At 45.7% G+C, this 143,363-nt stretch overlaps 3 protein-coding genes and 4 non-coding genes across 13 annotated transcripts; 4 read left to right on the top strand and 3 right to left on the bottom strand.

The window, feature by feature from the left end:
• The first annotated feature begins 37,549 nt into the window (after positions 1 to 37,549).
• On the top strand, positions 37,550 to 38,524 carry LOC133057542 (protein SET-like). Its single transcript, XM_061144148.1, has one exon. It carries the CDS (start codon positions 37,565 to 37,567, stop codon positions 38,441 to 38,443), a length of 879 nt encoding a protein of 292 aa, XP_061000131.1. The 5' UTR covers positions 37,550 to 37,564; the 3' UTR covers positions 38,444 to 38,524.
• A 13,893-nt stretch (positions 38,525 to 52,417) lies between these two features.
• ETV4 (ETS variant transcription factor 4) lies at positions 52,418 to 68,258 on the top strand. 7 transcript variants are annotated; one of them, XM_061144143.1, is made up of 13 exons: positions 52,418 to 52,614; positions 53,138 to 53,248; positions 53,433 to 53,526; positions 53,747 to 53,794; positions 60,937 to 60,990; positions 62,191 to 62,317; positions 62,912 to 63,073; positions 63,460 to 63,728; positions 65,764 to 65,838; positions 65,999 to 66,067; positions 66,225 to 66,397; positions 66,666 to 66,767; positions 67,352 to 68,258. In XM_061144143.1, the coding sequence occupies exons 2-13, from the start codon at positions 53,189 to 53,191 to the stop codon at positions 67,574 to 67,576; spliced, it is 1,458 nt and encodes a 485-aa protein (XP_061000126.1). In that variant the 5' UTR covers positions 52,418 to 52,614; positions 53,138 to 53,188; the 3' UTR covers positions 67,577 to 68,258. The 7 variants fall into 7 exon arrangements, with proteins under 7 accessions (XP_061000126.1, XP_061000125.1, XP_061000124.1 ...); XM_061144142.1 differs by having other exon boundaries at positions 53,106 to 53,248; positions 62,930 to 63,073; XM_061144141.1 differs by having other exon boundaries at positions 53,106 to 53,248; positions 65,764 to 65,823.
• A 919-nt stretch (positions 68,259 to 69,177) lies between these two features.
• DHX8 (DEAH-box helicase 8) lies at positions 69,178 to 99,907 on the bottom strand. Its single transcript, XM_061144139.1, has 23 exons — positions 99,613 to 99,907; positions 95,841 to 95,926; positions 95,264 to 95,336; positions 94,817 to 94,902; positions 93,604 to 93,713; positions 92,864 to 93,217; positions 92,341 to 92,485; positions 92,044 to 92,247; positions 91,276 to 91,363; positions 89,009 to 89,106; positions 87,928 to 88,075; positions 86,449 to 86,630; positions 84,576 to 84,770; positions 84,132 to 84,317; positions 83,482 to 83,692; positions 82,936 to 83,117; positions 80,577 to 80,717; positions 77,041 to 77,196; positions 74,542 to 74,679; positions 73,941 to 74,069; positions 73,566 to 73,762; positions 72,894 to 73,073; positions 69,178 to 72,197 (listed from the first exon to the last, which is right to left on the bottom strand). Exons 1-23 carry the CDS (start codon positions 99,758 to 99,760, stop codon positions 71,978 to 71,980), a joined length of 3,657 nt encoding a protein of 1,218 aa, XP_061000122.1. The 5' UTR covers positions 99,761 to 99,907; the 3' UTR covers positions 69,178 to 71,977.
• On the top strand, positions 79,585 to 79,689 carry LOC133058214 (small nucleolar RNA U13). Its single transcript, XR_009693315.1, has one exon. It is a non-coding gene; the product is annotated as a small nucleolar RNA U13 (small nucleolar RNA).
• Positions 99,908 to 121,085: 21,178 nt separating the features above from the next.
• On the top strand, positions 121,086 to 121,158 carry TRNAE-UUC (transfer RNA glutamic acid (anticodon UUC)). The gene has a single exon. It is a non-coding gene; the product is annotated as a tRNA-Glu (tRNA).
• Positions 121,159 to 127,914: 6,756 nt separating this feature from the next.
• Positions 127,915 to 127,986, bottom strand: TRNAC-GCA (transfer RNA cysteine (anticodon GCA)). Its single transcript has one exon. It is a non-coding gene; the product is annotated as a tRNA-Cys (tRNA).
• A 12,829-nt stretch (positions 127,987 to 140,815) lies between these two features.
• On the bottom strand, positions 140,816 to 140,888 carry TRNAE-UUC (transfer RNA glutamic acid (anticodon UUC)). Its single transcript has one exon. It is a non-coding gene; the product is annotated as a tRNA-Glu (tRNA).
• Between the last annotated feature and the right edge of the window lie 2,475 nt (positions 140,889 to 143,363).

Here is a 143,363-nt window from a genome sequence, read left to right as displayed (position 1 = left end):
GCAGAGTTTACATCCCGCAACTAAAGATCCCGCGTGCCACACTAAGACCTGTCACAACCAAAAAAATTAACATTTTTTAAAAGCAAGGGAGCCAACTGAGCACCCACTGTAAACCAGAAAGGTGCTAGAGGTGGAAGAACAGAGGAGGAGGAACAAATAGCCCATCTGGGGATGGAACCAAACCCACTTGAACCCTTATAACAGGCCATGATGTCACTATCGGGCTTCCCAGGTGGCTCAGCAGTGAAGAATCCACCTGCCAAGGCAGGAGACACAGGAGACATGGGTCCAATCCCTGGGTCAGCAAGATATCCTGGAGGAGGAAATGGCAACCCACTCCAGTATTCTTGCCTGGGAAATTCTATGGACAGAGGAGCCTGGAGGGTTACAGCACAAGAGGCGGCAGACAGTGGGACACAACTGATCATGCACATAATACAAAAAAAAAAAAATGCTCAAAAGGTACCTAGAATAGTCAAATCCATAGAGTCAGAAGTACATTGGTAGATGTCAGGGGGTGGGGGTGGAGAGTTAGTGTTTACAGAGTACAGAGTTTCAGTTTAGGAAGATGAAAAACAGCAGGAGACAGATGGTTAGACTAGTACAACAATGTGAATGTACTTAGTGCTTCTGAACTGTATGTTTAAATACGGTTAAAATAGCATGCTTTATATTATGTGACTTTTATCACAATAAAAAAAATTTTAAAAAAAGAATGAAATACAAATCACAGGTCTTGCTCCAGACCTATTGTTTCAAAAACTGGGGGTGGGTCTCGAAATCTGTATTGTTACAAATCCTCCAAGTGACTAGGAGGTGGGCTAGTGTTTGAGAATCAACTAGCTATAGGAATACAGAGTGGTGAGTGAGTGAAAGTCGCTTAGTTGTGTCCAACTCTTTACAACCCCATGAACTATGGACTATACAGTCCACGGAATTCTCCAGTTCAGAATACTGGAGTGAAAAGCCTTTCCCTTCTCCAGGGGATCTTCCCTACCCAGGGATCAAACCCAGGTCTCCCACATTGCAGGCAGATTCTTTACCAGCTGAGCCACAAGGGTAGGAATACAGAGGAGAGAGTGGTAACTGACCCTAAATGGAGTGACGAGGAAGCCTTCCTGCAGGAAGAAACTCTTATAGGGAATCTTCAAAAACAAGGAGCCATAGGACTTCCCTGGTGGCTCAGTGGTTAAGACTTCATGTTCCTAATGCCGGGGGCCTGGGGTTTGATCCCTGGTCAGGGAACTTGATCCCACATGCTGCAACTAAGACTCAGCACAGCCAAATAAATTTTAAAAAAAGAACAAGGAGCCAGGTGAAGGGATAAAAATATGTCCCCAGGTGGATGAAGCTGTGCAAGAAACAGCACAGAGGAGGAGCGGCTCTGAGTGTTTTCAAAGAATAGCAGGGACAGTGGGGTTGGCTGTCAAGAAGCTGGAGGGGCTAGGGAAAGAGGAAGAATAAAAAATCTCAGAGTTTCTGAGAAAAGGAAAGTGAGAAAGAGAGTTTGGGTGTGCAGGTGGACCCTGTGCATAAACAGCCCAGTCTGAGCCATGCAGGACAGACACCCCGAAGGACTTGGAAGCCCCCCCCCCCCGCACCTCACCCCCGAAACTCCTCCAGTTAACCAAAACGGCATGACCTCATGTGTTATGGCTGCAGAGGCGCGGGGGAGGCCAGATCCGGTGTTTGTATTGAAATTAATTGGGGGCTCCATGGATGATGGAGGCTCTGAGGAATGCGTCGCCCCCCCTGAAGTGATCCCGTGAACAATGGTGTCACTTTCGACCACCATGGCCCCCAGCGGTTCACATCTGCAAGTCCACAGCCCTTCTCCGATGAAATCATAATCACAGACAGATATGAATATTTAAAATCCAAAGCGGATACCTACAGGGATTTGGGATGGGGAGGACTCAGGCCCGCACCCCAGAGCTATTTTTAGGCTAGGAAACGAAGCTCCCATTTTACCAGGGTAGCGGCTTGTCAATCAGGAAAATCCCATCACTCGCCCCCAGCCCAGATTTATGGTGATTCAGAGGGGAGATGCTGCCAGGAACAGGGCTGGGGCCAGGAAAATTTCATCTGTCTGGAATCCGACAGGAAAAAAGAGGCCTGGAAATTTCAGAGGAAGCTGGGACTGGTGCCGGCACAGCGCCTCTGTTTGTGTTCACTCAGCTGGCTCCTGTTAGCAAGTTAAGGGTCCGCTGAGGAAAAGCGTCAGGCCAGGTTTTTCCATCACTCCAGAACCTTGAGCTTGATCCCCAGGCAGCGGCTGCTCCCGCGACCTCTGACCCCAAACAACAGGAGCCTTCACCAGGTTTCCCCTGGGCCCCCAGCCCTGGGCCGCATCTTAAATCAACATCTTTGGTTGTTTTATTTTTTTTCTCTTTTCTCTTAACAAAAAAAAAAAAAAACCATAGCTAAGCGATTCTATCTTTTTTGTTGTTTGCTTAATCAGACTTTTAGCACACTCAAGAAGCAGGGTTCAATACAACCACTAATTAATTCCATTTAGCTTTCATTTCCTCCCCTGGAGGGACCCAGCTCTCTCCCGAAGTGTCTTCTCATTTGTCCTCCCTGGTGCTGGGGCACCAGGAACCCCTAACTTCCAAATCTGATGCTGTGAGCTCTAGAATAAAGCCAGGGATCAGGGCTGTGTGCAAAATCCTGCTGCAAGTGTAGCAGATCCTAGACTGTCCCCTCCATTCTCGGATTCGTTCATTCACTCAGAACCTATCGTGTGCCAGGCCCTGTCCTGGGGGTGTGGGACTGGGGGGCAGAGGGAGGGGGGTACAAAATGGGCATCACTTGCCCTCCAAGAGCCCACAGTTTGGTGGGGGGAGCACAGCCCTAAACAGAGGAGAGTCACAAAGCACATAGGAAAAGACCACTGGGCTGGTTCAGGGGACAAGGCATTCACGGGGAAAGAACCATACATGCAAAGACAGAGGAGCTGGAGAGAAGGGAGCATACACACAGCCACACCCTGAGGAGTCTCGTGAGCCCGGAGCACAGATGGGATTCGAGGGCTGGGCTGGCTCAGGAACAGGACTTGTTTAGGGTGTTGGGTCTTATGCCCAGGGCACTGGAAAGTTTAACTAGGGAAGACTAAGGTCGGATGGGCACTTTGTCCCGATGACCCTGGTAGTACTGTGGAAGCAGGGGTGCAAAGGGGTGAGTCTAGAGGAGAGGGACCAGTCAGAACAGAGAACAGGGGTGGATAAGGCAGGGCAGAGGGACTGGAGGGAAGGGCAGGGTTTAGAAGGCATTTAGAATCCCAATTCTGTTACCCCCAGTGGCTGGCAGATGGGAGCTGTTCAATAATCAAACATCGGTGGGCCAGGGGAGACCTAACTTCTTAAGGAATGAGAAGTAAAACCTCATGCCACAATCTGTGAAAGACAGAAAACATCCAGGCCCATAGCTCCTTCATACAGGGCAGCTGGGGCTGTGGTCAACCAGGCACCCAGGGGGGTGAAGCCTGGGGGCCTAGTGGTGACCTACATCACCAGTCTTGGGGCCCAGGGTCTCCAAGACAGTGAAGGAAACTTTAGGATATCCGTGAGGCACTTGCCTGGGGCACAGAAGGTAAGGGGGTGCCAAAACCTCAAAAATCAAGATAGATAATTTTTTAAATATTTATTTATTTGGTTACACTGGGTCTTAGTTGCAGCATGCAGGATCTTTAGTTAAGGCATGCGAATTCTTAGTTGTGGGCATGTGGGACCTAGTACCCTGACCAGGGATCGAACCTGGGGCCCCTGCAGTGGGAATGTGGAGTCTTAGCCACTGGATCACCAGGGAAGTCTCAAGAGAGATAATATTTTACTGCAGTATTTTAATCAAAATTAATGCCAAAATTCATAATGAACAAAATAAAAATTTTTTGACAAAGACAAGATCCAACCTTGCTCTCATCCACCTCACCCTAATCCCAGCCCTGGTTCCAATAAGACTTCATTTTAGAAAGCATGGGCTGTACTGTACTGAATCTTTTTGAATATTGTATTAAATTGTATTTCTCCTGATTACTGAGTTTTGGGTGCCTCATTATATTTTGGGCCTGTAGTGAATGCCCACACCTCATCCTAGACCTGGGCCTGATACACATGACCACTTCCTGGAGTACAGGAGCCCCTGGGAGAAGATGTCTGGCCTACAGAGAACAGCATGCCCATGCCTACGCAAATTCGGCTGGAGATCACGCCTATCCTGCATGTGCTAAGGGTTCCGTGCTGGTCAGAAACTCGGAACTAAGGGGTTCCATGAATCCTGGCTCCCTGTCCCTTGGAAAGTCTAATGCTACCGTGTACCTGGAAAGAGTTTAGCAACCTTTCTAAGCTCAGTTGCCTCATCTGTAAAATGGAGAGAGGAACACTTATTTGTTGCTTTTGATTTCAAAGAAATCTAAGTCAGGCCAAACCCAAGACCTTTTAGACATCTGATCCATCAACCAGGCATCATCCTGGGGAGATGGAGATAAATAGCACATGAGAAATATATTCCCAACTCCCTGTCCCCCACTGCAGCTGATACCCACAGATTAGATAGAGCTAGGCCCAAACACACATTAAAATCATTCTTTGTTTTGCTCATTCCTTCCTTCCTTCAATAACAGACACAGACTGAGCACCTGTATATGTCAGCTGCTGCTGGGCATTGGTTGAATCCTTCATGATCCTTGGCCTCAAGATCCAGTAGAGTCAGACAGACATAGAAAAATAACTGCAAGATGAAGTGCCATGTGCTCTTTAGAGACAAAAGAATGTGGGAATTTAGAGAGGACAACTATTGAGCTGACAGTGGTGATGGTCGGAGGTGGGGCATTGCAGAGCAGGGACTTGAATTCCATCAAAGTAGAAGCATGCCAGAAGGCCGACAGACTAGCGCTTTTCAGACAAGAACCTGGTCTTAGTTTGTTCAGCCTGCTATAAAAAAGACACAGCAAGTGTGTGGTTTTATAAAAGAGGTGTATTTCTCACAACTCTGGAGGCTTGAAAGTCCAACATCCAAGTGCTGGCAGATTTGGTGTCTGGTGTAGACCCACTTCCTGGTCCATGTTCTTCCATGGCAGAATGGGCAAAGGAGCTCTCTGGGGTCTCATCTTATAAGGGCACTAATCTGATCATGGGAAATAGATGGGGAGACAGTGGAAACAGTGTCAGACTTTATTTTTGGGGGCTCCAAAATCACTGCGAATGGTGCCTGCACCCATGAAATTAAAAGACGCTTACTCCTTGGAAGGAAGGTTATGACCAACCTAGACAGCATATTAAAAAGCAGAGACATTACTTTGCCAACAAAGGTCCGTCTGGTCAAGGCTATGGTTTTTCCAGTGGTCATGTGTGGATGTGAGAGTTGGACTGTGAAGAAAGCTGAGTGCAGAAAAATTGATGCTTTTGAACTATGGTGTTGGAGAAGACTCTTGAGAGTCCCTTGGACTGCAAGGAGATCCAACCAGTCCATCCTAAAGGAGATCAGTCCTGGGTGTTCATTGGAAAGACTGATGCTGAAGCTGAAACTCCAATACTTTGGCCACCTCATGTGAAGAGTTGACTCATTGGAAAAGACCCTGATGCTGGGAGGGATTGGGGGCAGGAGGAGAAGGGGACGACAGAGGATGAGATGGCTGGATGGCATCACCGACTCGATGGGCATGAATTTGAGTAAACTCTGGGAGTTGGTGATGGACAGGGAGGCCTGGCATACTGTGATTCACGGGGTCGCAAAGAGTCGGACACGACTGAGCGACTGAACTGAACTGAACTGAACTGAATCTGATCATGCTTCATTCTTTCTGGAGCATTTAGTAATTGCCCTCTGCTCTTCCCCAGTAGCATATTGGACACTTTCCAACCTGGAAAGCTCATCTCCCAGTGCCATTTCTTTTTGCTTTTTCCTAATGTTCATAGGGTTCTCTTGGCAAGAATATTGGAGTGAATCTCCATTTTCTCCTCCAGTGGACCACCTTTTCTCAAAACACTTCACTATGACCTATCTATCTTCGGTGGCCCTGCAGGGCATGGCTCATAGCTTCATTGAGTTACACAAGCCCCTTCACCATGACAAGGCTGTGATTCGTGAAGGGAGATGTGAATAGATACTTCTCCAAAGAAGAAATAAATGAGCAATTAGAAAATCACCAGGACTTTTCATGTGGCTCAGTGGGTAAAGAATCCACCTGCAATGAAGGAGACTCAGAAGGCAGTTTCAGTCCCCAGGTCAGGAAGATTCCCTGGAGGAGGGCATGGCAACCCACTCCAGTATTCTTGCCTGGAGAATCCCAGGGATGGAAGAGCCTGGAGGGCTACAGTCCATGGGGTCGCACAGAGTCGGACACAACTGAAGTGACTGAGCATGCGTGAGCAATCTGATCACACGGGCTCAGTCTTTATGACCTAATCACTTCCCAGTGGCCCCACCTCTAAACACCATCAGACTGGGGATCTAGATTTCAACATGAATTTTAAGGGGACGCAAGCATTCTGTCCCTAGTATACCTATACAAACGAGGGCAGAGAGTGAGAAAAGGCAGCATGATGGAGATGGGAAGAGGCTTGGATGGTGGGGCAAAGTGTGTGGGAGGAATGGTGATGGAGAAGGAGGTAGTAAAATAAACTTGGTGTGGACCACGAAAGGCCCTATGTGTGGGACTTCCCTGGTGGTCCAGGGGCTAAGACTCGATATTTCCAGTGCAGGGGGCCATGGTTCAATCCCTGGTTGGAGAACTAGATCCCACATTCCACAACTTGAATTCACATGCTGCAACTAAAGACCCTAAGTGCTGCAACTAAGATCTGGAGCAGCCAAATAAATAATAAAAAATTAAATTAAAAAAAAAGAAAGAAAAAAATAAAAATAAAAAAAAGAAAGGCCCTGTGTGCTAAGATTAAAAATTTGGATCTTGTTTTTCTGGCAATGGGAAACTATTTAAAGTGTTTAGACAGAAAATGGCATTTTTTTTTAATCTGTTTTTAGAAAGAGAATGCTGGCAGCTGTGGAGAGGGGGGACTGAAGCTGGAAATATGTGGAGGTAAAGTCAGTTGGGATATTGAGCAATAATCTAAGGGAGAAATGATGAGGTCATGGACCAAGACAGCAGTGGTGGAGGTGGAGAGCAAGGATGGAGTTATAGAGATTTCTGTGAGAAGCTACACACCTTGGTGACTAAGTGGACACAAAGGGTGAAAGAGAGGGAAAAGTCTACCCTGATTTCCAGGTTTCTGATTTAAGCGATTGTGCACGTTAAGAGACGCGTGTTCGATCCCTTGGTCAGGAAGATGCTCTGGAGGAGGGCATGGCAACCCACTCTAGTATTCTTGCCTGGAGAATCCCATGGACAGAGGAGCCTGGCGGGCTATGGTCCACGGGGATGCACAGAGTCGGACACAACTGAAGCGGCCACACAGCATGCACATAGCACGCTTGTGCACAGCGGCAACAGCAAACCAAACAGAAAAATAGGAGAGGAGGGGCTAGCTGAACAGTGGGTGCACTCCATTTTGGACTTGTTGACTCTGGGTGAATGGAAGATGCTCAGATGAAATAACCAAAAGGACATATGATGGGTTCAGGACAAAGCTGAAGCTGGAGATTACTGTGTAAGCTAAGGAGAGATGGGCTCGGGTGAGCCAAGCCAGAGAGAGGGTATAGCGAGAAGAGAGGCCAGCAGAGGAAGAGTGAAAAGAGATGAGAGACCAGGGGTCAGCAAGGAGATCCAGGAGGAATAAGAGCAGGGAAGAGTGCTGTCTAGGGGACCAGGAGAGTTGATAGACAAACGGAGGAGGAAGAGTTCCATGCAGCAGAGCGATGAGGACATGAAGATGAGAACCAAACTGTAGTTTGAAGCTGAGGAGGTCATTGGTGACTCTAGTAAGATCAACTTCAAAATGCACCAAAATCTGCCTCTCCACTCAATCTATGGATTCCCACATCTGTCTTCATGGGATGGTGTGAAGAGGGTTGAGGAATCCACGGGAGGTGAGGAAGTGGATGATGCCTTCAAGAAGTTCTGGGATGCTAAATGACTTGTTCACATGGATGACAGCTCCTCAAAGTCTTCATCATCAGGGTCCTGGTCCCCAGACTGAACTACATTTACCCCCTGCCTCCCCAGAAGACCCTCCAAGACTGGCAGGACCACATGATGTAGTACCAATAGGTGACCAAATTATCAACTACAGTGAAGAATTTTGCCTTTTTGGTCAACAAGAAACCCAAATCCTGTTATTCCACCAAGGCATCCTCCATTGTTACGGAGGTTAACTTGTTAAGAACAAGAAGATTATGAAACTGACAGCTTTTGGCTTTAACTATTTAGCATGAGAAGCCAGATTGAGAACAGAAAACAAAACTATTACAACAGGAAGAAGATAAGAAAATACAGTTAGCCAAGCTGGAGGAATCTCTTTTAGAGACACTTGCAAGATTTTGGAAAATAAGGGTTTGATGAAATCTCTGAATCAGACAAAAGCAGTGTACTTACTCAATAGTCACTTGAAGAATCCTACAAACTCCAAATTTCTCTTAATCAAATAAATGTTTCCTTCTCGGTGATTTTCTATTGCTTTCTTAAATGTTCATATTAATATGATAAACCATATAGTATCAGGACATCAGGAGAATGATGATTGAAAAAAAAAAAAAGAATGCTATCCAAACACACACACACCAGAAAAAGTTTTGGGGACTTCCCTGGTGGTCCAGTGGCTAAGACTCTATGCTCCCAGTGTAGAGGACCTGGGTTCGATCCCTGGTCAATGAACTAGATCCCACATACTGCAATTAGAAAAAAAAAAAAAAGACCCTGAATGAGGAGACAAAGAGCTGGACAGCCAAATAAATAAATGGGTGTTTTGTTTTGTTTTGTTTAAAAAAAAGGAAGTTCTGGGGTGAAGAGAAGATGATGTCTGTAGGATAGACAGAGTTCCAAGACAGTGAGACAGAAGGTCTTATGAGAGAGAGAGACTTGAGTAGGGTTTTAGGATCAAGAGGAAAGGCATTGAAGAGAGAAGTGAGATCCCAGTTAAGCTGCACAAGAATGCCAAGCTCAGGCCCCAAACTCGGAGGCCCTTGTTCAACTGGTTGTTTCAAGTTCAACCCTCATTTTCCCAGAGAGCACTTAGTTCCCCAGCCACACTTCCAAAACGTATGTCACCCCTAATTCACCAGAAGCATAAGACAAAACACAATTCTTAGCCCTGCTCAGAGTCCTGGAGAAGATCTCACCATCTTAAAGACACTAGAAGGCAGGTACTGGGCTCTCAGGAATGGGCAAGACGGACCTCTACTCTGATCTGGCTCAGGTACCTGCAAGGAACAGAGACCACTTAAGTCACCCCAAGGAAAGGGGAGTGGGTGACAAGGATATATGTGGTCAGGGTCTAGAGCCAGAATGCAAATGGGAAAGCCACAGAGAAGGTGGCAGCGTTTGGCCCCTGCCTTGAAGTTGCTCTGTTCCCCTCTGGATATCTGTACCATTGTCCTCTCTCTGCCAACCATTTCCGCCACTCTGTTTCTTCAGCTCCCTTCTAACTTTGGTTTGCAGGAGGCTTTGACTTTTCATCCTCAGCTTCACAGATTCCCCACCAGCTACTATCCGAGTTGCCACCAGGTCCAGCTTCTGTTTTCCAGCGAAGATTCAAGATAGGGATCCAATTGGCCCAGTTCTAGCTCAGGCAAGGCCTTGGGTCACTAGCCAGTCTATAGTTGCCTGTCTTTAGGTCAGGTGCCCACCCCTGCTCCAATTATTGAGAGCAGTAAAGAGGGACCCGGGGACCCAGGACACCTCCATCTTTTTTTTTTTTTTTTTTTTAGTATTTACTTATTTATTTGGCTGTGTCGGGTCTTAGTTGTGGCATGTGGATCTTCGCTGCATGGCTCCCTGGTTGTGGTGCATGGGCTCAGCAGTTGTGGCACACAGACTTAGTTGCCCTGTGACATGTGGGATCTTAGTTCCCCAACCAGACATCAAACCCGCGTCCCCTGCATTGCAAGGTGGATTCTTAACCACTGGACCACCAGGGAAGTCCCACCTCCACTTTTAAACCCAGCACTTACTACAGAGGCTGGAATGAGAGATGGGCAGGCAAGCACCCCAAAACCCATTCAGCACAATAGACCTATTTCTTTTCTAAACCAGCTGACGTGGTCTGAATGAGGAGAATGACTAGGGGCGGGAAATGATGAGGTTTCAAACCACCACTCAAGGATTCTTAAGGCACTGAGCACCTACTATGGACCCTTGAAATGACCACATTTGGACCAGGAAGTGGACGTGTAGCAGAGAAGGATGGAGACGGTGGGAAACGCTCCTTGCTCCCATGACACACATCCTGGCTCCCTCCACCCAGAGACGGCAAGAGTTGCCCACTTAATGCACTGGTGTCTGCAGGCTCAGGGGAGCCCTGTGTCCAGGGCTCTCCTATCTGCTGACTTGGTGCTGGCCTTCTGCAGGCCTCCTCCTTCCAACAAGTATGAGAACTTGGGAGTCGAGGGTAGAAGCCTGAGGGTGTGAGCTGGCCCTTTGGCCTCAGGCCCTCCCAGCCAGGGTGGCGCTCTCCATCCTCAACCTCCCCCTCCTCCTGCCTCTGCCCAGGCCCTGACCAGAGCAGCCAATCTGCAGAGGGCTCTCCCAGAAGTCACTGGCTACCCTTTCAAAAGTAGCAAGAGTTCCAAAACCAAACTCCAGATGCCTTCCCTCCCACATCCTCCCTCAGCCCCACCAGCCTGTCCACCTCTTGAAACAAAGAGACTTAGAAATCACAAGTGTGGAAATGACATCAACGGACATTGGACAGAGACTTGTACCAGGAGGGGAGCGGGTCTGGGGAGGGGGCCGAAGAGCAGTGGCCTTAACTGACCCATCGCCCCACCTGCATTCTGCTTCTTTCTCCCCCAGCCTTTCAGCTCTCTAAAGCTTTCAGTGCGCCGGAAGATCCTGTCTTCCTTAAAGCAGGAGTAATGTTTGCGTCTGCTCTTAACAGAACATCCGGTAACACTTTAATTGAAACTTTAACTCTGATTATTCCAGCTGACCAGGAATGCAAGCAAAATCAAAGCTGTGAAGGTGCCAATAGATACACACGTGAAAAGACAGTCAAAGGTTGCTGCTGCAAGCTGTGTATTACTCTGGGATTCGTGACCTCTGGAGGAGAGGATCTCAATCCAGGGCCAGAGACCAGGCATGACCACTCAGAGCTTTTTGTGTAACAGAATTTTATTAAAGTATAAAAAAGATAGGGGAAGCATCTGACGTAGTCATCAGAAGGAGGCAGAACGAATGCCCCCTTGCTAGTTTTTAGCAAGGCATTTTATGTCTGTCTGTTAGCAAGCTGTTCATCAGATAATAGAGACACCTTAAGGTTGAGGGAGTTTCACCAGGCCCCTCTTCCACAATATGCATTTTTGAGATAGCATGGCACAAGCTGTGTCATCTCTGGCCATAAAACAATTGACATGAATACTGGTTTGTCACACCATCATCAGCCCAAGGTTTAAGAAAAGGAAAACAGTCTTAGGTGGAACCATTTTGAAGAAAGGCAGACTCCAAAACAAATGCATAGTTTCATTAACACAGCTTAAAAAAAAAATTCCCATATGAAAAACGCATTGGTTAGCTCAAGGTTTGAGAAAAGTTCAGGCAGAACCAAGTGTCCTCAACACAGAATTAAAAGAAACCTCTTTTAATTTTGTGTAGAGAAGGGGAACAAAAAGTCTGCCACTTGCAATTTATTTCCTCCTGCCGCTTGGGGACCTCTGGCCTTCCTACCTGTTAACCCTCTCAATAGAAAAGAGAGAGGGCTTCCCTGGTGGCTCAGATGGTAAAGAATCCACCTGCAATGCGGGAGACCTGGGTTCAGTCCCTGAGTTGGGAAGATCCCCTAGAGGAGCACATGGTAACCCACTCCAGTATTCTTACTTGGAGAATCCCCTTGGACAGAGGAGCCTGGCGGGCTACAGTCAGTCCATGGGGTCGCAAAGAGTCGGACACGACTGAGCGACTAAGCATAGCACAGAAAAGAGAGAGAGAGACAAAGGCTGAGGACCAATGAACCAGAGGAACCCAGGACAATTCCCTTCCAACACAGCTCAAACATCATGACCCTGCCTCTCAGGAGAGCCCAGGCTACCGCCCCAAGATCCCTCTTCTCCCTAAACCTCCCCAAAACACAGTCACATCCATCCTTTCTCATCCAGCCCTCTGCCACCCTCAGGCCTAGACTAGCCCAATGAGCCGTGTTTCCCGTTCACATCAGACCAGCGGCCAGCAGATTTTAATATTGTGAATCCAGAAGATGCCCTGAGACTGTCCTCTTGGGACCCCGCTTCAGTCCCTGGAGAGCCAGAGCAAGGTGCAGGAGAGCCAGAGAAGCTTCGAGAAACAAACACGGTGACAATCGCTGACTGGAATATTTGGCTGGGAAAAGCTTTGTTCCCACATAAAATCAACCCAGATGGATTATGAAAAAGAAAGTGACACGCAGGAGTTTTTAAATAAAACATCATTTTCCAAATCATGTGGGCTAAATACTATGTGAGATCCAGGATGAGAGCCTGGAACAGAAAAAGCACACAGATGGAAAAACTGACGAAACACAAATAAAGACAGGAGTTTAATTACTAGTAAAGTACCCATGTTAATCTCTCAGTTTTGACTAAAATACCTTGGTTATCGAAGAGGTTAACATGAGGGGAAACTGGGCTCAAGGGTGTACAGGATTCTGTACAACTCTGTTGCAACTTTCCTTTTAGTCTAAAATTATTCCAAAATTTAAAGTTTATTTTTTAAAAAAAATCATATGACTGTTTCTAGCTTCCTGACCCCCCCACCCCATCCTCACTACTCCTCCTCTTTCCCCCACCGCACAAATTCACAATCTGCCGCTCCATCAGAGTTCCTTGGGTGGCAACCGCTAAGAGTCCCATGAGGACGAGCTGGGGCCAGAGGCAGGATGTGTGGTCATGGGCGGGTTTGAACCAGCAGGAACACAAGGGAGTCGGGCTGCAGAACCACAGACAGACCAAAGCCCTGGAATTTCAGATCATTCCAGATCTACAGGCCATTCGTTCATTCAATAAGTATTTATCCTCGCACATGCCAAGCGTGGTGCTAGGCTGCTGTGAGAGTGAGGATGGCGGGGGAAGAGGGTTGCAGGTACAAAATGAATGAGACCCAGAGAAAGGCACAGTCTCCTCCCTTAAGGAAGCAGTGAGGGAAACAGATGTGTTCCCCAGGCAGTGACAATACCCGGCAGTGACTGGAGGATGAGAGTATGCGCAGAATCTGCCAGGGTGATCAAAGACGCCTTCACAGGGGCTTCCCTGGTGGCTCAGTGGTAAAGAATCTGCTGGCTGATGTAGATTTGATCTCTGGTCCGGGAAGATCCCACATGCAATGGAACAAAGCCCTCACTCTAGAGCTGGGGAGCGGCAACTACTGAGCCCACGTGCCACAACTTCTGAAGCCCACTCACCTAGGACCCATGCTCTGCAACAAGAGAAGCCACCACAATGAGAAGCCCACACACTGCAACTAGACAGCAGTCCCCACTTGCCACAACTAGAGAAAACCCATGCAGCAAAGTGGCAAGCCCACTTGCCACAACAAGAAAGCCCACGCAGCAGCAAAGACCCAGCACAGCCAAAAATAATCATAAAAAAAAAAAAAAAAGAGGAAAACTTCACAGAGGAGATGGCATAAGCTCTGGCAACTATAGTTCATTTGCTCCCTGTGACCCAAAGAGAGTCACACACAAGCCTCTGGCTCTGGCAGTTGGAAGAAGGAGCCGAGAAAAAGGAGGGCCATGCCCTCTACAAATATCAGGTGCTGTTGGCATCATAAAATCATCATCACCATCATCACCATTACCATCATCATCACCCTCAGGACTCCGATGACCCAGTAAGAGGCCCAAAGCCCTAAAGGGAACCCCTGGTGAGGGAAAAACAGGCATAAAGGAGACGTGGGGCTGCTTCCCATACCTGCAGCTAAGGGGCCACTTCCAGGCGGCCTGGGGCGTGTTGACACAGCTGGGGAAGAAAGGCTTGTTGCCTCATTAATCACTTCTGCACAGGAGCTCTGAGGGAGGGGTGCCCCAGGGGCCTGGGCTCTTTCTCCCGGGGCTCCTGACGGTGGAGGGGGGTGCCTGGCCTCAAGCCTGGAGCTGGGGTTGGGTCTATAGAAGCCAGGATGGCACTGAGGGAGGCTGCCAGGTCCCAGGGACCCCCTCCCTACCCCCAGGCCAGGGGTATTTCCCAGGCAGGATGTTTGTCTAAAGAGCAGCGGCCTTCCTGCCCAGAGGTTAAAACCGCTTCCAGCCTGTGGCTGGTAACCCCCTAACAGACAGGTCCCAGGAGAGGCATATACTTTTTTCTTTCTCTTGTGGCCAAGCCAGTGTCAGCTGCTTGCCACGCGGTTCCTGACCCTCCGTAAACCCGTGTGTGTGTGTATGTGTGTGTGTCAGAGGATAATCTGAAGGCCTCAAGATCACTCGCCTTTGCTGAGAACAGAGAGAAGATCCATTAGAACCAGAAGGCTGTTTTAAACTCAACAAAGGAGAGGATAAGAAACTGGTAGAATTATTTCTTCATCCATACTTCATTATTTATCCCACAAACACCTAGTGAACACCTACTATACGTGTGGCACTGCTCAAGGAGCCCAGGAGACAGCCAAGAGTGGAGAGAAAGCCCTGTTTTTTGCTTTTTTTTTAATTTTATTATTCATTTATTTATTTATATATTGGTCATGCTTCACAACATGTGGGATCTTAGTTGCCTGACCAGGGATCGATCCCACGGCTCCTGTGGTGAAAGCGCAGAGTTTTAACCACTGGACCACCAGGGAAATCCCAATCCTGCTTCTCTGAAGCCTACCTTCTAGAGACAGGGGCAGAGGACAGGAGAACAGTGTGCTCACTGGAGTCATCAGGACGGCCAAGGCCCTGAATCCAGACCCGGTTTCCAGAACTGCCGTCCCTGGGCCTCCTCGGCCTCTCTCCCTCACACAGCCCCCACACCTCAAGTCTGAACCCAGAGGCCTGAGGTGGGAGTGGAAGCGGGAGGACAGGAAGGGTCTGCTCCAAAAGGAGGAAGGGTCGGCACGTCCCCTCCAGGTTAATCTTCAGGGCTCTGGACTAGCAGGTGGGCCAGAGGCCAGGGTCTCTGCCTCTCCCCACACTTGAGGGAGCAAAGGGTGAGCCTGCCCTTGCATGTGTAAGCGGCTCCCCACCCCTGCCTTAATTCACTCTTTCTCCTCCTTCCTTCCTTCTCCTCCCCCTCCCCATCTCCTGTCCTCTCGCCCCCTCCTACCTCCCCTTCTTCCTGTCTCACATTTTCCTGCCCAGCAGTCAGACCCCAGACAGTACCTAGGAAGTCTGCGGCCTTGCCTAATAGAACCGTAATAGTCCTCGGGGAGGCGTGATAATGACATCCTCCTTAAATAAAAGGACTTAATGGAGATTTCCCAAAGTTGAAAACCACATTTCCACTAGCAACCCGTTCAGCCAGTGACTGCTCTGGAAAGGAACCCGTGGGAAGTTGTAAGGGGAGGGGGCGAGAGAGTCGGCTCACAGCACCTACCGCCCAGGGGCTTTCTGAGGACGCAAAGCCTAAAGGTGGGCTGTCTCCATCTACCGCCACGACACCCCCTCACCCTGCTCGGCCAGCCTAGCAAAAACAGAAGCTCAGAAGCCGGAAAATCCTGTGTGACCCTGGGTGAGTTACTTCACCTCTCTGTGCCTCAGCTCTGAGTTGGATGTAACCATTATCTCCCAGCATCACCCAGTGAGGGTGGGGCCATCAGCAATTACCCGGTTCCTAGCATAGAGCAGAAGCCAAATCAACTGCAAGTCAAGCCTCAACAAGTGCTGCTAGACTGGGGTCCTTTTTAAAAAACATTTTAATTTATTTATTGGAGTCCTTTTACTCCTGTGAGAGAGCAAGCAAACCAGAACTGGGCCACCCATTCACCCTGGACCTAAGAAAATACCAGACAATTGCAGGGAGGAGGAGAGGAAAAATGGTTTTCTTATTGCCTCTGTCAACAGGATACTAATTAAGGGTAAGTGAAGCGAGGGATATACAGTTAAGATCTTGGGGCCTCTGGGATCTCTCTGTTTACTTCCGGTAATCATATAAACCTTTTGGGGGGCTCCTGTTGGCGCCTCTGAAAACAAAGATGCTAAGACTGAACCAAGGGCTCTCAAACTTTTGTAATTTCCCTTACCTCCCACCCTGAGGCAAGGAAGATGATGGAACGAGCAGGATGACCAAGACATCAGGAATCCTAGATCCATTGGGAACCCAGTTCTGCCATTGACTTGCTCTGGGATCTTAGGGACAGCTCTTCCCCTCTCTAGGCCTCCATTTCCCGAGGTGCCCAATCATGGGAGTAGGTGATCTCTAAGAGCATTCCCATTCTAAAAATGATTTAAATTGGAGGTAAAATTTCTTCTGACTTGGGCCTCTCTGTGGCGCATGGGATGTGGTGTGTTTGCCAACACTGCCACCTTGTGTTAGCAACATACAACTCCCGGCTGAGGCCTCCATTTGGCTCCTTTGTGGTCAAAGCCTTGGAGGCCAGTAGGGTCCTCTAACCCCACCCCACCCTTCTCTTATAACACAGATGCTTTCTTATCAACGTCAGCTCCTGTTTCCAAAAATGTCTTTCTTACAGTTTGTAACATAAGACACTTGTTGTCAATATAATACTGTCTTAGAAAAGGAAAGGAATTACAATTTCCAAACTCATACTATGTGCCAGTTAAGATGGTAAGTACTCTGGGAAAGATTGAAGGCAGGAGGAGAAGGGGGCGACAGAGGATGAGATGGCTGGATGGCATCACCGACTCAATGGACATGAGTTTGAGCAAACTCCAGGAATTTGTGAAGAACAGGGAAGTCTGGCATGCTGCAGTCCACGGGGTCACAAAGAGTCAGGCACGACTGAGCTACTGAACAACTATGTTCCACAAACATCATCTTGTTTGATCCTAAAAATAACACAGTGAGGAAGATATGATTGGCCTTCATTTTGCAGATGAGACTGGGCCTCAGAGAGGTGAAGTGAATTGCCTAGAGATTACTTTAAAAGGCAAAGATCACCAGACTCCAAAGCTCAGGCAATGGGTAGTTCATTTTTCTCAAGTATTTCAGACTGTATTCATGGGCCTCTTAAGCTGGGGAGTCACTGAGTTGAAAGGGATGAGGGAGAAAGTTCTCAAAGGAACAGACCTGTCCTGCTCCTGGAATGGGAATAAATGAAACCTCATCTCAAGGCTCTCGATCCATCAGGCAAAGGGAAGTTTCCAGAACGTCCCCTTAAATGCCAAAGAAAACCTCCAGGTCCTAACAAAGGCATAAACCCATGACTCAGAGGAACCAGAAACTCAAATCATGTCTCTGCAGCATGTCTGTCAATTTATTCTGTTACCACTAGTGGAAACCTTGCTATCATCTCCTGGAGGCTGTGACCAACCTAAGACGGCAAACGAAGTCAGAGTCCGATCTGGTTCTCATATTCTTGGGAAAAGTGACTCTCTTCCTAACACATTCCTGCACCCCAGGAGCAAGACAGGCCCAGCTCCAGAAGCTATATCCTCACAGAGGGCTTATCAGTTACATCCTCAGACACATTAGAACATCTTTCACAATCCCCACCAAATGTAACCCCCATAATACCTGACACCTCTCAAGCAATGTGGTTATCATCAGAAAGGATGGAAGGAAAGAGCTGCTCGGCAATGTTCCAATAAAACTTTATTCACAAAACAACCGGCCACATTTGTTGACTCCTGTGTTAATTATCTTTAAAAAAAAAAATCCTCTAGGGATTTCCCTGGTAGTCTAGTGGTTAAGAGTCCACTCTTCCACTGCAGGAGTCAAGGGTTCAATCCTTGGTCAGGGAACTAAGATCCTGCATGCTGCATGGCATTGCCAAAAAATTATTATTATTATTATTATTATTATTATAAAAAAAACCTTCAGATCCTCTTTTTTATTTCAATATGTGCTTTATTGTAGTGGTCTGGAACTAAACTTACAATGTATCTGAGGTGTGCCCATAATCTAAATGTGGCTGTGTGTGTGAATGATGGTGATGGTGGTGGTTTAGTCACTGAGTTGTATCCAACTCTTATGCGATCTCATGGACTGTAGCCCTCCAGGCTCCTCTGTTCATGGAATTTCCCAAGCAAGAATACTGGAGTGGGTTGCCATTTCCTTCTCCAGGGGATCTTCCCGACCCAGGGGTCAAAACTGCATCTCCTGTGTCTCCTGCATTGGCAGGTGGATTCTTTACCACTGAGCCACCAGGGAAGCCTGGTGTGTGTACACGTGCACATGCCCTAACTCTGCCCACTTAGAGATCTGGGGACAGTGACACCACAAGCATTCCTAACACCCAGGTCATGGCTTCTAAACACTATATTTAATACAACAGATAACCAACAAGGATCTCCCGTATAACACAAGGAACTATACGCAGTATCCTGTAATAACCTATAATAGAAAAGAACCTGAAAAGAATATAATATAATATAATGTAATTGTTTTTTAAAAAAAAAAACTATATTTAGGATGATCTTTAACCCTAGTCTGGAGATATTTGTCTGTAATTGTCTCATCCAGTAATCTTATCTTATTTTTGTGGGCTTCTGGCCCCTTAGGGCATAAACACCTACCCACGAGCCATGGAAATGTCCCAGATAAACCAAGCCATTGCCAATATCTCCCCCTAGACCCTGCTAACACTGAGATGGCATAAATACTAAGGCTGTATGATTCTACTTCTTCCAAAATAAGACTTGGCAGTCCAGTGGTTAAGACCCCATGCTTCCCCTCCAGGGGATGAGGGTTCGATCCTTGGTGGGGGAACTAAGATCCCCATGCCTCTTAATGTGGCCAAAACAAAAGACTGTAAAACTCAAAGATTAAACAATATCAATAACAATAATAATAACCTAAAGGATGATAACCTAATAACCTAAAGTTGGACACGACTGATGCGACTTAGCATGCACACACAACCGGAAAAGATGCTTGTGGTGACTTGACACAGTTAACCAACAAAATCTCAGTCCAAAGGCAAATGAAAGGAGGAAGCGCACAGCCAAGGTCTTACTCCTTACAACGCTCTGCCCTCAAGCTGGCCCCCATCTAGATTACCCCAATTCCACATCAACAAGTCCCCTATTAAACTTACTCTAACTTTCACAGTTCTTCACAGTAGAGTAACACATCTAAATGTCCTTTATCTTAGACATTGTCACTGTCTGTTGAACCTGATGCAATGGTGACTTCTCCTAACATCAGCCCTCATTCCAAAAGACCCAAGTGGCAGCTGCATGCAGAGACATAAGCCGTGCAGCTCAGGGCTGGTGGTCATGAGGGGCGTGGGACAAGGGCCTGGGGTGGGCTGTCCGGCCATCCCACAACCTGTATACTCTGTACACTCACCTGCTCATGTGCTTCCCACATCTTTCTTTTTTTAATTAATTTCTTTTTAATTGAAGGATAATTGCTTTACATTATTGCATTGATTTTTGCCATACATCAACATGAATCAGTCATAGGTACACATATGTCCCCTCCCTCTTGAAACTCCCTCCCATTTCCCACCTCTTCCCACCCCTCTAGGTTGTTACAAAGTCCCGGGTTGAGTTCCTTGAGTCATAAGCAAATTCCCATTGACTCTATTTTATATATGGCAGTGTACATGTTTCCATGCTACTCTCTTCACTCATCCCACCCTCTTCTTCCTTCCCCTCTCCCATGTCTGTAAGTCTGTTCTCTATGTCTATGTTTCCATTGCTGCCCTGCCTATAGGTTCATCAGTACATCTTTCTAGATTCCATATATATGCATCAATATATATTTGTTTTTCTCTTTCCGACTTAACTTCACTCTGTATAATAGGCTCTAGGTTCATCCACCTCATTAGAACTGATTTAAATGTGTTCCTTTTTATGGCTGAGTAATATTCCATTGTATATCCCACATCTTTCTTGATTCAACAGCTTTACCCTCATCATCTGCCCTACTCGATCACAGGGAGTGTGAAGAGTCACTGACACCACAGGCAGGCCAGGAGAACACTTGACTTTATTGCGGATTCTTGGGGACAGCTTTCGTCTCCTTGTAGGTTCCAGAGGCAAGAGGCCTTGTTGATTGGCAGGGTAGTGGCAGCAGTTCTGACTCAGGTGAGGCATCTGGCTCCACACAACCAGATCAGAGCAGCTCTTACAACTGAGGATGCAGAGACCCCCAGCTCCTTTCCCTGTGAGCCAGGGAGGTGTCATCTCTAGGGAAGCCCCCAAACAGAGCCTCAGACCAGTCCCACCTGCCAATCATCTAGGAGGGAACCCTGAATGGTCAAGCAGCTCAAAGCACTCAGCACAACATGGGCTCCTCCCTATCATGTGGGGAGACATGTTGTTTAGTCACTAAGTCGTGCCCAACTCGTTCACGACCCCACCAGGCTCCTCTGTCCATGGGATTCTCCAGGCAAGAATACTGGAGTGGGTTGCCATTTCCTTCTCTGGGGGATCTTCCTGACCCAGGCATTGAACCCACGTCTCCTGCATCTCCTGTGTCTCCTCCATTGGCAGGTATATTCTTACCCCTGAGCTACCAGGGAAGCCCTTGGGGAGACATAGGACTGAGCAAAGCAGCAGAAACTGCAGAAGCTGCTGAGTTGGGGCAGAAGTGACTCTGGCCTTGAGAGGGTTAAAAACCCACTCTCTGTCCGTGGCTCCGTTCCAAAGGGTCTCCGTTAACACCAGAGGTCTCCTGATATCTCACTTGCTTTAATAGATTTTTTCCATTGACGTCTCAGTTTATTGACTATCATTTCCTTTTCTGCAGGGGAGCTATTTTCTGGGTCACTGATCCAACCAACTTAAAAGGGGTTGCATTGATTAGGTTTTATTGGTGGTGACTTGCACAGAGACTGAGCCGACTTGCTCCTACCTGCTATGGGCTCCTTTGTTTCCCCCACCCCCACCCCTACCCCCACCGCTTCTGTTGACTTACGGGAGGAACAAAGGTGCATCGCCTAGGTGCTGGGCTTTATGGGGTGATGGAGAACTTCTGGTCACACTGCTTCAAGCTCCTGGCAGCATTGGGATGAAGGCCCTTAAACACACGCACAGGGGAATTAACGTTAGCTGAGCCTGGGCAAAGGTATTTATAGAAGAAAATCCAGAAACTCCGTCACTTTGTTTACTGAGAGTTTACTGAGCTCCCACTGTGTGGAATCATCATAAAGAACACCGTCTTAGTAACACTGACAGGTTGCGAAACCTTTTTGAATGTATTATCTCACTTCACGCTCACATCTCTAGGGGATCAGGACAACCGGGTTCTCAAAGAACCTGCCCCGGGACTTCCCTGGTGGTCCAGCAGTTAAGACTGAGCTTCCACTACAGAGGGCTCAAGTTCAATCCCTGGTCAGGGAACTAAGATCCCACGTGCCACACAGTGTGACCAAAAAGTAAAAAATAAAGATAAAAGAATCTGCCCTACATCACACAATTAGCTTAGCGGCAAGCTCAAACATGGACACCATCCCTTGTCTGCCTCCAGAGTCTCCATCCCCCTATGCTGAGAGCCCAAGAGGATACCAAGAGAGTGAAGGCAAAATTAATATTTAATGTTGGTATAGGATTATTTATGTCTGGGCAGCACAGGAGCCAGGAACCAACACAGAGGGAAGCCGGGCAGGAGCAGAAGCAGAAAGGCTCCTATACTTCCACACCCTCAATTCCAGGTGAGAAGACATGAATTGCAAGGATATAAATCACGTGCCCAACTCAGACAATGAATTCTTTCATCCTTTCGTTCATGCATTTTCCACGCCAAGTGCTCGTATGTGTTCTCACTAGAGCTTCCGTGGCCAGCAAGCACTTGAGTGCAGAGGAGTAGCCAATGCCTATGGGGACATTCATCCATGGAGAGATAGCATCTCTCTGGGCAGCCTTTGATCCTTCTCTCTTCTGGATCACCGGTCTAACCCTTTTCCCTACAAGCCTTCCCACCCCAGCCTGTGACTGTGTGCAGAGCCGCCTGATTCCGGCCAGTCTCCCAAATCACCAAGTCCCCCCAACCTGGTCTTGGTCGAACATCAGAATGCCCCTCCTGTCCCACCTTTCACCCTCGTCTTGGGCCATTTGAGATGCAAATTGACCTTGTCTGAAAGGACAGCCGCTGCCACCCAGAGTCCTTCTGAAAAGCAAGTGCCAAGGGGTGTAAAACAAGAATTGACTGACACAATTCAACTCAGTGAGTGAGGGGCCGGGAACTTGTACTTGCCCGAGTGAATATTCTTTATTTATTTATTTATTTTTATTTCTTGACCATGCTGCCCACTGTATGGGAGCTTGATTCCCCAACCAGGGATGGAACCCAAGTCCCCTGCAGTGGAAGCACAGAGTCCTAACCACTGGACCACCAGGGAAGTCCCTGCCTGGGGTGAATACTCTTTAGCATAGGAGGGGTGGCATGGTGAGGAGCCATGTACACATCTGTGTGTTTGCATTTGAGGCCTGTGGAGTTTGTCCCACAGGTCCCCCCACCCGTTAACAGCACCCCACCCCACCCCCAGTTGTGTGCTCAGTCAGGAAGCTTCTATTCACCCAGCATCTCCTCTGTGGCCACCATTGCCCTGAGATCCGGTGATTCAGAGATGAACAAGACACACAGTCTCTACCCAGGAGAAACTCGTGGCCGAATGTGGGAGAAAAACACATGTGCAAAGAATTATAGCTGTGTGTGGTAAGCACCAGAATCGACATATTTGCAAGGGAGGGGAGATGGAAAAACCTCTCATAAAACAGCACGTCTGAAACGAGTTAAGAACAAATCAGGGTTCACCCAGTGGGCTGAGAGTGAAGGAGGATGTTCCAGGCAATAGAGAAACATGTCGGGGCATGGCATGCTCTTAGGACTAGAAGAGTCAAGCTCAAGGGAGGCAGAGATGTAAGCAGGGGTGGAGCTCAGTGGGTGGGGTCTGCTGCTAAAGGCTGGAACTAGGGGACCTCAGTCTAAGGTCTGCGAAGACCAATCTTTCAGGTCCAAGTGTATGAAACTCCTTCCAAGGGAGGTAGGTTCTCTTCCAACTCTAGCTGGAATCACCATGTTTCAATCTTCTCCATCCTTCCCTCTCTCCTTCAGGGTCCTGTAATGCAAGAATCTGAGTTTGCTCTCTGTGAATGAGAGAATGTAATCATCTGAATTAAATAAGTCAAATCAATTTCTTTTCCTAGGCAGGAAGCTTGGCACACTTCAGAGAGAATTCCAGCAAACCCTCCAGAAACAAATAGAGGGCCCGAGATCTACCCAAATGAGCAGTGGCTACAAAGGGTCAGCCAGTTACCAGAAGCCATTTTCTCTGCATAAATCTGCAGCATTACCATATCTGTGCATTACAAAAACACATAAAGGCTATTTATAGGAGGAATAGCAGTGGGTGTGTGCCAAGTACTTGCACCAGGGAGAGGAGTCCCAGAACCTCCACGTGTGGCACACACTACACATGCGTGTACACATGCACCTGCTAGATCCCACATCCAAACTCAAAAGGGAGAGGGAAGTTTCTGGGGTGTTTTAAGGTGATAGTCACACATACACACACACGTCTCACATACAAGCACAATCACACCCATCCACACTTGCACACACACTACACACTTTCACATATATACTCACACATTTTCTGTGTTCCAGAGAAACAAGACTAGCTTATATGTTAAGATGCATATGGGCTGGTGAACTCCCGGTATCTTCTGAAACTGGGTCCTTTGCTGCCCAGCAGAGCAATAAGGCTTGGATGACATCAGCAATGCCTTCCTCTTCCCACACCTAGACTCATGAAAAGTTCACTCTTTTTCCCAGGATGCTTTTGGAGCTATTTTCTGTGCAGTTTATCTGAGTAGAACGTCTGCCCAGAAACATGCCCAGATCATAAATATAGGTTCAATGCCTTTTCACAAAGACCATTCTCAGATCAAGAGGTGGAGCATTTCCTGAACCCCAGATGCCCCCACATGTCTCCTGCCCCAGGAACCACTCTCCTGGCTTCTAATAGCACAAATTAGCGTTGCCTGGTTTTGAACTTTCTGTTATACATATATCCATTCTTTTTTGGATTCTATTCCCATATAGGTCATTAGAGTATGGAGTAGAGTTCCCTGTGCTATACAATAGATTCTTATTAGTTATCCATTTTACATATAGTAGTGTGTATAGGTCAATCCCAATCTCCCAATTTATCCCTCTCCCCAACACCACTGGTTTTGAACCTTATGTAAATGGAATCAGAAGCTCACTCTGATGCCCCTAATGGCATCCACAGAATGAAAAAATTCATCACATTGATGCCATAGGACAAAAAAAAAAAGATTAGGAATCAGTAGTGTAAAGTCACATTGGTCACTCGGTCTAGATAAAGGATGACCAAGGGCTTTGAAGGGTAAAAATGCACTCCATGGATGCAAGGAGTCCTCTGATTCATCAGGTGCAACTAGCCACCCAGACTGACGCCAGACTTCTTGCTGCAAGAGGTGGGCCCTGGGCTTCCCTGGTGGTCCAGTGGTTCAGAATCCACCTGCCAATGCAGAGGATACAAGTTTGATCCCTGGTCTGGAAAGATTCCACATGTCACGGGGCAATTAAACACATGCACCACAACTACTGTGCCTGTGCACCTAGAACCCATGCTCCGCAAAAAGCCGCCACAATAAGAAGCCCAAGCACAGTGACAAGACAGTTACTCGCTGAAACTAGAGGAAGTCCTCAGGTAATATCAAAGACCCAGCACAGCCAAAAATAAGCAAATAATTTTTTAAGCAAAAACAGGTGGGCCCTGGAAAAGGTATCAGCAGACTCTTCCGTCCTTGAACATTTTTCAAAGTGGATTTAAGACCATCCCTTTGAATGTGAACTCAGATCTGGGTCAGAGTTTCAGCTCTGCCACTAACTCCCCAACAACTCTGGGAAGCCACTTCACTTCTCCACACCTCTGCTATCTCACTGTACAGTGAGAGTGAGAGCAACAATAGCTGAACTTCCTTGAGCACTTGCTATGTGCCAGGCCCTGCTCCAACTCACTCCCTCCTCTAGACCAGGGCTCAGCAAACTACAGCCTGGCCAAACCCAGCACCCACCCCCACCTGTCTGTGTACAACTCACAAGCTAAGAACTATCCTCACATTTTTAAATGGTTTGGGGGAAAAAAAGCAAAAGAATGATATTTTGTGGCAAATGAAAATCATATGATACTTAAATTTCAGTGTTGATAAGTAAAGTTTTATTGGAACACAGCCATGCACATTCATTTATATCTATGACTGCTTCCAGAGTAGATGTTACACAGACCTTATGGACCACGAAGCTTTAAGTATTTACTATCTGCCTTTCTACACGGGCTTCCCTGATGGCTCAGACGGTAAAGTATTTGCCTGCAATGTGGGAGACCAGGATTTGATTCCTGGGTCAGGAAGATCCCCTGGAGTAGGAAATAGCAACCCGCTCCAGTGTTCTTGCCTGAAAAATTCCATGGACGGAGGAGCCTGGTAGGCTATAGTCCATGGGATCTTAAAGAGTCGGATCTGACTTCACTTTTCTACATAAAACCTTTGCTAAGGGACATCCCTGGTGACCCAGTGGCTAAGACTGTGCAATGCAGGGGGTCCCGGGTGGGTTCAATTCCTGTTTAGGGAACTAGATCCCACATGCTGCAACTGAAAAAAAAAAAAAAAATTTGCTGAGGGAATTCCCTGGTAGTCCAGTGGTTATGACTCAGAGCTTTTGCTGTCAAGGCCAGGGTTCAATCCCTGATTGGAGAACGAAGTTCCCACAAGCTGTACTTGCTCACGCTCGTGCTCAGTCGAGTCTGATTCTTCGTGACTCTCATGGACTGTAGTCCACTAGCCTCCTCTGTCCATGAGATTTTCCAGGCAAGAATACTAGAATGGGTTGCCATTTCCTCCTCCTAGGGATATTCCCAGCCCAGGGATCAAACCCATATCTCCCCCTTCTCCTGTATTTGCAGGCGGATTCTTTACTCCTGAGCTACCTGGGAAGTCCATGAGCTACACAGCCCAGCCAAATAAAAAAGTGTTATCTTCTGATCTAGGTGTTATCTTTCATTTGATCTAGCAAACAAACACCTGCTCAACACCCTCACCTAGGACACTGTTTATCATCCATGTAACAGACAAGTTGAAATCCAGAGATTAAGAAAACTGCTAGGGGAACTCAGCTGGGAGTGGAAGGTCTGAGCTAAGTGCAGGCCCCAGTAAATTCACCCCAGGGATCTGCGAATCATATGTGAGGTCCTCTAAGGCAGTGGGAATGGTGGTGTCATTCGGCGGACAGTAGAGAAGGATAGAAACATGAGATAGGTGCCTCCTTGGCCCCTTGGTAGGCATTGGTGACTGGTTCTACACTCACCCCTCAGATCAAAATGTCCCAACACCCCATACAGATCACATTCAGCCCTAAGATCTCCTGATTAATTAACTAATGATTTTCTACAAACTTCTACCTCAAAGGCAGGGTTAAGTTAACCATACTCTCCCTTCATAGCCTGTTTTTATAATTAGTCTTTGCAGGGCTTTATTCTTGGTTTCATTCATTCATACATTCATTCGTTTCCTTTTATCACCATAAGTGTGTTAGTTGCTTAGTCATGTCCAACTCTTTGTGACCCGTGGACTGTAACCCACCAGACCCTTCTGTCTGTGGAATTCTCAAGGGAAGCATACTGGAGTGGGTTGCCATTTCCTACTCCAAGGGATCTTCCCTCAGGGATTGAACCTGGATCTCCTGCATTGCAGGCAGCTTCCTTACTGTCTGAGCCATCCCCATAGCCTATGTCCAAATGAAAGTGTCTATCTTTCCATTTGCTGAGTTCTTAGAGGATGGGCAGTGTTGTTTCACATGCCTGTGGGTTTTTATTTGCATAAATGGTGTTGTGTCATATCTCCATGTTTCCTACTTTTTCCCTTGGGCAAAATTTTTTGCTCTGTACTCCCCTATTGAAGGATAACATGCATACAGCAAAGTGTGGTCTTAAGTATAAAACTCAGTTCTCTATCTATGTGTACAATCTGTGTAACCACCACCTAGCTCAAAAGATAATACATTTCCAACAGCCTAGAAAGATTCCACTGCGCCCCATCCCAGTCAATAAACTCTTCCCTTCCCCCTTCTGCTGCCAGAAGTAACTGCTATTCCAGCTTCTGTCACCTCCTGTTAGTTCAGCCTGTTCTTGAACTTCATCTAAATGGAACCACACAGTGGGGGCCTCTTTCATGTCTTGCTTTTTTCCCCTCAACTTTTCTGGGAGACTCCTCCATGTGGTATAGGTAGCATTCCTCTGCTGTTTTTCATTTATGTGTTTTTCATTGCTGTGTAGCACAAAGTTTTTAAGATGTAACCACATGGTTCTATGGGCATGCCTTCTGTAGCTTCTTGCTGCTGCTGCTTGGCACATCCATCTTGTGTTACCTTTCCACTCACCCAGAGAGGGCCACTCTGGGTGCCTCAGGATCATCCATGTCCATGTCCCTTTTGGAGCCCTGTGAACGTTTCTCTGGATTGAATACCTAGGAGCGGAATTGCTGGCACAGGGTCTGGGCAGGCTGAAACTGACAAGGTCTACCAGAGCAGGAGCCAGGAGAAGCAAGAGTTTCTCTGGGGATCCTCCTCTGACCCCAGTCTCCCCTCCCCCGTCCCCCTCCAGGAAAACCTTTCAGCTGCTCCTCTACATCTTCTTGCAGGACCCAGCTAAGCATCTCACTTCCTGAGTATCGCTGCCTCCGTGGCAGCCCGCACCATCCTGCTGCATTATAACAAGACGATAATCAATGAACTGCTAACTCTATTGCAATAAAGGAGCGAGCCCAACCTTATATAATTCTTTTTAATTGTTTTCTCACATTACAAGGTTTTTTTTTTTTTTTTGCTAAACTTATTCTGCCATAAGTTATGTCGTTTAATTTCTCAAAGTGCTAATAATTTAATTGCTTCCTTCCTGCGCACAAAGTGCCTATACTGTCCTCCCTCCCCGGCGCGGAGATTATAAAACGGAGTTGGCAGGAATACCTAAGAGGGGAGTCTTTTTGGCGGCAGGATTTGATGGGAAGCAGCTTTCTCAGAAGTCAGTGTGTGGGACTGGGAACCTGGCTGAGGACTTCAAAGGGGCATGGGGCGCAGCCAAGCCTGCCCGCTAGCTCCAGGGAGTTGATGATAATCACAGGGGAGGGGAGAAGGGGAAGGAGCTGAGATTAGAGGGTCGGCATAAGGTGGCCGTGTGCGTCCCTGTCCTGGAAGGCTATCAGAGAAGCTGGGGTCCACCTATGGCAGGAGTGACTGATTCACTGATTTTTTTAAGATTATTTTTATATGTACCTTTTTTAAAGCCTTTATTGAATTTGTTACAATGTTGCTTCTGTATTTTATGTCTTTTTGGCTGTGAGGGAGGTATGATCTTAGTTCCCACTACAGGCAGATTCTTTTGCAGGCAGAGTCTTTACTGTCTGAGCCACCTGGGACGCCCCCTTTAGTTCCTGACCAGGGATCAAACCCACACCCCCCTACCTTGGAAGGCAAAGTCTTAAGCACTGGACCACCAGGGAAGTCCCAGCAGGTGGGATTTAGATCAGACTCAGGGGTGGTCCTGACAGTCAGGACTCAAGATGCTGCCTGGATCCAAGGAAGGGTCCCGAGGTGACATCAGATAATAAGAACTAGCATTTGTGGAACCCTTAATGACAATCTGACAATGTGCTCCCCTATATCATCTCATTTTATCATCACACCAGCTCCCTGAGGTCGATACTCATTACTGTTGACTTACAGATGAGAAAATTGAGGGAAAGATAATCTCACTTGCTCAAGTCCCTATAGGTGGGTTATTTGTGGCAGAGCAAAACGAGTCAGGCTCCTGAGCCTGTGGTTTCATCTGCCATGCAGTAATGCCTCTGCCATCTGTCTGACTGAATGGCATCACATCTTATGTGGCAAGACATGGGAGGTATAAGCCTCAGGACAGGACCACAGATGAGCTACTTTTGTTTTTTCTGGCCGTGCTGAGTCTTCATTGTTGTGCACAGGTTTCCTCTAGTTGTGTCGAGTGGGGGCTCCTCTTAGTTGCAGTGCACGGCCTTCTCATTGCAGGCTGTAGGCACGAGGGCTTCAGTGGTTGGAGCATGTGAAGAGTTACGGCTCTCGGCTCTAGAGCCCAGGCTCCGTAGTTGTGGCTCTGGGGCCCAGCTGTTCCTCAGTACATATAATCTTCCCAGACCAGGGATTGAATCTGTGTCTTCTACACTGGCAGGTGGATTCTTATCCAATGGGTCACCAGGAGAGTCCAGATGAGCTACTCTTGGGGGTCCCTCCCTCCCTCTGCCCAAGGTAAGATCAGTCAGAACTGCTTTAAGACCTCCTCCCCCGACTCAGAGGCCCCTCTAAAAAACCCTAAGATTGGGGCTTCCTTGGTGGTGCGGTGGTTAAGAATCTGCCTGCCAATGCAGAGGACACAGGTTCAATTCCTGGTCTGGGAAGATTACACTTACCTCAGAGCAACTAAGCCCATGCATCACAACTACTGACCCTGTGCTCTTGAGTCCACGTGCCACAACTGATCCGGTACCCTACAGCCTGGGCTCCACAACAACAGAAACCACAGCAATGAGAAGTGCGAGCATCACAGCGAAGACCCAGCACAGCCAAAAATAAATAAATTTAAAAAAATAAAAGAAACTCTAAAGTTGTGCCCAAAACAGCTGGCACATTCCTTGGGTAATGTTTTTCTGGGGTCTGGAGAGCTGGATAAAACAGAGGGAACAACCCAATCTATTGGGCCCAATTTCCATCAGAAATCTTTTTCATCCTCCCCCTCCCAATCCCAACTTCAGTTCAGTCTTAGCAAGGGACTTCCCTGGTATCTCAAACAGTAAAGAATCTGCCTGCAAAGAAGGGGACCTGGATTTGATCCCTGGGTCAGGAAGATCCCCTGGAGAAGGAAATGGCTACCCACTCCAGTATTCTTGCCTGGGAAATCCCATGGACAGAGGACCCTGGCGGGCTACAGTCCCTGGGGTTGCAAAGAGTCGGACATGACTGAGCGACTTAACACTAACACCAAAATAAACAGTGCCAAAAAACATGTTCTTGGGAGTCCAGAGGCTCAGAAATAAGACAAGCCCCTGCGCCTGCTTCTGTCCTGAGGAGCTCACCACCAAAGGATGGCTTATGGGGGAGGAAAGTGGGGAGTAGCTATATGTGCTCAATGCTTTTATGGAAAAGTCAGAAGCCTCCCTTTCACTGAAGTGAGACTAGGGGTGAAGATCAGTCCTAGAGGTCTGATTTCTTCAAGTTTGTTTCTAATGCCATTTCCTCCATGAAATCTTTCATGCCACATTTGTTCTCCCAGGGAGCCCATTACTCTCCTTCAACCCTCTCAACTCAAGTTGCAGAGAATTTTTTATTTTTATTAGAGTATAGTTGATTTACAATGTTGTGTTAGTTTCAGGTGGGCAGCAAAGTGATTCAGTTATACATATACAAACTATTCTTTTTCAAATTCTTTTCCCATATAGGTTATTACAGAGTATTGAGTAGAGTTCCCCATACTATACAGTAGGTCCTTATTGAAGATCTATTCTATATAAAGTATGTATATGTTAACCCTTTACTCCCCCCCACACACTTTTCTCCATTTGTTTTCTGTGAGTCTGTTTCTGTTTTGTAAATAAGTTCATTTGTATCATTTTTTAGATTCCACGTATAAATGACATCATATATGTCTTTGTCTGGCTTACTCTACTTGGTATGACAGTCTCTAGGTTCATCTATGTTGCTGCAAATGGCATTGTTTCATTCCTTTTTATGGCTGAGTAATATTCTATTGGGCTTCCCTGGTGGCTCAGGGGTAAAAAATAAGCCTGCCAATGCAGGAGACACAGGTTTGATCCCTGGGTTGGGAAGATCCCCTGGAGAGGAAATGGCAACCCACTCCAGTATTCTTGACTGGGAAATCCCACAGACAAAGGAACCTGGCAGGCTACAGTCCACAGGGTCTTGAAGAGTCAGACATGACTGAGCTACTAACACACACACACACACACACACACACACATGCACACATGCCACATCTTCTTTACCCATTCATCTGGTGGAGATGGACACTTAGCTTGTTTCCACATCTTGGCTATTATAAATAATGCTGCACTGAACATTGGAGTTCGTGTATCTTTTAAAACTTTGATTTTCTATGAATATATGCCCAAGACTGGGATTGCTGGATTACATGGCAAATCTACTCTTAGCTTTTAAATATTTATTTATTTCATTTTTGGCTTCATTGGGTCTTAGTTGCGGCATGTGGGCTCTTCATTGTGGCATGCCCTCAGGCTCCAGAATTTGCAGCCTCAGTAGCTCCAGGCGGCATGTGAGATCTTAGTTCCCTGACCAGCACTTCAACCTGCATCCCCCGCACAGCAAGGCAGATCAACCACTGGACCAACAGGGAAGCCCCTATTTTTAATTTTTCAAGGAAACTCCATACTGTTCTCCATAGCAGCTACACCAATTTATATTCCATGGTGAACTTTTTTATTCACTGGACAAGGTAAGGTCTCTCTCACGATGCCAACCTTTCTTGATTTTGTATCAGAATCTTCCTTGGACTTGTCTTGGATCCACCCTCCATTGGATGAAAAGTTCCTTGAGGGCAGGCTGGGTGCCTCCCTCCTTTTCTGTGCCCCTGTGATTCTCAATCCAGCACCCTGGAACAGTTTGTTCAGACTGAATGGAAGATAGCTGCTTTGTGCACCCCTGGAACTGAGTTTGCAGCCAGAGGATGCTCTCCTGAGAGGCATGGAAGGACCAGAACTTTGAAAACCATGGCCCATGGGCCAAGTTGAACCCAAGGCTTGTTTTTATAAGGCCCATAAGCTCCAGAGGGTTCTTACTTTTTCAATGATCAGAAAAAGTCAAAAGAAAAAATAATATTTTGTGTCATATGGAAAACATAGGAAATTTAAATTTTAGTGTAACTTTGATAAATAACTTGATTGGGATATGTGTGTGTTTAGTCGCTAAGTCTTGTCCATCTCCTGTTCTGGCAGGCAGATTCTTTATCACTGAGCCGCCTGGGAATGCTTATTTGTTTAGGTGTTGTCTATGGTTGTGCTGTCTATGTTGTCTGTGGTTTTGTGCTGTGGTGGCAGAGCTGTATAGTTCCAAGTGAGATGGTATGACTCAGAAAGCTTACAATATTTACTCTCTGATCTTTTACAGTCTGCCAAGCTTTGCTCTAAAGTGTAAATGGGCGATCTAGTTCACCAATAGTAGGAGTACATGTGGAAGGTTGGGTTGCCAGGGAGGGAACCAAGTATTTCTGGGCAAGTCAGGAGCAAGGCAAACTACAACCTGTCTTCCCAGCTGTAACCCTGCCCAGGAGACTGAGAAGTACCTCTGGGGTGTATCTTTCTGGCATCATGAGAGCCAGGAGGTAGAGCAGAGAGTTAGGCGACAAAGAGGCAGAGGCTTTGGGATTTCCTTCCATGTGGCATAGCCATCTGGCTCCAGTTCCCTGCTGCCTCCCAGAGCTGGATCCATATAAGAAGAGGGGCTCCAAATACATCCTGCTTTCACTGTCCTGAAGGCTGACATTTTCAGAACGAGATGGAGAAGTAGATTTGATAATCTTCAGGAGAGAGCCATGACCATCACTACAGGGCTCTGGACTTGAGTCCACAGGGTAAGGAATGACAGCTTCTCCCAGGGCAGAACTCAGCCACGGTGCCACTGAGGTCGGCCCTGGTCTGCCCTCTACTGAAGAAAGGGTTCAGCCAGCATGCTCTGTGCTCCCACCTTCCTTGTCCACCCCCAGGGAGGAGGCCAGGCAGCCTGAGACACTTGGGAAACTCACCCCAAGGAACAGCCAAGAATCAGATGAGCAGAATACACTGTGTCTGGGCGGCATTTCCTTGAGACCAAGGTCGAAAGGGTCACTGTTGGGATCAACCCCAGGAGACCATCTTGAACAGCATTGACAGCAACTCTTTTGAAAGCTCACACCTGCAGTGCTGGTCCAGCCCCTCCTGATTCATTCATTCATTCATTCAACACATATTCATGGGATTTCTTCCATGGGTTGAGCTTCCTTCTGGTAGAGAAGATTCTCTGCTATGGGGAGGATGTTATAAATAAAGAGAGATAGCTTACTAGGTACCAGGCACTAGTCTGAGCCTGTGTGAAAACAATTAATCCTCTCAAAAACAATGTGGGAAAGGAGAGGTATTGTCATTAGCCCCCTACAAATGAGTTCTGTTCCAAGAGCACGTTCATAAGTCCAGTTCGTTCCTAAGTCCAACAAAGTTAGCCTAGGTACCCAACTAGCATAATTGGCTATCCAGTACTGTATTGCAATAAGTTTATAATACTTCTCCCACAAATAACACATAAAAAATAAACACAAAAAATAAAGAAAATGCTTTAAATCTTAGAGTACAGTACCTCAAAAAGTACAGTAGTACAGTGCAGCAGCTGGCATACAGGGGCTAGCATCGAGTGAACAGGCAAGAAGAATTACTGACTGGAGAGGGGGTGAGGAAGTTGGTTGACCTGAAGGATCGTCAGCAATAGGAGATGGAGGGCAAGCTGCAATTTCACTCACCCCTTATGTGATGGGACATGCAAATGCATGTTCTCATCTTTGAAAGTTCTCAACTTGAAGCTTTGTATATAGGGCACTTACAGTACTATAGATGGGAACACATAGGCACAGTGAGAAGAGAAAACTTATCTATGAAGGGGCAGAGCCAGCCTATGAATCCAGTCCTGTCTGATTTTGAAAACCAAAGTCCTAACCACAGCCTGAGCTTGGGTGTTCCAATGAGAGAGAGACGCATTCTCCCCGGGAAGATCAAGGAGACTTCTTGGAGAAGGTGGTGTTGGATCTGGCATTGGAGGAGGTAGGATTCAGGTATGCGGCTGGAAAGAGGGTATTCCAGGCTTTGAGGATATCAGAACCAATGGCAGGAGCCTGGGAAGCAAGAGGCTCAGTTACAAGATTCCAGGATGGTGTGAAAGGGATCATGGAAAGGTTGAAAGCGGGGGAACTAAAACTCCTGAGATAATTGCCCTGGAATTTTTTCTTTGGAATCTTAGCTCTGCAATCCCAGGCCAGATGTCTAAGCTGGCTGTCCCCAGAGCTAAATGAGAAATTCTAAGCCAGTGTGAGAGAAAGAGAGGCTCCCATTGGCCCTGACCTTGCCCATGCCTGCACATGCCAGTGACCTTCGACATGTTTCCCAGGGTTCAGGCCTGGTCTGGGCCACAGGGATTCTCCTGAAAGAAGCCTGAGCTTGCTTCCCCACTGAGATTCCAGATCCTACATGTGAATTTTCCTTGGGAGACTCTCCTGGTTGTCCAGTGGTTAAGAATCCGCCTGCCAATGCAGAGGACACAGGTTCTGTCCCTGGTCCGGGAAGATCCTACATGCTGTGGAACAACTAAGCCCATGCACCAAAATTATTGAGCCTGGGTCCCTAGAGCCAGGACTACTGAAGCAACAGGAGAAGCCACCCTAATGAGAAGCCCACACACTGCAGTTAGAGAGGAACCACCACTCATCGCAACCAAGTACAGCAGCAAAGACCCAGCACAGCCAAAAATAAATAAATAATTTTAAAGTTCTCCATGGGACCATCACCCCTGGTACTGTGGGAAGGAAGAATGCAGAAATTGGTTTTCATTGCAAGCACACCACTCGTGGCTTCTCCTTACCAGACTGGATCCACTGTCCCCTTCTGGGAATAGAGTAGGGGACTTTTTTCCTTGGGGAACCTGGGAGACCAAACTGGGAGATTTAGCAGCTGACACCCCAAAAGGATGAGCCTCAGGCATTCAAGTCGGGTCCCTGGCACCTACATCAGTGCTCAGTAAGTATCTGTGAAGGAAGGAAGCAGGTGAGTGGGTGCTGGGGGAAGGGGTTTGTTCAGGGAGGTGCTGACAGGCCTCTACCTGCCAGAGGCTTCCTGTCTAGTCGGGGAGGTGGGAGGGAGGTGGCCATGAAATGTTATAATAACAACAACATTTTTCATAACTTAAGTCTGAGGCACCAAAGGCAGTCTGGGGGAAGTATATGTCAACACTAAGGTGGGGGAGCCTTTCCCGAGGGGCCTTCCCCAGGTCCAGTCTGAAGAGGCTCCACTCAACAGTGGTTTTCCCTGGAAGTCCTTCTAAGCAGGGTCCCCCTCACCCAGTCGGGCATCTCAGTCCCTCATTTGGTCTCTGCTGCTCTCTGCCGAGAATGGAGACTCCAGAACCACACCAGTATGTGTGTGTCCTCCCTTGGGCGGAGGGAGGGGGCCTGGGTGACTTTGCGACCTTCCCACCCAGGAGTTGTGAAGCTTACTTTCTCTGTTCAGACAGTGGGGAAGGAGTTGGACTTCTTTTTTTTTTTTTTTAAGACATTATTCTAATTGCTTTCTTTTTTCTCTCTCTCTTTTTTTTCTCTTTTTTTAATTGCTTTCAAAGTGGTTTTTTAAAAATATATTTGTTGTTCATTTGCTGAGTCGTATGCGAATCTTTGTGACCCCATGGACTGCAGCACACCAGGGTTTACTATCTCCTGGAGTTTGCTCAAACTCATGTCCATTGAGCTGGTGATGCCATCTAACCATCTCATCCTCTGTCACCCCTTTCTTCCCTGCCCTCAGTCTTTCCCAGCATCAGTCTTTTCCAATGAATCAGGTCTTTTCCCCTGGAGAAGGGAACGTTTATTCACTCCAGTATTCTTGCCTAGAGAATCCCATAGATCAGAGGAACCTAGCGGGCTATTGTCCATAGGGTCACAGAGTTGGACAGTACTGAGTGACTAACACTTTATGTATGTATGTGTGTGTATATATATATACATATATATAGTTGCACTGTGTCTTAGTTGCAGCACATGGGTTCTTCAGTCTTCACTGCAGCATGCAAGATCTTCAGTTGCAGCATGTGAGATCTAGTTCCCTGAACAGAGATCGAACCTAAAGTCCCCTCCATTGGGAGCATAGAGCCTTAGCCACTGGACCACCAGGGAAGTCCTGGGAGTTGTGCTTTTGGCTCAAACCCAGTTGCTGCAACTGCATGTGAAGGGAGAAACATGGCAGCCCTAAGCCATAGTCATGGTGCCTTTTCCCATGGGGGCCCGAGTAGGAGGGTATCCGCCCATGTCCTCCAAGTTACCCGGTTTTCTGTGGCCAAGGTAACAGTGGTGGCTTTGGTTCACCCCTCTTTCCTGGTCCCCTCAGAATTTCAAATTCTGGAAACCCTAAGCTCTGACCCTGCCATATCAGTCTTCCAAAGCAGGGAAGGAGGACCATCATAATCTCCATGCAGCTTTATACTGCTGAGTCTCACCCATCTCATTTTCATGCCACAATCGGGGGATTCAGAGAGGTTAAGTAACTTGCCCAAGGTCACACAGCCAGGAACAGTAGTTGGAGCCTGAATCCCTCTGATTCTCTGTCTCATGCTATTTCATTGGACAAATATTCACGCCTTGGTTTGCTGACTGCCACTTCAGGACACCCTCTGCTACCCTATTTTTGGAACGGAGTTGGGGTGGGGACAGGTGTCAATTTGTGTGGAGCCCCAGGGGTCCTGCCTTCCAGAGGAAACACCAGACTAAAGGAAACAGCAAACAGATGCTACATCTGAGGTTCCAAATTTGGAGAAATAACAGCATCTCTGAGATTGAGGTGGGAGGGTGTGGTGGAATGCAATTGATTTAATGAATGAACCCATTTTATTCATTTATTGAGCAACTGCTACATGCCAGGAGCTATGCTAGGAGATGGGAGTACACCATAAATGACAGTCCAAAATAACAGCAAATCTTTCTTTCAGCCCTCACCATGTCCAGGCCAACCATTTAACATGTGTTACTCAGTTATTCCATATCACACACATGTTGGGCCCAGAGGAGTTAAGTAACTTTTCCAAAGTCATAGAGCTAGAAAGTTCCAAGGGGAGAGAGCTGAGCAAACTCACGCCAGCAATCCAGGAGACCAGGTTTCCCTCCAGAAGAGGCCTACTCTGAATGTCCTGTGGGACTTGAGAGAGGGTGCTCTGCTGAGTGTTGTCCAGTCGCTAAGTTGTGTCCAACTCTTTGCAACTCCATGAACTGCAGCTCGCCAGGCTTCCCTGTCCTTCACTATCTCCCACAATTTGCTCAAACTCATTGTCCACTGAGACAGTGATGCCACCCAGCCACCTCATCATCTGTTGCCCCCTTTTCCTCCTGCCCTCAATCTTTCCCAGCATCAGGGTCTTTTCCAGTGAATCAGCTCTTTCCATCAGGTGGCCAAAGTATTACAACACCAGCTTCAGCATCAGTAGTCCTTCCAGTGGCTATTCAGGGTTGATTTCCTTCCTTTAGTATTGACTCGTTTGATCTCCTTGCAGTCCAAGGGACTCTCAAGAGTCTTCTCCAGTTCTCTGAGCTCGAAGTTCCTCTTTCTTCTCCTGTGAGGGTTCTTGGCTTTTTTCCCCCAGCATGGCCCCCAAACACCAGTCTTCTCTTCCACCCCAAGCGAAGAAACTGAAGAAAGCCAGACCGACTCCTGCCTCCAGGCCAGACGAGGCATCTGCTTCTTCAAATTTGCCGAAGGAAGAAAAAGAACAGCAAGAAGCAATTGAACATATTGATGAAGTACAAAATGAAATAGACAGACTTAATGAACAAGCCAGTGAGGAGATTTTGAAAGTAGAACAGAAATATAACAAACTCCGCCAACCATTTTTTCAGAAGAGGTCAGAATTGATCGCCAAAATCCCCAATTTTTGGGTAACAACATTTGTTAACCATCCACAAGTGTCTGCACTGCTTGGGGAGGAGGATGAAGAGGCGCTACATTGTTTGACAAGAGTTGAAGTGACAGAATTTGAAGACATTAAATCAGGTTACAGAATAGATTTTTATTTTGATGAAAACCCTTACTTCGAAAATAAAATTCTCTCCAAAGAATTTCATCTGAATGAGAGTGGTGACCCATCTTCAAAGTCCACTGAAATCAAATGGAAATCTGGAAAGGATTTGACGAAACGATCAAGTCAAACACAGAATAAAGCCAGCAGGAAGAGACAGCATGAGGAACCAGAAAGCTTCTTCACCTGGTTTACTGATCATTCTGATGCAGGTGCAAATGAATTAGGAGAGGTCATCAAAGATGATATTTGGCCAAATCCGTTACAGTACTACTTGGTTCCTGACATGGATGATGAGGAAGGGGAAGGAGAAGAGGATGACGACGATGATGAAGAGGAGGAAGGATTGGAAGATATTGATGAAGAAGGGGATGAGGATGAAGGTGAAGAAGATGAAGATGATGATGAGGGGGAGGAAGGAGAGGAAGATGAAGGAGAAGATGACTAATGGAACACTGATGGATTCCAACCTTTTTTAATTTTCTCCAGTCCCTGGGAGCAAGTTGCAGTCTTTTTTTTTTTTTTTTTTCCTCCTCTTGTGCTCAGTCGCCCTGTTTTTGAGGTCTCTTTTCTCCTTTATACCATGGTTCACAACTTATTTGGGGAGGGGGGAAATATCTTGAGCAGAATTCAGTGGGAAAAGAATCTCTACCCCTTTCTGTTTCAAATTCATTTTTATCCCTTCCTGTCTCAACAAAAACTATGGAATCAACACCACCATGCTCTGTGGGAAAAAAAGAAAAACCTCCTGCTCCCTTAGCTCTGCTGGAAGCTGGAGGGTGCTAGGCCCCTGTGTAGTAGTGCATAGAATTCTAGCTTTTTTCCTCCTTTCTCTGTATATTGGGCTCAGAGATTACACTGTGTCTCTAGGTGAATATGGACAGTTAGCATTTACCAACATGTATCTGTCTACTTTCTCTTGTTTAAAAAAAGAAAAAAAAAACTTAAAAAAATGGGGTTATAGAAGGTCAGCAAAGGGTGGGTTTGAGATGTTGGGTGGGTTAAGTGGGCATTTTGACAACATGGCTTCTCCTTTGGCATGTTTAATTGTGATGTTTAACGGACATCCTTGCAGTTTAAGATGACACTTTTAAAATAAAATTCTCTCCTAATGATGACTTGAGCCCTGCCACTCGATGGGAGAATCAGCAGAACCTGTAGGATCTTATTTGCAATTGACATTCTCTATTGTAATTTTGTTCCTGTTTATTTTTAAATTTTTCTTTTTGTTTCACTGGAAAGGAAAGATGATGCTCAGTTTTAAACGTTAAAAGTGTACAAGTTGCTTTGTTACAATAAAACTAAATGTGTACAAAAAAAAAAAAAAAAGTCTTCTCCAGCACCACAATTGAAAAGCATCAATTCTTCGGTGCTCGGGCTTCTCTATGGTCCAACTCTCACATGTGTACATGATTAATAAAAGAACCATAGCTTTGACTATATGGACTTTGTCAGCAAAGTGATCTCTGCTTTTTTAATATGCTATTTAGGTTTGTGATAGCTTTCCTTCCAAGGAGCAAGGGTCTTTTAACTTCATGGCTGCAGTCATTATCCGCAGTGATTTTGGATCAAAGAAAATAGTCTGTCACTGTTTCCATTGTTTTTCCATCTATTTGCCATGAAGTGATAGGACCAGCAATGCCAAAGAATGCTCAAACTACCGCACAATTGCACTCATCTCACATGCTAGTAAAGTAATGCTGAAACTTCTCCAAGCCAGGCTTCAACAATATGTGAACAATGAAGTTCCAGATGTTCAAGCTGGTTTTAGAAAAGGCAGAGGAAACAGAGATCAAATTGCCAACATTCCATTGGATCATCGAAAAAGCAAGAGAGTTCCAGAAAAACATCTATTTCTGCTTTATTGACTATGCCAAAGCCTTTGACTGTGTGGATCACAATAAACTGTGGAAAATTCTGAAAGAGATGGGATTACCAGACCACCTGACCTGCCTCTTGAGAAATCTGTATGCAGGTCAGGAATCAACAGTTAGAACTGGACATGGAACAGACTGGTTCCAAATAGGAAAAGGAGTACATTAAGGCTGTATATTGTCACCCTGCTTATTTAACCTATATGCAGAGTACATCATGAGAAATGCTGGGCTAGATGAAACACAAGCTGGAAATCAAGATTGCCGGGAGAAATATCAATAGCCTCAGATTTGCAGATGACACCACCCTTATGGCAGAAAGTCAAGAACTACAGAGCCTCTTAATGAAAGTGAAAGAGAAGAGTGAAAAAGTTGGCTTAAAGCTCAACATTCAGAAAACTAAGATCATGGCATCCAGTCCCATCACTTCATGGCAAATAAATGGGGAAACAGTGTAAATAGTGGCAGACTTTATTTTTTTGGGCTCCAAAATCACTGCAGACAGTGATTGCAGTCATGAAATTAAAAGACGCTGACTCCTTGGAAGGAAAGTTATGACCGACCTACACAGCATATTAAAGAGTAGAGATATTACTTTGCCAACAAAGGTCCATCTAGTCAAGGCTATGGTTTTTCCAGTATTCATGTATGTATGTGAGAGTTGGACTATAAAAAAAGCTGAGTGCCAAAGAATTGATGCTTTTGAACTGTGGTGTTGCAGAAGACTCTTGAGAGTCCCTTAGACAGCAAGGAGATTCAACCAGTCCACCCTGAAGGAAATCAGTTCTGAATATTCATTGGAGGGACTGATGTTGAAGCTGAAGTTCCAATACTTTGGCCACCTGATGCGAAAAACTGACTCATTTGAAAAGACCCTGATGCTGGGAAAGATTGAAGGCGGGAGAAGAAGGGGATGACAGAGGATGAGGTGGTTGGATGGCATCACCGACTCAATGGACATGAGTTTGAGTAAACTTCGGGAGCTGGTGATGGAAAGGGAGGCCTGGCATGCTGCAGTCCATGAGGTCGCAAAGAGTCGGACATGACTGAGTGACTGAATTGAACTGAACTGAACTGATGGGACAGGATGCCATGATCCTAGTTTTTTTTAATGTTGAGTTTTAAGCCAGCTTTTTCTCTGTCCTCTTTCACCTTCATCAAGAGGTTCTTCAGTTCCTTTTCACTTTCTGCCATTAGAGTAGGATTATTTGCATATCTGAGGTTGTTGATATTTCTCCCTGCCTGGCAATCTTAATTCCAGCTTGTGAGTCATTCAATCCAGCATTTCACATGATGTACTCTGCATATAAGTTAAATAAGCAGAGCAACAATATGCAGTCTTGACATATTCCTTTCCCAATTTTGAACCAGTTCGTTGTTCCATGCCCTGGTCTAACTGTTGCTTCTTGTCCTGCACACAGGTTTCTCAGGAGACAGGTAAGGTAGTCTGGTATTCCCATTTCTTTAAGAACTTTCCACAGTTTGTTGTGATCTACACAGTCAAAGGGTTTAGCATGGTCAATGAAGGAGAAGTAGATGTTTATTTTTTAATTCCCTTGCTTTTCCTATGATCCAGCAGATGTTGGCAATTTGTTGGGAAAGTGAGGAGGAAGCACTTCATCCGGGCCTTGTGAAATTTCACCTGTAGATGAACAAATTTCATCTGTAGATGAACATCTGTGGAAGTATAGATGAATCTGTGCTTCTTTTAGGCTGAAGAAGTAGCATTTGAAAAGGGGTAGAAACCCAAAAGGAAACATGTGTCTCAGAATGGTGATGAGCTTGGTATTAAGCAAGGGACTGGAGGCTTCCCTGGTGGCTCAGTGGTAAAGAATCTGCCTGTCAGTGCAGGAGACACGGGTTCGATCCCTGATCTGGGAAGATCCCACAGGCTGCAGAGCACTAAGCAGGTGCATCACCGTTGCTGGGCTTGTGCTCTAGAGCCTGGGAACCTCACCTACTGAGCCCGCGTGCCCTACAGCCCATGCTCCACAATAAGAGAAGGCACCACAATGAGAAGCCCATGCACTGCAATGAAGAATAGCCCCTGCTTGTCCCAACTAGAGAAAAGCCCATGCAGCAACGAAGACCCAGAACAGCCTAAGTAAATAAACAAAAATTTTTAAAACAGCATCTTCTTAAAAAAAAAAAAAAGCATAGGGCTGGGGAGTGTGAACACTTTGGAGACCATGTTTGGGAGCTGGGATTGTATCCTGCAGACAATGGGGAGTCATGGGGTAGGGGTGGGATGGAGGACTCCTCATTCTGAAGAAATTACTGCAGCTTTCTGATTTCTTGGAAGAAATTAAGCAATGACTTATGTACATACACACATGGACCCATAATCCTCCCTCCTGCCTCTTAATTAGATCCCCACTTTTCTGTCAAATAAGGCAGAACACCTTGTCCCCAGAAGCATAGCATCTCAACAGCCACTGCAGACTAGATCCATGCCATGCCATGCTCAATCGCATCCAACTCTGTAACACTGTAACCCACCAGGCTCCTCTGTCCAAGGGATTCTCCAGACAAGAATACCTCAGTGGGTTGCCATACCCTCCTCCAGGGGATCTGCCAGACAGAGGGGCCAAAGACTAGACCCCGGGGACCTCAAATCCTCTTCTCTTAGACCTGAAATGAGCCTGGCCACCAATACCCAGTAAATGAGAAAGGTCACTTTGCCTGTGAGCAGGCAAATCCAAATCCATGGCCAACCAGCTATGGAGACTTCCCCAGGACAGCAGCCTGGAAGAGATAGAGGGAAGGCGAAGGAATAGTCAGGAGGACTGAAAAGAGCTGCAGCCCACCCTCACCTCACCTGCTTTCTCCTTTTCACCTTGGCAGTGTCCCTGCCTGATCTACCTGAGAGGAGTTTTCAGGTTACTGGGACTCAGCCTCTTCCCTTCCATGGGGGGGCCTCTGACCCCATAGCTAGCCTAGCCCTGCCCAGAAAATCTGATGCCCCTATCCAAACATCAGCCCAGACACCAGGAGCTAGAGAGGCCTAAGTGGAGGAGGCTATAAAGTCCAGATACACCAGGGAAAAGGAGGCAGCCAGAGAGACCTTGCGCATACATTCACAGAGAGATTGAAATGGGGCTTGTCCCTGTTAACTTGGCATTGTCTACCCATTAACTTTGGGCTTCCCTGGTGGCTCAGAGGTTAAAGCGTCTGCCCGCAATGCGAGAGACCTGGGTTCGATCCCTAGGTCGGGAAGATCCCCTGGAGAAAGAAATGGTAAGCCACTCCAGTATTCTTGCCTGGAGAATCCCGTGGATGGAGGAACCTGGTGGGCTATAGTCCAGGGGTTGGAAATGAATTATCTTTAGTCCTGAGCCAAAAGTGAAAGTGTTAGTTGCTCAGTCGTATCTGACTCTTTGCAAGTCCACAGACTGTAGCCCACCAGGCTCCTCTGTCCATGGAATTCTCCAGGCAAGAATACTGGAGTAGCCATTCCCTTCTCTAGAGGATCTCCCTGACCCAGGGATCGAACTCGGGTCTCCTACATTTCAGGTGGATTCTTTACCATCTGAACCATCAGTGAAGCCCACTCAATTTGTTCTACGGTTTGTTAACTGTATGGGAGGTGGGCGAGAGGGACACAATCATCTTAAACAGTACATATAACAACCTCTAGGAGTTCTAGTCCAGCTTACTGAACTACCTGTTCTCTGGTTAGTCCAGGCTCTGTCAGGATGAAGTTTCTTTGGCTCTTGATATTAGTCATGTCCAATTTGTGTGAACAAAGGAGAGGAGATTCAGTATGTGTACGAGGTCTGCAACTGCTGTGTATATGTGTATTGTTTGTCTCACCAAGAATGCCCAAGAAATTGAACATCTCAGTTGCCTCTAGTAACACAAAATGGGTTGCCAGGGGAGAGATGATAAAATTTTGCCAGAGCCGTATATGACTTTTTAATTTTGTACCAAGTGCATGTCTTACCTATTCAGATCAATAATGGTTTGGAACATTTACCAACCGTGTTTTAAGCAAAATCAACATAAAAGGTCAATTCAATAGCTTCTGCTTTCAACTCTGCAGACACAATTGGGAGAAGAAAAAAAAAAAAGGTCTGGTTACTACCTTCAAGAAGCAGAGAGAAAATTACAGAGAACCAAACACAATTTAAAATCACACCAAATGATTCTGAGAATAAGGATCCAGCCTGGGAAACCAGGAAAGTCAGAGAGATCAGAACTGGGTAGAAAAGTGATCTGAACCATCTGGGAAGGCATGGGAGGAGTTTCAGAGGCCAAGCCCCACCCAGCAGGAGTTTGCAAGGGGTGGGGGTGGGAGGTGCAGAGAGAAAATTTTAAAGAGAGAGAAGCACAGCTAGAAGAGTCCTGCCCTTGAGATAACCAGTCAGTTAAGTAGGGAAAGAAGGTGGGACCGTGAAGAACCAGCCCTTCACATATCACTGGAACTTCAGGGGTCCCTTCCCCAATCAAGACTCAGTTTCTTTGTCTATAAAATGAAAGGTTTGGCCCAGAAAGATCTCCAGGTGCCTCCCAGCTCTAATATTCTCTGATTTGATAGCTGCAGCCTTCTGCAAATGTGCATAAAATAGATTAGTTTTAGCAGCAGTAAAAACAAAACTGAAAATCAGATTTATCATTTTAATTAAATATACTTTACATTCTCAATTTCTAGGGAGCAAAATGCTTCCCCCCACCATGAGTTTTCCCTTTGTGGGAGACATTCGTGTCTGATGTGCAATTTAAGAAAATACTGAACCACCCCCTAAGAAGATACACAATTTAAAAGACCCTAACAGGTAGTAACAAGAAAATGGGACTTGTAGGGGGAAAATAAGAACATAAGAAAGAAACGACAGGGAGGGAAGGGTCAGCTGGGTCAGGACATCAGAGGACTGGGGATCAGGCTGGTAAAAACAATATGCTTTTGTCTCTACCTGGCTCTCAGATGAGGATGGGTATCAGGAGGTAGGAGTCCGGTCCATTCTCCCATCCCCCGCCCACCTCCACCCTCAGGTGACAGAAGGCAGATTGATGTCTGAACTTTAGAGTACTCAACTATAAAATGGAATTAAAAAGACTTATTTCGAAGAATGCTGGGAAAAAGGAATTAGATAACCTATCTGAAAAGGCTTAGGAAAACAATAACATGTAAAGCACACAAGCACACGTGAAAACACCATATTTTGGAAACTCAAACTGGGATCCAGAACACCTGGGCCCCACCCAGAATACCTGGGAGAGGTATTGTGTCCTCTCAGCGTGCATTCCCCTAACATCCTTCTTTTCTGCCATCCTCTCTCCACCCAGGTGTTTGGTCCCCACGGAATGAAAAGAAAGCAGTGCCTTTGCCAGAAAGAAGCATCATTTCCTAGGCTCTGGGTTCCATGGCCCCAGATTGTAAATCAACCAACCATGGCTGTAAATTACCAGATAAATCTGGGCTGGGGTCGCCAGCCAGGACAGCTGAGAATCAACAGGAGAAATAAATCTATAGCAGCAGTCCCCCGAGCTGCAGAGAAGCCCTTATGATGCCTCAGGGGGAGTCAGGGGCGTGGGGTAACAAAAGAGTTTCTAATTTAGGGGGAAAAACACTCAGAAATAAAATCACGAATTCCCCCACTACTACCGCCACCACTGTTTCCTCCAAAAAGAGTCCAGGGGAAGTCAAGCATCCAGGCTTCAGCCTGCTGTGAGTTCCCTGCCACTGCCTTAGCAAGCTGGGGCATCCACTCGGTGGTCCATTATTCGAGATGACAAGAGCAAATATAGACACTCAGAGAACTGAGGAGAGACTAAGTGGAATAAATGGCATTTAATCTGTAAAGAGAGAAATTGCCTCCCCTTGGCAGGGCCCCGCCCAGCGGGAGCTATGGCCCCTCATAATTCAAATCCTCACTTAATTAAAAAGGGAAAAGAATCATCATGGATTCTGCCCAACTGGCTCCTACTCCTCTCTCATCCTTCAGGCTGCTGACATTTGTCCGTTTGTCTATCTTTGACAGAAAGGGAAAAATTTCAAAAGGGGAAGGAAAAAAAAAGATACTGTTAGATCCTGCAGTTTTCAGAGACGGCTCCTTCCTGAGCAGGGCTGCCTTGTCTAAAGACCAAGGGCTGAAATCTAAACTAATAAGGGAGGGACTTCCCTGGCGGTCCAGTGGTTAAGACTCTGTGCTTCCACTGCAGGGGGCCTGAGTTTGATCCTTGGGAACTAAGGTCTCACATGCTGCACAGTGAAGCCAAAAAATAAGTAAATAAACTAATTTTATTAGGGGAAGAGACAGAGCAAGACAAGGAAGACTTGGCTTTTACGTAGGAGAGTCCTGAGTGGCTGTAGCAGCAAAGAGGAAAAGCTAAAGTCAACAGCACCTTCTGAAAAAAATGACTTTCCTCAGGGACACCCTTTGACCTCCTAGACTCTTCCCACCACTAGGCTCAAATTTCCTCCCCAGACAGTATTACAGATGAAAGGAGGACAGATTTATTTAGCCTTGTTTACAAATATTGAAATGTTCCTCATAGGGTGTCTGACCAGTTCTTATATAGCTCTCCAAAAGGTGACTCCTCGGGGGGGCTGTCCTAAAAATCAACCCTTCCCAGGAACTGGCTTGGCCCCATGGAGGTCACTGTGTCTGTCCTTCTACTCCTGAGAATCACTCTGGGTGGGTTGGGGCGGGGGGCAGATGGGGGAGAAGAACCTCCCACCTCAGATTCCTGACTGTGGACTCTAGCTGCTGCACAAGATCTCACGAGAGTCTTGCTGTGGTTACCACCTCCGCCTTTTTCTCCCAAGGTTCCCAAGTACATTCCATCCCTACAACACCCAAGAGAAAAAGAGGTCCGGTTTTTACCCACAGCTTCATCTTTAGGACTTTTCTCCTGGGACAGCTCTCCTCTGCCAGGGCGCCCTCTGGGGTTGCTCAAGGGATCCACTTTACCCCTACCTTTCCTCTAGCCAGACCACGTGCTCCCAGCCAACTGTCTGGAGGGAGAGCCTCTCCCTTTTCTGCGGGGTCGGGGGTGGGGGGCGGTGGGGAGTGTCGTCTCAAGTGTCCCAGCTAAGTGGAAGGTAGAAAGGAACAAGGGAAGCAATTGCCTCACTCCCTCCCAAGCAGAGTTTCCAGAAGTGCTGCCTTTTCAACCACTTTTAAGATCACACATATTGACAAGATGTTTGTGACGATATCTAGGATAAAAGACATTAGGGCAGTGGTTCTTTAACCTGGGGGAGGTGTGGGATCATACACTCATCTGTGATGGCTCTGATAAAACCTCTGGATCTCTCATCAGCAAAATACACGGATGCAGATGGTTGGTTTCAGGGTGTAGTGTATCCATGGACCCTGGGCTCAGAACCCCTGCAGTATAGAGGAAGTAATATGAGAAAGTCAGACTGTGAGACAAGGACAGTCCAAGAGTCCAAAGTGAAGTCCAAAAGCGGCACTTTCTTTTTTCTGACTCATCAGCCCATGGTGCTCATGCTAAGTCACTTCAGTTGTAGCCAACTCTTTGCAACCCCATGGACTGTAGCCCGCCAAGCTCCTCTGTCCGTGGGATTCTCCAGGCAAGAACTGGAGTGAATGGCCATTTCCTTCTCCAGGGGAAATTCCCGACCCAGGGATCGAATCCACATCTCATGTCTCTTGCATTGGAGGCAGATTCTTTACCACTAGGGCCACCTGGAAAGCCACCAGCCCATGGGAAAGACCCCATGTTCCCTCAGCTCCAGGGCCAGACCCTATTCTCTGATTCATTCCCTTGGTGATATCTCCAGTTTGGAAGACACTAAAAGGCTTCCCTGGTGGCACAGATGATAAAGAATCTGCCTGCAATGCAGGAGACCCAGGTTCAATCTCTGGATTGGGAAGATCCCCTGGAGAAGGGAGTGGCTACCCCCTCCAGTATTCCTGCCTAGAAAATTCCATGGACAGAGGAGTCTGGCCAGCTACAGTTCATGGGGTCACAAAGAGCCGGACATCACTGAGCGACTAACACATACACATACATAAAGGGACAATAGGTTACCACTTGACCCTGTTTATCTCATCCATCTGGCCTTACTGTTAAGCTGGGTTACCCTCTCAGCTCCCTGCTTTAAGCCTCTAAAACTCTCAACTCTTTCACACAGCAAGGAAGCCAGGGCTCTGGAGACATTTCTGTCCCAAATCAGTTAGGCTGGGTAGGTCACTCAGCACCCCATTCTCTGAAAGGCCGTCTGGGAGACCCTGCTTCTCTGATGGCTCCTGGGCCTCCTGGTCTAATCCAAGTGTCTCTCACTCCTCATCCCAGTGCTCCAAACTTTCAGCTCTCAGGACAGTACCAGGTTGCCTTTGTTGAATGTCTGCGTATCTAAAATCCTCATTTACATTTTGTAACTGAGATTCCTGGGAAACAAGTCAGAGTCCAGCCCCATTATTCTAGAGAAGGAAGCATTTACCTACACAGCCCCCACCAAAGGTATAATGGGGGGGTGTAAGGAGGTATGTTGTGTTGTTGTTGTTCAGTCACTCGGTTGTGCCTGACTCTTTGCAACCCCATGAACTGCAGCACACCAGACTTCCCTGTCCTTCACTATCTCCCGGATGTTGTGTGTGTCCTCCAAAAGCTGTGTGTCCAGGAGGGGACTGTGAGCTTCCTTCATTTGGGTATGTCCATGTATACTCTGTGGCTCAGACACGTCCTCCACCTCTTCCATTGTGCGTTCACTCAAAGTGTAGTCTTTGGGCCCATGAGTCTGTTTGGAATGTCCTCAGTCTGTTGAGCAGATCCTTGAGGGTAGATGTGCTTCTAAGGCTTCAATTTCCCCATTTGTGAAATGAAGGTGCCTCTTCACAGGACTGCTGTGAAGGTTGCAGGAGTAAATACAGGTCAAGTCTTTGCAGCAGGTCACGGCATGTGGATGTGCTCAGTAAATGTTATTGATGTTGTTCAATCGCTGTCATGTCTGAATCTTTGTGGCCCCATAGACTGCAACAAGCCAGGCTTCCCTGTTCTTCACCATCTTCCAGGGTTTGCTCAGACTCATGTACATTGAGTCAGTGATGTCATCCTACCATCTTGGCCTCTGTCATCCCCTTCTCCTCCTGCCTTCAATCTTTCCCAGAATCAGGGTCTTTTCTAATGAGACGACTCTTCACAATTAGCCAAAGTATTGGAGCTTAAGCTTCAGCATCAGTTTTTCCAATGAATATTCAGGATTGATTTTCTTTAGGATTGACTGGTTGGTCTCCTCGCTGTCCAAGGGACTCTCAAAAGAGTCTCCTCCAACACCACAGTTCAAAAGCATCAATTGTTCAGTGTTCAGTCTTCTTTATGGTCCAACTCTCACATCCATACATAACTACTGGAAAAACCAAATACGAATAGCTTTGACTATATGGACCTTGGTCAGCAAAGTGATGTCTCTACTTTTTAATACACTGTCTAGGTTTGTCATAGGTTTTCTTCCAAGGAGCAAGCATCTTTTAATTTCATGGCTGCAGTCACCATCTGCAGTGATTTTGGAGCCCAAGAAAATAAAGTCTGTCACTGTTTCCATTGTTTCCCTATCTATTTGCCATGAAGTGATGGGACCAGATGCTATGATCTTCGTTTTTTGAATGCTGAGTTTTAAGCCGGCTTTTTCACTCTCCTCTTTCACCTTAAGTAGCTCTTTAGTTCCTCTTTGCTTTCTGCCATCAGGGTGGTATCACCTGCATATCTGAGGTTATTGATATTTCTTCCAGCAATCTTGATTCCTGCCTATGGTTCATCCAGGCCAGCATTTCACATGATGTACTCTGCAAGTAAGTTAAATAAGCAGGGTGACAATAAACAGCCTTGATGCTTCCTTTCCCAATTTTGAACCAGTCCATTGTTCCATGTCCTGTTCTAACTGTTGCTTCTTGACCTGCAAACAGGTTTCTCAGGAGGCAGGTAAGGTGGTCTGATATTCCCATCTCTTTAAGAATTTTCCACATTGCATTGTGGAAATGCTAATAAGTGTTAATAAAAATATTATTATTATTATTTGGCTGAACCTCATGGCACATGGGATCTTATTGCCCTGGCCAGAGATGGAACCCATGTGCCCTACCTTGAAAGCAGGGTCTTAACCACTGGACTGGCAGGGAAGTCCTTAAATTGTTGGTTATTGCGATAAGATTTCCAACAGAAACTTACAGCCCCTTCCTTCCTCTCCCCAGTTATCTCAAGCCCTGGAAGAGGCTCAAATGTTTCCCCTGGAGGTGTCACTGCTCTGAGCCTGGATGTTGAATCAGAGGCCAATGGCAACAGCAGCAGTATCTTCTCCCATTCAGCCAGCACTCTGAGCCAGAGCCAGAGGGGGAGGGCCCCTCAGCCATAACCCTGGATGAGGAACGTAGAGGAAGCACTTACTGTCCAGGGAGTCAGGGGCCCTCTAGAGAAATGGAAAAACTCAAAAAGACTGGGCATGCTTAAGAGATCCCCGGACTGGAGAGCTCTGTCCAGGATCTGCCAGAATCTTCTTCACTGTCATGGAAACTACATCAGTGCTGCCTTCCTGGAAGAACCCTCCATGCTCCTCCCCCACTTATCTTGACTCAGAGGCATAAGCTCCTCCCTAAACTGGTCTCATCCAGCTTAAAGCTGGCATTTGCTTGGGCTTGTCTCTCCTTTCTTGGGCAAGGTTTCTGCTAAGCTCGATTAGTTTGGTCTTTATTGTATTAATACTACCTACTCACTGAACAAGTATTTCCTGGGACACTTATAAGTATGAAGTAGGCTGGGGAAAGATTTTAAAGAGGCAAATAAAATGAGCTCTTCTCCAGGCCCTGGAGAACTCTCCATACAATCGATGACCATGTAGCAGAAAAAGATACCAACAACAGAGATAGAGGCAAGAATGTTGTAGTGTCTTTAAGGAATTGGCCAGGGCTCTCTGGAAGGCTTCCTGGAGAAGAGAGGCAGTAGGCATGAGTCTTAAACATTTCGGCTAAAAAGAGAGGGAAGTGAGGATTTAACCAGTGGTCCAGTGGCTAAGACTCCATGCTCCCAATGCAGGGCACCTTGGGTGGATCCCTGGTCAGGGAACTAGATCTGCAACTAAAAACCCCACATGCTTGCAACTAAGATCTGGGATAGCCAAATAAAGAAATAAATGTTTTTAAAGAGAGAAGAGGAAGTTTATTTTCATTTGCCCGGGACGATCTCCTGAAATGAGCCCCAAACAGGTGCTAGAAGTTTGGTGTTCTAGGCCCAGTTCTGACCCTGACAACAGTTTTCACGTATCATTTCCTTCTCTGAAGTTCCACAGCCACATCTGGAAAGTGGGGGTGTTAGATTAGATGAATTTTGAAAGCAAGCCTGAGGTTTGGTCAGTCTCTAGTGTTTATCACAAACAGGTAGGAAACAAAATCAGTATCTCCTCAAAGGAACGCATCAACTCTAGACCCAGATTGTCACAGAAGGAAAAAAAAAAAAAAAAAAAGACCTGGGGGACTTCAAGTTCTATGTGCCCCCGTGGCTCCAGCCTAAGCAGCCCAGCTCCCATCAAGTGTCTGTCTTGGTCACAGCTTCCTGTCTGGCACCCAGCACTATGTCTGGCACAATAAATGTTTATCAGATGAATTACTAAATGAATGAGGTGACAAAGACTATGAGAATCTTGTTGGCTAGAACTGAACACAGGCCTGCTCTCAGATCATCAAATCTCTGGGTTTTGGCTCCCTAATACCCTGTGTTTGCTCTCAGGATAAGAGGAAAGATAACAGAGAGAGAACTGCAGTTTCAGAGGTCCAAGCCGGGCCTCTAGTTTCTGCTTCAATCAATAGAAAGTGGGTCACAGAACAGCTCTGCAGAGAACAGACCCTTGAGGAAAAGCCTGGATTCCGTGCCAGCTTACATTTATTGCGTGCTTACTGTGTATCAGTTGTTGTCACATACCTTTAATTCACTTAATTAATTTAAATGCACCTCGTGCATTTAAAGTCCTCGTGGCCTCAAAGGGCTATACCGGAAAATGTAGAGGATCAGGGGCTGCAAACTCCAGACGCCGAGTGGCCAAGCCACCGCCCCTCTGAGTTTTCATTTTCAGTCTCTGTAAAATGGAAACAATAGAACCCCTTCGCCAGCTTATGGGAATGAAATGAGCACGTGGAAGCAGAGAGCTTCATAAATGCTCGTTATTATTGTTCCTCTAGGCATGCAAGTCCGCTCGCCTCCCCCCAGGGCGCACACACAGATACATTCCCACGTACACGCGGGTGCACAAGACGTGTGCAAACGCCAGCCGGAGGAGTTAGCAGAGCGTCAGGGTCACCACCGAGTCCCACAGAGAAGCCGTCGGGTCCTTGGCTTCCCTCGTTTTCTCTCAGCTCTTTATGAATGAACTCCGGCCGCAAGGAGTTTATTTTTTTATGAATGGGAGCCCAAGCGGTGAATGAAGCCGGGAGCCAACCCCTGAGTTCTCATTGGCCCCTGCTGCTGGGAAACTCCGCCCCACCGGCTCGGCAGAGCGAGTCTCGGGATTGGCGGGCGTGCCCGGCCCTGGGGTTTCATTCACAAAAGTCAATGAAACAAAGGGAGCGGGGTGGGGGGTAGATAGAGCCAAGGCAGAGGCGAAGGAAATGCACCAATCAGCGGCTCCCCCGGGCTCACAACTGTCGGCGGCGCCCGGAAAACAAGCCGGTGCGCTGGGGACCCTGGGCCGGGGTCGCCTAGCTCCGGCCTAGCCCCGCGGCCCTCGGTGCAACCCGGGGGGGGATGCTCGGGACCCCTCGCGGCTCCAGGACAGACGCCCGGGCCTCAGGTGAGGCTACGGGAGGGAGAGGGAGGGAGAGTGTGATTCCCAGCCTCGCCTCCAACACTCACCACACTCTCACCGCCGCCTCCGCAGATTCCAGGGCAGGGGGTGGGAGGCGCTGGGATTCAGGGTTGGAGGGGGCGCCCGAGTTGTGGGCGTGCGAATGGTGCGCGCTTCGCCGGCTCCTCCGCGCGCTAGCGCACACTCGCGCGCGCGCACACAGACACACACACACACAAGACACACACACACACACGTCTTATGTAACCAAGTCTGGGCAAAGCAGGGCTGCAGAAAGCAGCCGAAACGGCGACCCCGGTTCCCAGGAGCAGGTGGGACCTCCTTTGGCGGGAGGGCAGTGTGGCTGCGCTAAGCTCTGCAGGCGGAAACCTCCCCATCGCCTGAGTGAGTCGGAGAAGTTTTGCCGTCGGACCCGGAGCCTCGGGACTGCCCCTCCCCGCCGCCCTTACCCACCCCCACCTCGCTGCCTTCCCCAGACGGTGTGCGAACGCAGCCCCCCCGCCCCCAGGTCTCTGCCCCCGCGCGGGGCCCGGGCCGTGTGGCCGGAGGGAGCGGCCGGATGGAGCGGAGGATGAAAGGCGGATACTTGGACCAGCAAGTGCCCTACACCTTCTGCAGCGTGAGCGCCGCGCCGGCCTCCACGCCCGCCCCCTCCCTGCACCCGCCCCAACCCACGCCAACCCACCCGCGGCCCCAGCGGGGTCCAGGGCTACCCGCCCCTGAGTCACCCCGGGACCCCAGCCCCGCCCCCCAGACCAGGCAGCCTCAGGGTGACTCCGGGGCATTCTTCCCCTTCCCCGCAGAAATCGCCCGGAAATGGGAGCTTGCGCGAAGCTCTGACGGTCCCACAGGGGAAGCTCATGGACCCGGGCTCCCTGCCGCCCCCCGACTCCGAAGGTAAAGAGACAGCGAGACAAAACGCGACCCTCCCCACCTCACACACCCTGAGGGCTGAACCTGGGGCCCTCGCCCTTTTCCCCCCAAAAAACTGCCCTTCAAGGGACTCTGTTCATCCTCCCCCAACCCCCAAGGGGGAGGTCACCGGGCTCCTTAGGGTTCCCACTCTCTCACCGCCACCTCCACCTCACCTTGTCCATTCCATTATTCACTCCCTCAGATCTCTTCCAGGATCTAAGTCACTTCCAGGAGACGTGGCTCGCTGAAGGTGAGTAGTTTTGTGACCTTTTCTATTATTGGGGTGGGGGATGCTCTCTACCCCTAGTATTCCAACATAGCTCACTTCCTCTCTCGCTGGCCTCCAGGGCCTCTGCAAGGCCCCTTCCCCAAGTCTCCTGCCTTTCCACTCTTTCCAGCGCCCTTGTGGATACTTATATTGATATTTGTTTTCTCTGCCCTGAGCCAGGCTTGTGTAACTAGGCCTGGGGATGAATCAGACCATTGTGTGGGGTATTTGCTTATTTGAATGGAACTTGGCCCCAGGCCCGTTTTCCTGGTTGAAATTTTCATTTGCAAAGTTTGTTTGGGACCAGCCTCCAGGCTGAGGTGTGTGTTAGGGTTTTGGGGCAGGGGAGTGAGAGTAAGAAACAGGAGAAAGAGAAGGAGCAATTCGTTACCTATCTTCTGGAATTGCCGAAACCCCTTTGGTTTCTCTTCTTCCCAACCCCCAGCACCAAATGATTTACTGTCTGAGCCAAAAGAACAACAAAAGTTTAAATAATTCTTTTTTTGTTTTTTTGCATCACTTCGGCAAAGCAGCTCAGGGCTTCTCCCCCAGATCGCCTTGATTGTAATTCTAATGGCAGCCGATCCTCCCTCCTCTTTCCCTAGGCAAATTGCTCCTCCAGTTTGCTGCGGGCGGGAGTGGGGGGCTGGTGGTGGAGGGGGCTGAGCTGTGAGCTGGCTGGAGTGGGGTCAGTAACTGGGCCTCTGCGTAGGGAGGTGTATTCTAGGAGGTCCTCTAGTGGGATTCCTTGCTGTATTTGGGTGGAGCCCAAGGGTGTCACTAGCAGGACTGCAGGTAAGCAGCTTTTGGTGTTGAGAGTCTCTGAGAGGGAAGAGTTAATACCCCCATCTGAGGGTCCCTTCACTGTAACACTGAAACCCAAGAAACCATAGCACTAGGAACCCCTTCTTAAGGGCTTTCCTCTTCTTTGAGATCTCCCCATTCCTCCACCTGTGTCTCTTGGATGATTTCTTAAAACTCAAACCCAGCTCCTCTAGAACCATCTTTAAAAGCCTGGAGTAAAAGGGAAAGACCCCTGACTAGACAGACTAGATCTATTGTGACCGCTGTGGTATCCCCCTAAATATATATGTTAACAGAATGACTAGCATGGAGCAAGCACTCAAGACATTTTGGAATTCAAGGCTCAACGTCCTCATGGGTGCTGGAGAGATCTGGGGGCTCTAGGGAGATTGTGGCCATCTTTCCTGATTCTGCAAGCCCTGTGTGCCCAGCTGCGAATTACAAGCAGAGCTATGCCCAGTCTGCCCATCCTGCCCATCCTCCGCTCGAGGTTCCGGAGCTGGGCTGGAGCTAAAAGAACGCAGTGGTGTCAGTTTCCAGGGTCTCTCAAAGACTTCCTTTCCTAACGCCTGATTTCTGTCTGGCTCGCCAGGCTCCTGTCTGTCCAGCTGAGGGTCCCAAGGCTCCCCCAAGTGGGCAGCTCCTGGGGCTTGTGATCTAGGGGTAGGCTCAGACGTTGGCATTTCGGAAGCAGTGGGGTTTGGAATGGGAAGGGGAGGAAAACGTTCTCGTCTTCTGTCAACCTTGGAAGCCCCACCCCTTGGCTGTGGGGGTCTAGACCTTGTGCTTGTGTCTCTCTGCATGTGTCAGCGTGACAGCCAGTGTGTGTTTCACGCTGCTGCCCTGGAAGTCCTCGTGCATTTAAATCCAGTGGGTGGGGAGGTGGGGGTGGGGATCGCAAGACGCAGGTTGGGGGGGAGGCGCTGGGATCTCCTTGGTTCCCTCTCCTTCCTTCTGAGGGAGCAGCTCAGGTTCCCAGCTGGCGATGGATGGCCAGGCCTGAGGGGGGGATGCTGTGGCCGATTGCTCCTTCTCGCTCTCTCTGCGGAGACAGATGCAGCTGCCGGGGCCCTGTCCCCCTGCACCGTCCCAGCACCACCCCAGCCTCCTCTCCTGCCTCTTTCCACCAGGTCAGTGATCCCTGCAGCCCAGAGGGAGCTTTGGGGTGGCAGGGAGGGACTAGTTCCTTTGGAAACTTGCCAGTGGTGGGGTGCGTAGGACTGGGGGCCAGAGCTTGATTTCTCCCTAAAGCCCCAATTTGGATTGAAGCTATGGGTCCTTGAAGTGTGGGTGGGGCTGTGAAGAATTAGGGGGACACCAGGTTGGATTCTGGCAGAGGTGGTTGTGGGTTCAGCATCTGGTGTCCAGGCAACATAGAGGGTGAGGGTGAGCGGGGGGTCTGTGGAGGCAGCTCAGACATCTTTGGATTGGGGGTTTTCTAGATGGATAGGGGGGTGGGGTGATGTGAGGCTAAGAAGGTGTGTTTATTTTCGGGGTGCCTGGGAATCTGCTGAATTGTTGGAGAAAGAACCATGCTACTGCAGGGAAACCGGGCTCAGACCGGCTGAGCCCAGGCTGTGTCTGGTTATTGTCAAAGATGTGCTTCTGGTCGAGGGTTCCTTTCCGGGTTTGTGGGGAGCCCTCTGGAACCCTCAGAGTCAATGCCTTTGGTCTCTTGGTGATAAGGAACATTGACTCTGGGTCATGTATGTTCTTTGTATGAGGCAGGAGTCCATAACGGAGTCTATGGCTTCCCACAAGCTCTGTGGATAGGTTGCAGGGGTCCTTGAGCCCTCCGATGTGTGTATAAAATCATTGGGGGTGCAACATACACAAAGGAATGTGAATATTTCTAAGAAGAGAAGGATCCATAGCTCCTATGAGATTTTAAAAAGGGTGGGTCTGTGCTCCCCTTTGCATAAGGACCATCAGTCCCAAGTCTTCCTCTGAGGTCTGCAGCCCCTCGTCCTTTGGTTTTCCCCGTTCGTATTTGTAAATCCAAAAAGAGATCCCATGTGGATGTGTTTCACCCGTGTAAAGCTGTGAAGTAAAAGGCAGTTGGGTGTGTGTGAATCCATGTGTGTGCATGCTGGGGCTCAGCCTGTCTGTGAGAAGAGATGAGGTTAATCCCCTCCTCTGGTCTTCCCTAGCTACAATGCCTCCTTCTATATCTTTCTGTCTCCTCCCCTTCCAGAAGGCTCTTGGGGACAAATGTCCCCTCCATAGATAGAGAACTGGCTCCTTCCATTATGCTGCCAGGGTGGGGGCGGGGTAAGGGGGAGAGGCCAGTGGTGACAAAATGGAGGAGAAGCTCCGGGGAATGCCTCCCCCCATTTCCACTGGGGCTCCTTAAGAGGCTCCTCTGCCCTGTAATCGGACCCTCAGAGAGGGAGAAGGTGGTGGAATATATATTGTATAGATGGGTGGTTTACTTGGGATGGGCTTCGCTACTTGGCTGTTTTCACCCACCTGTTCTCCTGGAGCCCAGGTGGGAAGCCCCTAAGCCCCTTTTCAACTGACTCCCCTCCTATTGGAGGGATGTTCCCTGAAATTCTCTTTCTGGGCATTATGCTGGCTTGGCATCTTTCCTGTCCCCTTCTTAATCCTCTGCCATGTCCGCAGGCAGATAAACACCTTAGTGCCAGGATGGAGTTGGGGGCAGACCCTGGCACACTGGCTTGGCAGCCTAAGCTCAGCCAAGTCAACAAATAAATAAAGAGTGGCTGACACTCGAGACCAAACATGGTCATTAGAAATTCTCCTGCTCTCCAGGAACGCGAGGTTCTGTGTTCCTATTTCCATCCTTGACAGTCTCTGAGCCACGGAGGCCCTGTCCTGCCCTTCTGGGAGGAGCTGGCGCTATGGGGAGGGGCCAGGCAGGCACTGGGGTTCACACCACAGCCCATTCTTGCCTTGGCTGATCTCTCCTGGCCCTGGGATGAGGACAGCACCACCTCTTTTGAGGTATTACCAGGGTGCTGGGGGTGGCCTCCTGAAGGACTGCTTGGGGATTGGGGGTTCTGGTCAAACCTTCAAGCCTGAGGCAAGAGGAAAGTCAAGATGACCCCAGGGTTCTCTACCTTCATGTGACCTGGCTTGTGACGCCAGCAGGAGATGCCCCCAGCCCATTACCTCAATGGAAACTGGCAGTTAATGAAGCCCCAGAGGGGGCCCAGAGTGCGTCAGCCTCCCGCATGTGGGCTTCGCTCCACCCTCGGGACCCTTCTTGCCCAGGTAGCAGGGAGGGAAATAGTGTTCATTTTGCTCCTGTCACCCCCATTCTGCCCGTCTCGGGGGCTCTCATCTATGGATGTGCCAAAAGGCACAGCAAGGATGGGCTTGGGTCTTACCCCCCCGGGCAGTTGAGCTTTTGCATCCTTCCCTTTATCCAGTTTTCCAAACCTGCCTGTCCTTAGGGGCTCCCAGGGGCGTGTATTAAAATACAGGTGCCTGGGACTTCCCTGGTGGTCCAGTGCTTGACTGAGCTTCTAATATAGGAGGCAAGGGTTCGATCCCTGGTTGGGAAACTAAGATCCCATATGCCTACCACACAATGTGGTAAAAAAAATATATATAGATAGATAAATAGATAGATAGATACCCCCACCCTGGGCCTTTGGAATGACTCTCCAAGGGTGGGGCCTGGGAATCTGTTTCTAAGAGTGTCCCAGGCTTCTTGATTGGGGCCAGTTTGGGAACGGTTGCCTTTGTGCCCTAGTTGCGCTCCTAAAAATATGTACTGTGTTGGTTTTTTGTTTGTTTTTGCCAAGGGATTTCATGCCCTGCTGATCTATTTGATCACTTCAGAACTGTTCTGTGCTGATTTTTCTTCCATAAGTTCTTTAGGGGCTGGTGGGCTCCTGATTCTTAAACCCTTCAGCCATTGGGTTCCCTCTGTCAAGAAGTCACCAATCGGGACTCCCCTGGTGGTCCAGTGGCTTGGAGTCTGTGCTCCCAAGGCAGGGGACCTGGGTTCAGTACCTGGTCAGGGAACTAGATCCCATATGCAGCATGAAAGGCCCAGTGCAGCCAAATAAATATTTAAAAAAATAAAATTAAAAAAAAAAGTCACCAATCTATAAATGTGTATTTTATTTTATTGTTTCTTATTGAAGTATAGTTGCTTTACAATATTGTGTTAAGTTTCAGGTGTTCAGCAAAATGATTTGGTTATACATATATACATGTGTGTCTATACCAAGATTCTTTTTTTTATTTTTTCCCTTAGAGAGTATTACAATATATTTAATAAGAGTTCCCTGTGGTACACAGTAAATCCTTACTGTTTATTTTATAAATTATAGTGTGCATCTGTTAATCCTATATTCCCAATTTATCCCTCCCCTCGATAAATGTGTATTTTAAAGCACTTGACACCTCTGATGTCTAAAGCAAGTTGATAAAGAATCCACCTGCCAAGCAATTGATCACAGCCTTAAGCATCCTTTGTGAGAAGTATTTTCCCTGGAGGACCTGCTTCTAATATTACCTGGTGGTGCAGAGGGGGCCCTCAAGGGGAAGGAAGGGCTGGTTGATTAGGATCTCCTTAGTTCTTGCTCCCAGGCCCATGTTGCTCCCTCCCATTGGCCTGAGGACAGGGGTCATTGTATGTTTATTCATATAGTCGACAAATAATGCATTGAGTGTCTATTCTGAATGGGACCCTGTTTCTGGGGTGCTTGGGAGTCAGACAAACAAGACAGATAAATCCCCTGCCTTCAGCAAGCTTAACTTCTTCATAGAAGAGGTGGATAATAAATTACACATGAATTACATATGCATAAATTAAATTAATACTTTCAGGAAGTCATATGTGCTTGGGAAAAAATAAAACAGGGATGTGATCGAGAGCCAGGAGGGACCAGTTCAGTTTGGGTGGTCAGAGAAGGCCTCCGAAAGGGCAAAGTGAGCTAAGACTTCAGAGGCCAGAAAACAACAGGCCAGGATGTGGGGAAGAGGGGTCAAGCTGGACCCAAAAGGAGACCAGACCTCTGGAGGGTAACAGGCACGGAGAGGCAGGTCGGAGAGATAAGCAAGGGCCAGAACCTTCGGGGCCACGGAGGCCAAGGGCAAAGAGTTTGGGGTTCATGCTTTAAGCAAGGGAGAGAAGTGACTGGATTTCTGTTATAAAAGATCCCTCTGACAGCCTTGTGGAGAGTAGTAGGGAGTTCTGATCTGAGGTCATGGCTGAAATCCAAGGAAGACACTGCAGCCTTGGCCCAGGAGGGAAGCCACAGAGATTGGGGTGTGTCCTGTATAGACTGTGATGAGTGACGGTGTGGTCCAGCCATCTCCTTGTACCCTCACCCTTACCAGCCATTTCCAACTCTCCCGTCATTTTATCCATGAGCTTTCCCATTGCCCACTGAGAGCAGCTTACAGGAGACGAAAGACCTGTCTCTGTGGGTTCCATCGCCTTACCCTCAAGCGACTCTCTTCCCAGGCTATCAGGAAGTCCTTCTTGGTGTCTACCCTTTCCCTTCCTGCTGTGATCTATTTATTCCTGAGAAAGGGGCAAAAAGTTGGCAACGATTCTCGGGTCAGGAGAGATACTCAGCTGGATCGCACCTGAAGGAGTTGGCGAGGCCAGAATAAGAACTAGAAATCAGAGCCCGGATATCCAGTCTGGGGGCCACGGATGAGCTGTTGTGCTATTTTAGTTTTCCTGCCTAATCCCCAAACCCAGCTCCACCCACACCAGCACCCTGGGAGTGCTCCTCAGAGCTCCAGTTTAGGAAGCCCTTCTCTCTCCTAGTTGCACATCAAAGGGACAAAGCATGTTACTGCCAGTGACCCCAGCTTCCTCCTCTCCCATTGTCATACTCTTATCACCTCTTTTGAACCAGTCTTTTCCTTCCATTCCATCTCCTTTCCCAGGCTCTAGAATTCTACTTCTCACCTGGGAAGTTCTGGGCCCAGCCCAGATTCAGAATCTTCCCATGTGATTCTAAGTCCACAGACTCTCATTCCTTGTCATGCCTGCCTATCCCAGATGTGACTCTGCTTTGAGGGAACTTTGTAAACTCTGAGGGGCTGGGTTGTCTTCACTTAAGAAAAATGGAGGGAAAAAAGACAAAGCACCTAAGACACAACTCTGGAATCTGCTCAGACGGGTTCTGAGAACTGCAGCCTTCCCTCCAGGGTGTTAAGGGAGCCCCGAAAGGGAGGGTGCTAGGACCTGGGTGGAGTTACTTTCAATCCTAGGAAAGCTGCTTGTCCCTTCAGGCTGGTGCTAATCTGCAGGGCTGCAATAATGGAGTCTGCCAGGGGCTGCCATCCAAGACCCTCAGCCCGGACTCACCTCTGACCTCTCTCTGCAGCTCAGGTACCGGACAGTGATGAGCAGTTTGTTCCTGATTTCCATTCGGAAAACTGTGAGTTGAGGGCCCTGGGTAGAGGGGATTGGGAGTGGGGGAGGGCAGGAAATTAGTCGTAGGGATAGAGGATCACAAAAAATCAACTTGTTCTGTGCTCTGAAAAAGGGTGAAGGGCAGAGCTCCCCATTCTTGGGTTTGGACTCAAAAGGCCTAGCAATAACTGGGAGATGAAAACTTTGGTGCACATTGGGGCTTGCCCGTTCTAGCAGTGTGACCTTGGAGCAGATGCTTCACCTCTCTGATCCTTTCCTTATTTCTGAAACAAGGGGCTTGGACCACTGCATCAGGGGCCAGTTCTTCCATTCTAAGTTACTTGTGCACAACTAGGAATAACTTGGCACCTCAGGAGACCAATGTCTGTTGACATTTGGGGTTGTTAACAGCTGAGGGTGGAGTGCTGTTGGTATCTAATGGATAGAACCAGGGATGCTGCTAACATCCTGTGATGCTCAGGACAGCCCCCATGACAAAGAATTATGTGGCCCAAGTGTCACTGGTGCTACTGTTGAGAAACCTTGCTTTAATGTCCGATACTTAGCTTTCAACAGTCTTGACCAGTGAAATGAAATAGAGCACAAATAATCGACAACAGAGCAGTCGATTGTGGGTTTTGACTCACACTTGCAGTCTTGAAACCAACTCTTTGCTACTCGGCCTGGTGGCTGGAGTTGGCGGACCCAGCAGGGGCCACAGGAAAGGCCAGTGTTCTTCACGGATAATTAGGAGCGTGTGTGTGATGCTAGTCAGCTGACATGCAAGTGGGCTAGTATCCAACCTTAACCAGAAAAAGAAAGATGCTTTATAGCCCCAAATAAGAAAACATTTCTCTCCCTTGGAATTTTCCAGGATGGTCAGGAAAACCACAGGCCTTTGGTTGGAGCTGCTTGCTCCTACAAAGGTGTTTTGCGCAGGGTGGGGGTGGGTTGGGGTTGCACTAAATGTTGAACCTTAGACAGTTTCTTTGGTTCATATTGGACATGAGCCAACAGTATAAAACTAGACATAATATACATAGCCAGACTGTTCTTACAAGTGTCTATGATTCTTCTGACAATTGTGACCCAGAGAAGGGGGATGAGGCTATACCAGCAACCAACTGCTGGTTAAAGAGCAGAAGATGTCAGAAGGCATCAGAAGCTCTTCCTGCCTCTCCTGTGACATTCTCTGGCCTTTCTCTGCCTCCCCCGACCCCCACAGTAGCTTTCCACAGCCCCACCACCAGGATCAAGAAGGAGCCCCAAAGTCCTCGCACAGACCCGGCCCTGTCCTGCAGCAGGAAGCCCCCCCTCCCCTATCACCATGGCGAGCAGTGCCTTTATTCCAGGTGAGCCCTAGCCCTGCCCTGGAGAAGGAAGGTTTGGATGGAGGGTTGGGGGTGGGCACCTAGTGAGGAGTGGCAGCATTTGAGATGCAGATTAGACAATAGAAAGGATTTCGAGGTCTTGTAATAGGGTAATATAGCTCAGGATTTCCTGAGTAGTTAGGATGAAAAATACAACAGAGGGTTCAAGGGATGTATATTAAGACCAGGGCAGGGACTTCCCTGGTGGTTCAGTGGTTAAGGCTGCACTTCCAGCACAGGTGGTGCAGATTCTATCCCTGGTTGGAGAACTAAGACCCCCACCCACATGCCTTGCGTTGTGGCCAAACTATTAAAAAGGGCAGAGTAGTTCCACTGGAGAAGCCACTGTCTGACCCGACCCATTTGCTGTGGGCTGGGGAGAGGTGTTTTCAAGATTACACCTGGCTTTAGGATTAAGAAAGAAGAAAAAGTTGATGTGGGGCTGAGTCTAGCACCCTGGCACCCTCTCTTCTCCCATAATCCCTGTGACCTGACTTCCCAGGGAATGAAAGGTTCAAAGATGCTTGCCCAGCTTCTGTGCCCCCTCACCCCTGTCTCCCTCCCCCTCACCTCCAGTGCCTATGACCCCCCTAGACAAATCGCCATCAAGTCCCCTGCCCCTGCTGCCCCCGGACAGTCGCCCCTGCAGCCCTTTCCCCGGGCAGAACAACGGAATTTCCTGAGATCCTCCGGCGCCTCCCAGCCCCACCCTGGCCACGGGTACCTCGGGGAGCACAGGTAAGGAGACAAGGAGAGCAGCATCTCACCAGTTTTTCTCTTGAGTGTTCTTCACTGGCCCTTAAGAGACCCGGCGTGGGGAAAGGTGAGGATATTGACCTCTCCCTGCCCCTTCCTTCACCCCCGCCCCCCACACTCTGTAAGCTCTGAGAGCAGCAGGCACAAGGAGGCCTACTTTTATTTTTTAATTAATTATTTTAATTGGAGGCTAATTGCTTTACAATGTTGTAGTGGTTTTTGCCATACATTGACATGAATCAGCAATGACTGTACATGTGTCCCCCATCCTGAACTCCCCTCCCACCTCCCTCCCCATTCCATCCCTCAGGGTTGGAGGACTACTTTTAATATTCTCTTCTCTTCTTTCTCCATCCGACCACATGCAGCTCCATCTTCCAGCAGCCCCTGGATGTCTGCCACTCCTTCACACCCTCTCAGGGAGCAGGCCGGGAACCCCTGCCTGCCCCCTACCAACACCAGCTGTCGGAGCCCTGCCCACCCTACCCTCAGCAGAGCTTCAAGCAGGAATACCTTGACCCCCTGTATGAACAGGCCGGCCAGCCGGCAGTGGGCCAGGGTGGAGTCAGTGGGCACAGGTACCCAGGGGCGGGGGTGGTGATCAAACAGGAGCAGACGGACTTCTCCTACGACTCAGGTAAGAGATGCTCCCAGGAAGGGGATGGAGGAGTTTCAAGGGGATTGTTGGGTGGGGCGGCATGTGATCGAGTGGACAGTGCCATTAAATACAACATGTCTCTCCTTCCTATCCTTTTACTAGTTGACATATTCAACCCACGCACCTACCACTTCTTTTCATAGATTCAAAAAGAACTGTCCCTTTTCAATCAGCAGACTTATATTCAGATTAGAGATAAGTGAGATGTGTGGGTCCTTGCCTTCAGACAGCTTGTGACTTGTGATAGGAAAGTTAAGGCATTTCTTCCCATTTCTATTTAACAGGTGTTTGGGGGCTTAAATACCTACTGAGACAGAAGTACTGTGCCAGGAGCATGTGTGTGTGCAGTTGGTGGACACGGATGAATAGGATGTGTCATTGGTCCCTGTCCCCACAGAAGCTTAAGAAATACAAAGGGATTTGAATGAGGAGAAACATGAACTTGAACTAGCCAGACTCACACTTCCCAATTGGAAGGCAGGGTTCAGGTGTGGTTTCCACATCCTGTTTGAGCCTCCTGGTTGAAACAACCCACCATCCTGGCCAGAGCTGGAGACTGGAAGTAGGGACTACTTTAAATTCTAGTTCCACCTGGCTGTTGATGGAAATGAGATGCACTCAGCCACGGTGTTCATAAACAACAGCTACTGCTCAAAACCCCAAGCAGCCAGGGAGAGGCCCAGGAAATCTTGTCTCCTGTTAACATTGTCGTATGTGTTAGTCACTCAGTCGTGTCCAACTCTTTGTGATCCCCTGGATTGTAGCCCACCAGGCTCCTCTGTCCATGGGATTTCCCAAGGCAAGAATACTGGAGTGGGTTGCCATTTCCTCCTTCAGGGGATCTTCGGACCCAGGGATCGAACCCAGGTCTCCCGCATTGCAGGCAGTTTCTTTAACATCTGAGCCACCAGGGAAGCCCCAAATTAATTAACATTGTTACCAGCTCCAATTTTGAGTTTATCTGCCAACTTGCAATAGAAAAAATAAATTTCAGAGTCTAGATTAGGCTCAGAGCTGCCTAGAGCCTAATTTAAATTTCCCTTTTCCTGGTGTCAGTCTTTTAGGGGTAGGGGCATGAGCCCCAAATCCCCCAGGCTGCCTGAATCAGAACCAGAAGGGAGCCCCTCTCCTCCAGCCCAGGGCCCTACGCCTAAGCCCTGTCCCGCAGTGAGAAGGAGGAAGTGGGAGGGAGACACTCTTGTCCGCTGACCTTCAAAGGAGGCAGACCGGAGGAGCTCGAGTTACATGCCCTTGAACTCCTGCCCCTCCCCCTTCTGCTTCCTCTGAATGGAGTCAGGAATTCCATTCACAAAATGGAGGCAGGAATGAGCCCACCCTCCCGCCTCCTCCGGAGGTGTCGGGTTTCACCATTTCATTCATAAGTGGGAGTGCAGCGGGTAGGGCAGGAAGGGGCTGGCACTTGACAGGCTGGCTGCACCACGGCGTCCTCCAGGTGGGGTGTAATCCTGTGGAATGGAATGAAATAGAGCGGACTGTCTACTGTCAGAGCTGGAAACATAGGGCCTGGCCGGGCGTGCCCACTGCCTTTTCCACAAATAGATCCATGTGTGTTTCTTCTCCCTGCCCCCACACCCCTTTCCTCCCTCCCTCACACCGGCACTGGGCTGGAACCTGCCCTGCTGACCGGACGTCAGCCCATTCCAGGGGAATCTTAGCCTGGGACACTGAACCCTTTCCCCGGAGGTTCATCTCTACCCTCCTCCTCCCCCCTAAACTCACAGGAAACAGCTGCTCCTGGAATCCGGGGCCTTGTGGAGCAGCTTTGCCCGGCCTCAGCTGCTGCCATCCAGGCCGTCTGGCCCAGCCCTCAAGCTGAGGGCTTCGTGCCTGACACTCCCTCTGGGTGAACTTCCCCCCGGGACCTGGGGGTAGGCAGGCCTGTGGGGAAAGAACCAGAAGGCAGGCTGGCATGTTCTTGAATGTGTGGGGGACTGCCGCCCCTGCCCCCACCCCCAGCCACCTCCAATATCTCCCTCTTTCTCCTCCCCCCCAGATGTCCCTGGGTATGCCTCAATGTACCTTCACACAGAGGGTTTCTCCGGGCCCTCTCCAGGTGACAGAACCGTGGGTAAGGCAGCCCCCTCTTCCTCCCCTGCCAAGTCCTCCGGGTTGGAGGACAGAGTCCTGCTGTGGGGGAGGGGCTCCTGGCCGGGAGTCCCTCTGGACTCTTTGGGGTCTTGTATCAGCGAGCCCCCAGATCTGAATGACCCCCACACTTCCTCCTCAAGGCTATGGCTATGAGAAACCTCTGCGACCATTCCCAGATGATGTCTGCGTCGTCCCTGAGAAGTTTGAAGGTCAGAGAAGTGACTGCTCGAGACCTCTGTGTCCCCCCCAGGAATCACATCACGTTTCATGGGAAAGGGCCTGGAGAGACCCCTGGGGAGAGGGGACAGGGTTGCTTGGGCCACCAGAGGCACAAGCCCTCCACCTCTTGTTTCCTATGTTCCTCAGGAGACATCAAGCAGGAAGGGATGGGAGCCTTCCGAGAGGGACCACCCTATCAGCGCCGGGGTGCCTTGCAGCTGTGGCAGTTTCTGGTGGCCCTGCTCGATGACCCGACGAATGCCCACTTCATTGCCTGGACCGGCCGGGGGATGGAGTTCAAACTAATTGAGCCTGAGGAGGTGGGCCTCTCGGATGTCTCCACCCCTCCTCCCAACAGCGTTGGGGGCTGGAGATAAGAAACCCTGGGAACTGGTGACATGTGCCTTCACCAGCACTGGTGCTTTATTCAACCTGAATTCCTGCCAAACTGGGGTCTGCGGGCTGGTGCTTAGCTGCAGGGCCAGCTGAGCATGTGCTCCAAGAATCTTAAGTGCTCTTTCAGACCTGCCCCCCACATTTCCTCTCCTGAGCTGCAGTGGCCATCCCCCAACTATCCCCCATCCCCAGGTCGCCAGGCTCTGGGGTATCCAGAAGAACCGGCCAGCTATGAATTACGACAAATTGAGCCGCTCACTCCGATACTACTACGAGAAAGGCATCATGCAGAAGGTCAGGGGTTAGGGGTCCAAGGACAGGGTGGGTGCGGGCTTCCCTGGTGGTCCAGTGGCTAAGACTCTGCGCTTCCACTGCAGGGGGGTGGGTTTGATCCCTGGTTGGGGGAGTTCTGTATGCTGTGAGGTGCAGCCAAAAAGAAAAAAAAAAGACATAGGAGTAGGGGGCAGTGGCTGTGGGAAGGTGCTGGGGTAGGAGAGCATCTCTCAGCAAGTTTGAAGGAGCAGATAATGAACCAGTCAGAGAAGTCGAGAAATTATGGACAACCCTAAGATTTTCCTCTCTCAAAAAAGTGATGAGCAGGGGACTTCCCTGGCAGTCAAGGGGTTAAGACTCTGTGCTTCCAATGCAGGGGATGCGGGTTCAATCCCTGGTCAGGGAACTAAGATCCCACATGCTATGCCGCAAGGCCAAAAAATAAATTAAAAAAAAAAAAAAAGTGATGAGCAGTAATGGAAAAGAACTGTGAAGGGAGGCATGTTCTTAAACGAAGCAGCAGGAAGAACCCATGCATCTGCCTGGGCCTGCAGGGAGGGGTCTGCTTTTCCACCCCACATTGACCCAGCCCTCTCCCCCTACAGGTGGCTGGTGAGCGTTACGTGTACAAGTTTGTGTGTGAGCCGGAGGCCCTCTTCTCTCTGGCCTTCCCGGACAATCAGCGTCCAGCTCTCAAGGCTGAGTTTGACCGCCCGGTCAGTGAGGAGGACACAGTCCCTTTGTCCCACTTGGACGAGAGCCCCGCCTACCTCCCAGAGCTGGCTGGCCCTGCCCAGCCCTTTGGCCCCAAGGGTGGCTACTCTTACTAGCCCTTCGCAGCTGCTCCCCTGCCACCGGGGCTGCTGCCTGTGTACATAGTTAAGTTTGGTGTCGGAGAAACCCCCACTCTGAAATCCACAGATGTCTTTGGAGTATATCTCCTCTGCCCATCAGTCACTCTGGCCCAGACTCTGAGCTGCTCTCCAGAACTGATGGGAAGGGAAAGGGGAGACTTTAAGCGTAAAGGTAGCGTCTGGGAAATTCCGTTGGGGGCCTCACCTCTGGCCTCTTTCTAGGTCCTGCTTAGAGGCCAAGCCCTACTCCCTCTCCCCCACTACAGAGAACATGTTCGTTCTCTTCTGGGGGACAGAGAAAGAGCTTCCCCACTTCATCCCGGTGGAGAGCGGGGGACATTGAGCTCCCCTTATCTCTCACGGTAGGGAGACAGCCACCTGGATCCTGTGCTTCCCACCTGGATCCTGTGCTTCCCTCCAAGCTGTGGCCCTAGAGGGTCCTTCTTGGCAATTCTTGGTGCTCTGTGTTCCCAGAGGCAGGGGGAGGCTGGTATAAGGAACCTGGGGTAGGGGAGGGCTTGCCAGGTAGAGGTGTGGCGGGGCTAGTCTCTGCTCCGGGGGCCTCTGCCTCTCCTCTGCCTTTTCCTAGGCTCAGGCCTGGGATTTCACCTCCACTACATCTGCCAGACCCTAATAAAGGCCCCTGCTTCTCCTGTGAGTTCTCCTGTGTCCTCTTTGCTGCCATGGGAGAAGGATCTGGGGTTTGAAAGACACATAACCAGAGTTTGGGCCCTGGCCCTGACACTTAACCTCCCATATGGGTTTAGGAAAAACAAATGACCTCTGCCTTTTTCCTCTGGAAAAAGGGCTCAGTGATAGCTGCTGACTTCTCCCTCCCAGGATTATCAAGAAGAATGTCTGAAATATCTCATGTATTGATGGGCAGCCATCTCCCCGTCCAGGTTAGGCGGAGGGGGATTGATGACAGCCTTGAAGCCCTCCTGGGGCTTCCTTAGGCAGGGTTTGGTCTGTGGTTTCTGTGATCACAGATATTCCCATGACCATGCTACCCATGTGTACAAACCCCAGTTGTGTGTCCCCTCGTGCTGTGGCTCCAGGTCGCTGTTTTGCTGAAGGTGGGGACAGAGTTTGTATGGAGGGGAGCAGGAAAAGGCGGCACCCAGGCAAGAGGGTACACAGAGGCTGGAGCGGCCCCGAGTCCTGGGTCCTGGCCAGTGAGGAAGAGCATGCCAGACTTTCGCAGCAAAGGGGAAGGGAAACAGCATGGATTCTCCTTGCCCAAATCTGAGGGGAGAACAGAACCCTGGGCCATGTTTTCAGGGTTGGGAGGTGGGAGCCCAGGCTGAAAAAGTGGTGACATCTGAAAAGGAAGTGTGGTAGGAGATGTGACAGGGCCTGTGGAGGAGGGAAGGGCAGGATGGGCAGTCCCTGTGTAAACAGCTTCCTAGGAGCCAGACTCGGGTGAAATCAGGTGCTCTCCATCCAATTACATCAGAACCGCCGCGAACCTCTGCGCTGAGGTGGGGCCAGCCCAACCACAGCTGACGCTTCACCCACAGCCCCTGCCCAGTACTCAGACCAAGACTGCAGGAAGAGATGCCTCTTGACCACTACCCACAAATAAAAAGCAATGTTATTTTTTCTCCCCAGAAACAGAAAACAATGTGCTAACTTTACAGCAATAGACAGAAAATTTTTAAAAAACAAGTTTTAAAAAACACATAATTGTACATGAGTGTTAGTCGCTCAGTCACGTCCAACTCTTTTTGACTCCATGTACTATAGCCCGCCAGGCTCCTCTGTCCTTGGGATATCCCAAGACAAGAATTCTGGAATGGGTTGCCATTTCCTCCTCCAGGAGATCTTCCCAACCCAGGGAAGCCTGCAATTGTGCATGGAACCTAGGCTATCATGGTGAGAAGAGGGGCAAAGGTCAAGTGGAAACCCTGAGGTCCCAGTAGGTGCCTTAGGAGAGACAGGGTCCTGGAAAGGTCTCCACGGGCTGAGTCATGTGACCTCTGTCCTCTGGAATGCTAACAAGCCACTCCTCAGAACTCTGTTCAAATCCTTACATGTGGAAGGCACTGCTCTGAGGAGGAGATGGCTACCAGACCACAACTACGACCACAGGAGAGAATTCTCTGGCTGAAGGAGAGACAGCCAAAACCGAGCCGCACTCCAAACTGGATGAAGGGAAACCCTGGACCAAGGCGCCTGACCCAACAGGAGAGCTGACACATGGCCCACAGGGCCAGTCCCCCAGCACACAGACAGGCACAGACTCGGCACAAGTGCAGGGGCAGGCTCCCGCAGGGGTGGGATAAACAGCAAGATGTTTCCAGCTCCTTGCACGAGACCCACATCCTCTTCTGGGCTGTCACTCCATCTCGGGAAATACTGCTTCAAGGAAGAGAAACAAGGGCCCCATTGTGTAGGAGCAGCAGGCGGGTCCTCCTGCCCAATCTGGCCGGGAGCCCCCCGTTCTCTCTAGGCGGGCTCAGCAGAGCTGCATACATGCTGTTTCCTCATGGACAGTCAAAAGGTCAGACCCCTGTCATGCTGTCACAGCACAGACGGTGACTCCAGCTGTTTGGGGAGATGTTCAAGAACACCCGCAGAGCCGGGGTCCCTTTTGCTCACCTAACCCAGAAAGATGACCAGCCCACTGTCTCTCAGCCTTGGACTGCTAAACATCCCCCTTTCAACTTCAGCTTAAAATCCAAACCTCCTTTCTTGGCGGTGATGACTTCAGAGGTGCCAATGCCGTCAATGCTGGTCACCCAGCTGGGACAGGTGGGCTGCCAAGCCCAGAGTTTGTTCCTAAACCAGACAGACCTGGCCAGGAATCTTAATTCTGGGTAGCCAGCCTCTGCTTCTGCTTCAGTTTCCTCCGTCTCCCCACAAGGCCTTAAAGGACCTTTAGAACCTCTGACTTCAACTGCTGGCCTAGGTTTCCTGCAAGGCACACCGAGACTCGCAGGAGCTCACTCAGCTAATGAAGGGGCAGGGATCTACCATCAACAGACTCTGCTGGGTTGTTTCTGAATTGTGTCCTTAGACAGGTCTGCTGCCCAACAGTGGCCTACATTCCTTTACATCCTAGTAGGTTGTAGAAGTCTCCTTTAGTGTCCAACATACCACTGTAGAGTAGTCCTAGTATTTATATCATTTCAGAACTCTCAAGTGTAGGGAGACAGGAGACAGTTCGGGCCATAACACAGGATGTGCCCAATCTGCCAGGGGTTTCTCCACCAAACCAACTTCCCAGAAGTTCCACAGCCTGGCCTGGCAGCATCTGCCTGATGGTCTTCCAAGTCTAGAGGCTTGTCAGGATAAATATGAGCAGGGCCCTGGAAAGAGGCCATTCCCCAACCAAATGCTAGGAGAAAAACCACCAAGCACACAGCCAGGAGCACAGGTCCTGGGTAGCACTAATAGGCTCTGAGAGGTGTGATGTTGATTTCACTTTGGGGTGGAGGAAGAGAGGCTTTGACCAGAGAAAATTCTGTTAAAGAGATCAGGGGGATAAAAATAAAACCAAAAATAAGCTGAAAGTTGTGCGACTACTTGTGTGTTTCAAGAGGAAATAGGACGCACTGCATGTTGTGAGTTTGGCAGGTGGGAGAGGGAGCCAGGGAGAGCCTTCTGTATTTAATATGCGGCATCTGTAATCACTAAGGTTCCCAGAGCAGAATGCCTGTGCAGTGGATGTGGTTAATCACGGTGTGGTCCTTGCAGCTCTGGACCAGTGCTGATGCTGAGAGATAACACTGGAGGTCTGGGTGTGCGTCACCCTTCAGTCCAAAGAGCCCCAGGCTCTGGTTTCAGGGGACTCTCCACTGAAGCCTCAGATACTAAATCTCCCCACCTTCAGCCCAGGCCAACAGCCTAACCTTTCAGCTAAAAGAAACAGCCACAGAGAACCATTTTTGTTTCCTTATGAAAATAAATATTTGCAGGAGGTTAAGCAAAAGGACAGGGGCTGGACAGGGGTATGAAGGAGAGGGGGGAGGCCAACACTTTGGGTGAGCTTCATGGCTCCCTCCCCTACAGAGTACCAGTCAGGGCCTCAGAGCCCTCACTGAATCCACGAAGCAGACGCTCATGGCTTCCCTTTCCCATCCAAGAGCTGCAGAAGTTTCCCCTTTCTGAAGATGACGCAGTGGACCACACGTCAGGTGTGAGCCCTGCTGGCCCCTCCTTGGGGTGGTGGAGCCTGGAGGCTCTGATCACACCAGGCACAAATCCCTGTTTCTATTTTACCACCAGGGAAGGAAGGAGAGTCAAGTTTAGGAAATGCCCAGTTGAGATATTCAGCCACCAGACAGCTGTATCCTCAGGACCAGCTTCTCATCAATAAGAGCGAGGCTGAGCCCTGGCCCAGGGCTGCAGGTGAGGCCAACATACTCTTGTCTTTCAGCGCCGCCGGAAGGCTCGGGATATTCTCCAGGCATTGGGCTCCTCATAGCGGTTGTACAAGGGTTCCAGCCGTTGCTGCTTCTTCTGCTTGCTTAGCTTGGTCGGGTCAGAGACCTTGAAGAAGGCTGGTGCAAACTCCACAAGCCACCGGGGGTCGATGGTGGTGACCTCACGCATGTACTCCTTTGTGGTCAGCACCAGCTCATGATACACCACCCTGAGGGGAGCAAAGAGAGAGCTCAAGCCTGCAACATAGGACCTGCTCCAGGGTCAAGTCACCCTGGTCCCTGGCGGGCCTCAGCTGAGCTTGCACTTGACCCTCTTACCTCTCCGACCCGACCCCTGAGGAGACTGGAGTCCCTGTTTATGACAGCCATACCCCAATACTGAGGTGCCTGCACACCTCTCACCACAAGAAAGCTGCCGGTTCCAATGAGTTAAGTGACACGGAGCCAAATCATATTCCTTCTCTGGACCTCTGTTTCCTGCTCTATGAAGTGTGAGGGTGGCTTTCTGGGCTGTCTCCACAGAACTCTAGGACCCTGAAGAGGACCTGTGAGGCTGCCACATGGGAATGGGGAAAGCCGAGCAGGCCAGGCTCTATGTCTCCAGCTCTCTTCTACCACCACGGTGGCACAGTGGTTTTAAATCAGTTTTATGTTAAGGTGGGTAAGATTTCACTTTTCTTTAAATACTATTTGAAAAAGTAAAAATTTAATCACCTCACTAGATCTCTAAGATCCTTCCTAGCTCTCACCCCTGTGATTTTATTTCTCTCAAAAGGGCCCAATACTGTGTCTAATTCAGGCTTCTGCTGCTCTAGAAACATAAGCAACGTTAGGAAGTGCTGGGTGTGAGTGGGGACACAAACACAAAGAGCCAGTTGATTCCCAAGTTCTCTCTGTCCACCTACCATTCGGGCTGTCTGTTGAAGAGGGCACTGGACGGATGGATGTAGACCACTTGCTGGTCGATCAGTGTCCGGTAACCCTCCTGTGGGTCTTTTTTGGCAGCGTTCCGGAAGAATCCACTGCAGATGGCCTTCTGCACTCGGACTGTGGACTTACCACAGGACACCACATCCAGCTTGTGTCTTGCAGAAGAATAAGTCAAGAGAGGACAAAGATGGGAGACTATTCTGCTTTCTGAGATTCTATGTTCCAGAATGACAGTACCCAACACCCACCTCGTGGGGCCCCCAGAATCGGCACTAGGACCCTCCTTCCAGCCTTAAGTGCACTACAGGAGCAGCTCGACACAGTGGGCAAGACAGATGCCACAAGAACCAGACACTTTGCCTGGGTTATAATTCAACCCAACTAATAATGTCACAGATGCTGTAAACAAAGAGCATTTTCAACAACTAATATATCATCTTCCTCTTAGGAACTTCCTGAAGTGACTCTCAGCCCCATCCTCACCTGGAAGGAGTACAACAGAGATGGAAAAGCTGGAGGAGAAGAGTTTTATGTGAAGAGCAAGAGTAAAGGCGCCCTCAGCTTCACAGACACATGCAGAGACACAAGTACATACACAGCACGGCATTCAGGGAGATGCAACTTGAACAGAAGTCACCGGGTGTTACCTGTCCATTATGCCCAACATCTGCTTGCGAATGTCCTGGGCCCGGCGCAGAGAACGGGCCTGGATGAAGTTCTCGTAGCACCAAGGGTTGGAGAACTTGTTGTTCTTCCAGGAGTTGTACACGGCCAGCAGGGTGAGGTGGTCCCCTTCGGTCTGGTGGAATTTGGCCTTCTTCTGATCTGCAAGGGCTTGTTTATCCTGCAAGCAGTGGGGAGAAGCTCATTTCCCACCCAATACCTACTGACTGAACACCCAGCACCGCTGGGACGCCCTCCATGGCCCAATCAAGTGTGCACATTAAGCACTTGGGTGGCAACAGGCTGACTTTACCCAACTTCGCCTGACCCCTACATGAACGCAGGCCTGCACTCCTTACTTTGGGCCTGTAGAAGACGTTCTGCACAGACAGCATGGACACAATGGTCAGCATTTCCTCACTGCAGCCCAGATGCACAGACATGATCAGCATTTTGCACAGCATTGGCTCCAGAGGGAACTCTGCCATCTAGAGGGAGAAGAAGAAACTACAATTGTTACCCTGGGAAAGACCCACCTGGAGTCCTGGTTCAGAGTGGGTAACAGACCACAGGAAGTTTACCCAAGCATGATGATGTGGGATGCCTCACTCTATTAGAAGAGTTTTTTTTTTTTTTATTTCCCAAATAAATTTCAACAAAATGTATATGACCAAGGTTATAACTACTGTTGGGGCAGGTGGGAATTTTACAGACATCTTTTCAAAGGCTAAACTCAATTACATATCATGAAGTAAGATTAGTTGGATAGAATTTCTTTTTCTGTAAAGAAGAAATAGTTTCAAGCAATAGTGGAAAATCCAAGTTAAACACAGGCATGCAGAATTCTAGTCAAAGCTTATCCAGGGCCTCAGAGCTTAATTTCTTATACAGAACAGAAAGAATGGAAGGCTAGCCAGGGAATCTTCCCCAAAGCAACCGAGGTTTAGGGCTGTCCCCTACCCTGCGGCCCAGGCGAGTAAGCAGGCCCTCGTCATCCAGGGCCCCTAGCGTGTACAGCTGCTCCATGGCTGTGATCAAGGTTTCCATGGGTGGGGCATCCATGAAGTCAAAGGACAGCAGGTCATTGATGCCCATGGCCTAGAACAGAAGGGAACAATGTGTAGATGGCAGGGTCAGCCTCACCAGTGCTCACATGGAGGGAGACTACTTATCACCTTCTTATTTCTTCAACTGCAATTAGGAAGCTACCAGAGAAGCTACCACAGGGATTAGCAGGAGGGCTGGGTCACACAAACCTCAAGACTGTTATAAAACATATACTTTCTTGGGAAACATTAAAAAAAATACTCTCAGAATATTTAGTTCAAAAACCAAAAGACAAAAATTTAAAAATGGGCAAAGATAGACATGTCTCCAAAGATACATAAAAAAACAGGAACAAACACAAGAAAAGATACTCAATATAACCAGTAATTAGGGAAATGCAAATCAAAACCACCATGAAATACCACTTCATGCCTACTAGGATGGCGACAGCCATAATTTAAGAAAGAAAATAACAAGTGTTGGCAAGATATGGAGAAACAGGAATCCTCATACATTGCTGATGGGAATAAAACTATGTGGCTGCTTGGTGATTCACCAATAAGTTAAACACAGAGTTACCAGGTGATCTAAGAATTCCACTTCTAGGTATACACTCAAAAGAAATGAAAGAAGGGACTCAGGACAAATACTTGTACATTAAAGTTCATAGCAACATTCCTCACAATAGCTAAAAGGTAGAAACCACCCAGAAGTCTATCAATAGAAGAATGGATAAACAAAACGCTGTATATACATACAATGGAATATTACTCACCCTTAAAAACAACTGAAATTCTAATACATGCTACAGCATGATGAAACTTGAAAACAACAAGTAAAATAAGCCAGATCAAAAGGACAAATAGGTGTGATTCCTTTTATCTGAGGTACCTAGGCTAGGCAGATTCATAGAGACAGAAAGTAATTTGGTTACCAGGGGCAGGAGGGAGGGGGAAGGGGATAGTTTAGCTAAATGAGTACAGAGTTTCAATTTGGGATGATCAAAAAGTTCTGGAAATGGATAGTAGTGACGGCTGCTCAATGTGAATGCACTTAGTGCCACTGAACTAGACATTTTAAAAGATTACAATGACAATGTGTTATATATTTTACCATAATTAAAAAAAGAAAGAGAAATAACAACCAGCTAGCCCTATCTCCTGCATACATAATATCTCCTGTGTATGCAGAAAGTGCCCTGTGTGCCATGTTAGGTGGGAGGGATACAAAGAGGACTAAGATATGGCCCCTGCTCTCAGAGTTCACCATGGTGACACAGAGAACCACATGCAATCGCCTGCCTGCCACAGAGCAGGCATTTGATACATCTGTTGGCTAATTTGATGAATAAAAGAAACAAAATGATGCACTATCCAAATGTGTATAAAGGCAGGACCTAAGCTTTCTGTTTCTTTCCCACAGAAGTGATGGTGACCATAAACCCAGCAGGTGTTCAATAACTGCTTACTGTATGAATAACAACAAGGAATTATGTTAGCAATCAGTACGTGTTGTGCCAAGTGCCTTTACCTGCACTATCTCATTTATCCACAGCAGAGACTATTAACAGCCCCCCACTTTGAGAGGAGAATACAGAGCAGAGAGCCGAGCAGGTAAATTTACCAAAGACACACAGCTCAGAGCAGAACTTTGAGCCACAGATGCCTCTCTGTTCTCACTTCAGAGACTGGAGCAGGCTTTTTTGTCTTTTTCCTCTGAAGCTCTGTTTTAGCCTTTCGTACAGGGAATGAATAATAAATTACAACAGAACACTGTGCGTTAGTAAAGTGCCAGAGCTCCAGGGCAGCACTGGAGTTGGCGGGAGGGGGGGGGGGGGCGGGGGGCGCGGCGCTGGGTAGGGGTGCCATCATCTGGGAAATTCCTCATGCAGTTCCCCCTGCCAAGAGAGACTGAAGGCTCTCATGGGGACTGAGAGAGGAAGAGCAGTGATTTAGAATGAAACCCAGCCCCAAGGGGCCAGTCTGAAACCTGTACTAACAGTTGTTCCCTTGCAAAGCTTTAGGATTGGGGGTTTTGCTTCTGTTTTAAAAGAACAGAATTTGGATGTGAAAGTTAAAGGGTTGAGGGAAGTGAGTTTGTCCACAGTTTGGCAGTGGCTCGATTTTTCTAATATCCTGTTAGACAGATAATGCTCCTAACTAAAATCTTTTATAACCAAATATCCTGCTGGTTATGATGGCAAGAAAAAAAACAACACAGCACACACGCCAATTTAGCCCCAGACCCGCGGTGGAGAGGCTGTTATCACAGCTGTTTGCCTTGTACCCAAAGGGACGGGTTCCATGAGGTTACTGAAGTATTTAACAAGATTCATAAAACCGAGATCCATTCACTAAGGCCACAGAATTGGACTGCTCCACCAGCCCATTCTAACAAGACAGTGATTTCTACCTTGAGCGAGAGCACTGTGCTTGCTAAGTTGGTTCTCTGAATTTCTGGCACGTTGGTGGTCAGCATTTCATCTCGGTAGGCACGTTCTGTGTACAGCCTGTAACACTTCCCTGGGCCTGTTCTCCCAGCTCTGCCAGCTCGTTGCTTTGCCTGAGCCTAGAGGGGTGGGAATAAAAGTAACAGATCTGTTAAGCATTCCTTAATGGCTTCACCCAGGAAATCTGTAGAAAGGGGGCACTTTGCAATGGGCAAAACCTAAAATGGGGTTTATTTCACTTCCTCTAGGACTATTTCCAAGAGTTCTTACCACCGCTCTTAATCATCCCCACTCAGAGAAGTCTGTTCAAGTGAGGCCAAATATTAATACAAGCAAGTGAATAGAAGAAATACTGTAAAGATCACAGAAATATACTTTCAAACTAGCATGGCACAACATAAGAAAGCATAAAACCAAATGACAAAACCCATCCTCCACCATGATAACCAAAAATGTAAGTGAACTGAATAAATACAACGTAATCATACCAGTGAACGAGTCTGCAGCTATTTTAAAAACCAAGTTTTTGAGATGCTCAATGGCAGATGAACAAGTTCACTCATAGAGGTGAAAAAGCAAATCACCAAACAATACTAATTTTATTTTTTTAATCTTAATGTAAATATACAAACTATCAGAAATAAAAAACTAGGGAAAAAATGCCCTAAAATGTTAACTTTGGCTAACTCTGATGCTAGGCTTGTAGATGAGTTCTATTTTCTTTAACAAATATCCAAAAATGAACATATATTACCTTAACTTACCTTATCAGGAAAGTTAAATATTAATCAAAACCCACATACTTACTACACTATTAAAATTTCAATCTGAAATAAACATGAAAAAAGATAGGCAAGAAAAAACATCATAATGAAGACAGTAGTTGGTGGCAATAGGACTATGGGCAATTTTCAAAATAATGTTATATTACTTCTGTACTCAGGGGAGAGGGGCGCTAATTTTTAAAATTAAAAACAATATGTAGGTTAGCCCTAGGTTGCTAGGAAACCAGTGAATAGCAATCTGGAGAGGGCCATTTTCTGACAAAACCATCTGTCTTATAAATAGTATCAGGGTTTATGAATTTATATGCCAGCTCCAAACCAAAAAGATAAGAGTATGAGAGGTCACCCACTCAGAGGGAGGCAGCAATCAGATTCCACAACATTCTACAGATGTTTCTCAAATTACGGAGGGCAGAGATGAATAATTTCTCCATCACTGCGAGTTGCACGTATCACCCCCAGAAGAACTGGTACAGAAGCACATATGCTGGGACCACTGCCCAAGTTTAATTTCTTTTTCTTTTCTTTTTGGGCCACATCTCACAGCAGGCATGGCTTCCCAGGTGGCTCAGTGGGTAAAGATTCTGTCTGTGATGCAGGAGACTCAGGAAACATGGGTTCAGGTTGGGAAGATCCCCTTGAGGAGGGCATGGCAACCCACTCTAGTATTCCTGCCTGCAGAATCCCTTGGACAGAGGAGCCTGGTGGGCTACAGTCCGTGGGGTTGCAAAGGGTCGGATACGACTGAGCAAGTGAGCACAAACACATACATGCACGCACGCACAGCAGACATATGGGATCTTAGCTCCCTGAGCAGGGACTGAACCCATGCCTTCTGCATTAAAAATACAGAGTCTTAACCACGACCACCAGGGAACTCCCTTGCCCAGGTTCAAATCCTGGCTCTACCAGCTATGTGACCTTAGGCAAGTCACTGGCCCTCAGTCTCACTTGTGAGATGAGGATAATAACATCTACCACAGAAGATCAACTGAGAATGTAATGAGTTCATGTGCATCAAAGTACCTGGGACAGTGCCTGGTACATGGGAAGTACCCTGCAAGTGTCAGCTATTATTACTTAAGTTTCAAAATGAAAATAGCCTTATGGAATTATAGATTATGAGTAACACATGCCTCTTATAGAATATTAAGACAATATATAAAAGTATCGGGAAGAAAACGTGCTTTACCCACCAGCACAGAAACCAGCAGCACCACCGAGAAAGAACCTTGCCCAACATTTTGCCTACACTACGCTTTCAATCGCAGGGACGTTCACATACACTGTGCACAGGCGCATACCATCTATTTTTAAACAAAAACTGGATTATACTACTCATGCTACTTTGCAGCTCACTTTTTTCAAATAACATATCACAGTTATGTACTTACCTCATTAAATACAGATACACACCACTATGTTAATGTAAACATTCTATGGCATGAATTTACCATACTTTATTAAACTACTTCCCTTTCAGAACTAATTTAGAATTTTCCCAGGTTCCCTCTAATACAAATAATGCTTCATGAACATCCTTTTCCATTACCTTTGGATATGAGTTCAATAATTTCTAACTTTCAGATTTATTTCCAGAAGCAGAACTGTTAGGTTCAAGAAATGAACTTTTACATTTCACATACATTGGGGAACTGCCTTCATTAAAACTGCCTTCAAAAAGGATGATCAGGATATTCATTTTAAAATATAGACTTTTGGATCCTTTTGTAGTTCATGAGCATGATGATTGGGTGTTCACGCTGCTGCGTGACATGTGCCTCCTTCCAAACCTTGTTACGACATTGGCACATTACCTGTCTGACGTAAAAAAATAAATAAATAAAATATAGACTTTTGGATAGCAGCCATCCTGACTGGCGTGTAATGGTACCTCATTGTGGTTTTGATTTGCATTTCTCTGATAATGAATGATGTTGAGCATCTTTTCATGTGTTTGTTAGCCATCTGTATGTCTTCTTTGGAGAAATGTCTGTTTAGTTCTTTGGCCCATTTTTTGATTGGGTCATTTATTTTTCTGGAATTGAGCTGCAGGAGTTGCTTGTATATTTTTGAGATTAATCCTTTGTCTGTTGCTTCATTTGCTATTATTTTCTCCCAATCTGAGGGCTGTCTTTTCACCTTACTTATAGTTTCCTTTGTTGTGCAAAAGCTTTTAAGTTTCATTAGGTCCCATTTGTTTATCTTTGCTTTTATTTCCAATATTCTGGGAGGTGGGTCATAGAGGATCCTGCTGTGATTCATGTCGGAGAGTGTTTTGCCTATGTTCTCCTCTAGGAGTTTTATAGTTTCTGGCCTTACATTTAGATCTTTAATCCATTTTGAGTTTAAAATATAATTTAGGCAGGAAACTGTTCCATAATTACCAAAGAAACACATTATTATCATTTCTTGAATTTTATTACTATCTCAGATATTTGTGGCTAAGTGCAATATTTTTAAAAATAATATTCTTAAGATAATCAAGGATGCTAAGATTCAATTTCTTTTTTTTTTTTAATTCCAGTTGTATGGGGTTTTTTAATGTTGAAAGACTATTCTGAAGATTAAAAACAAACAACACAAAATCTCCTGTATCTCAACAAAGCAGCCAATATCTTAAAACAATAAAGTTCAAAATACAAAACTATAAAAAATGTCAGAAAAGCCCTAACCAGGATTTTCAGAAAAGCTGCCAGAAGAAGTTGCCCTACCTGAGAAATAGGAGTCACCACGAGCTGGTCAATCCCTGTCTTAGAATTGTACACCTTCTGCTTCACGAATCCAGGGTCCACCACATAGTAAATGCCATCAATAGTCAGCGATGTCTCCGCAATGTTGGTGGCAATCACGACCTGCAGGCAAGAGGGACGTAGCTGGATTGAACTGCCCAGTCTCAGTTCTGAGGTGTGAAATCAGACTTCTGAACTCGGATATCTTTCCGAAGAGGTTGTGCAGCTCTCTCCCTCTCTCTAGATGGTTAGAGAGCACTTAATCTCTGTTTGGCTTCAAATGGGTGGAAGGGGAGGTGCCTTCATCTTATAGTGTTAGGCTGGGGAGGGAGTGGTACCTGAGAGAAGTGGAGTAGGAAAAAGCAATGGCCAGGCAAAGCCAATTTCATTTGTACAAATGGCTACATCCTTCATTTTCTAGATCCAATGCTGATTACTACAATTTTAATTTTCTAGCACCCTGGGAAAGCAGAGATTTCCTGGTATCACATGTGCCAGTGCAAAATGAGATTTTCCTTCCCCCACAGGGACATCTGTACTACAAAATGAGCTGTTTGTGTATGTGGAACAAGAGGGAGACTTTTTTTTCTGATCATAAAATGAACCACGAGGCAGCAGAGGAATTTCACGATCTGTGTGTAAAAAGCAGCATATGTGATCTAGATTATTGGTCTCAGCCTGGTATTGCCACTCTTCTTCCACCCAGAGGTTCAGACAATAAAACACAATTGCTTGGAAAAATCATTGCCAGGAGGCACCAGAACATCTCGCCTCATGCCAGCATTTTACTGGCCCTGAAAGGCTCCTACCTGCCAGAGAACTCCCCTGTGGAGAGAAGCACGATCACCAGGAACAGAGGAGGAGTCACCGTTTTCCTCTCAAACCTGCTCCTCTTCATTTGTCTCCTCAGCACCATCTTCCATCTAGCTGCCCAAGCCAGAAACCTGGTAGTCATTCCTGACTTCTCCCCGCTGCCCTTCCCTAAATCTCCAGGCGCCCACTATGTCTTGACCGTTCTAACTCTTCAATGTTATTCAGATCCATCTGTCTTCCAGATGGTTACCAGATTCATTCTGGTGATCATTTTATAATGTATGCAAATGTCAAATCACTTTGTAGTACCCCTGAAACTAACATAATGTTGTACATCAACTGTATTTCAATTAAAAAAGAAAATCCATCTGTCTTCCATTCCTAGGTATGTACTCAAGAGAAAAGGAAACATATGTCCACACGAAAACTTGTAAACAAATGTTCACAGCACCGTTATTCATAATAGCTAAAAGGTGGAAATAATCCAAATGTCCATCAACTGACGAATGGATAAACAAAATGTTGTACATTCTGTTCTACAAGAGTATTCTTCAACAGTGAAAAGAAAAGAAGTGCTTATACATGCTACAACATGGATGGATCTTGAAAACACACTAAGTGAAAGAAGCTAGTCCCCAAGGACCACAAATTATGATGACTCCATTTATATGACATGTCCAGAACAGGTGAATCCAGAGACAGAAAGCGGTTCCCAGGGGCTGAGCAGAGGGGTGAATGGGGGATGCTTTCTAAAGGGTCTCTTTTGGGGATGATGAGATTGCTATAAAGGTTAAGTTGTAGTGATTAATGGTTAGTGATGAATGATTAATAATGGTAATTCATGGCTGCACAATTCTGTGAATATACTAAAAAAATTCTGTGACTATACTAATGTGTACTGAATTTTATGCTTTAAAGGGGTAATTGGTCGGTAGGTAAATTATATATCTCAATAAAGCTATTACTGTAAAATCCATCTGTCTCCTTGCCCACTGTCTCACACATACTCATACAGTCAATTCCAGCTGCTGGAACTACACATCTCCCTGAAAACCCACACAGCTCTTAGCTAGGAGGGCCTGTTCTGCCGACTCGGAATGCATGTTGTCCTGCCCGTCTTGTCTAGGTGAACATCCACGGGTTCTTCAGGACTAGCTTAGACCCTAACTTCCAGTAAGAACACTGGGTTGGGTGCTCCCCCTCTGGGGACCCAGCGCACTAGTAGCACTGTCACACTCTATGGTAAAGGCCTGTCTACTGGTGGATGTTCCACAGCAGACAGAACCTATCCTCAGATGGCAGCCCTGTGTCTACCCCAAAGTCTGGGAAATGCTCAAAAAACAACCTGTCAAATGAAGGAAAAGGGAGGAAGAAGAGCAGGGATCACATACAAGACCCTCATTCCTTAACAAACTGGTTGGACTACTTCCTAAAATATAATACACAAGACTCACATACACCATAAGCAATCCCCATCAGGAACAGTTGCATACACCACGTGGTTTCAGAACACAAGCGCCTGTGTTACCTTTCTGCTGCCAGGTGGAGCTGGGTCAAAGATTCGGGTCTGCATCTCACTGGGGAGAGCAGAATACACTGGGAGGATAATCAGTTCTGGAACATCAGGTCCCAGGGATTTCATTCTTTCATACAGGATCTCGCAAGCAGTATCAATCTCTTCCTGACCAGTCAGGAAGACCAGGATATCACCTAAGAGGAGAACAGGAGCATGAACTGACTTCCCTGCTGTGTGTTCTATACAAAGGCCACACTGACATTCACAGAACTCCAAAAGGTGGAAAATACTCTCATATTCTGATCTCTAACAAATCAAGAGGTTTTCTGCTACCCATGTTTATTCTTTTTTAATTTTTAAAAAATTTGTGACTATGTTTAAATAGATGCATTTATACCCTGCATACTATTATTTATATTTTCATCACCACCACTTCAAACATGCAAACCTGAGACCTACACACCAACCAACATTTAAAAGGCATTTTTATAAAAAATGAGCAAAAATACCCACTTCAGGACTTTTGGCCTAAGAGGAAAAACGCTCTTTATCCCCTACCTGGTGGTTCTGTTAAGTGGATCTGCATGACCGTGATCAAGCTGGCATCGAGATAATCGGTTTCAGGTTCCTTTGTGTACAATATTTCCACTGGGTATGTTCGACCTGGGATGGTAAAGATGGGAGCTTCATAGAAGTACTGAGAAAACTTCACAGCATCCAAGGTGGCTGAGGTGACAATCAGTTTCATGTCCTGCCGTTTCTGAACCGTCTAAAGGGAAATGCAATGCAGCTTACTAAAAAGGACTGCCCAAAAAAGGCACAGGTACTCAAATCCAATTACCAGGGCTTTCCTGGTGGTCAAATGGTTAGGAATCCCCCTGCCAATGCAGGAGAAATGGGTTCAATCCCTGGTCCGAGAAGGTCCCACATGCCGCAGAGCAACTAAGCCCACGCGCCACAACCCGAGCCCACGTACCACAACGACTAGAGCCCGTGCTCCACCAAGAGGAGCCACTGCAATGAGAAGCCCCGCACCAGAACTAGAGAGTAGCCCCTGCTCTCTGCAACTTGAGAAAGCCCACATGCAGCAACAAAGACCCAGCACAGCTAAAAATAAATAATCAAGTAAGTGAATCTTAAAAAATAACATCTATTCCCAGAATTCAGTTCCCAACAGGCAGAAGGGTCACTGAAGAGGACCTAGTTACCTTTTTCAGCAATCCAAAGAGCACATCAGTGTGAATTGTTCTCTCATGCGCCTCATCCAACATGATGATTGCATACTGAGTGAGGTCGGGGTCGATCAGGCACTCTCGGAGCAACATCCCGTCTGTCATGTACTTGATGACTGTTTCTGGGCTGGTGCAGTCCTCAAATCGAATAGTGTACCCCACCTAAAGCAGAACAGAAGTGGAAAACCTTAGACACAAACCTCTCCTTTTTGCAATCTTCACTCACGATTTCAGCCCAGATTACTACCCATAATCTTAATAGATAGAATTTGACTAAGATGTACAGTGATTTCCTCAAAGTAAAATCTGCCTGGGGTTTGATCCTGAACAGATCTGATGAACATGAGAAACCCTCTCTCTCTCAGGAGAAACCTGAAAAGGGGTAGTATTATTCCCAGAACAGCATCATCACCCACTCACCTCTTGGCCTAAGCAACAACCGAACTCCTCTGACACTCTTTTGGCCACAGACATGGCCGCTACTCGTCTAGGCTGGGTACATCCAATCTTGCCCCTGGAAGTGTAGCCCGCCTCCGCCAGGTACTGGGTGATCTGCGTGGTCTTCCCAGACCCTGTCTCTCCAATAACAATCAGGATCTGATTGTCATGGACAGCCTGAAAGCAACCAAATATAAGTAAGGTCATTAAAATCTGCCAAACATTACCCTGGAGTAAAAAAATTGATTAAGTTCTAACATTAAAGGAGAAAAAGGGGAAACGGTGGTGCATATATGTAAGATGACAATCAGGGTTTAAATTTTTAAGTATGCATAGAAAAAAATATTAATGGTGATTTTCTATGGGTGATGTTCTTTTTTAGCTTAGTGGGTAAAGAATCTGCCTACAATGCAGGAGATGTGGGTCAGGAAGATTCCCTAGGGAAGGGAATGGCTACCCACTCCAGTATTCTTGCCTGGAAAATTCCACGGACAAAGGAGCCTGGTAGGCTACAGTCCACGCGGTCACAAAGAGTCGGACACGACTGAGTAACTAACACCTTCACTTTCAACACTTTCCCAGGTGGCTCGGTGGTATAGAATCTGCCTGCCAATGCAGGAGATGCAGTTCGATCCCTGGGTCAGGAACATCCCCTGGAGAAGGGAATGGCAACCCACTTCAGTATTCTTGCCTGGGAAATCCCACAGACAGTGGAGCCCGGAAAGCTGCAGTCCATGAGGTCACAGAAGAGTCGGACATGACTTGTAGCGACTGAGCACACATGCATGCATAACAAATTAAAAACTTTAAACTTTTCAATTTATTTACATTTTTGGATGCTCCAAGAAGCATGCAAGATCTCAGTTCCCCAACCAGGGATAAAACTTGGGCCCCTGCAGTGAAAGCATGGAGTCCTAACCACTGGACCACCAGAGAATTCCATGAGTATTCTTTTATTCTTTAAACTGACTCAATTATTTAAAAATGTATTGTTTTCCTTAAACTCATAAAAATACAATGATGCTAAAAGCATAAACTATCCAGCTCACCTTGATATTTTATATACATATATGTATGTTTTTTCAAGTATTATATGCACATGATTAAAGAATTCAGTAGCAAATAAAAAAGCTAAATATAGAGTTCGTTTCTACTGTCATTCTCAAATGTCCAGTACCTTACCCCCTAAAGTCACTTGATTTCTACACTGTTTATAACAGCAAAGGATTGCCATCAACCTACATGTCTATTAACACAGGACTAGTTAAATAAGCCACAGTACACCCACATAACAAAGCACTAGAAGAAAAATAGGGAACAATGCTGAGCTGTGTCACAGAGGGGGAAAAAGCAAAATACAAAACAGTATATATAATACGCTGCCATCTAGAAACACACATGGTTCATATAAAACGTACGATACCTGTGTGTGTATGTACATACATACATTTGTACTTGTTTGTATAAGAGATCATTGCAAGGATTTGCTGGAAACTAATAAAGTGCGTTGCCTCAGGAAGGTTTCATGATCTTAAATCAGATCGCAAGAAAATGGAAATAAGTACCTGAAGCAAAGACTTGCCTCAATGGGAAGTCAAGCATCCCCATTTTTCTTACTCAACACAATACTCTGCCCACTTGTAATTGCTCCAGGGATTCCCCAGTTCAAATAGATTTATTTCCTCATAGAAAAAAAATGTAGACTAATATATATGTGTTTAAGTAGTTAGAAATATTGTTTTTTTTCCTACTCCCTTCAGAAAAGCCACTTCAAATGCACTGATTTCAATTAAGACATGTCATTTTTAGAAAACACCCTGATTTCCCCACCAACATGTCATAAAGAGCTTCTCACCTGGACCAGCTGCTCCTTCAGCTTGTAGATGGGCAGGCTCTCCCTCTGTTCAATGATTGACATCTGGGTCTTTTTTCCATATGAAGCTTTGTTGCCCCCAAAGGCATGCTTCTTCCACTCGGGAATGTCATTGGGCATCATCCCAATACCCCTCATGTTAGCAGCAATCTGCCTGCCTTCCGCTGTGAAGGAAAACAGGTGACTTATCAACCTCACTGTCCCTTCCCAACCTTCAACAGATCACATTTCTCCAGTACATTCCTCCTCTCTGCATCCTGTCTTTAAGCCATCATCTCTCCTCTGAACTATTATAAAAGCCTCCTAATTCACCACATCTATTTACTCTTAACCCATCCAATTCAATTCTGCAGGGTACCCTCAATAATCCTTTGGAAATTCCATTCTGATCTTGCCACTCCCCAACTTAGAACTTTGCACCATTTCCCAGTGAACGCCAGGACTGAGCCCCAATTCCTAATGCCATCTACAAAATCCTGGCGGCCACATTTCACCCCCGCCCCCGCGAACTCCACCCATCACTGTTACAGCCACACAGGTTTTCTTTCAGACATCACAGCCTCAGCACAGGCTATTCCTCAGCCTGGAACATACTCCCTAACCCCCATGTCATCCCCATGGACAGACTGCTGCTGCTGCTAAGTCAAGTCAGTTGTGTCTGACTCTGTGCGACCCCATAGACGGCAGCCTACCAGGCTCTGCTGTCTCTGGGATTTTCCAGGCAAGAACCCTGGAGTGGGTTGCCATTTCCTTCTCCAACCCATGAAAGTGAAAAGTGAAAGCGAAGTCGCTCAGTCATGCCCAACTCAGCGACCCCATGGACTGCAGCCTACCAGGCTCCTCCGTCCATGGGATTTTCCAGGCAAGGGTACTGCAGTAGGTTGCCATTGCCTTCTCTGATGGACAGACTAAATCCTATTTATCCTTCAGGCCTTTGTCTTCCCAGGGAAGTGACCCACAATAGCCAACCACACCTCTACTTCTTATCCGGCACTGGTTTGTGATTTAACTAATTAGTAATTTGGTAATTATCTGGTTACTATCCATCTTCCCCACCAAACTGTAAACCTCATAAGAGCAGGGACCATGTCTGTCCTCTTCACAGCTGTATCCCCACGTACTTAACACAAACAGTATTTGTTATGACTGTATCCAACAGTCAGTTAATATTTACTACACAAAAAATTACATGAAAAGAGAAGTTTCAGAGCTGTATTATCTTTAGAATAAAAAGTTTTAAGTTATTCAAAAGAAAACAGCCAGTCTAATGATTTGACCACAGTTACAAAAACATTTAAAAAACAAAACAAACAAAAACATGCTCTAACTGAAGGGAAAAACTGAATCACCAAAGTCAAGGCTAAATCTTCAGCTATGTGATGACAGTGCCCTCTCCCTGTATATTTGAAGGTTCAGATTTTTTTTTTAAGTCCACATACCCACCAACCCCCAGAGTCCTACCATCAGGCAGAGGATCAACCCAATGTTTGTTGAGTCCCATGGGAATAGAATCCATCTCAGCTTCCCGCTGTGCTTGCTTAAGTTCCCGCCTTTCTTTGGCCAAGGCACTCTGCATCATCGCTGCTTGGGAGAGGGAGCCATCTGGATTCTAGTGCAACAGAGGACAAGGCAACAGCAGAATGGGGTCTCAGCATGTATTGAATATCCAGAAATAAAAAAGCTGCTCAAGTCTAAAAGGGAGATTCACCTAGAAGAAACTTCATATCAACATATTAGACTCCATGAAAGAAGTGGATCAACTGTACCATATTCAAAGAACATGAACAAGGACAGCAATAAATCATTCAAAGAATTGGGGATTTGGGGCTTGAAGATGAGAACCCCAAGAGAGAAGCCATATTCTTGTGTATGATCCTAAGAACTAAGACCAATGTAGATGCCTCAGTAAGACATATTTAGCTCTATCTAAAGAAGTCTACTGATCAGATCCATCTGGGGATGCAATGGGTTTCCTCAAGAGCTGGTGAATTCCCTGTCACCAACACTGTCAAGCAGACATGAGAAGACCATGTGAGACGAACTGCAGAGGATATATGGTTGGATTACAAGCAACAGTTGAGCCTTTTAAGAAACCTTCTTCCAAACCCCAAATTTTATCATAACAATTCCATGAATTCTCTTCACAGCTCTACCCTACACAACATCTAGTACTATAGCTTTCTACTGGGAACCCCAGTTGATCAAGTGATCCATTAACAATTGCCCTTGAACCTGTAAGGTGATGACTCAAGCCCTAAAGCCTGGACAAAGGCAGTGATAATAGGTCCAGCACTCATATTTATCTCTGCTTCTTCCCAAAACACACTGAGACTGTAAGAATTTAAAAGGCAAAAACAACAAAGTCAAGTCAATCTTCCTCTATAACAAAAACATTCTAGACCCCAACCAACAGTCATTACTGCCTCCTGTGGCCTGAGTTCTGCTTCCTCAGATCCAGTAGCCTGCTCTGAAAAACTGAATCGTCACTTTAGGAAAAGCAGTTCACGTGACACACCCAGGCTAGAGTCCCGGCGTTTCTCACCTTAACGATCTTGATAGGGCTCATGTCCATGCTTTGCTTGGTGTGCCCTCGCAGGAATGGAGGCTCTTCTTCGACCAGCTCGATCTCAAGGTCCTCATCTGAAAATCCCCCAAAAGAAAAATTAGCCAAAGACAAAAGACATAAATGACCCATCGTTCTCACATAAACCATTAATTTCCACAGGCATCAGCAATCTTTATCAAAGATAGCTCTCAAAACTCTAATGTGGGTGACTGTCTACCCTGCCCACCAGCCATTTCAAAGGCATTTGTGCTCCAGCCTAAGAACGAATCAGAGCTTCTTTCAAAAGAAGTTAAGGCTATGGAAAATTGTTGTCTGATATTCTAAATAGTACTAAGGTATCTGCCTTTCAACTTCATGTGGAATAACAACTCTTAGCCCACAACAGATGGGGGCCAGGGGGAAAGTTCAGTTGGATAACATCAAATGTTGGCAAGGATGTAGAGCAACAGAAACTCACTCACACTTATAGTAGTAGTGTAAATTGGCACAAAAACTTTAGAAAACAATGGGGACTGCCTGGTCAAGTTGAACACATACATGTCCTGCTACCTAGTAATTCTCCTTCTACATATTCAGGAAAAAGAGACAGTCTTGCACATGTGCATTAAGAGACAAGTACAGGAATTTCATAATAAAAATTTTCATAAAGGCAAACAAAAAACCCCCAGAAAACAGCCCATATGCCCATCAAAAGTAAAATGGACAAATTATGGCAACTTTATACACAGAAAAACTCTACAGCAGTGAAAACAAATGAAATTAGACTATAAAAATCAACATAGATATATACTGAAAGAATAATGGTGACTCAAGAAAAAAAAAGGAAGTTCAAAAACAAACTAAACAATACAGTGTTTAGGGATAGATAGGTGATAAGATACTAAGAAAACCAGGAAATAAGGTAAAATTGAGGATGGTGATTACCCAGATGAGGAAGGAGAAAGGTCTAATCAGAGAGAGCAAGTAAGGGCTTCAAAGGTGCTGATAAAGTTCTACTCTCATGGCAGAAAGTGAAGAACTAAACAGCCTCTTGACGAAAGTGAAAAAGGAGAGTGAAAAAGTTGGCTTAAAGCTCAACATTCAGAAAACTAAGATCATGGCATTCAGTCCCATCACTTCATGGCAAATAGATGGGGAAACAGTGGAAACAGTGGCTGACTTTATTTTTGGGGGCTCCAAAATCACTGCAGATGGTGACTGCAGCCATGAAATTAAAAGACACTTACTCCTTGGAAAGAAAGTTATGACCAACCTAGACAGCATATTAAAAAGCAGAGACATTACTTTGTCAACAAAGGTCCATCTAGTCAAGGCTATGGTTTTTCCAACAGTCATGTATGGATGTGAGAGTTGGACTATAGAGAAAGCTGAGTGCCGAAGAATTGATGCTTTTGAATTGTGGTGTTAGAGGAGACTCTTGAGAGTCCCTTGGGCTGCAAGGAGATCCAACCAGTCCATCCTAAAGGAGATCAGTCCTGGGTATTCACTGGAAGGACTGATGTTGAAGCTGAAACTCCAATACTTTGGCCACCTGATGCAAAGAGCTGACTCATTTGAAAAGACCCTGATGCTGGGAAACATTGAGGGCAGGAGAAGAGGACGACAGAGGATGAGATGGTTGGATGGCATCACCGACTCAATGGACATGAGTTTGGGTAAACTCAGGGAGTTGGTGATGGACAGGGAGGCCTGGTGTGCTGCAGTTCATGGGGTCACAAAGAGTAGGACACGACTGAGATGCTGAACTGAACTGAATTGGGTGGTAGGTACACAGGTTTTCATTTGTTATTATTATATAAATCATATACACTTCATTAAGGAATTTATTTCACAATTTTTTTAAAAAATTGCCAATAGGCTGAGCTTAAAAATTGTTTCCATGGCAACTCAGAGGTAATCTAGGTGGATCCAAGATTTAGAGAACAAATTACTAAAAATATGAGATCAAATTCACTCCCCAAAATACTAGAACTTCTTGTATCTTAAAAACTGACTTAAGCACCTTATATCCTAAAAACTGATCATAAACAACAAGTATAGCAATATCTAAACATTTATCAGAAAAATGAGGGTTTTTTTCCTCCATCATGAAAGGACCCTTGTTCTTTGAGAGAAGAGGTGTGAGACCCAAGAAACAGATGAGTTTAACCACTGGTTTAAATTACAAATAAACCCTATCCATGGCTGAACTTGCCAACTGTCCTCCCAATCCATTATCCTGCTCCATCTAAGTGGCTGGTTACCTTCTTCATCATCCACTTTAGGCAGAATGCCAGTCTCTTCATCAAAGTCTGGGAACTCTTCCTTGGAAAGGACATTGGCAGCAATCATCTAGCCAAAGGATAAAAGGAAACATTTGTTGCCTGCTAGATCAACACTCTTCTTTTGACTTTATACAAAAACTTCATGTAGGAAACCAAGGTTTTTTCCTCTGCTGACCCAAGACTACAGGGCCTCAAACACCATATATTCCACCCCTGGGGGCACAACATCACGCCCAAAAGCACAGCTCAAGAGTCGCATTCCCAGGACATCTTATCTGCTCCCTGACTCCACAGCACTCTGCACTTTCCATATTATATAGAAGGTAAACCTTCCCAGTTATTTGCTTCAATTTGTCTCCTCCACTAGACCTGGAGTTCCTCAAGGGTAGGAACCATGATATATTTATCCTCACAGCCCTAGTTTTCACACAGTGACCTGGAACACTGGGGTTTTGATGTTTACTGACAAATGATGAAAACAAGAACGATCAATCAAACAGCACTTACCACATGCAGGCACTAATCTAAGAACATCACTTCTACTAACTCATTTAATCCCCACAATGCCAACACTGGTCCTGTTTTACAGATGGGGGTTCTGAGGCACAAAGAGGTAGTATGACTTGGCTCAGGATGACAAGCTGAGTGGTCTGAAGTCAGCCCAGGCCATCATGCTCCAGGGTCCACCCCCGTAACCATCATGCCACACCCTGAGTGACCGTGGCCATAAAAGCAAAGGGCCCCAACCTGCTTGATCTCCCACTTCTCTGGGTCAGAGATGCGGGTAAGGCGCTTGCGCTCTAGTGAGTCATCCTCTACTTCAGGGGCACTGACGAGGGACAGGTGGGTGGGCCTGTCGGGATTCCTCATAGAGGTCTCCTCGTTGGTCTCCCCGACAAGATTCCGCCGTCGATTTGGGTTTAGATCTTCTCCGGTCTCTTGATCCACATCCTAAGGCACAAAAACAAGGGAGAGAGCTTATCTGCCATTCTCTTATGCCTCCTTGACCATCAGATGTGGAAACCAGTTGCATATCTCACCTACCTTCATGCTCAAGCTGGTTTTGGTCCCGGTGAAGGACAACACTTTGACCTTGACCCTCTGGCCTTTGCTTACCACGTCAGCCACATTGGCCACACGGCCTTCCCGCCGGAGCTCAGAGATGTGGACCAGGCCTTCCCACCGCTTCCTGAGGGAGTCAGACATATCAGGAATATTCCTAAAATACCTTTCCCCCAACCACTTTCCACCCTTGTTGGAAATGAACAAAGGGAAATGGGTCTTAAACTCAAGAGCAAAGTTCCAAGAAACTGGCCAAACAATAAACTAGAATTACCACCTTCCCAAAGAAAAAGTTGGGGGCTAGGGTGGAGGTGGTGGGGGAAACAAATTCTCATCTGTGTCAACTAGCAAAAGGGTGGATCTCCTGAAGTCAGAGGAAGGAATAAAGGGCTCTATGACAGTTCAAATAAAAGGTCAACTTCTCTAACAGCCTGACACAGTCACTTTTTAAAATATGAAAATCCCCAGTGATAAAAGAAATTCTGCCTTTTGCTGGTGTCATTACCTCAGTCCTTCCAGCTGCACAAAACATCCAAACTGCATGATGCTGGTAACCTTGCCGTTGTAAATGTCCCCAATGGCAGGCTCTTCTGGGGGAGGGCGGTCCACGTGCTTATCCCGCCATCTGTCCAGATTCCGCTCCCCATACTTGTCTCGGTCTTTCCGATCTCTGGGGGGACTCTGACTTCTGCTTCTGGACCGGTATCTAGACTTCCCCTTATTCCTGTCCCGGGTCCGGGAACGTGATCGAGAGCGGGACCGGTGTCTCCGCTTATGGTCTCTATCACGTTCTCGTTCTCGCTCGCGGTCACGGTCTCGCTCTCGGCTCCGGCTGCGCTTCTTTTTCTTGGCCTTGTCCCTAGCAACAAATACTTATTTGAAAAACAAAACCAGCCCAATTCCATCCTCTCCTTCCCAAGCACCTAACACAGTGCCATGAATATGGAAGGTACCCACTAAATGCTGAACTGGAGTTTCAATGACTACAACTGACATCCCTGCAGGCCAATGACAGAGCAGAACACAAATGTATTCAGCCCTCTTTCAACCCAGATTTCTATCTTCCGAGCATCTTAGCACTTGCTGCCTAAACACTCTCACCAGGGAGGAGTGAAAATAGATCCAACAGCATGATATGTGGCCAGTCTAGATTCTGTAAATTCACCCAGAGTTTTGCTTGGCTGGTCCACAATTCAACTATCACTATATCCTAAACTTGCAAAGGACAGGACGTTAGGGACAAACCGGTGCTCGGAGTCTCTGTGCTTCTCCTGGCCTGCTGCACTGGGCATCAAGGCCTCCAGTTCTTTCAGGACATCCACAGCGACTTTCACGTCATCCTCGTCCAGCATGGTCTACGGAGACAGAGGCAGCCACGTCAGGAGAAAAGGGGACAAGAAAAATCCACTCTCAAAAATCTGTACTTCAGGGCCATCTGCAAATCTAACAGTCCCTACAGTTCTGACCACTAATGTGAGGGAAGCAGAGGGGGCAGAGATTTCCAACACAATTTGAGACAGAGGGAGAAGGAATGAGCAAAGGTTCCTGGAAATCATTTCCACACTTGGCAAATCCCCTTTGTCCTTAATACAAGCCTTATGGTGGCAATTAGGTACCACCCCTTCCATGAAAGCAGGCAAGTGGTGATTATGAACAGAAAGTAGACATCAAAATTTTTACACAGCACTCTCCCTCTATACTCCCTTCCCTCTTTCATCTCTTTACTTTTCTTCATAGTTCTCATTGCTATCAGCTATATCATCTATTTACTTGGGTATTGCCTGTCTCCTCCCCACTAGAGGGGTTTACATGTTCATTCCCTGCCCCAGTACCAGGGTGTAATGTCCAAGAGGGCAGACACTCTAGTCTATTTTGTTCACCATTCACCACTGTACCCTGATAGTTATAACAGCCTGGCATATAGTAGGTACTAGCAAAATCAAAAAATCAAAACACTTTGAATCTGCCTGCCAATGCAGGAGATGCAGGTTTGATCCCTGGGTCAGGGAAGATTCCCCTGGAGTAGGCAAGCTGCTCCAGTATTCTTGCCTGGAAAATTCCATGGACAGAGGAGACTGGTAGGTTACAGTCCATGGGGTCGAAAAGAGCCAGACAAGACCGAACACATACACACAATATGTAACAAAGAAAAAAATCTAATTTTGCACAACAGGCAGTTGTTCCAGAACTTTAAGTTATTTCATATCTATTCCATATCCCTTAATCATTGCTTCCCACAATTCCCAATCTCATTTCCCTGGAATATCATTCTCTGAACCCTTTAACACTACTCTATACACAGTACGTGCTCAGGGAGTGGCCAGACACTTTTACTTTGAAAAATACTAACATGCTACAGTGAAGGCAAACTTAAAATTAATAACTAATGAGACAGAGAAAAGGGGTGAAGTGGGGGGACATGTCGCTGCAGTAGACAAGCTCAAAATGGTATCAGTACCCGAACAGAAGGGTTGTCTGGTTGGCAAAGGACTGGGAAGAGTTCCTTCAGCTTTTCTTTTTCAGTTTTGGGCTTAACAACTGGATCTTAATTCAATAAAAGCATGAAAGGGTAAAAAAAAAAAAAAAAAAAGACATAATTAATATTCTTAGTGATTAACAGAAAAACTTCAACATTAGATTTGCATCAAACTAAAAACATTTTTCTACATATTACTCTTATACTATAAACATAATTCAACTCCCTAAAAAAAAAACTGATTACAAAACCCTCAACAACTATACTGGCATGGGGATGGGGAGTGTGATTCAGTATGCATTTGAATGGTTATGTCATTACTTTAATCTACTTGTTCAGCAGCTGCAGCAAGGTAAACAAATGCAATTTATAGGATGCTCACAACCTAAACCACACTGGAATCGAAGCTTGGCTAGAAGCTCTGCTCACCTTTGCTAGTAGAAGGCTTTGCTGGAGGCCGCATGGTTTGTATGAGACGCAGCAAGTTACTAATGAGAGAATCCTTTGAAAAGAAACAGAACAAAGATTGTCAGCTCCTGGATCAGTGCTTACAAACACTAAGAAAAGGAGTGTCCTTTAGAAAAAGTGGTAATGCACCTGAATTTAGCAAATTCAGGGACAAATAAAGCAGAGTGTCAACCTGATGTGGCCCGAACCTAGTAACGTAGCCTCAGAGAAAACTGATATTTATGACTCTTTGCAGGGATGAAACTTAGTTCCCTTCAACTATTTTATTTCCCATGGTTTAGAACTACTTTTCACACCTAGACTCTTGTTTTTGACTTCCTGATTCACAGAAGAAGAATGTAAGCACCCATAAAGATTTAATAATGGAAATTCTGCCCCATTTTCCTAGAAAGGTGTCACAGGCAATTCAGTTATATCACCACTGCTTAGTGGCATGAAAACATCACATACTTAACGGTTCACTTTATTGGTATGTACTATCAAAATTTAAATCAAACAGTGATATTAAAACAAAACAGGGGTCTCTATGTACACATACCGTGAATTCTGCACCATTTTTGACCAGTGAAGCCTTGAAAGTATCAAAGGTGGTATTTTTCTCAGCAAGACTGATCACAAATTCAGCTGCAAATGAGAAAAGGGATTAAAACCAGGAGAATGGAGACTTTAGGAAGAAATCAGTTTCAAGTATGTTAAAAATAAAACCAGTTTGGTTATCCAACAGTCTTCGGTCTTCATAAAAACCAAAAAGCACCATTCAGTAAGAGTAGAGAAAGAATTTAGATTACCAAGATTATCCATGTATGGCCTAGTTAATCTTCATAAATACAAAGAAGACATGGATCACCAGGCCTGTGAGTGCATTCGAGAGAGGAAGACCTCCTTGTCGCAGATCACTGTGCTCTTCATGAAACTACTAGGCATGCACTCCGCCATACAGATTCTAGAGGCACGCATGTCCAAGGTCATGAGCCGACACACATGTGCACAGGCATGCACACATGGACACAATAGGATGCTTTCTACAGTTTCTGAAAGGACACACACGATCTGTAATACATATGAGGGCCAGGCAGCGGCCGGGTGGTACAACATCCAAGTTGGTGAAAGACTCACCTGCTCCCCATCCCCAAATTTCACAAACCTGCCTATGTTCTCAAAATTTCCAACTTAAGAACTATTTATTAATTAAGAGACTTTCAGGACAAAAGTGCATTTTATGATAGATTGAGAAAACATCCTCAACTTCTAATGATTTCAGTTGGACTTTTTTTTTGGTCATGCCGTATGGCTTTCAAGATCGTAGTTCCCCAACCAGACATTGAACCCAGGTCCTAGGTAAGGAAAGTATGGAGCCCTAACCACTGGACCACCAAGCAATTCCCTTCATTTGGATTTTAATCCTAAGAAATAATAATGATAACATGGAAGATCTAGATAACCAACTTATAAACTAGTACCACATACCATTTCCATGCTGAAATTTGCCTTTACCTTTTTTATGATGTTAAGTGGAAGCCAGATGCCATCAGGTTTTTATTTAATAAGTTAATAACAACAGTGCCAATGGTTAAGACTTCTCAAACATCTACTACATTCCAGGCACTATGCTAAGCGCTTCACATGGGTTACTCCCATGGTTCTCACACAACCCTTATAGGTAGGTAGTACTACTGTCCCTGTTTCACAGATGAGGAGGCTAAGGGTTTGAGACAATGACCTACCCAAAAATAACTGGTGGAACCAGAAATGGAATCCAGAAATCTGATTTCAGAGCCCAAATTCTTTAAAGAATGTGGACAGAGAACTAAATCACATGGTGCTAGTCATACAATGCTCAAAAAAGCCAATCCTAAAGCAGTCACCAGCATTCACACTGTAGCTGTCATTAATGAGGATTTATTTTTAATTTTCAGAATTATATGAGGACATCATATAACTGAACAATCAAAAATGAATAAGTAATTAAAAACAAGCTCATTGTTGAAAACAGGAAAAATAATGACACTGATTTAAATGATAATACATCAAGGTCAAAATTAAAATATCAAGTCAACAAGTAAAACACACAAGAAATAAATATATAACTTTCTGTTATGAAAACCAACTCTGGCAATCACACTTTTCCTATATTACTATTTTTAATGTTACTGGTTCCATAAATCTGTGTTTAACAGTGTGATACTGTGATTTATAAGAACAAACACATTTGATTTCCATCCCTAGAGTGGAGCTCCTAACCCTTGGAATTTCCTAAATGCAGAGATTAAGTTTTTGTGTTTGTTTTTTTTTTTAACTTTTCTGAGATAACAGCAGGAAAGCCCCTAGGTAACTAGGATGAGGGTTAGTTGTCAAGGAAACCAATCAAGAACTTTCAGCCCCACCCTGATCTCTGGAAGGGGAGAAAGGCTAGAGATTGAGTTCAGTCATCAATGGTTGGATGGCATCATTCATCCACGGATATGAGTTTGAGCAAACTCTGGGAAACAGAGAAGGATGGGGAAGCCTGGCGTGCTGCAGTCCGTGGGGTCGCAAAGAGTCAGACATGACTTAGCAACTGAACAACATCATCAATGGCCAATGACTTAATCAGCGGTGCCTATACAATTCAAGCTGTGCCTATTTAATGTGTGCGTGCTCATACAATGAGGCCTCCATAAATACCCAGAGAGGGTTTGGAGAGTTTCCAGGTTGGTGAATGCATGGAGGTTCAGGGAGACTGGGGCACTCAGAGAGCATGGGAGCTCCTCTCTCCTTGTTACATACCTTCCAATGAGCTGTTACATCCTTTTATAATAAATCAGTTAGTAAAATGTGTCTCTGAGTTATGTGAACCGCTCTAATAAATTAATCAAACCCAAGGAGGGGGTCATTGAAACCTCCAATCTATAGCAGGTGACAACCTGGACTTGCAAGTGGCCTGTGAAGGTGGAGGTGAGGCAGTTTTGGTCCCAAGAACTTTTTGTTTCCTCTAAAACGGGCTAAGGCATTCGTACTCTGTAGTTTAAAAGAGAAGGAAACAATATAAGCCCACTGAGAGAATCTATCTTGTACTCTACTCTATTCCTAATCCCCCAGCTCAATGAACATTTGCTGAATGAAGGAACATATTACCCAGAGAGACAGCAAACTGACCAGTCTATCACCTCATTATCAAAAAAAGAGTAAACTGAGAAAAAATTACACCAGACAGGCACATCTTGAAGACAGGCAAAAGAAAAGTGAACTAAAATACACAGGTGCTACATGGTAACCCTGTGAAGAACACAGTATCATCCCTATTTCACAGATAAGAAAAAACAGCTGCAGAGAAACTATGTATCTTACCCTCGATCATACTTCTAACCTCCCTGACCCCTCTTCCTCATGCATGTGTCCCTTTCTTCCATCTCTCCAACTGATGACTTTATCTTCATTTAGAAAACAGAACTGTCAAATGGGAACTCTCTCCTTCATCTCCCTACCACCTACCCCTAAATCCATCTGCATTTAAAATCACATTCTGCCCTCCTTCCGGTTAAAATGAAGCATCCCTGTGCCTATCAAGTCAATTCCTCCACCCATGCCCTAGACCCCATCCATCCCTCTGCCTCCACAAGGATTCCACCTGCCTGCAGCCTGAGCTGTGGGGCCCTAGTCTTCTCCATTTCCTCAGTTTGTATTCTCCGCATGTGCATTTTGTCCCAAGACGTCTAGTGTTTGAGAGACACTACACATTGGTGCTTCAGAGACAGTATAAGCATGAATGGTGAAGAGCACAGTTAAAGTTACAGACTTGGATTCCAAACCAGGCTCACACACATTTGATATGTGACCTTGAAAAGAGTTACTTAATTACTCAGAGCCTTGTTTTCCTAATCTATAAACAGAAAATACTGTCTCACAGGGTGCTATGAAGAGCAAATAAGATAAAGTAAAACACTAAGCATAATATCCGGCACGTAGTGAGAACTAAGTGGCTGCCATGAAAATCAACATTATCATCACCATCATCATCATGTGACTCTACGTTGTTGCTATTAATGCTGTTTAATTATCTGGGGCTGGGGGGCGGGGCAGGGGTGGGGGAGCAGGGGGGCAAAGGGGGAAGCAAGCAGCGACGGCCGCTCCGGGTTTCAATGACGTTCTGGGAAAAGCTTTCTAACAGCTCGGCCTGGAGAATTCTCAAGAGGGGGCCACGGCCGCAGGTGCCCCGGGCCAAGTCTCTGTGACAGACACACGGACCCACACGCTCGGCCCATCAATCCCCTGTCTCCTTCCGCTTTCCTCGAGCCCAAACCCAGAGGCCGCACGGACCTCCGCAGACTCACCCAGATCCTTGTCGTTGATACCCAAGTGATTGTCCAGTTCGGTGCAAACCTTTGACACCAAAGACAGATACTCGAGTTTGGCGAGTTCTTCCGCGGGGCCTAGCTCTGTCCCGGGTACGGCTCCCGCCATGGCCACAGCCACCGCCATGGCTACGGCTTCCCCCGGCCCCTCACAGCGGGCCTTCGGAGCTACTCCCACCTGGCCCCCTCACTGCCGGCCCTCCGAGCTACTCCCGCCCCTGCTCCAGTTTCAACTTCCGGGTCGGTGCGCCTCTCTTTTGTTTACGATAAATCGAAAGCTCCAGGAACTTTTCTTGACGTAACCGGATGGATCATAGAGATCAGACAGGAAGTGCTCGAGGAAGGGACAGCCGAATGGGTTACTCAACACGCTGACGGGCGCCCTCTATAGGTCGGCGAGCTTCTTGGCCGGCTTTCAGGCACGAAAACATACACTCTCCACGCTCTTCCGCCCTGTGTCGGCAGAGGGCGACCGTGGCCTGCGCAGGGCGAGCAGAGGAATGGGGCCGCCACGTCCTCCCGTCTCCTCCCCCGCCGCCCGCCCCGCCCCCCCCCCCCCCCCCCCCGGCCACATACCCGCCGCGCCTGCGCTTTAGAAGTCTTGAAAAAAAACAAACAAACCTGAATTCAACTCTGGAAGAGGCAAGATTGGCTTAACAGGAGACCCCTGTATTTCTGGGGCTTTGCATCTGCTCGGATCTTGACTATTCCAAGCGATTCTGTAACAAATCAGCAGGCGATGGAGCCTGGTTCTGTCATTAACTCACTTTACAGATGAAGAAACATACTCCCACTCCCTAGCTCTTGGGCCTTAGTTTTCTCATCTGTAAACTTGGATAATATTACTCTAACTGGGTTTAGGTGATGACCAAATGAGATAACTATACAAGGATCCTGATTCATAAACACAGTACAATGGCAGTTGCTATAATCCTAAAGCTGAGATAGTGGTCCCCATCAAGTCTGTCAAACATAGATCCCCAAAGTCAGACACCAGAGAGCCGCCTGGCTTCTCTGCTGTGAACACCACTTCTCAACCCCCAGTTTTCCAGACACTAATACACTCAGTCCTCTCAGAAGTTCCCTCAAATATCAGCTGTGCTGTGAACCCAAAGTCAGTGAGCTCAGGTCTCCCAGCTTCTGCTTCCGGTCCCCTTTTCCTTTGTGACAACCTATGGTGAGGTGAGGGGCTTCCCAAGTGGCTCAGTGGTAAAGAATCCACCTGTCAAGTAGGAGACACGGATTCGATCCCTGGGTCTGGAAGATTCCCTGGAGGAAATGGCAACCCTCTCCAGTATTCTTGCCGGGGAAATCCCATGGACAGAGGAGTCTGGGGGGGTGACTGTCCATGGCGTTGCAAAGAGTTGGACACCACTTAGCAACTGAACAGCAGCAGCCGCAACATGGTGAGGTGAGGATTTCCCACACCCCACCGCTCTGCATGGTGAACGAGGAAGCAGGAGGCACCCCCAAGTGCCTTTTGATGGCCTTCTCATCAAAAGGGGGGGAGTCAGACCCCTTTGCTTTTAGTTTCAGGGTACATTACACTACTGCGTCTTTGAACTCTGTTCTTTCATCATCTCACTGTAGTTCTCATCACTTCCAAGAGCTTCGTGTTTCCAGGATCGTAAGGATCAGCACTGTACCCTCTGTGTTCTTCCCACTCCCCTTTCTCTTCCTTTGTTCCCACATGAATGGGATGGAAAATCTTGCACCTGATTCAACAAGCTCAACTTGCCAGCTTGGAGCAGGGCTGCTGCTGCTGCGTCGCTTCAGTCGTGTCTGACTCTGTGCAACCCCATAGACGGCAGCCCACCAGGCTCCGCCATCCCTGGGATTCTCCAGGCAAGAATGCTGGAGTGGGTTGCCATTTCCTTCTCCAATGCATGCAAGTGAAAAGCGAAAGTGAAGTCGCTCAGTTGTGTCCAACTCTTCGCGACCCCGTGGACTGCAGCCCACCAGGCTCCTCTGTCCATGGGATTTTCCAGGCAAGAGAACTGGAGTGGGTTGCCATTGCCTTCTCCCTGGAGCAGAGCTACCTGGGGCTTATTCTACTGAATTCTTTTCTTTGTGCTTCTTTTCTTTTCAAAAAAAATATATATGTTTATGTTCTGCTTTCCTCCAATATTTAACTGGATGGGGGAAGAAAACATGGAGTTTGTTTTGTTTTAAAAGCTCTGAGGGAAAAAAAAGCTTATAGAACCATAATATGTAGTACTGGTAACAGTACTATAGGAAAACTACAAGAACTTTTTTAATTTGGGGGGGAATTATTGAACACACATCTCAATAGTAAATAGTAACAAGAAAACATTGATTTTATTTGTATATGCCATTAAGTACAAATTTTCAGAAGTCAAAGTTTCTTATGCAGTACACATATACCCTGTAATACCAAGGGATGCTTTTTGAAGCCAGAGGAGAACATTAAGTACATAGATACTGATAAATTGATAGCCCAAACACACAGGCATGTGGAATCTTCCTCTCTCTCCCCATGAAAGACACTGAACCAAATGTAGCATAAAAGTGAATTCACGGCAGGGAGGGATAAATTGGGAGATTGGGATTGACATGTACACACTACTATATATAAAACAGATAACTAATAAGGGCCTACTATATAGCACAGGGAAGAGAATCTAAAAAACAGTGGGTATATGTATGACTGATTCACTTTGCTGTACATCTGAAACTAACACAACATAGTAAATTAACTGTATTCCAAAAAATATTTTTAAGTGAGTTTATTCTTACAAGGGTATATTGTATAACACAGGAAATATAGCCAATATTTTATAACTATAAATAGACTATAACCTTAAAAAATTATGACTGTGAATCACTATGTTGTACGTCTGAAACTTACATAATAATGTACATCAACTATACCTCAATAAAAAATAAATAATTTTTAAGTGAATTAATTCTGGGAATTCCCTGGGAGTCCAGTGGTTAAGACCCCTCACTTTCAATGCAAAGAGCCTGGATTCAACCCCTGGTCCAGGAACAAGGATCCCTCAAGCCACACAGTGTGGCCAAAAAACAAAAGTGAATTAATTCACGTTGAATATATTTGGATATATTCTGGATTGTCCTTTGAATATATTTCCAAATATTATACCAGATAAGGACTTCCCTGGCAGTCCAATGGTTAAGACTCTGTGCTTCCACTGCAGGGGGTGTGGGTTCCATCTGGGAAACTAAGATCCCATGTGTTGCAGGGTGGGGCCAAATAAAACAAAAAGAAAGAAATATTATACCAGGTATAATTAATTGCTCATCAGTATTATATTACTTTCCTTGGACAGCCTCCATTTGGCTTCTTAAATACAGCTATTGATGGTTCCCAGTAAATAACCTGCCTTCACAAGACAATATTTAAAATATTGAAACAAAGAGCTTATGCTTAATCACTACCACCACCCATCATAGACAAGAAATGATTTCCCACCCCAATCCAATAGTAACAAGGGCTTTGCTTTTATGCCTATTCCTAGACTGACATACATATTCAACTCTCACCACAATTCCCACATTATTTCTGTTTTGTCCCAGAGACTGGTCCCAGCTGCTGGCATTGGGATAAGAACTTGGGGGCTGGGGGAAAGTAGGAAACAGAGAAGAAAGTCTTGAGTTGCTGGGCAATCCTAGTCTAGATTCTGGGGGAGGGCAGAAAGAATATAAGTGTGTGGAGTTGATAGATGGCATCCTTGGGGAAGTTGGTGAGAAGAAGCACTGGACTTCCTGTCACCAAAACAAAATGGTGTTACTGCAAGCAAGACAGCCCTGACTTTTTCTGCTGGGACCTTAGGGGAGACACCTCTGCTCTGGAAGCCAAAATCAGAATGATTTGCTTGGGGCTGCCCTGGTGGCTCAGATGGTAAAAGCATCCACCTGCAACGCAGGAGACCTGGGTTCCATCCCTGGGTTGGGAAGATACCCTGGAGGAGGGCATGGCAACCCACTCCAGTATTCTTGCCTGGACAATCCCATGGACAGAGGAGCCTGGTAGGCTGTAGAGTCCATGGGGTTGCAAAAAGTTGGACATGACTGAGCGGCTTCACTTTCACTTTCACTGCTCTACTGTGGCCTGACCTAATCAGAGAGCCTGGGAACCAACTGAAAGACATCCATGCCAGTGGCCAGAACCCTTTCATCTGAGGCCTTTGCTGAGAGGGACAGAAGCCCAGAGAGAGTGAAGTAGTGAAATATCCCTCTTTTTATTCACTCTTTCCCCCCAAACTCTTCTCCAAATTTGAATCGATTCATCAGTGATGTACTGAACATCTACTTTGTGCCCAGGCACTGTGATAGGTTCTGGAAAGTATCATTAGGGATCGGAAAGGCAGTGGAAAGTCATCAAGGAAGAACTAGAATATTCTTAATGCCACACTTATGGCTGGTGGCAGAGCTGTGTTTTTTACTCCAGTCTCTCTGCTGCCTAAACAGGAGGGCAGGTGATTGGGAGACCAAAAAACAAAGCACACGTCAGGTCAGCTGAGGGCAGCCGGGGGAGGGAAGGGGGCGGATGGGGCCAGGGCCACCTCACAGGACCGTTCCTCTTGTTGCAATCCTTTATTTGTCTGCCTTATCTTCCAATGTCCCAGCACAACCTCCATTTTGCCCCAACTGTCCTTAACCTTAAATTTCCCCTCTTTTCAGGCCATGAACCTGCCATCCACATTAATAATGGATGTTTTGAGCTCTAAATTCTCCAAAGTTTTATGGTAGTAGGCAAAAAAAAAAAATTCCTTCTTAACAGGCTTTTTCTGGTTTTGTCACAGTCAAGTCTCCTCCTTTCTCTCCCATTTTAAGGGCTGTCTTTAAAATGTCAAGGAAAAAAAAAAAAAAATCAGACACCCTTAGGAGGTGAACTTGTTAAGAGAATTTATTCCCCTTTCTCTACCTCCTCACCCTCTGTGAGAGTGGTAAGAAATTTTCACATGTTTATTTAATCATGGGAAATGTTTAAATGCTAATCATCCTTTAAGTGACTGAGCTTCAGGATCTAGTGGATATTTTGTAGACTTCATTTAGGTCGATTTTCTTTAAAAAAAAAAAAAAAGAAAGAAATTTTTAAATGAATATTACAAGTCTAGGAAACAAAGTGACAAGTTATACAGAGCTTTTTTTTTTTCTTCTAGTGATATTTAGCCCCCATCTCTGGGAGGAGGGTATTTCTTTACCCTCTGGTTTCTGTTTGAGGTCATTCTTTAGGAACATAAGGCTTTCCTCAGGAGAGATAGAAGAAAAAAAAAAACAAGGCAAACCAAGAAATATGTTGATAGGAAAAGAGGAGAGAACAGAGGGACTGGTGTTCTGTTTACAAGTCAGACATGTAAACAGCTGTCCAGTTAGCTGGGGCCAAAGGTCTGTGTTAATCGGTACACTTGCCACTAACTCCAAAGAAACTGCTCCTCCGAAAACTCCATTTTTTTCACCCAAGAAAAGAAGGATGAATTCCCAGTGTGTCCTCTGTCCCAAGTCTGAGATTGCCGAGCAGAAAGAGCCGTGTGGGGCTCTCCCCGGCCTCTCCAGGCCCTGCGCCTCAGAGGATCTTTGGTGGCAGCAAGGGCTGCTGCCCTGGTGCCAAAATAGCTGCCTCTCCGTCCTGGGATTATAGTCATTATGGTGATTGATGCCTCCAGAGTGAAAATTAGCAATCTGGTGAGGTAACTAAAAATGAATGCATCTCTTCCTAGGGTTCACTCCACCCAGCTGAGCCACCAAATAAAACCAGCATATGGGGCAATTAGGGAGCAGGGCTCTGGCTTCAGTGCAAAGAAGAAAAGAGACAGAGTTGAGGGCCTCTGGTTCCCTGCTTGGTTCAGTAACGATCACAAATCCTAATGAGCATCCCCTTTGCCTCTCAATAGTGTTCCTAGTCTGAGACCTCCAGCCTGTGGTTTCACCTTTCCAATAAGTTCATTTGTTCCACACAGCAACATCTTACCCTCTTTTGTTGCAAATTGGCTGAGGGAGAGGAAAGGGAAAAGTGAGGATTAAGGTCTTTCACATGGGTTTGTGGGGGGCAAAGATAGTGTTTCTTCTTAGTTATAAATTTTTTACTTTATTTTTTTTTACTGTACTGCTCAGCTTGCAGGATCTTGATTCCCCGAGCAGGGGTCGAACCTGTGCCGCCTGTAGTGGAAGCTCAGAGTCCTAACCACTGAACCACCAGAGAACTACCCCCATGGATTTGCTTTTACATGACCCAGAAAGACTCTAATCTTCCATTAACTCTCAAATAGCAGTGTGGGTAGAACTTATCTGAAAAATTCTGCAAGACATGGAGATTTCATATTGGTTGATTAACCTCTCTTACTGAGCATGTCCAGAAATCCCTGTCCTGTTTTATCCCCATGGACTTGGACTTAAAGAAACTTCACATGTGACAAGGACTGATTGGGGTCACACTATCAGCTACTTGCATATTTGGATTAAAAGGCAGTATTCAATCATGTGTACTTCTCCTGAAGTTTTAGAGTTGGACAAGATTTAAGAGATAGTGTCATCAAATCCATTCACTAAAGACCATCATTATTTGAAATGATTTTACTCCCCTGACCTCAATACCTGAAACTTCTTTCTCTAATCCAGTGTATCCTTTCCACCACTGGACCTTCTCTTAATTTTCATGGTGCCTCTAAATCTTTCATCTATCCTTGCTTCCAATCTATCAGCATTCTCTCGATTTCACTCATATTCTCTCAAACATTTGGAAGTATGCTCACAAATGTCAAGGAATCCCTCCCTCATTTGGTTTTTTGCTGTTCTGATCTGCCAACCCCAAGTGTCTCCTGTCACCCTATTTCTTCCATCCCACACTGCTGGGTATTGCTAGAAACAGTCCCAAGGTCAAGCTGGTTCAACCCAGAATAAATTCATAATCTTGAACTTCACCTGGGCCTCATTAGGGCTCTTCTGGACAGTGGTTTCCCATACAACATGATTCAAGATGTCTAAACTCTCCTGAAGTCCCAAACCCACACCCACCACCATCATTTTCAGAAGTCTTCACCTCCTACGTACAGGGGAAAAGAAAGCTATTCAAGACTTACCTCCCATCCCTGCCCTCACCTCCATCTCAGAATCAGTTCATACTTTCACCTGATATTTCTTTCTGTCTCTAGGAATGTATCCTTTCTCCTCCTCAAAGCTCATGCATCCACGATGCTCTTCATCTTGTCCCCTCCATTGACAACCTCTCTGATCTCTTGCATCCTTACCCTTTCTCTCTCCTTGTTTCTTAGCTTCTTCCTACAAACATGTTCAAGTCCCCACTGACCTAAAAATAAGAAATCTTTTCTCTATATGCTTTTGCTCATCCTACTGTCTTTCTCCATCTCCTGATATAACCAGAGCTCTGAGAAATGTAAACTATATTTGGAGTTCTCTGTTCCCCCTCCTCCTGCCTACCTCCTTTTCCAACTTATCCCCTCAACTCCTGGCCATTTGCTTCCACCCTCTTGAAGTTATTCATTTATGTATTTGTTCATTCAACAGATTTGTATTGAGAACCCACTCTGTGTTAGTCACTGCTAAAACTCCCTGTTCAGAGAATTTACCAGTTACTTCTATCTGGGTCTCACTCTGAGATTCTCTGAGTTCATTGCTCTGGGTGTGACCTGGGCATCAGGATTTTTTAAGGCTTCTTGGGTGATTCCTAACGTGTAGCAAAGTTTGGGAACCACTGCCCTAATCCCCACCTTAACATTTCTCCATCTTAATGCTGTTGACCTTTTAGGCAGCGATCATTCTTTACTGGTGGTGGGGTTTTCCTATGCACTATTCCTGGTCTAGCAGAACCACCATACCAGCCCTAGGCTCCTCTCTACTGAATTATTATGTGAGAAAGAAATACACTTCTGTCTGTTTGAAATCACCATATTAGGATGTTGCTATTATATAAGCTGAACCCAAGTCCTAATCAACATGGATCTAATCAAATTTGGCTATCACTTCTGGCAACTCGCAGATCTCTCTCTCCAGCCCCTGCAACTCTCAAACTCTAATCTTCTATTTCAGTTACCTATTGGAAGTTCCAGCTGGATATCCAAGTAGGATCTTAAGCTTAGCATGTTTAAAACCAAAAGCATCATTCTTTTCCCTCACACTAACACTTCCTGCCATTTTCCCTAATGCTGCTTAAAAGACATCCAATGCTCCAAGTCATCCAGCCTTAAAATCTGGGATGCCTGCCTCACTTAGGAGCCCTGTATCCTATTAATAGCTTCCCAACAACCTTGGTTAGCACCCCTGCACATCTACATGTCCATATGCTTCCACCAAAACAAACCACTTGTTAGTTCCCCCTCCTTAATACTCTGCTTCCAGAACTATTGCAGATTCTCTACTTACTTCTACTGAAGATCCCTGCCCAGCATGCCTTTCTCATCAAAGGCATGTCTGAGTCATCCCACACAAGTCCATCCCCAAACCTTGCACGTGGTAGGCATGAAAATGTTTTCCAAGTTGGAGAGATCAAATGGTTTGCCCAAAGCCACATGGCTAGATGTTCTGCTATAAGATGGAGACAACATTTTCAAATGATAAACTAGATTTCCTGCTTTTTTTTTAAATTGGACTGACAATGTCATGAGGACATGGACTTCTTAGGAAAAGGGAGTGATTTGAGAAATTCTAAACTGCAATTTAAGTAAGTGTTTTGCTATTCTGAGCCTTTGGCATACCATGCAGTATAATTATATCATGCATCTGTGTAATACAAGATAAAATATAAGCATTTTATTGCAATATATAGTTTCATGGGCGAAATGTGAATCTTCAACCAAACATGTTCTAACTTGCCTGATTCCTTAGGGGCCAGAAAGCCCTTAGAATACTGAGATATTTTCCAAATTGAGCTTGCTTGAATCAAATTGAGAATCACTGTGGGATCCTCTAGACCAATTTTAAACAAATCAGTGGATACCATGGTCAGTATTTGAGCCCTGTGGCCTGCTCTCACAATGAATGTCTATAGCCATCCTTGTTTAGGATGTGTCCATGATTTTCCAAAGTTTTTTTTTAGCCATAGGAAAAAGAAAGAGATTCAGTAGGTTTTGAGTACCTACTGAATGATATGGTAGGCATATGATAGTGTGATAGGGGTATAATAATGCTTTAGTCATTATCATCACAACCCCAGGAGATAGGTAGGATCTGCAAGATACCGGGAAGTGGGGAGATGGTCAGCCAGGCCATTTGGCCAGGTCTCAAATGATTAGGGTCTCCAATTTCTACTGCTTTTCAGGAGTAAATTTGAGCAGGGGTGGTTTAAGCCTGGAACTAGATCCTTCAACTCCATCTAAGAGCCATATTGTCCCCAACTGCCTTGGCTTGGCGCAGTCATTCACAGCTACCTGTAAATTTCAAGCAGGTTTGTGATCAAGACACTGACTCTCTGGCCACTTCGGAAATGATGCTCAGGTTATTAACATCCCTTCTCAAAGGAGATCTTTCTTTCTCCAGAGCACACAGAAACATGCTCTTCGGGTTTCATTCAGTTATTTCTGTAAATATAAAAGACAGACATAAATTGCATATTCTTGTATATTAAAAGTTGTATATGTAGAATGATATATTATCAATGTATTTATTATAGTTTGAATTTTTGATTTAAAAAACTATCCATTTAATTTTCTACATTATACCTTTCCCTTTATTAGTTGTAAACCTGGTTTGCATAAAACAGAAAGATTTCCCTTTGAATTACATTTCTTCTAGGCCTACACTAGTGTTTTTTGTCTTTTTGTTAGTTATGTAATATTTATAATACTCTTCAGATCAATTTGTATTTTTTAATATTCACCCTATTTACCAGTAGTGTTAGTCGCTTAGTCATGTCCAACTCTTTGCGACCCCATGGACTGTAGCCCACCAGACTCCTCTGTCCATGGAATTCTCTACACAAGAATACTGGACTGAGTTGCCATTCCCTCCTCCAGGCAATCTTTCCAACCTAGGGATCAAACCCTCCTGAATTGCAGGCAGATTCTTTACTATCTGAGCTATCAGGAAAGACCAGTTTTTTTTTTTTAACTTTTATTTGATTTATTATTAATTTAAATTTCAAAATCTTAAAAAGCAACACAGTCAGATGGTTTATAATTTTATATCAGTTTAGTTTTGCCCTGCATTTCTTTCACATTGGGTAAGATTAAGAAATCTTTTTTTTTCCATTTATTTATTTTTTTTTAATTTATTCATTTATTTATTTTTTCAGTGGGTTTTGTCATACATTGACATGAATCAGCAATAGATTTACACGTATTCCCCATCCCGATCCCCCCTCCCACCTCCCTCTCCACCCGATTCCTCTGGGTCTTCCCAGTGCACCAGGCTCGAGCACTTGTCTCATGCATCCCATCTGGGCTGGTGACCTGTTTCACCATAGATAATATACATGCTGTTCTTTCGCAACATCCCACCCTCACCTTCTCCCACAGAGTTCAAAAGTCTGTTCTGTGCTTCTGTGTCTCTTTTTCTGTTTTGCATATAGGGTTGTCGTTACCATATTTCTAAATTCCATATATATGTGTTAGTATGCTGTAATGTTCTTTATCTTTCTGGCTTACTTCACTCTGTATAATGGGCTCCAGTTTCATCCATCTCATTAGAACTGGTTCAAATGAATTCTTTTTAATGGCTGAGTAATATTCCATGGTGTATATGTACCACAGCTTCCTTATCCATTCATCTGCTGATGGGCATCTAGGTTGCTTCCATGTCCTGGCTATTATAAACAGTGCTGCGATGAACATTGGGGTGCACGTGTCTCTTTCAGATCTGGTTTCCTCAGTGTGTATGCCCAGAAGTGGGATTGCTGGGTCATATGGCAGTTCTATTTCCAGTTTTTTAAGAAATCTCCACACTGTTCTCCATAGCGGCTGTACTAGTTTGCATTCCCACCAACAGTGTAAGAGGGTTCCCTTTTCTCCACACCCTCTCCAGCATTTATTGCTTGTAGACTTTTGGATAGCAGCCATCCTGACTGGCGTGTAATGGTACCTCATTGTGGTTTTGATTTGCACTTCTCTGATAAGGAGTGACGTTGAGCATCTTTTCATGTGTTTGTTAGCCATCTGTATGTCTTCTGTGGAGAAATGTCTGTTTAGATCTTTGGCCCATTTTTTGATCAGGTCATTTATTTTCCTGGAATTGAGCTGCAGGATTTGCTTGTGTATTTTTGAGATTAATCCTTTGTCTGTTGCTTCATTTGCTACTATTTTCTCCCATTCTGAAGGCTGTCTTTTCACCTTGCTTATAGTTTCCTTTGTTGTGCAAAAGCATTTAAGTTTCATTAGGTCCCATTTGTTTATTTTTGCTTTTATTTCCAATATTCTGGGAGGTGGGTCATAGAGGATCTTGCTGTGATTTATGTCGGAGAGTGTTTTGCCTATGTTCTCCTCTAGGAGTTTTATAGTTTCTGGTCTTACATTTAGATCTTTAATCCATTTTAAGTTTATTTTTGTGTATGGTGTTAGAAAGTGTTCTAGTTTCATTCTTTTACAAGTGATTGACCAATTTTCCCAGCACCACTTGCTAAAGAGGTTGTCTTTTTTCCATTGTATATTCTTGCCTCCTTTGTCGAAGATAAGGTGTCCATAGGTACGTGGATTTATCTCTGGGCTTTCTATTCTGTTCCATTGATCTATATTTCTGTCTTTGTGCCAGTACCATACTGTCTTGATGACTGTGGCTTTGTAGTAGAGCCTGAAGTCAGGCAGGCTGGTTGATCAGGAATCAACTGGAGGTTGATTCCTCCAGTTCCTTTCTTCTTTCTCAAGATTGCTTTGGCTATTCAATGTTGTTTGTATTTCCATACAAATTGTGAAATTATTTGTTCTAGTTCTGTGAAAAATACCGTTGGTAGCTTGATAGGGAGTTCATTGAATCTATAGATTGCTTTGGGTAGTATAGTCATTTTCACAATATTGATTCTTCCAATCCATGAACACGGTATATTTCTCCATCTATTTGTGTCCTCTTTGATTTCTTTCATCAGTGTTTTATAGTTTTCTATATATAGGTCTTTTGTTTCTTTAGGTAAATATATTCCTAAGTATTTTATTCTTTTTGTTGCAATGGTGAATGGTATTGTTTCCTTAATTTCTCTTTCTGTTTTCTCATTGTTAGTGTATAGGAATGCAAGGGATTTCTGTGTGTTAATTTTATATCCTGCAATTTTACTATATTCATTGATTAGCTCTAGTAATTTTCTGGTAGAGTCTTTGGGTTTTCTATGTAGAGGATCATGTCATCTGCAAACAGTGAGAGTTTTACTTCTTCTTTTCCTATCTGGATTCCTTTTATTTCTTTTTCTGCTCTGATTGGTGTGGCCAAAGCTTCCAAAACTATGTTGAATAGTAGTGGTGAGAGTGGGCACCCTTGTCTTTTTCCTGACTTTAGGGGAATTGCTTTCAATTTTTCACCATTGAGGATAATGTTTGCTGTGGGTTTGTCACATATAGCTTTATTATGTTGAGGTATGTTCCTTCTATTCCTGCTTTCTGGAGAGTTTTTATCATAAATGGATGTTGAATTTTGTTAAAGGCTTTTTCTGCATCTATTGAGATAATCATATGGTTTTTATCTTTCAATTTGTTAATGTGATGTATTACATTGATTGATTTGCAGATATTAAAGAATCCTTGCATTCCTGGGATAAAGCCTACTTGGTCATGATGTATGATCTTTTTAGTATGTTGTTGGATCCTATTTGCTAGAATTTTGTTAAGGATTTTCACATCTACGTTCATCAGTGATATTGGCCTGTAGTTTTCTTTTTTTGTGGCATCTTTGTCTGGTTTTGGTATTAGGGTGATGGTGGCCTCATAGAATGAGTTTGGAAGTTTACCTTCTTTCCAATTTTCTGCAAGAGTTTGAGTAAGATAGGTGTTAGCTCTTCTCTAAATTTTTGGTAGAATTCAGCTGTGAAGCCATCTGGTCCTGGGCTTTTGTTTGCTGGAAGATTTCTGATTACAGTTTCAACTTCCGTGCTTGTGATGGGTCGGTTAAGATCTTCTATTTCTTCTTGGTTCAGTTTTGGAAAGTTATACTTTTCTAAGAATTTGTCCATTTCTTCCAAGTTGTCCATTTTATTGGCATATAGCTGCTCGTAGTAGTCTCTTACGATCCTTTGTATTTCTGTGTTGGGAAAGACTAGTTTTAAAGATATTGTTTATTTATTTTTTAATTGAAGTAGTTGATTTCCAATTTCATGTTAGTTTCAGGTGTACCACATGATGATTCATATATATATGTATGTATATATGTATATGTATGTATGTATATTCTTTTTCAGATTATTTTCCCTTATAGGTTATTATGAAATTTTGAACTATTGAATATAGTTTCCTGTGTTGTACAGTAATTCCTTGTTGGTTATCTATTTTATATTCAATAGTGTGTATATGTTACTCCTCCTGATTCCCCCCCCCCCCATGTGGTTTAATTAGACACTGAATTCTAGGATTTAGATCTTGCCTAGGAAACAAAATTGAGTTTAAAAGTAACTGGTTTGGGCTTCCCTGGTGACTCAGTGAGAAAGAATCTGTCTGCCAATGCAGGGGACATGGGTTCAATTCCTGGTCCAGGAAGATCCCATATACCGCGGGGCAACTAAGCCCACGTGCCTCAATTACTGAGCTCGTGCTCTTGAACTCAAGACCTGCAGTTACTGAGGCCACGTGCTGCAACTACCAAAGCCCACACACTCTAGAGCCTGTGTTCTTCAATAAGAGAAGCCACTGCAGTGAGAAGCCCAAACACAGCAACTAGAGAGTAGCCCTCGCTCGACACAACTAGATGAAGCCCAGGGCAAGCAGAAATTAAGAACCAGAGCAGCCAAAAGTAAATAAATAAATTAATTTAATTTTTTAAGTAACTGCTTTACATACTTTTGATATGTGAAAGTAAATATTGCATGCCACCAAATTTTTTGTTTTAATAAATTAAAGGTTTCCCGGTTTGTCTCATTATTTTTCAGCCTCCACTACTAGCTAAATCTAAGAGCAAGATGAAGATGTCAAAATGTGAGAGTTGTATACCTCACTGTGACATTGGACAGTATTATTAGTCACACTTACATGTCAGAAAACTAAGACTCAGAGAGATGAAGTAACTGTGTAAAAAAAGTTAGCTGTCAGGCTTGCAATCAATTTCCTAATTTCTAGGAATGGTTTTATCTCTGCCACATGACCCTTTCTGCCCCTCCCCTTGCCAAGGTTGATTTGTCTAAGACCAGACACAGGACCCAAGCCAGGCCAATCAGACTTCTCTAGCACTTTTGACATTGAAATTGAAGGAAGAGATCAGGCCTTCTCTAATAGAAAAGTTATGATCTGTTAGCTCATATGAACAAGAGCTGCCAGAAGCCATGATCTCTTCTCTAGGGAAAAGCTGAACTGAAAGAATAAAGGCCACACATAGAGAGGGAAAAAGAAAAAAATCTAGAGAGAAAAGAATGTCCTGGAAGTATTTAAGTCCCTGACTTTGGTTATCCCCAATTTTAGATATCTAGGATCAGATTTTATTTTCTTAGTTTCCAAAATCACTATGGACGGTGACTGCAGCCATGAAATTAAAAGACGCTTGCCCCTTGGAAGAAAAGCTATGACAAACCTAGACAGCATATTAAAAAGCAGAGACATCACTTTGCCAACAAAGGTCCATATGGTCAAAGTTTTGGTTTTTCCAGTAGTCATGATGCATGTGAGAGTTGGACCATAAAGAAGGCTAAGCACCAAGGAATTGATGCTTTTCAACTGTGGTGCTATACTCTTGAGAGTCCCTCAGACAGCAAGGAGATCAAACCAGTCAATCCTAAAGGAAATCAGTCCTGAATATTCATTGGAAGGACTGATGCTGAGGCTGAAACTCCAATACTTTGGTCACCTGATGCGAAGAACTGACTCATTTGAAAAGACCGTGATGCTGGGAAAGATTGAAGGCAGGAGGAGAAGGGGACGACAGAGGATGAGATGGTTGGATGGCATCACTGACTCAATGGACATGAGTTTGAGCAAGTTCCAGGAGATAATGAAGGACCTGGAAGCCTGGCATGCTGCAGTCCATGGAATCGCAAAGAGCAAGACATAACTTAGTGACTGAACAACAACAAGGATCCTTCCACTGGATTCCTTTTTTTGCCTTATCTGGGTCTAGCCATCTAAACAATCAGTAACTGGCAGAACAGAGGCCTCAATCAGAGGGTCTGACTCCTGAGCCCATGCTCTTTTTGCTGCAGATCAAGTTCACCTGATCACTCAGATCTTGTCTCTGCTGATGTGGGAACAAACAGTACAAAGCCACAGAGCCTAACCCTTCCACTTCACGTGATTCACACACATTTTCAAACTCCATCTCCCACAGCGTGTGGGAAGCTGGTGTTCCCACTGATGTAGATTTCAAGATGACACGTGTGCCTAAGGGCATGGGTTTAGAAGGAAATGCTACACTCCCAGCTATGTGTCTACACTGGACTTGGGTGGCATGGTGAATAATCAGCCCTATGAAACCACACCCAGGCAAGCTCGTACAGACTTGAAAGGATGGGATGGGAAAACAGAGGAAGTGGAAAATCTGAAAAAAAAAGCAAAGGTAACAGGCCTCTACATGGTTACATGGTTTGCTGCTTCCAAAGTATTTTCCCACGTTATCTTGTTTTGAGTCCCACAGCAATACTGGAGAAATAGAGAGCAGGTACAGTATTACCTACATTTTATAGAGAAGAAAACTGGGGAAAGGTACCTACCACAGTGCCAGGGCATAGTGGGTACTCAGTAAACTTATTCATTGATTCCATGTGCTACTGATGCTCAGTGACCACTTGCAGAATGAACAAATGTGGCTCAGAGGCATGAAGTGACTTGTCCAGGGGCAGAAGTGTTACTTGAACTTGGGCTGTCTTGCTCTGCACTCCACTGCATAATGTTACATCTGCAACTGAGCATTTCTAACCCCATCATGAATTCATGTACTGTAGATTCAGAGACCTTAAATACCCACTGCCTGAGAGAGGCACTTCTTAAATCTGCCAGCCCCACAGAAAGTTCTTAAGTCAGTGCTTATTGGCCCTAGAGACAGTTAGATCTCACATTGAAAGGTCTTGCTAGTCAAGCAACCTGCTTCAGAAATCTATGCCTTGGACTTCCCTGATGGTCCAGTAGTTAAGAAACCGCCTGCCAATGCAGGGGACAAGAGTACGATTCCTGGTCTGGGAAGATCCCACATGCCTCAGCTTAACTAAGCCCATGTCCCACAACTACTGAGCCTGTGCTGTAGAGTCCATGAGCCACAACTTGAGAAAGCCCACTCGCAGCAATGAAGACCCAGCACAAGAAACATAAAGAAATAAAATTTTAATAAGGAGAAATCTGTGCCTTGAGCACACACACACACACACACACACACACACACACACACAAACTGCTCAAGAAAAAAAGTTACTGCAGAAGCTATGGAATGATTTATGGACCGTACACACAGCACCAATCCTTTTTTGCTACTTTCAATGCCATATGAAGCTAATTCAAGGAGGCAGGAGGAATTCCACTGCCTAAGTCCTGGGGAGGTGAAAACCCTGCCCTTCTATTAGTAGACAATCTCAGGAGCAGAAAACATGATTTCTTCCAGGGAGAACATGAAGATGATTGAGGCCTGTCATTGGTTTATTCCCTTGTCACCAGAAGAATACCAGTTCAGAAATCACATGCAGAAATTAGATCAAAATGTTAATGGAGGCAGAGGCGTTGCTGTCACTTGGGGAATCTCCAGCTGAAGTTGCAGGAGCTCTTCCTGCACCCCCTAGGAGGCATCTGTCACTGACTCCCCAGGCACACAACAGATGCTTCGCTTCCTTTTGGACAGGCAGAATCAGCTAGGTGCAAATCTCTAACTCAGATCTGCCTTGGACAACTGGAGGTCCTGGCTGGATTCCAACCAGACCCAATCTTCACGAAATAAATAGACTAATTGCCATGGGAAGATAAATGTTCCATAAGGCAGACTCTTCCAGGTCAGCCGAGATCACCCTGAGATCCCCTTGGGCTTTCGGGCTAATGAGAACTCAGACCTATTCCAGGTCTCAGAGTAGCTCTGAGCATTTGGTCATTCAAGTCAGCAATCCAGCAGAGCAACTGGGCAGTGGAGGCTAAAGGCTTCAGCAGTGCAGCTGTCCTTTGGTTGATCACCTCAAACCCTAAGTGAAAAAATAGATGGTAAATTGCATTGGTCCCCTTAGATGGGTGAGCAGTCTCCAAAGAATTGATTGATATTCACCAAAGTCATCAAGAGGCTGACTTAGAGGGACTTCCCTGGAGGTCCTGTGGCTAAGATTCTACACACCCAAAGCAGGGGTTGCAGGTTCAATCCCTGGTGAGGGAACTAGATCCCACATGTGGCAACTAAGACCTGCAGCCAAATAAAAACAAAATATATATTATATATATATAATATATGTATATAAATATTACAATATATACAATGTGTATAATATAGATTTATTATATTTAAATATATATTTTATATATAATATATAAATATATATATTTTTTAAAGAGACACTGGAAATCAGAAAGGTAAATTGACCATTTATAATGAGGATGAAACTTTTCAGTGCTAGGAGTACCCCAACTTGACATTAGTCAGGTGCCAAGACCACAGGGCACCTTCTTCAGTTGGATGGTCCTAACTGACTTACTGGGCCAGCATCTCTTCAGCTTATAGAGTCGCAAGGGCTGGCCAAGCTTCTCAAGAGGTCAGCAGTTGTCTTAAATTTTTAGCTAGCACTATCCATCCAGTTTTTACATCTTGTTTCTAGGAATTTATCCTATAGCCGGATGCACGTAAGTATATATAAACTATATGACCAAATGCATTAGCATGTTCAGTGCCGCACTGCTTAGTGAAAAACTACAAACAACCCTCATGCCCATCACCAAGAAAATGACATAATGAATCATGGTATGTCCAGACAGGGAACACAGGGCAGTCCTGAAGTGGCAGAGCGATATGAATAACATTCTATTGTTATTTTCTTTTAAAGGAGTTTCCCAGTGGTGCTAGTGATAAAGAACCAACCTGCCAATGCAGGAGACATAAGAGACTTGGGTTTGATCCCTGAGGTGGGAAGATCCCCTGGAGGAGGGCGTGGCAAACCCATTCCGGTATTCTTGCCTGGAGAATCAATCCCATGGACAGAGGAGTCTGGAGGGCTACAGTCCATAGGGTCAGACTCGACTGAAGTGACTTAGCACGCACACACGTTCCTTTTTAAAGAATAGATGATGCAATAAATGTATTTTTAGAGCCAGAAAAAAAAAAAAAACCATAAAAGAATAGATAATACAGATGGATAAAAACATACTTGAAAACATATGCTTCTCTACACATTTAATCCAGAAAAAAGCACAAGAAACAGAAGAGAGAACTAAGGAGGAACAATTAATGTTCTCTTTATACCTTTTCATACAGTTTAAAATTCTTTACAATTGGGCACCTTTTATCTTTAAATATTTTGAAAACTTTAAAAAAAAATTCTATTGCCTGATCTTCCTTCAGAATAATGTCAGCCCAGCATGTATTCCATCTGACTATTAACTGGACCATTAATTACCCAGTGAGTGTGCCAGTTGAATCTAAGAGGCCTCAGGGAATTATGACTCCAAGGCCCCTTCCCTGCCCACAATTGTAAAGGGGGAATGTTTACTCATTTGACCCCATTAGAGGCAGATGATCCATGTGGTTGTATAATCATTTCTTCCGAGAAACAGTGATGAGCAGAAAGCTGGGTCAGTTAAGGGAGACAAATTCATGTCTTTAATGCTGCTTCTGACCATCCTAACACAGACTATCAGAAAAAAGGTGAGAGGCAAAACATGGGGAGTTAAAGAATCAGAGTTTCAGTTTTGCAAGATGAAAAGAGTTCTTTAGATGGATGGAGGTGATGGTTATACAACAGTGTGAATGTACTTACTGCCACTGAACTGACAAATTTCATTATGTACATTTTATCGTAATTAAAAAAAAGAATGCTTGCAGACAGCTCCCCTTCCATTCAGCCTCGTTGACTAAATCAAACTGCTCATCCATTAGATAAGGATTTTTTTTTAAGCATATGGTAACAAGAAAATAAAACAAAAACAAACGCCCTACTTCTTTTTTGGGTGTTTTTTTTTTTTAATTGAAGTATATTTGACTTACCATATTTGCCAATCTCTGCTATACAGTTATACTTTCCATTATAGTTTATCACAGGATATTGAATATAGTTCCCTGCGCCAAACAGTAGGATCTTGTTGTTTATCCATCCTACATATAATAGTTTACATTTTGCTAATCCCAAGTCCCAGTCCTTCTCGCCCCCTCCCCTCCTCCTTGGCAACTACATATCTGTTTTCTCTATCTGTGAGTCTGTTTCTCTTTTGCAGATAGGTTCATTTGTGCCATATTTTAGATTCCACATGTAAATGAAATAGTATGGTATTTTTCTTTCTCTTTATGACTTCACTTCACTTAGTATGGTAATCTCTCGGTGCATCACCCTACTCCTTTTTTCAATGCATTCTCTCTGAAAGCAGAATCAAGGGCATCCACTGGCATTTTGCCAAATTAAGGACACTCACTCCTTAGAGCAAAACAAAAACTCCTTCATATATTACCCATCTCTACAGAGCTCTTTTCTCTCCATTAACAGGACATTATTTTAAAAGGAAAGGTTGTTTGGTAGGACACCAGAAAGGGCGCCATTTGTAACTTGTAATCCTCTGGTAAAGAACCAGGATAAATGAAAATTGATTGCAAGCCCTCAGGGGTGGCAGGTGAATAATATATCAAAGCGTATAAAATAAAGGAGGGCCCTTCAGGGAGACCAACACAGACACCCCCACAGCTTCTCCTGCAGCACGAAGACCTGCAGGTAATTGTCTCCTGAGTTTTCTCATCAGTCACTCATTAACATCCAATTGTCTAGCCAAGTCACATAAGAGATGCCTGACTCCAGCCCACTCAGAAAAACCAGAGACGTGTGGCAAGTTCTGCACGTATAAGTTCACTGATCTCAGGGAAATATCTGGTGAGCACGAGGGACAGACTGGCACTCAGTCCTTTTCCTGTTTTCCAGTCTGAGCAGACTACAGGTCTGGAAAAAATGCTTTGTCCTTAGAGATTCTGGAAAAAAATCTAAATAGGAAACATATTGAAAAAAATCTTTTGAGCCAAGCACAGGTCTAGATCCACTTTGTCTTTCTCACCCAGAAGTCACCTGCTTCCTTTGCTGCATCTTTTCCTTTCCTTTAACTTCTTTGGGTCTCAATTTTGCCATCTGTAAAGTGGCAGAATACTAGTGCCTACCTCACATGGTTGCCGTGAAGGCTGAATGAGTAAGGTGTTTAGCACAGAACCTGGCACAAGGTACTCAAGCAATATTAGAAAAACACCATCACCATCTCCACCTTCATTATTTTAGGCATTTCCAGTCGTATTCTGGCCCCAGTCACAGCCAGCTCTTCACCCACCCCATTCTCTTTCAGTCATTATTTATCGCCGATCTGGAAGTATTTTCCTTGGCTCCTGTTTGTCCTCTCCATAGATTTTCTCCATATATTACCCACTTCAACAGCAAGAGCCTGATCAAGGTCATTTTCACAACCCCTCTATCTTATTAGCAATCAATGAACTGAATGGTACACAGGCTAGAGGTAATTATGGCTCTACTTAAAAACAGATGACCTTGGAACGCTGTATTTGAGAGGCAGAGGTAAGATGACCAGCCATCGTGGGTTGCCTGGGACTGAGAGGTTCTCAGGATGTGAAACTTTCAGCACCAAATCCAAAACGTCCTAGCAAACCAGGACAAGTTAGCCACCAAGGGCAGAAAAGCATAATGTAGGCTCTGGAGCCTGGATTCAATTCTGATCCTTCCACGTCTTAGCTTTGTAACCCTGGACAAGACACATAACTTCTCTGAGCCTCGGTTTTCTCATCTGTAGAATGAAGATAACCAAAGTACCTCCATAGGATTGTCGTGAGGATTAAATGTGTTAATGAACATAAACAGCTCAGGATAATACCTAGCACGTAGTATGCTATGTGTGATGTGTGATGTATGTTATAGTATATGTCACATACTACTAGTAATTCAAAGTTGTGCAATATCAAAGCATAATCCAAATGTACAATAAAATCTCTGTTTTGACCAGACACAATCTAACCTGGATCTTTAACTGAATTTTCTTTGTTCAGTATTTTCCTTCTAACTGAAAGGTACAAAAGCAGAACTAGCCAATCTTTTGGTCTCCCCAAACGTAAAATCCAGGCATAGTCTTTGATGCAGAACTGGTTTTGGCCTGAAGTACCTATGTACATTTGCTATACAGATCAGCCATTGCTGGCCAGGAGTCATCATTTCTGTCAATCCTGAATTAAGAATCATCCAGGGGAATTTCCTGGCAGTTCAGTGGTTAGAACTTGGCACTTTCACTGCTGAGGGCCCAGGTTCAATCCCTGGTCAGGGAACTAAGATCCCATAAGCCATGTGGTGGGGTCAAAAAAAATAAAAAAGAAAAATCCAAACACCTTTACTATACCATACTAGAATCATCAGGACAATGTAGCCCTCCTTTAACTAGAAAACGCCATTATTTGGAACTTCCTCTTCTCCCAAACACTCCAGTCTATCAAGGTACACTATCACACTGTTTTAGATAAGCGACTTGAGCCTCTCAGATTTTGGTATTCTTGGAGGGTCCTGGAACCAATCGCCCACCCTCCTAAACATACCCAGGAATGACTATTCCGTACTAGGGAAGCCAGTCCAGTGATTTATTTACAGCACAAAGGTAAAACAGTTGTTCTGAGCTGAACTGTGTCCCTCCAAAAGATATTGCAGGTAGGATTCTGTGCCCAGTTACAATAGGTGATTATTCTCCCCACACCATTGAGCAATTCTCTAATACCAGCTGGGAGTCGTACAAGTAAACTCAATTCAGATATTATCTATCTGGAGAAACATCAGACCCCACAGGTTAAGGGCTCAGTCCTACAACACTGCCCCCCCCACCCCACTTGCCAATTGCCAATTCCAAGTCCAGGTTGTCACCTACCTGGGCATGCATGTGTGCTAAGTCATTTCAGTCGTATCAGACTTTTGCGAGCCCGCCAGACTCCTCTGCCCATGGGATTCTCCAAGCAAGAGTACTGGGGTGGGAAGCAGTGATGGGGGATGCCTCTTTGAGGAAGAGACTTCTGAGCTGCAGAGGAAGTCTCTCCAAGAACCTGGCAGGCAGAAGAGCAGATGCAAAGGTCCTGAGGCAGGAAGGTGGCCAGCGGAGCTGAAGTGAAGCAGGAGGGAACAGACACTCTGTGGAAAAATCCCAAATTTCCAAACTTTATTTGGGTAAGGGAGTCCTGGGACACTGGGTCTAGGAGTGGGGATGGGAGATGGGAAGTTTCACATCCTTCTTCCACTCACCCATTTTTCCCATGCCTGGGACAGAACCCTGAAAGGGACATGTTCAGCTTTCAGAGGACAGGTGAGGCGACACTGGTGTGCCATCACCCTCCAGGGCAGTAGCCCATCAGTTCTCTCCAAATTTTAGAGGCTTCCTCTGCTACATGCATTTCCACTCTCTCTAGCAAGGGAGTGGAGGCATCCAGGGCAATGTGCTATAATAGTTATAACTAGTTTCACACCACCACCCCACCACCACCATCCCCGAATCCTAGAGCCAGCCACCTGTCACTTCTCTGCTTTGTTAGAGCTTAGAGTTTGTCGGCTCTCAGATACAAAACAATGTGACATAAGCTGTGTTTTGATCTGCTTTGCTTGTTTCTGTTTGCTTTTTCCACCTAGGGAATTCCTCCCACCCCCAAGCAGCCTAGACAAACTCACTTTCATTCTTGTGTATTTTTCCCCTCTGGGTGTGAAGCTGTCAGACCTGAAAACCAGCAAAGAAAGCCATCTCCTCAAGGGCAGCTTCTCTGCAAAGGTGTAATATGATGCTTTTGGAGGTAATTTACACTGGAAGTAGATGTTGGAAGTTATTCTTAATTTGCAGCTCACTGGCATTTCACACCAGGACTCACTGGTCCTTGAGGTAAGGGGCCAGGTGAGTAATGCCTTTTGCACCTTTCTCTCTCTCTCTCTGTCTCACACACACACACACAGTGATTTGCCACCTTTCATTGTACTTCAGAGGGGAAAGAGGAATTCAGAGCCACAAACCCAGAGCTGGCAGCAGGGATGGGGTGAATCAAGACCTTCACTTCAAAGGTTCTGACACTCATCATGGTGTAATAATGAACCAGCCTCCCTCGCCCCAGGGTTCAGTGCTTCCTCTGCTCCCCAGCCACTTCTGGGAAGGCTCTTCCACACCTACTGGAGAGCTGAGAAACTGGCTGTGTTCCTTAAATTGCAAGAGCTTCCATCCACCGTGGATCAAGAGGTGCCAAGATGAGAACTTGGAAGAAGCCTGATCCTAAATCAGGTTGGCCAGTTGCCTCTTTGGAAATGGCAGTTTTCTAGAAGCTGGTGGAGTCAGTGATGAACAGTCTTGGAAAGAATCTTCTAGGTAGAGAAACTGGGATGCCAAGAGAGCAGAAACACCAGTTCCCAGCCTTGGGAGGAGACAGTGGGGTCACGAAGGGATGGCTTAAAGAGACTTCACCCATTCCTGTAACCAGCCAGCCCTGTTCCCCAGCTTTGATGTGGGCTATTGATTGATATTGACTATTTCCAATTTTTTCTAAAGGGCAGGTCGCTGCTCCCACCAATTTTTATCCAGGAATCCTTTAAGCCCTCCTGGATAGAAAATTTTAAATGTTTATTTGTTTTATTTTTGACTGCATCAGGTCTTAGTTGCAGCACGTGGACTCTTTCCTGTGGCATGGACTCCAGAGTGTGCAGGCTCGGTAGTTCCCTGACATGTGGGATCTTAGTTCCCTGATCAGAGATAGAACCCATTTCCCCAGCATTGGAAGGCAGCTCCTTAACCAATGGACCACCAGGGAAGTCCCCTGGATAGAAATTTTGAATCCATGATGATAAAAGAAATAACAAAATAATAACAGTAACAGGGAATACTCTGGCGGTGCAGGGATTAAGGCTCATTTCTTTTCTGACACAGCCCAGGTTCAAGCCCTGATCGAGGCATTAAGATCCTGCAAGACTCGAGGCCTGGCCAATAAAAAAGTAATATAACTCAGAAACCACTCAAGACCCTCTGTTGTCCACGCTCCCAACCTCAAAATATTTTATATTTATAGAATGCTTCACGATTTCTACACCCCTTCCCCCACAAGTTATTGATTTAAATTTCATGACAAACCCTTGAGTTCATATGTAGGTGTTAGCCCCTTTCTACTGCAGAGGAAACTGATGCTTGGAGAGGTTAAGTAATTTGTCCAAGGTCACCCTGCCACTATACAGAAAGTGGTGAAATAGAGACTGTGGTCCAAGCATCCAGATTCCTAGTTCAAAGGGCTTACCACTGTGTTCCTTTGCTTCCCAGAACCTCAGATCCATACAGATCTTGGTGGTTGGCAAACGGAGACCACATGTGTCTAGGCTGGCTGGGGAAGAAATGTAACAGGCATTCCCACCAGAGGCAGCAGAGGCTCTGTGACAGCCTTGTTACAGTGATTAAATCATCCTGTGTCAGTGACAGATTAGACGATTGAGAGGCAGGTGGACTAGGAACCTGGAAGCACCTCTGGGACAGCCCAACCCACATGAACCATCCATCACCAGGAACTGGCAGGACCCATGGGCTTCTCCAGCCCCTCCGAGGACCAGACAGCCAGGGGCCCTGATGAGCCAGATGTTATCCCCTGCCATTTGCATCTAAAATTCCTGGTTTCTTGGCAGGAATTGATGGAGGAGGCATAAAGGAGTGGTATAATGGGGTTGGCACTTTTAATTCCTTTCTGACCCCCATTTAGGGCAGCCTCAAGGGGGATGTTCCCCAAGGGTTAAATGACTTTAGGTGATGAGCATGAATACAATTAGACAACTCAGCCAAGAGGTGTCAGAGGCCTGTGGAGGGCCATTTGGCAGAATCACACTTTTAAATGAATGAATTTATCCTACAAATATATTCTCTCATGGGCCAAATGAAGCATTCACAAAGACATTCACTGTAGTACTTGTCCATGTAGCAAACAAATAAATATTAAACACTGCAGATATAGCAGGAAACATGCCAAAGTAGTTGCCCTGATGAGCTTTCCTTCCAGAGATGAAACATTTATTTACTCATCTAATAAATCTTTACTGAGCCCCTACTATATGCTAGGCATTGTTCTAGGACAGTGTTGCCAAATAAAATATAGGCTACCTAGCTAAGTTTGAATTTCAGATAAACACGATATTTTTAAAAATTTTTTAATTTTTGACTGTGATGGATCTTCACTGCAGCACAGGCTCAGTAGTCGTGGCTTAGCTCCCCCAAGGCATGTGGGATCTTAGTTCCCTGACCAGGGATTGAACCTACATTCCCTGCATTGGAAAGTGACTTCTAAACCCCTGGACCCCCAGGGAAGTCCTCAAATCACAATATTTTTTTAGTATATCTGTGTCCATGGGGAGGGATGGACTGGGAGTTTGGGGTTAGTAGATGCAAAGTATTACATATAGGATGGATAAACAACAAGGTTCTACTGTATAGCATGGAGAACAATATTCAACATCCTGGGATAAGCTGTAAAGGAAAAGAATATAAAAAAGAATGTGTATATTTGTATAATTGAGTCACTTTGCTGTACAGCAGAAATTGACACAATGTTGTAAATCAACTATACTTCAATAAAAACTAAAACAAAACCAAAAAAAAAAAAACTATGTCCCAAATGCCCTGCCCTCTTGGGATAAAAGTATGGGAAATGTTTACACTAAAAAATTCACCGTTGATCTGAAATTGAAATTGAGCTGGAAAGACTGTATTTCAATATATTAATTCTGGCAACCCTATTCCAAGAACATTGTTTATAATTCAGAAACACCTTAAGTGTCCGTCAACAGGGAACTTGTTAAGTAAATTATAAAAAATCCAAACAATGGGAAATCATTACCCAAAAAATAATAAAGTGGATCTATATGGTGATTTAGAATGTCTACAATGCAGACTTAGGTAAAAAGAGGAAAGTTCAAAATAGTATACAAGTTATCTCACCATCTGGTGAAGAAAAAGAAATATGGAGACATGTACATATGTGTTCATCAAAGCACAGACTCTCTTGGGAAGGTGCCCAGAGATGGATAACTGCTTGCTTCTGCAGAAAGAGAACAAGAAAACTGGGGGAAAACAACAGTACCCCTCAGTACTTTGAATTTTGAAATAAATCCATATCTTACTTATTTTAAAACAACTTCTTTTGGGCTTCCCTCATATCTCGGTTGGTAAAGAATCTGCCTGCAATGCAGGAGACCTGGGTTTGATCCCTGGGTCAGGCAGATCCCCTGGGGAAGGAAATGGCAACACACTCCAGTATTCTTGCCTGGAGAATCCCATGAACAGAGGAGCCTGGCAGGCTACACAGTCCCTGGGGTCACAAGGGTCAGACATGACTTAGCATCTAAACCACCAAACAACTTCTTTTACCTGTGTCTGTGTTTTAAGATATTTTGACTGGCAGGGTTGTATGATTCTTGGAAAGAGTCACCATAGGCTCCCTGAGGGTCTTCAACACAATTTCAGGATGGTCCAGGAGGCAGGAAAAAGGACACAATGACCTTGGAGGGACACTCAAGTTCAACATCAAAAACCAAGGCATACCTGTAGGACCAGGTACATAATTTTCAGGACCTAATACAACATGGCAACCCCTTGTTCATAAATTATTAAGAATTCCAAAAATGGTAATAGCAGAGCTTTAAATCAAGTATGAGTTCCTTTTACATACAAACAGAGAAAACCCACACCATAGCTGCTGGTGGATTTCTTCGAATAAGGACACCGGGAACATAATTCCTCACACAGCCATTTTCCACACTCACCACTGCTCCAGTCATGAGATCAGAAGAGAAACCAAAGGAATAAAATAAATATAAATCAAAGCCAACCACGTTAATAAAAGGGGTCTAAGGGTCAGTGTGACAGGCAGAACATTAGAATTCAGATAGCTTTAGGCTCTTCCCGGACAAATTACACAAATTGCTGTCAGAGGTGTCCCAAGGTTCACACAAAATATGCCTTCTGGCCCATTTAACTCCCATTTCCCGGCAGTAAATTATTAACTGAACAAGGTCGAGCTGGTACAGCTGTTGCCCTAACACAGGCCTGACATCCACGTGGAAGCCTGCTCGATAATTTGTAGTGAAAGTGACCGGCACTAAATCCATCTCTCCCTGAACTGCAAGGGAAGAACCCTGGATACATCATCCCGCCTCCATTTGGAACCGGTACAGAGTCCCCATCGAGGGACAACAAGGTGACCCTGCAGCCCAAGAGCAGCGCCTCATAACCCAGCAGTCAGCAACCTTGTGAGGCCAAGGACACCAGAGGGAGGCCTCCAGTGGGTGAGGAGGGAAAGGGAGGAGGTCGGGAAAGGAAAGAGAGAGACTCTGGGAGAAGAGACTACCAGCTGAAGAGGGAGGGATGGAACGAGGAAGAGGGAAGAAATAACAAGCTTTCAGACAAAATCTGTGGTTCTTCAGCCTCCTCACCACCACCATCTCAGCTTTTGGAAGTCCTTCTGGTTCTTGAGGGTCAGCTCAAAGGACACTTCTTCCAGGGAGCTTTCGCTGATTGCCCAAGACCATGTTACTACAAAAAGAAATAATAACATTGATGGAGAGTGTACCACGTGCCAGCTGCATCATCTCATTTAATCCCCCAACCCTTTGAAGTAGACACTATTGCTACCCCAGTTTTTCAAAGAAACCAACGTATAGAGAGGTTTAGTAACCTGCCGAAGGTCACACAGGTGGCAAATGGTAAAGCTAGAAACAGAGAGTCTGACTCCAGAGCGCTCACTTTCTACCACTCAGTACTACCATTTCCTTCTTCTGCCCCATCTGTGCCCTCCAGCGGCTCAGACTTGGCCTGTGGCTCAAATTTCACCTCTACTCCCGTCTCTAGGACACTGTCTCACCTCTGTTCCTCCAGGAACCCAACCAATATCTAGCACATAGTAGGTACTCATGAGAAGTGAAGTTGCTCAGTCATGTGTGACTCTTTGCTATCCCATGGACTGTAGCCTACCAGGCTTCTCCATCCATGGAATTTTCCAGGCAAGTGTACTGAAGTGGGTTGCCATTTCCTTCACCAGGGGATCTTCCCAACTTGGGGATCGAACCCAGGTCTCCTGCATTGCAGGCAGACGCTTTACCTGCTGAGCCAGCAGGGAAGCCCAGTAGGTACTCAGTAAATATCAATGTCATTCCTTTCTCTCATCAGACACATGTACAAAAAGTACTGCAAAGAGTCGGACATGGCTAAGCAACTGAGCACACACACACAAGCTACAGACAGGGAGAAAATATTTACAAATCACATACCCAATCCAGGATTCATATCCAGAATGTATAATGAACTCTCATAACTGAACAATAAGAAAACAGGCAACTTGATTTAAAAAGGAGCAAAAGGATTTCCCTGGTGGTACAGAGGTTAGGAGTCCACCTGCCGACGCAGGGGACACACGTTCATCCCTCCTTCGAGAGGATTCCACACACCACAGGGCAATTAAGCCCATGTGCCACAACTACCGAAGCCCACGTGCCTAGAACCCATGCTTGGAAACCAGAGAAGCCACTGCAATGAGGAACCCGTGCACCACAGTGAAGAGTAGCCCCCACTCGCAGCAACTAGAGAAAGCCCTCGCGCAGCAACAAAGACCCAGCGCAGCCACAAATAAATACATTAAAAAAAAAAATGAGCAAAAGATATGAACAATGCTTCACCAAAGAGGAAATAAGGATGGCAAATAAGTACATGAAATAAGTACTGTTCAATATCATTGGTCATTAGGGAAATGCAAATTTAACCTCTGATGAGATATTACTACACAAGTATTAGAGTGACCAAAATTTAAACTGCTGACAGTCCCAAAATCTGGCCACAATGTAAAACAACTAGAACTCTCATACATTGCTGGTGAGGATGCAAAATGGAACAGTCACTCTGGAAAATATTTCGGCAGTTTCTTAACATAGCTAAGTATATATACATTTACCCCTGACCCAGTAGTTCCACTCCTTGGCATGTATTCTGGAGAAATGAATATTTATGTCCACACAAAAACCTGCACATATATATTTATAACATCTCTGTTCATAATTGCCAAAAGCTAGAAATAGCCCCAAATGTCTTTGAATGGATCAAGAAACCAAGTCCATCCAGACAATGAAATATAACTCAGTGATAAAAAGGAACAAACTTTTGGCACAGAAAACCTGGAAGGAGCTCAAAGGGATTTATCCTGAGTGAAAGAAACCAGTCTCTAAAAGTTCCATGCTGTGTGATGCCATTTGTGTGACATTCTCAAATAACAAAACTATAGGGAACAGATCAGTGGTTGCCAGGGGTTAGGTATGGAGAAGTGTGGAATAAAGGGATAGCACAGGGAGTTTTTTGGAATGATGGAGCAATCCTGTATCCTGATTATGCGAATGGTGATATAAATCTATACATGTGTCAAAACTACTCACTAGAATGGCTATAAACAAAAAGACAGGACTTCGCTGGTGGTCCAGTGGTTAAGAATACGCCTGCCAATGCAGGGGACATGGGTTTGATCCCTGGCTGGGGAAGATTCCACATGCCGAGGGGCAACAAAGCCTGAGAGCCACAAAACTGAAGCCCGTGCCTCTAGGGCCCATGCTACGCAACAAGAGATGCTTAACGCAATGAGAAGTCCTCACACCACAACTAGAGTTGCCCCTGCTCACCACAACTAGAGAAAGCCCACGCACCGCAACAAAGACCCATCACAGCCAAAAATTAATTAATTAAGTAAGTAGTTTTAAAAAGACAAATAATAAAAAGTGTTGGTGAGGAGGTGAAGAAACTGGAACCATCATACATTGCTAGTGGGAATGTAAAAGGGGACAGCCACCCTAGAGAATAGTTTAGCAGTTCCTCAAAAAGTTAAACATCCAATAGGCTTTTAGATATAAGCCCAAGAGAATAAAAGCATATTTCCATAGAAAAAATTGTACACAAATGTTCATAGCAGCATTATTCTTTTTATTTCCCCTTTTTAGCCAAGCGACCTGTGGGATCTTTGTTCCCCAAACAGGGATCAAACTCACACCCCCTGCAGTGGAATACCAGAGTCTTAATTACTGGACCTCCAGAGAAGTCCCCCAGCATTATTCTTAATAGCCAAAAACTAGAAGCAACCCAAATGCCCATCAACTGATGAATGGATAAACAAAATGTGGTACATGCAGACAGTGTAATATTATTCAGTGTTAAAAAATGAATAAAGTAGTGATACATTCTACAATATGGATGAATCCTGAAAACATTATGTAAGTAAAATAGGCCTGACACAAAAGGCCATATATTGTATAATTCCATTTATATGAAATGCCAAGAATTATACAAATAGGGATTTCCCTTGATGGTCTAGCTAAGACTCCACACTCCCAATGCAGGGAGTCCAGGTTCAATCCCTGGTCAAGGAACTAGATGCCACATGCTGCAACTAAAGATCCAGCATGCTGCAACAAAGATCAAAGATTCCAAGTGCCACAAGCAAGACCCGGCACAGCCAAATAACTGAATAAATATTAAGGGGAAAATAGACAAATACACAGAGACAGAGAGTAAATCCATGTTTGGCAGGGCTTTGGGGAAGGAATAAATGAGAAATAACTACTAATGGATATGGAGTTTCTTTGGGGAATGATGAAAATTTTCTGAAATTAGTGGTGATGTTGAACAGCTTTGTAGATATACTAAAAGCCACTTAATTATGCACTTTAAAGGGTGAATTTTATGGCATAAGAATTATACTGACAAAAAATTCATAGAACTCTATACCCGCAGGAAAAAAAAAATAAATTGAAAAAGTCAAATTTAATACAGTTAAGTTTTATGCCTAGAGGGTAGGAACCAGGTTCTTACCTACTGTGGAACGTGACTCATACACTAACCATTTTGGACAGGAGTTCCCAAACTTGACTACACCTTGGAACTTCCTGATGTGGGGGTGGTATTTAAAAACTGTGATGCTTGGCAACCACCCCGAGACATTCTGATTTAATTGGTCTGGGGTGAAATCTGGGTATTGAGCGTTTTTAAAGCTTCCCAAGTAATTCTAAAATGCAGCGAAATTTGAGAACCACTAGCTTAGGAAATAATTGATGAACAACCATTCCCGAGAGCCAAAAGCCAGCCCTCCTCCCCTCCTCCATTTCAGAGTGGTCAGATCAGATTTGTCCTTGGCAAACAGAACAGCTCCAATCATTCCTGCTGTTCACTGTGCCAGACAAACAAATCTGAACATTCTTTCCAGTTCCTTAAGGGCCACTGCTCTCTCTGGCATGGTTGATGAGACCACCAGCAGTTCTGAAGGAGGGTTTGCTCTGTCATGCTCTGCCCCTCCATCCTCCTCAGACTCTCTCTCTGGCTGCCTGGGTTAGCAGCTGGGGCTGGTGAAGTGGAGGAGTCCACTTAATGAAAGCATGCTCAGCAGGGTGTAGCAGGCTTTCTGAATGACCTTTCCCAGGAACATTCATGTTTTCAAAGCTGACTCCCTGCAAAACACAGGCCTGGAACACTAAGGATGGAATTTCAGATGCTAGTGGGCATGATTTTATGGCAGAGGGGTCTCTTCCCAGGACTTTTCTGGCACATGTCTAGACAGGTGAAGCAATCACTTGACCTGTCAGTTTTCTTTTCTTATTGATTGAATTGATTCATTGAATGATGTATTTATTTTTGACTGGACTGGGTCTTTGATGCTGTGCACAGGCTTTCTCTAGGTGCAGAGTGTAGGGGCTACTCTCAAGTGGTGGTGGGTTGGCTTCTTATTGCAGTGGCTTTTCCTGTTGTGGAGCACTGGCTTTGTTACCCCACAGCATGTGGAATCCTCCCCAGACCAGGGATCGAACATGTGTCCCCTGCACTGGGAGGTGGATTCTTTTTTTTTTCCATTTATTTTTATTAGTTGGAGGCTAATTACTTTACAATATTGTAGTGGTTTTTGTCATACAATGACATGAATCAGCCATGGATTTACATGTATTCCCCATCCTGATCCCCCCTCCCCCCTCCCTCTCCACCCGATCCCTCTGGGTCTTCCCAGTGCACCAGGCCTGAGCACTTGTCTCATGCATCCAGCCTGGGCTGGTGATCTGTTTCACCCTAGATAATATACATGTTTCGGTGCTGTTCTCTCGAAACATCCCACCCTCGCCTTCTCCCACAGAGTCCAGAATTCTGTTCTGTACATCTGTGTCTCTTTTTCTGTTTTACATATAGGGTTATCGTTACCATCTTTCTAAATTCCATATATATGCGTTAGTATACTGTATTGGTGTTTATCATTCTGGCTTACTTCACTCTGTATGATGGGCTCCAGTTTCATCCATCTCATTAGAACTGATTCAAATGTATTATTTTTAATGGCTGAGTAATATTCCATGGTGTATATGTACCACAGCTTCCTTATCCATTCATCTGCTGATGGGCATCTAGGTTGCTTCCATGTCCTGGCTATTATAAATAGTGCTGTGATGAACATTGGGGTGCACGTGTCTCACACAGGCAGAAACACACATCTGTGAGTGTCTGTGTGTGTGTGTGTCTGTGTGTGTGTCTGTGTGTGTGTGTGTGAGGTGGATCCTTAACCACTTGGACCACCAGGGAAGTCCCCTGGCCTCTTTTCCTAGAGAGTGAGATCCTAGCTAGCAGCATTCCATTCGCTTCATGACAATAGTCTGAATTACAATTTCACTCAGCTATGATTAGGTATCATCTGTGGCATCTACAGATGTTCTAAGCCTCTTGATCTCATACTTCACTGAGAGCCCTTTAGTATTATCTGTACTTTGTGTTATTATAATGTTGCTTCATGCAGGCGAGTCTTTTCTCACAGTTTAAGTGGCAGATTACAAAAACCAACTCAGGCAAGCTCGAGCAACAGGAGAGTTTACAATAGAATTACAGGTGGGACTAGGAAAAGGTAAGCCTCAGAGAAAACAGGAATCTGGCCATCTATGGTCGAGATCAGGGAGTAGAACCTGGGCCTCCATCCTAGTGGATAGGGAAGTTAGATCTCAAAGAGTAATAATAATCCAACATTAATTGAACATTTACCATGTGCCAGGCACTGTTCTAAATTCTACATATATTAACTCATTCAATCCTAAGAATAACCCTATGAGGACATTCTTGTTGTAGTAGTTGTTGAGTTGCTAAGTCATGCCATACTCTTTTGCAACCCAATGGACTGTAGCCCACCAGGCTCCTCTGTCCATGGGATTTCCCAGGCAAGAATACTGGATTGGGTTGCCATTTCCTTCTCCAGGGGATCTTCCTGACCCAGGGATTGAACCCACATCTTCTGCATTGGCAGGCAGAGTCTTTACCACTGAGCCACCAGGAAAGCCTCTGGAAGAGTATTATCCTCAGATGAGAACCACTGGGATAAACAGACACCCGCAAAGTCGTCTACTTCTCTATTTTGCGAAATTCTTACAGCTAATACCCATGTGCTTTCTTCTTCTCCTTCTTCAGGATCTGGCCTAAAGGTACCCAGAGCTCTTACTCCAGTTCTTCGTCCCCAGCATTTAGCTGGGCATCCAATCTTACCAACCTGGGATGATAGGAATGAAAATACAAGTCATACATGGTAATTTCCCTTCCAACGAGCTTTCACAAATGTACAACAATCTTCACAGTTTAGGAACTAGTAATTCTTACTATGAAAAAAGGTGCCATAGTTAATATTTTTTTAAGTTTACAAGAGAAAAGTACCTGTAATCCTAACACCCTGCATAAGTACTCTCAGTTTTGCATTTTACTTCCATTCCCTGTTTATACCTGCTCTTACAGTGTACACAGATACAGGCAAAGTGTCTACCATCTGGGTTCTGCTATTTTCACTTAACACTTAGGAATGTTTTCCGTGTTGTTATATGGTTTTCATAATGAATGATTTTTTCAAAGCTTACATAGTGTTCCATTACACAGATCTACTTTAATTTTAAATGCTCTCCCAAGTGTTAAATGTTTAGCTAATTTCCATGTTTATTGATTTTGGGTTTCTTGCTTTATCAGGAATGCTGCAATACATATGTTTATATACATAACTCTGATTCTGCTTTAATTATTCAAATAATTTCCAGAAACTATTGAATCAATGAGTGTGGATATCTTCATGGCTCTTGGCATACAGTTCCATATCACTCTCCCAGAGATAGGTACCAATTTACAATGTTTCCTGGCAGTCTATACATGCTCCAATTTTACTACAACTTCACCAGCATTAAGGATTTTCATTTTTAAAAAAATCCATCCATATATATATAAAGTGGCTTAAATTTGCAAGTCTGTCATTTCATGCATTTTCCTAGTACTATTTATTATTTGGATTCCTCCTTACATTAATAAATAATACATAGTGTCTAGAAAGGAAATTATTATCATCATTTTACACATCAAAATCCCATCCCAGGACTTCCCAGTGTTTAAGAATCTGCCTGCCAATGCAGGGGACATGGGTTTGATCTCTGGCCCAGGGAAGATTTCACATGCCACTGGGCAACTAAGCCCACACACCACAACTACTGAAGCCACACACATGCTCTGCAGCAAGAGAAGCCCCCACAATGAGAAGCCCTCATACCGCAGCTAGAGAAAGCCCATGTGCAGCAAGGAAGACCCAGCATGACCAAAAATTAAGTAATTAATTTTAAAAAACCCACCCAGAGAAGTTAGGGAAAGTTGTCCGAGTTCACAGAGTTGGTCAAATTAGAAGGAACATTTTTGATCTACCTAGTCCAGTGCTCTCTGTGCCCCACCCCATAGCTCAGCCTGCCTTAGGCTCAGTGCCGAAATGAGGAGCAAAGGAGGGGCTGGTTCAAAAGACCTCTCTCTGAGGTCTGTAGTTAACTCCCCTCTGACTCCAAGGTTTCAGCCCAGGTCTTAAGAGGTACATGGAAGCAGCCCCCAGAAAGGATGCCTACTACTGGGTCTCCTGCCTTGCCTCTTCTGTTCTAGGTCCTATGGTATTTCTTTTTCTTCTTTACTTTAAAAAAAAATTTTTTTTTTGGCTCTGCGGGGTCTTTGTTGCCGCACGTGGACTTTTTCTAGTTGCGGCAAACGGGGGTACTCTCGTTGCAGTATGTGGGCTTCTCATTTCAGTGGCCTCTCTTGTTGCAGAGCACAGGCTCTAGGGCACTCAGGCTTCAGTACTTGCAGCATGAGGGCTCTAGAGTGTGGGCTCAGTAGTTCTGCTGCACAGGCTGAGTTGCCTTGTGGAATGTGGAATCTTCTTCCTGGACCAGGGATCCAGCCTGTGTCCCCTGCAGGCAGGGAATCTGCAGGCAGATTCTCAGCCACTGGACCACCAGGGAAGTCCCAGGTCCTGCAGTATTTCACCTCTGATAAATTCCTGAGGGTAGTGATTCCCAGACCTGGCTGCTTCCCAGGATCCCTTGGGAAAACCCTTTCTACTTCCCATGCACATATAGCTGATCTGTGGAGTCAGGATCTGAGGTCTGAGGATCTACAGTTTTTTAACCCCCTCTAGATAATTATGAGGCTTACCTAGGTTTAGAACCCATTGTGTCAGGGCCCATAATCCCAGGAGTGCTTGTTAAAAACTCAGAATCCTGGCTTGCCTTGGGCCTGCTGTAGAGCCATGGATTTTGCATTCCAACAAGCATGCTGTCCAGAGACCATACAAAGGGGACCTCTGGGGACTGGGAAAGGGCCTCTGCAGCCACCACTTTCCAACTTAATCAAAATGTAGACGAACCTCAATTGGAAATGGCTCTTCCTTCTTCCCAGAGGAACCAGCTAGTTTTCCTATAAATCCAGTTTGCTCATCTAGCTCCAAAGCGTTAGCATAAAAGCACTGGAGAGTGAAGGAAAAGGAGAACAGCAATCCTGCCCAAGAGAAAAACCTCTCTTCCAAGCAAAGGGGGGGCTGTGGTGGACAGCATGGCAGGTGGTGTTTATCTGCAATCATGAGCTATTCACCAAACTCCCAAACCACCTGTAAGATGCAAATTGTCCAACCGGAAACATCCCTTAGCCATTCATCTTGTGAACTGATGGCAGTCACCTTCTTTTTCCCTTTCCCAAATCAAACTCCTAAGAAGCCAGCAAAGCCTGGAAGCCACACAAAGGCAACGCTTCCTGTGTCACAGAGCAGGACATCACCCCAGCCCCTGGAGTTGGATTTGTTTCCTTAGACGAAAATCACAAAGATGTTCTCCTTTTATTGGAGGTGGGGAGAGATGATATTTAACTTCAGACTTGTAGCAGTCTTCCTGTCTCACTCTCCACCAAACACTTACTGAGAGCAGGAATCTGGTGTCCCAACCCAGACCAAGTCATTTGTTTTTCAAAGAGTTTTTACTACAGATCATCACTTACCAAAAACCAACAGCTTTGGACTTCCCTGGTGGTCCAGTGGTTAAGAATCTGCCTGCCAATGCAGGGGGCACGGGTTTGATCACTGCTCAGGGAAGATCCCACATGCCGTGGCGCAACTAAGCTCGTTCGCCACAACCGCTGAAGCCTGTGCCCTAGAGCCCATGCTCCGCAACAAGAGAAGTCAAAGCAATGAGAAGCCCATACACCGCAACTAGAGAATAGTCCCCCTCGCCAAAAGTAGAGAAAGCCTGCACACAGCAATGGAGACCCAGCATAGCCAAAAATATAAGTAGATAAATAATTTTTTTAAAATACTTACAGCCTTGAACACAAAGGACAGGTAAAAACCCCAAGGAATCTGCAAATTTTGGTTTTGAAGTAGCCAACAACAAAAAAAAAAGAATGAAAAGAAAATTAAATGAAACCCCTCGGGATTATGATCATGGACAAAAAAAAAAAACACAAAACTTTAAAACATCTGTCAAATTGACAAAGATTTAAGAGAATTTTAATACCCAATTGTGCAAGAAGTGAGTAGCATTCTCTTCTACTGTACTTCCTAGAGGGCAACTGGGCAAAAATTAGGCAAATCCCATGCCCCAACAATCACAGTTCTAGGAATCTATCCCAGGAAGAAATCCAGGGTACACAGATATTACTTACAGTGATATCTGTAATATTGAAACATTGAAATGATTTAATGTTCAAGGGTAAGAGAATAAAAATTGTAGACATACAGTGGGAACCTAGTAAGCTCTTTAAAAATAATGCTATATAGAACAGGAGTCAGAAAACCACACCCACAGGCCAAAGGGACCTCTCTCTTGCTTTTGTAAATAAAGTTTTATTGGAACACAGCCATGCTCATTGTCTTTGTGCCCTCAACAATTGCTTTCATGCTATATGACGGCAGTAGTTCCAACAGACCTTATGACTTACAGAGGGTGAAATATTTACCAACTTAATCCTTGTGGAGAAACTTTGTCAACCTCTGCTATAGAAGAATATTTACAATGTTTTTGATATATTGCTAAATGAAAATTTAAAAAATCAGGCTACCACATGATACCATTTTTGTTATGCATAGGTATAAGATTGAAATAAATTCAAATAATGATTCTGTCTAGGTAGTGGGATCATAGGTGGTCAGATATGTCTATATATTTCTTAGAGGCTCTCTTTGTGTTTTTCAGGTCCATACTGAATATGTATTATTTCTATAATTAATAAGAGGGAAGAGGAAAAAATAAAAGTGGGACTTGCCATCTTCTACTCTCTGCTCTTAACCTCCATCCCAACCCCCAGCTTCATCCCAACCTTCCTCCAAGGCACCTCCTTGCCCCCATCCCCACCCTAATCTTGTCTTCCTTTGCAAAATCTCTGCTCAATTGAAAAAAGGAGAGGATACTTTTTGTTCCAGGCAAGGCCCATATCATCATTTGCACCTGGGGACAAGGAGGGGCAGGAAGGAGAAGAAACAGAGTTTTGTTTTGTTTTGTTTTGTTTTTTTAAGTTGGTTTTGCCTCTGACCTAAAAATACAAGCCTTAGTAACATCAAGGCTCTAACTTATTAACATAGTAACATTTAGGAACCTTCAGGGCTCTAGCTTATTCTCCAAACCAAGAATTCCTCAGTGCTGCCATAGTCTAGGACATGGGTAAGGGCTTGTGCTGAGGCTGAAAGCCTGAGTACTGACCAGCATTACGACATCAAAAGAGACCTTCATGTACCCACTCAAAAAACTGCCCCCAAACACTCATTGGCATGAAACATAGCCCTACCTTAAAAACTGCAAAGACAAGTTTGAAACTTTAAAATAGTCATAATAACTCTTTTTTTTCTATGCCATCCTGCACAGTATGCAGGATCTTAGTTCCCCAAGCAGAGATGGAACCTGGGTCCACTGCAGTGAAAGCACTGAGTCCTAATTACTGGACACCAAGGATTTGTTTTTTTTAACAAAGCATCTCCTCATTATATTTGTTTTTATTTTATTCATTTTTGGTTCCACCAGGTTTCCATAGCTGCGCGCAGGCTTTCTCTAGTTGCAGTGTGTGGCTTCTGACTGTAGTTGATGAACACGAGTTCTAGAGTGTGGCTCGGTAGTTGTGGTACACCAGCTTAATTGCCCTGAGGCATGTGGGCTCTTCCCGGACCAGGGACCTGTGTCCCCTGCATTGGCCAGCAAATTCTTAACCACTGGACCACCAGGGAAGTCCCTCAACAACCTCTTAATTATAAACTCTTACACTTGCACAGAACATTATAGTTGTCGGATCTCTTTTACATACTTAGGTCATTTTATTTCTCCATACTCAATGTATCAACAGTCAGATGTTATTAAGCATCACCTCTGCACATGGCCCCTTGGGAAATATGAAACAATATAAGCGTACTACAGAGGTCCTCAATCACATTGCAAATCAAAATCACCTGGGGAGGTTAAAAAAAACAACAGATGTCAGAACTTCCAGGGGTGCAGCCTGGGAATCTGATTTTTAAAGCTCCCCCAGGGAGCTCTCCCACATGCAAGACAATAAGGCCAAATGATTTCAATGGGTGGTTCTGGAATTTAGCTACACACTCAAATCACCTGGAGGATCTAAAACTCCCAGTGCCCAGTCTGGCACCCAGACCGATTCAGTCAGAATGCCCCTGAGTGGACTCCACCATGAGTATTTTCTAAAATTCACCAGGAAACCCAAGGTGCAGCCAAGTTTGAGAACCACTGAACTGAAGGAATTCAGAGGTGATAAGAGGGCAGGATAGAGTGACCAAAGAATGTTTCTACAGGAGATGGGAACCAAGCCATGGCTTTGAGAACGAGCAGAAAAGAAAGGAATTTGAGGGTGGAGGACAGCATAAGCAAATATTTGGCTCAGACCAAAGATTCATGGTGAGAAATGAGGCCAGGAGCTTAGGGTGGGGACAGGTCTTGAGGGGCCAAGAAGGCCAAGTAAGGGGTTTGATTTATACCTAAGAGAAAGTCATAAAAGATCTTAAGCAAGGAAGTGACTGATCTAAGATTTGGGGGAAGATAAATCTGGGAGTAAGTACATAGAGATCAGCTGGAGTCAGGGGGACTGGATAAGAGATTATGAAAGATTTTCTGAAGCCATAATACCTAGCAAGGGAGAGGGTAACAGAGACACACATTCTCTCCTACTGCTGGGATGTGCATAAATTGTTACAACTTTTCTGGAAGGCAGGGCAGCCCCAGCCTTTAGGGTACCTTTGTGAGGATTGGGACGAGATGCCCCTACCTCCAAGGAGACACAACCCCCTGCCACAGTGCATGGCGGAGCTGAAGCTGGATTTTTGGTCCTGGTTTGCCCCCCTCGACACGGACCCTCATGTGCAACAAACAACCCTCACAACTGTCTACAGCAGCTCTGCTAGAGGACACGTTCACAAAGCTGCAAGACTGTACATAACCACCTCAGCTATGGGTCACTAAATGTGGAGCCTTTAGGGATTGTTCCTGCGTCAGGGCAGCAAGTTCACCATAGAACCACATGTATGCTAGAAGTGCCCAAGACAGCAGTGAGGGTTCTGGCAGAACTTGGACCAGGGAAGAACACATCAGTGACAAGCATAGAGTATCTATGATCCAGTAGATATTTCCTCTTCTGCCTTGATTCAGAACCCTGCTTTTGTCACACAGCAATGTACCCAGCATTAAGGATGACTCAGGATTCATCTAAGTCATTCCTGGTCATTGCTATTCCTTTTGACAGCAACTGTTCCAAGGAAGCATCTAACAGTCCTGTCTACCAACAATAAGAGGATTTGCCTTCCTCCAAAAGAGAGAGGTACATGAAGTGGAAGTTCTTGGCCTTGTTTCCTGTTTGGAAGGCGGTTGTATAAGGATGTGATGTTGGAGTTGTGACAGTTATCTTGCAACCATGAAGAATATCAGAGATTCTCAGAGCTTCTGAGCCAAGAGAATCTCAGAGATTCTGACTCAGTGCCAGATTCGACAAGTTCCCAGTTCGAATCGACCTTGCTGAGCTGCTTAACTAATTCTCAAAACTTCATGTTTTGTGAAATAACTAAATGCCTTTACAATTTAAGTCACAATTCTTTAGGTATTGTATTACTTGCAACTGAACACATCTGAACATTTACAAATTAACTTATCCAACAAAAATTTAATGATCTCCTACTTGATTGTTGCTAAGTCATGTCTGACCCTTTTTTAACCCCACAGATTGTAGCCTGCCAGGCTCTTCTGTTCAAGGGATTTCCCAGGCAAGAATACTTGAGTGGGTTGCCATTTCTTTATCTGGGAGATCTTCCTGACCCAGGGATCAAACCTGTCTCCTGCATTGACAGGCGGATCTTTTACCACTAAGCCACCAGGGAAGCCTGCTCCTACTTGATACTAGAGATTTAAAAATAGTTAAAATTCCAGCCCTCTGGGAGTATAAATTGTAGAGAAGACAGAGGGTTAAAACAAATAAACCCACGTGACAAGTGCTCTAGTAGAGGTGTGAATAAACTATTGTAGGATGACAGGAGGCAAAATGACTTCCTCTGAGAACAAGAGGGTACTTATTTATTTTTATTTATTTTTGAATGTGTTTTTGGCCAGGCCGCAGGGCTCGTGGGATCTTAGTTCCCCAGCCAGGGATCAAACCTGGGCTCTCAGTAGTGAAAGTGCAGAGTCCTAACCACTGGACCACCAGGGAATTCCCTGAGAGGATATTTGGATGGGATTTTGTTTTAGACATGAGGTTTGAGGGATATCTAGATGAAGATGTCTATAATGTCGCAGGCAGGTCTGAATTAAATATATATATTTGGGAGGCATTAGCAGAGGGCTGGTAGTTAAAGTCATGGGAGATGTTAGAATCTCCCTGCCTGTGGATCAGCGATAATATCAGCAGTTTAAAAATGAGAATAGCAGGCCCAGGCTAAGACTCATGCATTCGCTGGTTTAACTATATCAAAGCTCCAGGGCAGCATCTTATGATTGAACCTGTTGGTCTTCTCCCCAGGCTCACAAGATAGATGCCAGGGCTTCAGGCATCATATTCTCACATTTTGTTTAAAGGCACCAAAGTCTGCTTGTACAACTGTCCCCTGAAGTGCCTCCCATCTAAACTTCTGCTAGTGCCCCACTGACCAGGGCTATGTCATATGTCCACCCTTAAACAAATCACAGGCAAAGATGAATTATTTATTGTGACTTCTTGGACCAATCATGATTTGCCCCTGGCATAGAGGAGAGGTCACCTTCCCTGAACAAGAAGGAAAAAGAATAATTGTTGCATGGGCGACCAGCAGTATCTGCTGCTCACTGAGGGAGCCAAGAGATTAGGCAAAGGCCTAAGACAGAGAATTGGGAACTTGTCAACATTTTCAGGACAGAAAAGGAAGGTGGAGATGAAAAAGAAATGATCAGAAAAGGAGGAGCAGGAAGTCCCAGGAGAAAAGAAAAGAGAGTTTCCAGAAGGAAGACGAAGCCAACCGCTTCAAACATTATAAGGAAGTCAAAAATAGATGAAAACAGTCCTGGAGGCCATTGAGGGATAGTTGGTTAGTAGGAGTTTACTGTTGACTTTGATAAGAATGTTGCCAAGAACGTAAAAGCATATTAAAAGGGGTGAGTGGGAGGGGAAGAAGTAAAGTGTTCAGGAAAAGGGAAGAAGCAAAACATGCAGCCACTGGGAGAGGACTTGGAGGGAAAATTGTATTGAACACAGAATCTGCCAGAATCCTCAACTACAGTTAGACTGGATTGGAAAAGCAGGAAGACTGACCAGCTTCCTCTATTGCATATTCATCAGGGACCTTCTTGCCGGCTTGAGAGAGGATGAGACAGAAGAGCCCCTCCCACCCTGGCTCCATGATTAATTTCATCTCTCATGGGGCTGGGCATAAAAGAGGGACTAATCATGCTCTCCCACCATCTGGGCAATTATGGTCTCCCATCAGCTGGTACAAAATGAGGGGTTTGTGATACTTAATGGCAACCCTGCCCCCATCACATCTGGGCCTTAATCTCTTGAATTAGCCAAATCAAGGGAAATTTGGAGTTGTATTGTGATTCAAGTGATGGAATAAATAACCCCTTGGCCAGGCTGCACTCCAAGTCTCCCCGCCTTGGTGATGCTTAATTGGCACAACTGGCAGACACCTTACAGGGGATGCAGGAGTCTGGGCAATAGGGTTGTGGTAGGAATATGCCCAGCTTGGATTCCTCCTGCATGGAGCCTTCCCAGACCTTCCCCATCTGCTGTCCACCCCGGACCCAAGAGCTAGAGCAAAGGGATGTCACAAAGTTGGCTGGGGGATCCCCTGCTAGGCAAGCATCCACCGCTCCACAATTCGAGGCTACTGTGATTCTAGGGTCCCTGTGTGTCCCCTTATCCTGGTGCCTGTATCACACGGCATCAGAATCCTCTGGGACCCTATCCCATTGATGGCTGCTTGAGGGCAAGGGCCAGATCTGCCTTGCTGAGTTTCTTCTATGCCCAGAGCCCAGAATAGGCACTGGCATAGAGCAGAACTCAAGAAGTGTTGGCCACGTGAGCAAGCAAAGAAATAAATGAAAGAATGAGGGGCTGCAGAGAATATATTCTGACCACAAAACACTCCTCAAAGGGCATTTCTTCAAGAACCATCATGTGTTCATAAGGAGACCCTGTGTCCCTGGGCCATGGTTTCTGATAGGAAGGTAATGCTTAGGCTCCTCTTCTGGTTCCCTTTTGATTATGAAGCATCTTCCCATCTAGTATCTCATGACATTCTCAATCACATTGATAGGTTGGAAAAGGAGAGGAAATAACCAAATGAAATTCCAAAACAGATTCAGCAGGGACCTTCTTGCTCCTATCAAGGATGTGATTAGGGCAGAATCCCCTTCCTATTTGTGATTCATTATTGCTGACAAAGGTCTGTATAGTCAAAGCTATGGTTTTTCCAGTAGTCATGTACAGATGTGTGAGTTGGACCATAAAGAAGGCTGAGCGATGAAGAACTGAAGCTCCTCCAGGACCCTGAAGGACACAAGGCCACCTTGACAGTTAACAATAGCTACAAAAAATGTCTCAAAGTTCACCTTTGATCTCAGTATATAACCAAAATTTGCTATTCTGCTTTGACTTCATCCTTTGGAAAACTGAGTTGTTAAGTGTGTTCTTCAATGACATTTCTGAACT

Source organism: Dama dama, chromosome 5 (assembly GCF_033118175.1).
Source record: "Dama dama isolate Ldn47 chromosome 5, ASM3311817v1, whole genome shotgun sequence".
NCBI classification, from domain to species: domain Eukaryota; kingdom Metazoa; phylum Chordata; class Mammalia; order Artiodactyla; family Cervidae; genus Dama; species Dama dama.
This window is presented reverse-complemented; position numbering and strand designations above follow the sequence as displayed.

What these genes read in the sequence shown, in the direction of transcription:
- LOC133057542 (XM_061144148.1), top strand. Translation starts at nt 37,565, where the DNA reads ATGGCCCCCAAACACCAGTCTTCTCTTCCACCCCAAGCGAAGAAACTG.
- ETV4 (XM_061144140.1), top strand. Translation starts at nt 52,569, where the DNA reads ATGCTCGGGACCCCTCGCGGCTCCAGGACAGACGCCCGGGCCTCAG. An exon ending in GACAGACGCCCGGGCCTCAG is followed by an intron (nt 52,615 to 53,105) that starts GTGAGGCTACGG and finishes TGCCTTCCCCAG; the next exon opens with ACGGTGTGCGAACGCAGCCC. An exon ending in GCCGCCCCCCGACTCCGAAG is followed by an intron (nt 53,527 to 53,746) that starts GTAAAGAGACAG and finishes TCACTCCCTCAG; the next exon opens with ATCTCTTCCAGGATCTAAGT.
- DHX8 (XM_061144139.1), bottom strand. Translation starts at nt 99,760, where the DNA reads ATGGCGGTGGCTGTGGCCATGGCGGGAGCCGTACCCGGGACAGAGCTA. An exon ending in CAGACAACCCTTCTGTTCGG is followed by an intron (nt 93,714 to 94,816) that starts GTACTGATACCA and finishes CTGTCTCCGTAG; the next exon opens with ACCATGCTGGACGAGGATGA. An exon ending in AGAAGTGGGAGATCAAGCAG is followed by an intron (nt 91,364 to 92,043) that starts GTTGGGGCCCTT and finishes TCCTTTGGCTAG; the next exon opens with ATGATTGCTGCCAATGTCCT.